Consider the following 140716-nt stretch of genomic DNA (forward strand, 5'->3'; position numbering starts at 1 on the left):
AGGTGCAGGTAGTAAGAGGATGTATCGTCTATAGAGCATTTAAAATCAGTAATAAAAATGGACTGAATGAAGGTCTCTGCTTTTTATTATCACCACACACAGGCCCTATTAAACAATGTCAGTGCATGTTTATTATTAATCACAGTGATCAAATCCACAAATCCTGGGAAACACAGCTGTGGGTCTGAGTTCTGAGGAATTGCAGTGGCTACTACTGAGGGTTTAAAAGAATCTTTGTGTGTGTGGCCAATACACATAACATAAAATGTATCATCTTCACCATGTTATGTCTATCCATATTGTTCGGCAAATAATATCCAGACTTTCTCTTCTTGCAAAATGGAAACTCTGTCCCCATTACATAACTCTCTGCCCCCCTCCCCCAGCCCCTGGAAGCCACCAACTCTGCTCTCTGTCTCTGTGAGCTTGACTACTGTAGGGACCTCATGTACGTGAAGTCACACAGTATTTGGATTTTGTGACTGGCTTGTGTCACTTACAGTGTTCATCCATGTTTAGCATGTGTTAGAATTTCCTTCCTTTTTATTTATTATTATTTTTTAATTTTTTTAATGTTTATTTACTTTCGAGAGACAGAGAACACACACACACACACACACACACACACAGGAACACGCATGGCACGCATGCAAGCGGGGGAGGGGCAGAGAGAGATAGAGACACAGAATCTGAACAGGCTCCAGGCTCTGAGCTGGCAGCATGGAGCCTGATGTGGGGCTCGAACTCACAAGCCACGAGATCATGACCTGAGCTGAAGGCAGATGCTTAACCTACTGAGCCACCCAGGTGCCCCTGAACTTCCTTCCTTTTTGAAACTTGGATAATATTCCACTGTATGTTTCTGCTATATTTTGCTTACCCATTCACCTGTTGCACACTGAGGACATTCATCTGTGGAACATTTAGGTTGCTTTTACCTTTTGGTTAAAAGTTATCATGAATAGTGTTGCTATGAACACGAGCGTACAAATATCTATTTGAGTCCCTGCTTTTAGTTGTTGGGGTAAATACCCAAAAGTGGAATCGCTGGATTATCTGGTAGATCAATTTTTAACTTTTTGAGGAAACACCAGACTGTTTCCATATTGGCCGCACCATTTTACATTCCCTCTGGCCGTGCACAGGGTTCCAATTTCCCCACATCTTCATCAACACTTTTGGTTTTGTGTGTGTGCGCGCGTGTTATTTTTATAGTAGCTGATGGGTATGAAGTACTATCTCATTGTAGGTTTTCATTTGCATTTCCCCAGTGAATAGTGATGTTGAAAATCTTTTCACATGCATATTGGCAATTTACAGATCTTCTTTGGAGAAACGTCTAAGTCTCTTGCCCGTTTTTTAAATTGGGTCACTTGTTTCGTTTTTGTTGCTGAGTTATAGGAATTCTTTGTGTATTCTGGATATTAACCCCTTGTGAGTATATGCTTTGCAAATATTTCATTCCATTGTGAAGGTTGCCTTTTCACTCTTTTGGCCATAACTTTTGATGCATAGAAGTTTTAAAGTTTGATGTAGTCCAATTTGTTTTTACTTTTGGTGCCTGTGTACTATGGAATTTTGGTAACATATATGCTCTAAAATAACACATTTACAAAACTGACGTTTTAATAAAACACTAGGAGTTGTGGTTTGTTTTTTGTTTTTTGTTTTTTGTTTTTTGTTTTCAGAAAACTCCTAGTTATGCAGTTGGCTCCCCAGATACGTGGATTTAGCTCATGTGTTTGTTCCCAGAGTAAATTTGTAACTTTTTGGGCATCGTTTGAATTTGCTTCAGGGACAGTGCTTGTCTGCAGCCCCTAAGGCATTACACGTTCCTGTGTTTAAATGGTAATTTCAAAATAGACAATGATAGTACAGTGACTGTGAAGACAAAGAAAAAAACCTTTTTTGTGATTCAGCCGTTCTAAGCCACTTAGAATTCTTATTTGGTTTAAATTTTATTTTAGTATTTTAAATGTTTATTTTTGAGAGACAGAGAGAGAGAGAGAGCATAAGCAGGGGAGGGGCAAAGGGAGAGAGGGACAGAGGATCTAAAGCTCCCTCCACACTGACAGCAGAGAGCCCGATGTGGGGCTTGAACCCCTGAACCGTCAGATCAAAGTCAGATGCTTAATCAACTGAGCCACCCAGGCACCCCTGGTTTAAATCTTAAAATGTGAGATAGAGTGCCAACCACAAGGGGTAATTTTTTTTTAATGTTTCCTTATTTGTTTTTGAGAGAGACAGAGAGAGAGAGAGAGAGAGAGAGAGAGAGTGTGTGCAAGCACAAGTGGGGGAGGGGCAGAGAGTGGGAGAGAGAGAATCCCAAGCAGGCTCCACACTGTCAGCACAGAGCCTGATGCAGGGCTTGATCTCAGGAGGTCATGACCTGAGCTGAAACCAAGAGTCAGACGCTTAAGCCACTAAGCCACCCAGGCGCCCTGCAAGGGGTGATATTTTTGGTAAGTGCAAGTCTAACCTCATACTTGAACTATTATGCTGAATCTCCATATTAGCCTGAAATGGAAATTTATTTTTTTCATTGTCTACTTTTTACTTATTATTTAATGGCCAGTATACTACTCTCACATTATTCATTGTTGCAATAGGCCACTATGTAAATGTAAGTTTAAAAAACAACAACATACATCAGCGGCTATGATCTGTGTTGCCTGTTCAGGCACCTGAGTGGACTGGCCCGGCTGGCTGGGGTGGATTTGGGAAGCCAGGAGCAGGCTCTGCCCTACTCCAGGTTTGGTGCTTTAGAGACGTCTGGGGATTCCTTTTCGTGTCCAGCTAGGGGTGCCAAGGCAGCCTCGGCTGGCTGGGCTAACATACATGCGCCTGGGCTCCTGAGGGGCTCCGAGTGTGGAGCTGCAATCAGTCCAGGGCTCGGGGACCAGGGGCTCCAGCAGCCCAGGGGAAGCTGATGGGCTGAAAGAAATGCCCACTGATCCTGATGGAGGACGAATGCGGCCCGTGTGAGAAGACCTTCCCGAATGAGAGTAAATGCGCAAACGGATGTTGGATCCCACGAGCAGGCAGCTTGTCTGCACACAGATAGAGAACAGCAATTTCTGTAATTAAATAGCATGATTATTTCACACAAGATGATGTTTTGGAAATCATTTTGCAAAGGCTGAAGCCATGCCACTGCTCCCAGCCTCTTTTTTAAAATAATTATTATTAAAAAAAATTTTTTTTGATATTTATTTATTTTTTTTTTATTTTTAAATTTTTTTTTCAACGTTTATTTATTTTTGGGACAGAGAGAGACAGAGCATGAACGGGGGAGGGGCAGAGAGAGAGGGAGACACAGAATCGGAAACAGGCTCCAGGCTCTGAGCCATCAGCCCAGAGCCCGATGCGGGGCTCGAACTCCCGGACCGCGAGATCGTGACCTGGCTGAAGTCGGACGCTTAACCGACTGTGCCACCCAGGCGCCCCGATATTTATTTATTTTTGAGACAGAGCATGAACGGGGGAGGGTCAGAGAGAGGGAGACAGAGAATCTGAAGCAGGCTCCAGTCTCCGAGCTGTCAGCACAGAGCCTGACATGGGGCTTGAACTCACGAACTGTGAGATCATGACCTGGGCCAAAGTTGGATGCTGAACCGACTGAGCTACCCAGGCGCCCCTAAAATTGTTTTTTTAATATGAAAGGGTGACAGTCCTTTTTTTTTCCCTTTAAGTTATTTATTTATTTTGAGAGAGAGAGAAAGGGAGAGAAGTGCAGGGGAGGGGCAGAGAGCATCCCAAGCAGGCTCTGCACTGTCAGCGTGGAGCCCCGTGCAGGGCTCTAACTCACGACGGGTGAGACCATGACCTGAGCTGAAATCAAGAGTCAGATGCTTAACCGACTGAGTCACCCAGGTGCCCATCTTTCTTAATTTTTAAGTGTCTAAAATGCTGTTTTCCTGCTCAGAGATGCCCGAAAGTTAATGTTGAGTCCCCCTTTCCTAAATTTCCAGGGACCCACAACCAAAACCTAGCTGCAGCCTCGTGCAACACGAAGCCACTGCTGCTGCAGACGTGCCCACAAGTGTGTCACAGGGCAGGCACACTCAGCACGAGGGTGCTCCAAAGTACACACTTCTACTCCAAAGACAGAGGGGAAACACAGAAATCACCAGGGGCAACATAAAGGGGGAGCCTATAAATTAAAAGCTCATTTCAACCAACTGCAACGTATCTGAATCTTACTTGGATCCTGATTCTTCAAAAAAATTCTTCGAATGTTTTTATTTTTGAGAGAGACAGAGCATGAGTGGGGGAGGGGCAGAGGGAGAGGGAGACACAGAATCTGAACCAGGCTCCAGGCTCTGAGCTGTCAGCATAAAGGCCGGTGCAGGGCTCGAACCCACAAGGGCTCGAACCCACAAAGCACAGGATCATGACCTGGGCCGAAGTCGGACGCTCAACCAACTGAGCCACCCAGGCGCCACAGATCCTGATTCTTTTTTTTTTTTTAATTTTTTTTTTTTAACGTTTCATTTATTTTTGAGACAGAGAGAGACAGAGCATGAACAGGGGAGGGTCAGAGAGAGGGAGACACAGAATCTGAAACAGGCTCCAGGCTCCGAGCTGTCAGCACAGAGCCCAACGTGGGGCTCGAACTCACGGACTGCGAGATCATTACCTGAGCCGAAGTCGGCTGCTTAACCGACTGAGCCACCCAGGTGCCCCAGATCCTGATTCTTAAAACACACACTGGGGGGAAAATGTGACATTCATGACACAGTTGGAAATTTGAACTGACTGGATATAACCGAGGAATTATTATTAGTTTTTTAGATGATAATAGTATTGTGGTTATAGTGTACATATCAAAGGGTCCTTCTCTCTTAGAGATACACGTGTTAAAATATAGAGGAAATGACAGGATCTCCTGGATTTGTTTCAGAATGATATGGGGACATTCAGCCTGGGGTTGTCTGCAGAAGACATCGGACTGGCCGTGGACTGTTATCAATGGAGTTCAGTATACTACCCTATCTACTATTGTGAATGTTTGAGATTCTCCATTGCAAAATTAAAAAAAAAAATTGTTGCAGAGTGATAGTGGATAGGCTCGAATAACAACATCCCACTAGGAAGAAAATTACTTGCCTTTTAAATGATCACTCAACCCTCATCTGCTCAAGAGCAAGGCCCTTTCATTGGGCCAGTCTGTGATCCTGTCTAGTGCTTGATTGTGGCCCCACCCGGGAGATGTAGGCCTTGGGCCCTAAGCCTTTGGCAGGGGAAACAGCGTCTGTTTGTAACTTAATGGCTTCCCTTTGCTTCGTTGTATTTATTTTTTGGCTACCTCTATTTTGGCAACTATTTTGGTTTCCTATTTACAGAAGTGACAAAGTTTTCTTCTTAAATGTATGTAAACAATTTGATTTAAAGACAAGAAATAGCACAGGTGGTACTCAGATATTGTAGAACTTTTTTTAGGGTGGCAGGAAATGACAAGTACGGGAGGCACCAATGCAGTCACAGGAAACATACAACCGTCTTAACAAAATCCCGGGTCCCTTCCATCCGGGAGGTTCTCTGTGCCTGGGCAAGATGGTCTGCTCAGGCCTACTGTCTCCCTGAATTTCAGACGAAGCACCTGACACACAGAAGGGAGGCCAACAGCAGGCAGCGGGGGCAGATCACACAGGGAAGGCTGGCTGCCAGAATGGACCCCAGCTGGGCATCAGACGCCATCCATTACCAGGTTCGGAACCAACTAAAACGAGGGAGGGGGTGAGTGCAAGGACAGCGTAAAGGGGAAAATCTTAAAGGGGGAAACTATTTTTATCCACCGTTTTGTTTCCCATTGGTTGTCTTCTGCTGGGGACATTTCCTAACTGCCTTAAGTGAACCAAACAGGCAGTCAGCAAGCTGTGTTTACCCAGATTACTTAGTTGGGGCTCTTTGTATGTTTGTTTTTGTGTAATTAAACTTTTGATATCTTTATAATTAAAAAATTTTTTAATGTTTTTAGTTTATTTTTGAGAGAGAGACAGACAGAGCATGAGCGGGTGAGGGGCAGAGAGAGAGGGAGACACAGAATGCGAAGCAGGCTCCAGGCTCTGAACTGTCAGCACAGGGCCCAACGCAGGGCCTGAACTCATGAATGGTGAGATCATGACCTGAGCCAAAGTCGGATGCCTACCCGACTGAGTCACCTAGGCACCCCAAACTTTTTATGGTTTTTAGTTTTTAAGATAATTTTATTCATTATTATTTTTAAGCTTAATTTTTAAAGTTTCTTTTGAGACAGAGAGGGAAAGCAGGGGAGGGGCAGAGAGGGAGGGAGACACAGAATCCCAAGCAGGCACTCTGCTGTCAGTACAGAACCCGACACTGGGCTCAAACCCACCCACCATGAGATCATGACCCCAGCTGAAACCAAGAGTCAGAAGCTCAACGAACCGGGCACCCAGGTGCCCTGAAGATCATTTTAGAGCCACCTGCAGTAGGAAATAATACAGAAGGATCCCACGCACCCTTACCCACCAATGGACTGCAACCAGAAAGCTGACACGGATGCAGTCACGATACAGAACATTTTCATCACCGCGAGCATCTCCCCTGTTGTCCTTTAAGAGTCACATCACCCCCAGGCCCGCTTGGCCAGACCCTCAGCCTTGGCAGTCGCTCGTCAGCTCTCCGTTTCTAGAATCTTGCCACTTCAAGATGTCGTATGGATGAAATCAAACAGTATGAAACCTTTGGGGACTGGCTTTTTTCCACTTAGTGAAATTCCCTGGAGATTCACCTGAGACGTTGCATGTATCAACAGCTTGCTCCTTTACTACGAAGTGGTATTGCATGCCATGGGTGGGTCACAGTCTGTCTAACCGTCATCCCCGGAAGGACCCCTGTGCTGTTGCCAGCTTCGGGTTACTCTGAATAAAGCTGCTATGAACATCTTATGTACAGGTTTTTGTGTGCACATAAATTTTCTTTTTCTTCTGGGATAAATGCCCAAGAGTATACATGTTTGTTTTTAATGAATTAGTTGTCATATTTTCCAGTCAAGAGATTTCACCTAAAAAAAATCCACGTTCCTGATTTCTCCTCCCTAATCACAACATCTGGAAAGACAAGGCACAGCAACTCATGATCCTAATGGGTCAGAGCATTCCAGTCCCCTTATGCCCTGCCTAGTCCCTTTTATTTATTTACCTGCCTGCCAAGGCTCCTGGTTTACCTAAGTAAGTGGGCAGAATTGGAACACGATGGGTTTTGTATATACACATGTCTGCAATTTCTCTGCTCAAGCAGAAAACACTGGTTGCCTATGGGGAAGTGGCCGTGAGGGGGAATCACTGTTACTGCGAGCCCTTTGGGGCTTTTTTAGTTTAAGCCACCTGACTGTATGACCACAAACATGAATAAAATGTGCAAACAAGAACACTAACATTTCCTCACAGATGCCCCTCTGGCACCGCTTTTCCCCTACAACTCTTCTGTTTCTTCAGGGAAGAGAATCCGGTGGAATTCCCCTTCCCAGAGCACCTGGTTCCACACAGGCAAAAAGCCCCTAGCTCTGGGATCTAGCTTCTCCAAATGCACATGTTCCCTGGTCTGGGGTCTTAAGGCTTTGACCCCCAAACACCCCTCATCACCATCCAAAAGCCCGATGACCCCTGGGCCTCTCTGAAGTCCAATCGGGTATCCATCTATACCCAGCCCTGGGGCCACCTCCTCCAAGAAGCCTTCCCAGCCTGACTGAAATTCAGCATCTCCTTCCTTGTCAGGCAGTGGCATTAATGCGTGCCTTTTTGGTTACAATTCAGTGCACACTTCCTGAAACTTTTACACAAGCTGGTCTGGTGCACCCTCACCCCACCCCTTTCCTGACCTCCCACTAGACTGCCCCCCTCACCCGCCCCCCCCCCCCTTGCAATAGATTGACATTTTGGAGGCACTGGTGCCGCGTTGTGTCTGCTGAACCCACTCCCTCATGCAAATCATGACAAAGACATCTACAAACCACAGAGCACAAGACGTAGACTGAATGTAAGATCCAAGATCTCTGCATGCAGATGAATTCAGTGATGCTGAACATTCTTCTCTCTCTTTTGGAGGGGAGAGGGGGTAGAGTGAGCTCCCGCAGTGCTGGTGTTCCAAACCTGCCCTTTGGGTAACCTCCCTGACTTCCAGAAGCCAGAAGACAAGGGCTTTGGGATCTGAGAGCCCTAGCGCTGCTTGCTGGGTGATCTTTGGGCCACTCAACCTGTTTCCTCCAGGAGAAATGGGGATCATAATCTCTCTCCGGCCGGGCAGTGTGGCGCTGAAGTGGGAGGAAGCACCCAGACAGCTCTCTGCTTCAGCAGGTCGCTGCCCCTTGTGGAACCCGGGTCCCTCTTCTGGAAAGCACAGACCGGGATGAAGCGCTCCTCGGCACTCCGCTTCCCCAGATTTCCGGGGTGCCTGACCCTTTGCGTGTCGACGGTCAGCCTCCCCGACCGAGTTCACGGTTACGGCCTCCTTTGAGCCGCGTCCAGGCCCGGCTCAATTGCCAGAGGCGAACAGAGCTGAATGAGTGGCTGCGGGCAAGGCCGCAAGGCTCCACACTGGCGCCCAGTACAGCTGGAGAGTTTGAAACCTCGGGGTTTGAGCGCGGAGACCAGAAAACCGGGCAGCGGATCCCGCGTGGTAGAGGGGTGGCCCGCAGGCGCACGCGTTCAGGCTGACCCCACGTGGGCGCGCGCCCTAGCCTCTCATCCCCCGCCTTACGGTGGCTCGGGCACGGGCCCCAACCCCCACCGTGTCCCGGGGCGCGTGTCCCAGATTACCCACCCTCTCCCCGCCCGCACTGCGCGGCCAAGGGCGCGCGCGCTCTAGATGCTCCCTCCGCCCCGCGTGGTCGGGGGCGCGCGGGCCGGGGCCGGGGCCGGGGGTGGGGTCGCCACGGGCTCGGCCCCTTCAGTTCCCGCGCTCGGGCCCCGCCGAGGCCCAGGAAGTGGCCCTAGGCCGCGGCCCTCGCCCCGCCTCCTCCCGCCCGCGCTTATCACCTGCTGGCCCGGCGCACGCGGGCGGGGAAGGAGGGCGACAGGGGGAGCGCGCGGGCGGCCAGGAGCCGGGTCGCCGGAGGTGAAGCGCGGCGAGGATGGCGGCGCGGGGCCCGGGGCTACCGCCGCTGCTGCTCGCGCTCTCGGTGCTGCTGGCGCTGGGCCCCACCGCCGCGGCGGCCAAGCTCAACATCCCCAAAGTGCTGCTGCCCTTCACGCGGGCCACGCGCGTGAACTTCACGCTGGAGGCCTCGGAGGGCTGCTACCGCTGGTGAGGCGCGCGGCCCACGGCCGGAGGAGGGAGGGCCCCGGGGCCGGGCGGGCCGGCAGGCGGGCGCGCGCTGCAGGTGCGCCGGCGCGGGGAGAGCGCGGCCGCGGCTCGCCGGGCCGGGCCGCGCCGCGCGGGGCCGGCGGGAGCGCGCGGCTTCCGGGGCCCGGGCGGGCGCCCGGGGGCCGGCGGGGCGGCCGGGCGCGCCCCCAGCGGGCCCGCGCGCAGCAGGTGCGCCGGCGCGCGCTTTCTGGGCACCCGGGCCGCTGCCAGGCCGCCCAGGCCCGCCGGAGAGGCCGGCCGCGCGGAGCTCGGCGGCTTGCGCTCGGGTCGCCGTCACTGCGCATGGCGCCGCCTGGGCCTCCGCGCGCCTCCGGCTGGAAGGGAGCGGGGCCCGGGCCGCAGCTAGCTGTTTGTGCGGGAGGAGGGAGCCCGAGAGTCGGCCTGACTTGAGGAAGGGCTCCGGGAAGGCCCTACCAGGGAAAGGGGTCTTCAGGACTTCCCCTGTGGGGAGAGGAGTGCCCTGGAGCTCCTGGGCCGGGGATGGGGGTCCGCGTGGTCTTACTCTTCCCCTTCATGTCCAGGACTCCGGGGAGCGGATGCTCAAGGCCCTACAAAGCCCTAGCCCGGAGACGCAGGTTTCTTGGTTTTGTCCGGTGATGGGGGACTCATCCCTGGCGCCGGACTGGTGTGGGAGTTGGGTTTGTGGGGAAGTATGAAAGGCGTGCGTGGGAAGAATCATACCGGTTCGGCATCGTTGGGAGGAACATAAACCTTTGATGAAAGGTCTTGTGAGGGAAACCCTAGGGACCCATTTTACAGATGAGAAATGAAACGCAAGGACTGCTTGGTGATTCACCTCCGGTTGTCCAGAGTGGGGTTAAGCCTTTATGCTCAAAACTCAGGCTTTTTTTTCTGTCCCCTCCGCGCTTTCTGGGGCATCAGGAATTCCACATTCATTGTGGAGGGGTGGGATCTCGGAAACCCCAGAAAAGAATGAAACCAGAGGCCTCCGTTTGTTCCCTCTTACCCCCTAGACCGAGAGGCGCAGACCTTCCATCTAAGCCGCCAGAGAATTCAGCTTCTACTCTCGCAGGTGGAGACAGCCCAGGGTGTGACTGAGGCCCCACCTTGCTAGAGATGAAAAAAGGCGGTTCTCTGCCCGCTGGCTTCCATGAGGCGCTTTTGCCTCTCCCTTCCTTTTCCTGTTTGATGCCTGGGTCAGTGCTGAGGCTCAACAAGGTGTGATCACGTTTCAGAGAACAGGTGTGCGTATGTATGTTTTGAGTCTGTCTGGATATCAGTGTGTGCATATCAGGCAGACATGCTTGACCCCGACCCTGGCCCAGAGCAGCGGTCTTCCTCCTCAAGTATGCTATTTGCAGCTATGTGTTTTCTGAAAGCGCCCTTGTGAAATAAAGCCATGTTGAGTCAGCCAATTGCATTTGGGGCTTAGTGCCTTATGCCCCGGGAGGGTCTTGTTTCTGGCTTGGCACCAGAGGCTGGCCTTTGGCTCAAAAGTTTTCTATATACCTGACTAGGGCCTTGTCTTGTGTGGGAAGATGAACTGCTAGTCCATGCTTTCCAGGAGATACATGCTTGTTCTCTGGTGGAGGTTGTCTGTTCTCTTGATATATGCGCAAGAAAGAGGAAGCTGATTGTTAAAAACAGCTGGCTTCAAATGAGTCCCTTTGGATGTATTTGTGTGCTACTTCCTTTGAGATTCTATAGCTACACTCTTTTTCCCCCTAAGTACATTTTCTTTTCTGAGAGGGGCTGGTGATTTTTAATTTACTTGTAAAGCTTCTTAGGAGAAAGGGGGGGAAAAACCACATTCCTAATCTCCTATGCATCAGAGAAATGCTAAGTACCTTATGACTTGTTTTGCATCTGATCCATCATTTTCATCGCAAATGTGTGACTGCTTAGCTTATGTGTCTCTTCAGAGGTATTTGGTGGTGGTGATTTTCCCCTGAATTTCACAGGAAAATCTTCCATCAATCAAGCATTGAAAATATTTATTTTTAGTAGTGCTGTTCCTAGTTTAGTTCTCTGTTGCTTTAGTTTTTGAAGAATTTCCTCTGGAGGTTTTAAGAGTTGGCATGCAGATGAGCTATACGTCCGCAGGTATCTAAACCTGGGAGGAAACTATCCCCTTCATCCAGGAAGTTAAGTCTGATGTGGAAGAACAAAAGAATTAAAACTCTCCTGGACCTTGGGGGAACTTTTGCTCAATCGTTTGAATTTGGAGCCAGGTTCCACGTTCACACTGAAACCCCTGCATGCCTCAGCCAGTGCCTTAAAGTTGACACTTTTCCTCTTTCTTGATTTTATAGCATCAAATAGTCGGACAGCGTTTGGCCCGGGGAGCCCTAGAGATCGTAATGCAAATTGTCCTCGGGGCCTCAGAGAAGGAAGGGCTCTGTGATGTGGCATAAACACAGGTGGTCCCCGACCAGCGATGGTTCTACTTAGATTGTTCAGCTTTATGATGGTGCAAAAGCGATAGGCATTCAGCAGAAACTGTACTTGGGACTTTGAGACTGTACTTGGGACTTTAGATCACTTCCCGGGCTAGCGGCATGCAGTCTGACGCTCCCTCCGCGAAGCTGGGCAGCAGCTACAGGTCAGCCAGGCGATCACGCGGGTCAACACCCAATACCCTTACAAGCATTCTGTTATTCACTTCCAGGTACAGTATTCAACAGTTATAGGACACACTCAACATTTCATTATCAGATAGGTCTCTGTTAGAGGATTTTGCCCAACCGGAGGCTAATATAAGTGTTCCCAGCACGGTTAAGGTAGGCCAGGCCAAACTATGATGTTTGGTACATTTGGTGTATTAAATGCACTTTCAACTTGTAATACATATGTTTCTGAAGTTTATTTTGGAGGGAGGGAGGTAGAGAGAGAGAGAGAATACAAGTGGGAGAGGGGCAGAGAGAGAGAGAGGGAGAGAGAGAATCCCAAGCAGGCTCCGCTCTGATGTGGGCCTTGAACTCACACACCATGAGATCATGACCTGAGCCAAAATCAAGAGTTGGACGCTTTAACGACTGAGTCACCTAGGCGCCCGATAGTTTCAATTTGAGATGCGTTTATCGGGGCCTGAGCCCATCGTAAGTCGAGGGAGATCTGTGGCAATAGTCTCTGAGTTGAGTGGGAGCTCCCGGGATGCCACCATTCCCACCTCCTTCCGGGACTTGTGGCCTCTGGCTAATTGGAGATTAAGAGTTGCACACTCCACCGACTGAGCCAGCCAGGAGCCTCAGGTCTTTTTTTTTTTTTTTTTTTTAAGGTATCCTTTTATATAAAAAATGGCATTACATAGAGAATTGGGAAAATACAGAAAAAGAGAAATAGGCCCTAATCCTTCAGCGTAACATGGCCAGTCACTATTTGAGCTTCCTTTTAGTCACTAATTCCCCCCCTGGAGCTCCTTTCTAACATTGCCTCATGCTTGGTACTTGGGTCATTTGGTATCTTTTTCTCTGCTAACCATCAGCTCACATTAAGGCTCAAGTATTTTTCTTTTCTTTTTCTTTTTTTTTTTTTAAGTTTATTTATTTATTTTGAGACAGAGAGAGAGAGGGAGAGAGAGAGAATGTGAGTGACAGAGGGGCAGGGAGAGAGAGAGTCCCAAGCAGGCTCTGCGATCTCAGCATGGAGCCTGACACGGGGCTTGATCTCATGAATCAAACGGTGAGGTCATGACCTGAGCCAAAATCAAGAGTCAGACACTTAACTGACTGGGCCACCCGGGTGCCCCAGGTCTCAAGTATTTCTTTATGGTGTTTCATTATCTTCCAAAATTCTGAGTGTCTGAGCACCATTCTGGTGTTCCATCATCTGCTCACGCTTTCCCCTGTGATTGAAGTCCCAGGTTGTTCTGCTTTCTCCCCTGGGCTTGTCTTGGAGAAAGTGAGTATCTTAGGTCAGTCTCCCAGTGCAGCCTGAGACGAGGACTTGGTTGCCTGTGGTTTATTGGAGAGTGTGCTCTCCTGGGAGGCAGGATAGGGAAGAGGAAGGACATGAGTAAGGATGTGGTCCCAGAGAAAGTCTGTGTGACTCTTGTGACCTCGTGCAGTTGAAACGCACTTCAGGGCCATCTCCCTTGAGGTACAGGGGAAGCTGAGCTTTCGAGCTCGCACCCGCAGTCAGCCAGTGGCTGCCGCTGGGGAAGGGGGTGTTGTGCAACCTTCTGGGGCTCTGGGTGAAGCAGCCCAATTGGCCAGGGGTGTTTGAGTGGGTTAGGTTATGCGCGCACACCATGAGCGGCAGCATGCCCCCCGCTGAGGGGGGGGGATCGGCCTGGTAAAGGGCATCTAGGCAGGGCATCCTAGAGCCCCCACTAAGCTGCTGTACCCAGACTTCTCCTCCTTCCCTGTGCCCGAAGAAGCCTTCCCAGGGCACCCTGAAGCTGCCTGGCGTGTTGGCCAGGCTGGGTCCTGAACCAGCGTGCACTTCTCAGCCACGGGTGTTAGGGTTCTTGGGAGGCAGATGGGAGCCCTTCCTGCTGTGGCGGTCCCCACACAGTGGCCCTTGTCCTTGGCGTGTGTTGCGTCTCACGCACCTCAGATGACCCTTGGCGAATCGGGGCACTTAAGAGCCGACAGTCCCTCTGCCCTTGCTGACCCACGGCTGTGTGAAGTCCAAGGCCGCAGCGCACCTCCCAGGGCCTCTCGGCCAGTCCCGCTGCAGCCTGGGGAAAGTGGAAGAGAAAGAGGAGGGGCAGGGTTTCCTCTGGCTCTTCCGGGGCCCCTTCTGCACACCGAGCCAAGGAGGAAAGTCAGCCAGCCAGCTGCCTTCTGCCGAGCTCACGGACTCGGCCTGAAGGACGAAGGCTGTTGATGTGCTTGAAACTGGACAGTAGAACCCAGGGGAAACTGGAGAATCAGGCCCTGAAATCGAAATAAAAAATTGACAATGTGGAAGCTTAACCAAAAAAGTGGGCTTGATTCAGCGGGAGGCCCATCAGTGCTCACTGTGAAGGGCCGTCCTGCCCAAGTGCACTGGTCAGCAACACACATTTCACAGATGAGGCCTGGGGGTCTACTTAGCAGGGGATGAATGTCTGTGACTTATACCCGAGCCAGGTGCCACTCCTGGGCCTGGGGCCTGGGATCGTGAACAGGCAGATGTGTTGGTGCCCTGCTGTCCTGGAGCTTGTAGCTGGCTGGGAGAGTTAAATGATAAACCAAGATGAAATGAATGGCTGCATTTCCTATGGTAAGAAGTCTGCGAAGGACATAAAACAACACGTTGTGACAAGGGCCGCAGAAGATGGCATGCGATTTTGGGCAGGGTGGTCAGGAGAAGCCTTTTTGAAGCTGACCTGGGACCTGAATGGGTACCAGCCAGAGGGAGAAGCAGGTGCAAAGGCCCTGGGGAGGGGCCGAGCTTGCCGGAGGAGCACAGACAAGGCATGTTTGGTGAGGGGAAGGGTGACGTTAGAGAGGGTGACAGGGGCCGGGCCATGTGGGACCTTGTGGGCTGTGGTTAGGAGACAGGAAGCGGGTTGCCAGGGTCAGGACTTGGGACGTGTTAGCCAGGGACCAGTTCATTCTTAGGGCCTTGCTCTCTGCTCTGCACCCGCCTCGAGGTCGGCCTGCAGCTCAGGGCTGCCGGGGCCTCGTGCGGTTCCCTTCGACGACTCACAGAGGGAGGTGCCAGGAAATGTGTGTTGACTTGAGTTGACCTGGTGCTGGGTTGTTTTCTTCCTGCCCCCTTTGCAGTCTGCTCTGCCCTGCTCTGCCCCCACAATTGGGTGGCTTCCTCCCTGCAGGCCCTGCCTCTGCCCCAGAGGGGCCGGAGCCTGCAGGTGGAGGGGAGGCAGGCTGTGCGTCCCTCCACTCCCACCCACCCCCTGCTCCTGTGCATCTCTCACTTCTCGTTTTTGGACTCTCTTTCTGGCCTGGCCTTGGGTTCCCCTGCCCAGCTCCTGTTCCTGTGTTCTGAGGAGTGGTGAGTGGTTCCCCCAAGGCTGCGGGGCCCCAGAGCGCCTGACGCAGTGTGTGTGAGCTGGCCTTCTGTCCCACGGAATGGGAAAGACTGACCCTTCCAGAAGCCACTGTCAGCCCGTTAGGTTTCCTCAAAATAAAAGTGGATTTCTGGTGCCAATATGCAGCTTACATTTTCGTTTGTTTGTTTTTTAAATTGTGGTAAGATACGCATCTTGCAAAATTTACCATCTTAATCATGTTTAGGTGCACAGTTCAGTGGCTTGAAGTACATTCACACTGTCGTGCAGCCGTCCCCACCGTCCATGTGCAGAACTTTCGATAATCCTCAACTGAAACTCTGCCCCATCAGACAGAAACTCCCCCTCCTCCTCCCCCAACAGCCCCGGGAAACCACCATTCTGCTTTCCTTAACACCTTTGAATATTTGCCCCCCCCCCCCCCCCCAGAGTCTGGTAACATTGTTTTGATACATTTGTTTTTATGGTTACCAGAGATGTAGGGCAAACGGTATGGGCTTTTCCTTTTCACTAGTGATACAAGGTTTCCTTTAAGAAAAAATTTTTTGAGGGTGCCTGGGTGACTTAGTTGCTTAAGTGTCCCAACTTTGGCTCAAGTCATGATCTTGCAGTTTGTGGGTTCGAGCCCCGCATTGGGCTCTGTGCTGACAGCTCGGAGCCTGGAGCCTGCTTCGGATTCTTTGTCTCCCTCTCTCTCTGCCCCTCCTCTGCTTGCTCTCTGTCTCTCTCTCTCTAAATAAATAAAACATTAAAAATTTTTTTTAATTATTATTTTTTAACATGTTTTATTTACTTATTTTGAGAGAGAGGAGGGGCAGAGAGAGGGAGAGAGAGAATCCCAAGCATGCTCCGTGCTGTCAGCAGAGAGCCTGATGTGGGGCTTAAGCCCACGAACGGTGAGATCACAACCTGAGCCCAAATCAAGAGTCGGACGCTTAACCGATGGAGCCACCCCACAGGGTTTCCTTTTAAAGTGCTTTTTCTTTAAAGAAGAATCCATCTAGAAGAAAAAAATAAGAAAACGATGCAAGGGTCACCTGGATGTGACTGGACCCCTGGAGGGCAGCATACAGAGAGGGGGCCTGGAGGTGGGGAAGGGGCTGGCAGACCGCAGCTGTGCAGGCAGCTGGCCCGGGAAGCCGGACATGCACATCCAGAGGCTTCAGATATCGAAGGGGGTGTATGGCAGAGGGAGCCAAGATAGCAGAACCAGTTTTTTTTTTTTTTTCTGCGAATCCCTTTATATTATTCCCCACTTAATCCTAAAAAAAAAAAAAAAAAAAACCAAACCACACACAAAAACAAAAAACCCTTTTTGGTAAGAAGGACTACTCCCTGTGCAAATTGGTAGCCGGAGATACACGTGGGGTTGTGATTCAGGAGGGGGCTGAGGCCTCTTCTGCTGGAGTCTGGGAGCCCAGGCCCTCCCCTCGGGCAGCCCCAGGGCGGGTGGGAGGCCTTTGGCCCTGTTTTGAATAACAGCGCCTCCAGCAGGAGGGAGTAGGGCCCTGTCTGGACTGGGACTGGGGCCGGGAATGGGACCGGACCGGGTCCAGAGCCAGGCTGGGCTGAGCCTTTTTTTTTTTCTAGGAATGTGACCTTGGGCTGGTGACTTAACATCTCTGTGGAGATCTCAGGCGTCAAATGGGGGTTTTACCAGGATGCTAGGAGCAAATGAAACAGTTGCGTTGTGTTTCACCCTGTGCCTGACAGAATAAACACATAATGAATACAAGGGTTTTTTTGGGGGGTTTTGCTTAAAAAGAGAAAAATACCAGTACTTTGAATGAAATAAAGCAATAAGCCTTGAAGAATTCAGTCAGGGGTGTTTCTTTCGTCCAGATTCTTCTGCCTATTAGGCAACAGGAAGCTCAAGCCAAAATAGTTTAAATAAAACCAAGGAATGTTGTTTTGGCTTCTGGAACTGAACTGAACGCCCTCGCTTCTGTGCTGCAGGGGTTCGTGTGACGTCAGCAGGACCTGGCTTCTCGGTCCTTGGGTCTTGGCTTTGGCCGGGTACCCTCCTGGGGTGTCAAGGTCACAGTTCCAGCCGTACAGCCCCCAGAGTCCAGTCTAGGGGGGCACAGGCCACAGCACCCATTCGGGCTGACTCACCTGGGCACGTGCCTGGGTCTGAACCCCTCTCCAGTCAGGTGAACACAGAGAGCCGATTGGCCAGGCCCCAGCTACCTGTCTCCTAGAGTCTGGAGCAGGGTGAGCTCTCTGCAGCCTTATGGTCTGAGAGTGTGAGGAGAGGCAGCACCCACAGAAAAGCTGGGTACTGTGACTGAGAGAGGTGGATGGGGGCTGGGCAGCCAAAATCCAACATGGGCCACCAATGGGAATGACATCCTCCTTGCCTTCCATTCAGTTAGGACATTTGGTGAAATTAGGTTTCTAATTAAAAACCTTCTCAGGGGCGCCTGGGTGGCGCAGTCGGTTAAGCGTCCGACTTCAGCCAGGTCACGATCTCGCGGTCCGTGAGTTCGAGCCCCGCGTCAGGCTCTGGGCTGATGGCTCAGAGCCTGGAGCCTGTTTCCGATTCTGTGTCTCCCTCTCTCTCTGCCCCTCCCCCATTCATGCTCTGTCTCTCTCTGTCCCAAAAATAAATAAACGTTGAAAAAAATAAATAAATAAATAAATAAATAAATAAATAAATAAATAAATAAAATAAAAACCTTCTCACAAAGAAAAGTCCAAGCCCAGGGGTGCCTGGGTGACTCAGTCGGTTGAGTGTCCGACTTCGGCTTAGGTCACAATCTCGCAGTTTGTGTGTTTGAGCCCCACGTTGGGCTCTGTGCTGGTAAGCCTGGAGCCTGGAGCCTGCCTGGGATTCTGTGTCTCTCTCTCCCTCTGTCCCTCCCCACTCACGCTCTGTCTTTCTCTCTCAAAAATAAATAAACATTAAAAAAAAAAAAGAAAGAAAATTCCAAGCCCAGATGGCCTGTCTGTAAATCCTACAAAACACTTAAGGGATGGATAGTACATGTTTTGTATAAAGTCAAGAAAGAAAAAGGAGTGATGATACCCTAGGTCATTTTTATGAGGTCAACATTCCACTTGTTGCCAACCAGACAAAAACATTACAAGAATAAGAAATCCACAGGAGAAAAGCACAAATTCTTTAACGGAATAGTAGCAAGTCAGATCCAGAAAACTATAAAAAGGATGATGAGTCATCATGACCCACTGGGATAAATCCCAGAAATGCAAGGTTGGTTTAACATTCACGATCACGGTAAGTCACCGTATCAATGGAATGAAGAAGAAAAGCCATATAATTGTCTCCATAGGTGCAGTGCATTCAACACCCATTCACGGTTAAACATTTGTAGTAAACTAGGCGTAGGAGAGAATGTATAACCTGATACAGGGCACCTGCCAAACCTTGTGCCAGAGTCTTGTGCTAAAGGTATTGGGGGCAAGAAGTCCCCAAGGAGTCCACAAGCCGCGGACTCGGTCTTCACATTGTCTCTGAGGGAAGTTGGACAGGAAAAGGTCATTGCCAAGCCGCTGCCTGGAGACATTTGTGCTTGCTGAGCCGTTTGCCTTGAATGCTCTTCCCTCAGATATTCAAAGGGCCAACGTCTGCCTCTCCTTCAGAGACATTTGAGTCTGTGCTCGTGTCACCCTCTCTGTTAAGGCTTCCTCTGACCATCCTCCTAAAAATCGCAACCTTTCCCGTCCCTGCTTTATGTTTGTCCGCAGCCCTATTGTGTAAGATCCTGTATTCACTTACTTGTTTTGTTTATTCTTCCCACTGAAATGTAAGCTCCATGAAGATGGGGATTAAGGCATATCTTGTCCCTTGGTGTATCCCCAGCACTTAGAGCAGCAGATAACCTGGAGTACAGCATATAACCCAGCAAATGTGGATTCGGTGCATGAATGCATGAGGACCAGTGGGGCTGTGGGGGCTGAGAGGAGGGGGTGAGGAGGCTTGGGGATGGGGCCGTGCAAGAGCTGCCATTTACCGCGAGCCACGAAGCCATGACGGCCGGCAGCCTGAGAGCTGGGAGAAGGAAGGGCATGTGAGGTGGCAGGAACGGCAGAAGCAAAGGAATGGAGGTATGAAAGCTGGGAGGGAGGGTGGGAGGGAATTCCGGGCAGAGGTTAGACTTGAAGTCTGATGGGTCGGGATCTTGCTGGCGGTGTGGTTTTGGGCCAGTTACCCTGTCTTGGCTCCACCGTTGACGGTGGAGGTCCCTGATAAAGCTGCTATGGGGGCCTGACAACAGGGACCAGGGTCAGGCTTCGCTCAGGGAAAGGGATGGACAGGGTGAGGCATAAATGTTCATGATCTAGAAGGACCTGCATTGTCTTCCTTCCCTTCAAAAGCTAAGTTCTCCTGGTCAGCACTGCACGAAAGGCCTCTCATTTGAGAACCTTGTGTTTCCTGAACTTGAGAGCTTGCTATGTTCAAGGCCCATAATGAGAGCTTTATATCTTCTATCCCATCTAATCCACCCCGATCCTTTGCGGCAGGAACTATTTTTATTCCACCGTGCAAAAGAAGAGACAGAGGCCTGGAGAAATTAGATTGTTTGCTTAAGGCCACACAGCAGGTGAGTGGCAGCACCCTGCTGTCTTAGGACGTCACCTTGTAGCAGAGACCAACAGAGAACAGAGGGAGGCCTGTCACCATCACCAAGTGCCGCTTACCACGCTGCGCCAGGGGCCTGGGGGAGCCCTGGGAGCCTGTCCTGTGGGCCCTGGGGCGTGCCGGTCAGTGGGAAGACGGGGCCCATCGACCACCGGCTGAGATGTATGGAGGGACCGTGCATGTGCGAGCTGGGGCATCACGAATCCTGCCGGTGGACTGACAGTTAATTTAAACTGGGGTCAGAGGAAGGCTCTTCAGCAGAAAAGCCGTAGGAGCCAGGACTTGTCTCTTCGGTGGAACACGGTGTTATGTGCAAATGAATTGGGCTGTGCAAATTCATTCATTCATTCATATGTGCAAATGAATTGGGCTGTGGCCGCAGAGAGCTGGCTTCCGTGGGCGGCAGGTTACCTAGAGGGTGTCTCAGCTGTCTGGGCTGCACGCGGACCTGCCTCCTAGGCTGTTAGTGCTTGTCTGTCTCTGAGCCCCGTCCCCCGGGGTCTGTCCCGAGGATCCCGTGCGCTGTTGCCTGGGATGTGTGCGGCCGCCACGTTCGGTCTTGTGGCACGGGACACATCCTCCGCTCCTCGCCGTGGGACCTGCCCAACCAGAGAGGGGACTTGCTGGTCTCCAGAGCCCCTGACGTCGGTGCGTGAGGCTGCTCTGTCCTTGTTTTTCTGGAAGCATGGGGAAATGGCAGCTGATAGAGTAGTGCCAGAGAGAAGGTGTAGCTGGCGTGGTGGGACCGGGTCGCTCTCCCTCTGCCCCTTGTCTCCCACGCCGTGAAGCTGCAGACGCTTCAGGCCACTGTCAGAGTTTGGCTTTGTCTTACTCATGACCTGCATTGGAATTTACTTACTGTCTCCTACAAAATGACTCACTTTTTTGGGAAATTGATACTGTCTTTAGTATAAACATTTATGAACTCATGAGTTTGATACATTTGTTTTTTCGTAACACACTTTACAATGGAAGAATAACAATTGAGGGACACCTAGGTGGCTCAGTCGGTTAAGCATCCAACCTCCACTCGGGTCATGATCTCGTGCTTTGCAAGTTCAAGCCCTGCATCAGGCTCCGTGCTGGCATTGTGGGGCCTGCCTGGGATTCTCTCTCTCTCTCTCTCTCTCTCTCTCTCTCTCTCAAAACAAATAAACCTTTTTAAAATTTTTTAAAAAATAAAGTGAAAGAGGGGCGCCTGGGTGGCTCAGTCGGTTGGGCGTCCGACTTCAGCTCAGGTCACAATCTCGCAGTCCGTGAGTTCGAGCCCCGCGTTGGGCTCTGTGATGACAGCTCAGAGCCTGGAGCCTGTTTCAGATTCTGTGTCTCCCTCTCTCTCTACCCCTCCCCTGTTCATGCTCTGTCTCTCTCTGTCTCAAAAATAAATAAACGTTAAAAAAAATTAAAAAAAATAATAAAGTGAAAGAATAAGAATTGAAATACGTAAAGAGTTCATTTAAAAAATAGTTCGTCTGTAAATGACTCCTCTTTGCTGTTGTGTGTATCATACCCCGGTGAAAATACTTATGAAGGGGGAGAAGTATCTGACCTGGAGTTGCACAGACCTTGCTGTGATCCCTGGCCCTGCCACTGACAGCTGTGGGGCTTGGGGAAAATTACTTGACCTCTCTGAGCCTCAGTTTTGTTTTCCCAGATAGGCCAGCTGGAGGATAAGTAATCTGATGGATGTAAGTATTCAACCCTGGTTTAACATGTGGTGGACAATCCCCTTTCTTATCTTCTAGCCCCTCCCTGCGTTAGTAAGGATTCTCTAGAGAAACAGGACCAATAGCATATAATTTTATTATATACGAAGGGATTTATTACAAGGAATTGGCCCATATGATTATGGAGGTTCACAAGCCCCAAGATCTGCAGGGTGAGTTGGCGAGCTGGAGACCCAGGGAAGCCAATGATGTAATTCCCATCCAAAGGCTGGCAGACTGGAGACCCAAGAAAAGCTGATGTTTGAGTCTGAAGGCAAGAATAAGCCAATGTCCCAATTCAGAGGCAGTCAGGCAAGAGAAATTCTTTTTTTCTTGGAGGAGGGTGAGCCCTTTTGGGCTCTCCAAGCCTTCAACTGATTGGGTAAGGCCCACCGATATTAGGGCAATCTGCTTTACTCGGTCTACTGGTGTAAATGTTAATCTCATCCAAAAATACCCTTGCAGAAACACCCAGAATGATGTTTGCCCAGTTAACCTTGTGGCCCAGTCAAGCTGACCCCTAACATTAATTACCATATTCTCCTAGCACACACATACACACACACACACACACACACACACACACATTAAAAAAATTTTTTTTTTTAAGTTTATTTTTTGACAGAGACAGAGTATGAGCATGAGCTGGGGAGGGGAAGAGAGAGAGACAGAGGGAGACACAGAATCCAAAGCAGGCTCCAGGCTCCGAGCTGACAGCACAGAGCCCAACGTGGGGCTCGAACTCATGAACTGTGAAATCATGACCTGGGCCGAAGTTGGACGCTTAACCGACTGAGCCACCCAGGCACCCCCCCCCTTTTTTTTTAAGTTTTATGTAAGTAATCTCTATACCCAACATGGGGCTCGGACTCACGACCCTGAGATCAAGAGTCATACGCTCTTCCAACTAAGCCAACCAAGTGCCCACCGCTTTTATACTTTAATCGAAACACGGTCCCTGGATGTCTCACCACTAGCCAGATGTAAGGTACACCTGCCCATCATCACCTCTGTTATCTCCTCCGGCACTCCCTGTCTCTGTCTGCCTGCCTCGGCGTGATTTGCCACTGTGTCTCCTCCCCCTTTGGAAAAGCGAATCTTCTCTTGCCTGATCCTAGACGCAGAAACATTCCAGAATTGCATATGTGTGGCCAACTCTTCCATTCCCAGCCCTGGGAGGAGCCAGCCTGAGTCTCCGGGGCATCTGTGGGGTTTTATGAGCCCACCCTAGAGAGCTGTGAGATGCAGACACAGCCCTTCTGTGTGGTTGGGAGGGGACTCGAGTAGCAAAACACACCCAGACCCGGCCTTGATCACGTGTATCCTGGCCCTGGCATGGCCTTTAACTAGGTCCCCTTGTCTTTCTGAGCCTCAGTTTGCGTCCCTGTATAAAGAGGGCACAGCAGTAGTTTTCTAAGTTGCGTCCAATGTTAGGGGGAAGTATGTGCATTTCAAAGCTGAAATAGTTCTGGGGCACATTGGTGGCTCGGTTGGCTGAGTGTCCGACTCTTGATTTCGGCTCAGGTCGTGATCTCATGTTTGTGGGTTTGAGCCCTGCGTCAGTCTCTGTGCTGACGGTGCGGAGCTTGCTTGGGATTCTCTCTGTCTCCCTCTCTGCCCCTCCCTCATGCATGTGCGCTCACTCTCTGTCTCTCTCTCTCAAAATAAATGAAGAAAGAACAAAGTTGAAATAGTATAGAAAATAACGAAGAATAACATAATGCATACCCACAATGTTACCATTGGAATTAGCCATGGGTTACAATTTATGTATTTGTTTCCAGTCTGTTTCTTTTGGGTGAGAAATCCAACACTGCCAGTAAAGCTCAAGTTCCCTTTGCCGCCACCCCACGTTTCACCCCTTACCCCTGGCAGTCTCTGTTCGGAGCTCGAGTCCTGAGGGTACCTTTCCCTTTGTAATTCCCAACACTTTGAGTGTGCTGTTTCATCCAGAATCCACTTGAACTTCACCATGACAGGGGCACATAATTGCTGGATTCTGTCATTCTTTTGTGCCTCCTAAAAGTATAGCTGAGGGGCACCTGGGTGGTGGCTCAGTGGGTTAAGCATCTGACTTCGGCTCAGGTCACGATCTCGCGGTTCGTGAGTTCGAGCCCCACATCGGGCTCTACACTGACCGTGCAAAGCCTACTTGCGATTCTCTCTGCCCCTACCCCACTTGTGCTCTCTCTCTGTCTCTCTCAAAATAAATAAACTTAAAAAAAAAAAAAAAAAAGAAAAGTATGGCTGAAGCAGGCAGGCCTCAGGACGCCCCAGAAAGACTCAGATAACTGAAAAGAACCCTTTTGCTGGTAACAGAAACACCACCGCGTGAGCCTCCCCAGCTTCACATGCAGCCCCCTGGTGCTGAGAGAAGATTCGCGGGTGAAATGGGCGGGGGTGGGGGGGGGAGCGTGGTGCGGTCTGTCCCAATCCTGGCTGTCCGCCACATCTGTTGACGTTCTTTGTCACTTTATGAGGTGCCTTCTGGCCCTCCCAGCTGCTCCGTGAGGAGACAGCCTGGCTCCCATTGTCCCAGCTTAGCCGAGGCGAGCAGGTGCAGGGCTCACATCCCACCACACGCCCGCGCTGGAGGCTGCCCTCCCCTGCCTGCGCGGATCGCGCTGTCTTCTGGCTGGGACCCTGGACAGCCCGCTCACTGCAGGCCCGAGGGTGGGTGGGGTGGGCACCTCCTTCCAGGCGGCTGGAGGCCACGCACGCTGCTTTTCTTATCTGGAGGCTGCACTTCGTGCCCTTGTATCAGCCCTAAGTGTGAAGACGGGGAACTTTCTCAAGAGGGGCAAGAGCTCTCAGCACCCACCAACTCCAGAGCTGGTCCTCGGGTGGGGGGGGGGGATTAGAGGATATCCCCAGGACAAGTGGTGAGCTGGGAATAGTGTTTGCCTGCCTGGCTCTCAGTCCTCTGAGCTGGCTGTCGCATGCCTTCACCACTCACCTCGTGGGACAGTGACAGCTTGGGATGCAGCTGGTCCGCATGTTGGAATGATGAGGCCTGGGGTATGTTGGGTTACATCATAGGTATAATTAAGGTTAATTCACCTGTTGCTTGAATAGGGCTTTTTAATAGGAACTTCAAAACATAGGCATGAATCGGCCGAGCACAGCATTTTTAGGGCAGTCGACTGCTCCGTGTGATGTTACAGATGGTGGATACATGTCCTCATACACAGACCGTACAACCCCAGGAGCGAACCCCCCGCAAACGATGGGCCCTGGGTAATGATGCTGTGTCCGTGTAGGCGCCCCAGTTGTCACAAGTGTGCCTTCTGTCCAGGGGTGTTGACAGCGGGGGAGGCAGTGCGTGTGTGGGGGTAGAGAGTATGGAACTTTCCACACTTAGCACTCAGTTGTGTGCAAACTTAAAACTGCTCTAAACAGTCTATTAGGGCGCCCGGGTGGCTCAGTCGGTTAAGCGTCTGACTCTTGGTTTTGGCTCAGGTCACGATCTCACAGTTCGTGGGTTCGAGCCCCGCATCAGGCTCTTTGCTGACAGCTCAGAGCCTGGAGCCTGCTTCGGATTCTGTGTCCTCGGGGGCTTGGATTCTCTCCCTTGACGGTAGGTGAGGTTTATGTTCTGAGTACTTCCGGTGGCGGTGTTGGTCCATCTCCAGGCATCCTGCCAGCAGCTCAGCGTGGGCTCGTGATGTCTGTGCCACACAAGCATCCCTAGGTGTGTGTGGAGGTGCCACTGTGCCTGCCTGGCCCCGGGAGAAGCACTCGGTGACAAGTGGAGATAGATGTCTTTTTGGCTGTGGTTTCACACCATTGCTTTTTAGCCCCAGGCATTTTTGTTTTCTTACAAGTTTCTTTCTGAATACCCCAGATCAATGGAGTTCCAGTGAGTTTAAGCCAACGCCTGGGAGGGGAGCTAAGACTGGTAGAACCTGCTCTGTGCAGAGTGCAGCTCCTAGGACAGTGCTGGGTGGGCACCCCTCCCCTGGGTCCTGCACGCTCCCTGAGGGCAACACCTTATTCTCTGCTCTGCAGAGTGAATCGGAGGAGATTGTGCACCTGCTGACGATCCCCTGCTGGCTTGTCATGGCTCCCAGAATAAATCTGAGCTCTTTACTTGTGGCCCCCCGAACCTCCCTGACCTCAGTTCCTGCCATCTCTTTGACCTCAACCTCCACCATCTCCTTCAAAGATTTTTTTTCCCCGGTTTTATTGAGCTATAATTGACACAGAACATTGTATTAGTTTAAGGTGGACAACAGAATGAGTTGATACAGGTGTATGTTGCCAAATGATCACCGCAGTACATCTAGCTAACATCCATCACCATACATAGTTACAATTTTCTTCTTGTGTTGACAACTTTTGAGATCTATTCCCTTAGCAACTTTCAAATGTGCAATACAGGATTGTTAACTGTAGTAACCATGCTGTACCTTACATCACCAGGATTTATTTTATAGCTAGAAGTTTGTACCTCTTGATTCCCTTCACCCATTTCCTCCATCCCCCTGCCTCTGGCAACCACCAGTGTATTCTCTGTTTCTGTGAGTTTGGTTGCTTTTAGAGTCCACGTGTAAGTGAAATCATACAGTATTTGTCTTTCTCTTTCTGACTTACTCCACTTAGCATAACACCCTGAAGGTCCATCCATGTTGTCACCCAACGGCAGGGTTTCCTTCTCTTTTATGGTTCAGTAATATTCGTGTGTGTGTGGGGGGGGGGGGTGGGTGTTCCACATGTTCTTTATCCACTTGACCACTGATGGTCACTGAGGTTGGTCCAGTGTCTTGGCTGTTGTGAATAGTGCTGCAGTACTCATGGGGGTGCAGATAGCTTCTCAAGTCAGTGATTTCATTTCCTCTGGTTATATTCCCAGAAGTGGAATTGATGAATCCTATACGGGACTTGTATTTTTAGTTTTAAACTTTTTTTTTTTTCAACGTTTATTTATTTTTCGGACAGAGAGAGACAGAGCATGAATGGGGGAGGGGCAGAGAGAGAGGGAGACACAGAATCGGAAACAGGCTCCAGGCTCCGAGCCATCAGCCCAGAGCCTGACGCGGGGCTCGAACTCCCGGACCGCGAGATCGTGACCTGGCTGAAGTCGGACGCTTAACCGACTGCGCCACCCAGGTGCCCCGTATTTTTAGTTTTTTCGAGGAACCTCATACGGTTTTCCACGGTGGCTGCCCCAATTTGTATTCCCACCGATGGTGCACGAAGGCTCCCTTTTCCCCACATCCTCGCCTTGTCTTTTTGATAATAGCCATTCTAGCGGGCGTGAGGTGATAATCTCATTGTGGCTCTGATTTGTGTTTTCCTGATGATGGGACTCCAGATTTTGAAAACTGCTCAAGAAAGGCCGTTAGCGGCTTGGGGTGGTGGTTAGGAGCACAGGCTTTGGTCAACGCCTCTGGTCTCCTGGAATGGCGTCCCAGGCCTCAGATCACACTAGTCTTTCTGTTCCTGGAGCCCTCCTGGCTGCTGCCCACCTTGGGCCTTGCCCGAACCCCCCGATCTTTGTGTCGTCTTCACCGAGACGCCTTCCCCGGAAGCTTCCATGAGCACCCTGTCTGCAGAGAGCTGTAATGGCACATGCTCACCCAGCACTTTCTGTGGAGTCTCCTCTCTGCTCACCCCCACGACTTCTCATCCCACCTTGGCCCAGGAACTGTCATCAGCCTGTCATAGGCCGTGGCACCGGCCTTGGGTCACTCCCCCAATCACGCCGTCCCTTCATCCTGTCGTGGAGCCCCGTCTCTCCATGGGAAGCCATCTCCTAGATTTTGCTGGTTTATTTGCGCTTATCTGCCTTTCTTCCCATCTTTCCCTAATGTCACCTCTGTGTGCACTGGGACTTTACGATTGTGGTTGTCTTCACAGCTGGTGATCTCCAGGTTTTGTAGGACCTGTTGGGGGGTGGCTAATGCTTGGGTGGCTGCTCTGTGCCAGGCCCGGCCCAGAGGTCAGCACAGATCCACGGTGTTTCCTCCTCACCTGACACCAAAGGCAGTTTTCCCACTGATAGAGAATTATTTCCTTTTTTCCCCCAATGTTCATTTATTTATTTTAATTTTTTAATGTTTATTTATTTTTGAGAGAGAGAGAGAGAGAGAGAGAGAGAGACAGAGCGTGAGCGGGGGAGGGACACAGAGAGAGAGACACAGAATCCGAAGCAGGTTCCAGGCTCCGAGCTGTCAGCACAGAGCCTGATGCGGGGCTTGAACTCACGAACTGTGAGATCATGACCTGAGTCGAACTCGGACGCTTAACCGACTGAGCCACCTAAGTGGCCCTCTTAGTGTTTATTTTTGAGAGGGAGGGAGAGAGAGAGAAAGAGAGTGAGAGGGCAAAGAGAGAGGGGGACAGAGGATCTGAAGTGAGCTCTGAGCTGTCAGCACAGACCCCGACGTGGGGCTCAAACTCATGAACCGCAAGATCATGACTTGAGCTGAAGTCAGATGCTTAACCAACTGAGCCACCCAGGCGCCCTGAGAATTATTTCTTGTTCCATAGAGAAGTCTTATAAGGCTTGTAAGGTGTTCCGCTGTGTTTGGTCCCCTGTTTGATTTGCTCAGTGTGTGTGTGTTTGGGAGGGGAGGTCCCATGTCCTTCGGTGGTCATGCTTGCATTAGAGGGGCCTCAGCCGGGCCCCATTTCTCCCCTGGGTGTGAAACCCCCTGGACACCACCCACCTCCACTCTGTGTTGGCGTCTGGGACAGGGCCCCGGATGGGGACCTGCAGCTCTGGCTTCTGGTCCCAGCTGTGCCTCTTGGGGTAGCCCCACCCCAGAGAGTGAAGTCTCATCTTCCTGCTGTAGGTCATCGACCCGGCCGGAGGTGGCCAGTATAGAGCCGCTGGGCGTGGATGAAGCGCAGTGCTCCCAGAAGGCAGTGGTACAGGCCCGCCTGTCCCAGCCCGCCCGCCTGACCAGCATCATCTTCGCGGAGGACATCAGTAAGAGCTCAGTGCCCTGGGACCCGTGGCGGGACAAGAGGCGGGAAGCACCCCACTGAGACCTCGGCCACACAGCCTGCCTGGGCCTGTGGCAGCGCTTCCTCTCTCTTTTGTTGGGTCAGAGGATGCTCAGGCAGGAGGAGAGGCCATGCAGGCAGCACCCCCCCTCTCCACCCCCCGTCCCTCCCCCTGGCGCTGTGTCCTGTTTTCTCCCTCATGGAGGCTGGCTTTCCTTTATTTTTTTAAAAAAAAATTTTTTTAATGTTTTTATTTATTTTTGAGACAGAGAGAGACAGAGCATGAGCCAGGGATGGGCAGAGAGAGAGGGAGACGGAATCCGAAGCAGGCTCCAGGCTCTGAGCCGTCAACACAGAGCCCGACGTGGGGCTCAAACTCACGGACTGTGAGATCATGACCTGAGCCGAAGTCAGATGCTTGACCAGCTGAGCCATCCAGGCGCCCCTGGCTTTCCTTTCTAAATTATTATTTGTTACCCAAATAACTCTTCAATAGGGGTTGAATCAAAATGAAGAAAATTGTTGTGATTCTTTTTGTGATTCTCTTACTGCCCCATACTTAATTGACCACATCATAGTTGTAAAATGCTTAGAAGACAATTAACGCTATTTTCTGTCATGCTTTCTTCCATTTAACGTGATATGAAAAGTTTTCACTTTGATAGTCATTTTTAACAGCTGAATAACACTTCCCACAGGGGGTTGTCCTGTAAGGATCCCCTTATAGTGGACATTTAGATTGTTTTCAAGCTGCTTGTTTCAGTGTTATATTTATACAGAGAACAATTAAGAAAAAAATTTGTTTTAAATAGGCCCCATGCCCAGCATGGAGCCCAATGCAGGGCTTGAAATTAAGACTCTGAGATCAAGACCTGAGTTGAGATCAAGAGTCAGATGCTTAACCAACTGAGCTGCCCAGGCGCCCCACTTTTGGGTTGTTTTAAGTTATTTACTACCAAGGATAGAGTCCCAGTTTTACATATGAATATCTGTAAGGATTTTGATGACTGCTTTCTAACAAGGTACCATTAACAGCGCACAAAGGGTTTTATATGGTGCCTGGAGAATGGTCAGAATGATTTTGTGTCACATGCTGTTATTTTTACACTGGAGAATTCTCCAGGCAATGCCATTTGTGTATCTTCTTTATGGGGCATGTAAAAAAGTCTGTGTGCTTGCTCACATAACCCATTTATTCGATAGTGCAGTTGATAGTCTGTGTAAAAGCACCCGTGTAAACGAACAGACAGACTCAGGGCGCAGTTCCTGATTTCAGCGTGGGGACGAGCATTCAGAACAGCCTCAGCTTTCTGGATGCTAACTCCTCATAATGTACCCTGGTCATTTAACTTAGTGGTCACGCCCTGAATAAAACTAGGTTTTCTCGGAGGAGTTTTTTCGCACACCGCTTTAAATGCTGGTGCTCACGTTGGAGGAGTACGAGATGGGCACCCGAAATGTCTCCGAGCCCTTTCTGTGCACAGGTCCGTTCTGCCTTTTAGAAGGCCCATGTGCTGGTCAGCAGCTTGGCTTCTGAGGGTTAGTGTGGTTCTCCCGGCCCCATCTCGGGGTGCTGGTTTTGTTGACTGCTCTCATCTTTGCCAAAATGCAAGAGCACCTGACCGGCGAGACCCTGGCGGTCGGGGCGCCGCCTTCTGTGCTGACCGGTCCGTTCCCGTCCCTCCAGCCACGGGCCAGGTCCTGCGCTGCGATGCCATCGTCGACCTCATCCACGGCATTCAGATCGTCTCCACCACCCGCGAGCTGTACCTGGAGGACTCGCCCCTGGAACTGAAGATCCAGGCCCTGGACTCCGAAGGTGAGGAGGTGCCCCTGCTTCTCTGTCCCCTCTCGTCTGACCCTGCTGTCCCCCAGGGAGGGCTGCCCCAGCCAGGATGGCGAAGCTGGCGCTGGGAAGACACCGAAGAGGTCGGGATCGCTCTGAGTGGCCCCCAGGCGCTCGGGGGCAGCAGGGCCATGGCCGTGCCTGGCACACCCCGGCCTCTGCAGCAGTGCCTGTGAGATGAGAACTTTGGCGTTTCCTGGAGGGGGACTCTGCGCCTGTGCACAGGGTCATGCTGGGTAGAACGCGTCTTTGGGAAGCTGGCGTCCGGCGTCGTGGAGCTGTGGGATGGTGGGAGAGGGTCACGGGGTCAGTACGCTCTAAACAGTGGCAGTGTTCTCCCTGCCTGGCTTTGAGGGCCGGAGTTGGCTTCCTGGTCCAGACTGTGGGGCGCACGTGTGTGTGCGTGCGTGCGTGCACACCAGGAAGTGTCCCTGTGCCGGCCTCTGCACCATCCTTCACTTTGTTTCGCTGGAGTCCGATACTGAATTGTTCTGGGATTCTTAGAAGATCTGTTCTTGGTACCAAGTGGTCTGTGTTGGCTGCAGCCCAACCTCGTGGTCGAGGAGCAAAGGGAAACCTGCCAGTTGAGATTCCTGTTGGAGAAACTAAGTCAGGCAATAGATGTCTTCCAGGCTGAGGGATCTCCCAAAAAACTTCAGCCCAGACCTTGGCACACCTTGTCTTTGAAATCTTCCCTGACCATCCCAGCTGCCTCTGCTTTAAAAAAAAAAAAAAAAAAAGAATTCTCTAGATTGGAATTTCCCAGCCCGGGTGCTATCCACACTTGGGGCTAGATAATGATTTGTGGTCGGGGCTCCAGTACGTCGTAGCAAGTTCAGGAGCATCCCTGGCCTCCACCCACCAGAGGGAAGGAGAACTCCCCCAAGCTTCATGACCAAAACTATCTCCAGCCATTGCCAAATGCCCCCTGGGGGTGAAATCACTGCTCTAGAGCATCTGACAGTTCCCTTGTCCCTATTTATTTATCAGGTAAGCCGCCTCACTTCTCCGAGCTGTTGTCTGGTCTGTGAACCTGAGATAGTGGTGTTTATCGGGGGGGTTGCAAGGATTTGGTGGGAAGTGTGTGCGGGGCTTAGTGCCGGGCGGCAGGTAGTGGTTCCCGGTGAGCCGGCGGCTGAGCGTTTCCATCTGCTGGGCGTCCTGCCAGGTGCTTCTGCCCCCGCAGCTCAGGCTGTGGGGGAGGGGGGAGGGGCACATGCATCTCAGCAGGTGCCGCTTCTCATCACCTTGGATGCAGGTGTGAAAGCGCTGCACAGCTGGGGGAGCCGACCCCAGGGAAGGTTGGAGGCTGGTGCGCGGGGGACAGAATTCAGGACAGTTTCTTAGGGACGTGATGTTTGACCGAGCCGTCGTTCTGAAGCAGTCATAGAGGATGCTTCACGGGCTGTGTTCTAATAAAGCTTTATTTACAAAAACTGACGGTATGCCATAGTTTGCCAAGCCCTGCTCTAGCCCAGTCCGTTTTATTTCCTGTCTTATGTTGCTTAAAACAACAAAAAAAGATTTATTTATTTTTGAGATTCCAATACCATGAAATTCATCCATTTAAATTTAAATTCATCCAGTTCATTTTATATGCTTTTAATATATTCACAGAGTTGTGCAACCATCCCCACTCGCTAATTTTAGAACATTTTCGTCACTACAGAAATGAAACCCGGGACCCAAGAACGGCTGCTTCCCATTCTTTCCTCTCTCCAGCCCCTGGCAGCCGCTACTTTCCGTGTATAGATTTCTCTGTTGTGAACATTTCGTATAAATAGAATCATACGATGTATGGCCTTTTGTGTCTGACTTCTTTCACTTAGCATAATGTTTATCTATGTAGTTGCATGGATTTCCTTCCTTTTTATGGGTGAATAATATCCTGCTGTATGAATGGACCACATTTGTTTATCCATTCATTTGTTGATGGACATTCAGGTTGTTTCCACTTTTTGGCTGTTGTGAATAATACTGCTAGGGCCATTCGTGTGCAAGTCTTTATGTGGACATAGTTTCTTGTTTCCCCTGAGTGTGTATACCCAGGGGTGGAATTGCTGGGTCACAGAGTACTTCTGTGTTGCCCTAAAAGTGATGGCAAAGGCGGCCCCGTTTTCTGGAGCTTTTGCTGAGCACTGTTTCATCTGGCTTCTAAAATCACATGGGTGGGGAGGGGCGGGACCCCTCTGACTCTAAATGCCTTACCCCTTGCTCTGTAGAAAGAGCTTTCCCAGACCTCTGACGTTCTATTTGGGAGCTGGCAAGACAGGGAATGTAGATGAGGACTACAGAGTGGGGGTGGGACAACAGAGCATGGTGGGGAGTGTGGCAAACCGGAGACCGTGATCCCTTCTAGTGAGGCTGGGCCAGCCACTGGTTGGTCACCAGAGGGACGAGGGCCCAGGAGGCTGGATCTGCAGACTCTTCAAGAGAACACGGAAATTGGATTTATAGGTTGCATTTCTTAACTTGAAACGGTGGGAAATACCTCAAAAATGCAAAAGAAGCATTGACTGGGTAACAGCAAAGCCACAGCTCCTAGGAGATCAGGCCTCGGAGTGACCAGTTTCCACCCTCTGCCCTGTTGCAGGGTTTCCAGGCGGGACCAGATCTGGTACTTAGACTCAGAAGGTCTTTATGGCGTGTTAGGACCCACACCGGGTCCTGTCTCCAAAAACCATCGCCTGGTCGCTCTGGCTGGGCTCCACTCGTCCTGACGTCCTATCAGAAGGCTCACGGGCAGCAAGCTGGCACTTCAGAGCTCGGGCCGGCTGGGTGGCTTGCCACCTCCTCCACGCTGGGACCCTGGGAGTCTCAGCACCTAGGTGGAGAGACCAGACGCTGCCCCTCATCCCCAGCTTCTTTCCCCGCAGAGGGAGGGTGAGGAGGAACCAATGGCTCAGGTCTCAGAGGCTGCGTCTAAACTGTAAAGTGCTTCCAGACGTGAGGGGTGATGGTGTCACGCACTTCACCGCGCCTGTCGTGAGCAGTCAGAGGCTGGAGGTACAGTGGGAAGAACACAGATGCTCACCTGAGACAGATTTGGTTCACATCCCAGCTTAGTCCCTCACAGTCACACGACCCTGGCCCTTTATGCCTCAGTTTCCCTTTCCTGAAATGGAGGCGTGACACCTGCTTTGCAGAAGGGTGGTGCTGAGTGCCTTTGCCCCTTCCCCTGGCAGCAGGGAGTTAAGTCTGATGCATTTTTTGCTCCCCCACCACCTGCTCTTACAGGGAACACGTTCAGCACCCTCGCTGGGCTCGTCTTTGACTGGACAATCGTGAAGGACACGGAGGCCAACGGGTTCTCAGACTCCCACAACGCCCTGCGGTAAGAGGCGCCTCACCTTTGCAGGAAAGCAGGAGGGGGGCCGTCGGTTGGCTGCATGCAGCTGGGGGCTTTTATCGTCACCGTCACCATCCCACCTTCAGCAAGGAGCCCAGGAAAGTTCCCGGGATGCTGGCCAGCATTCCCCATGACTGACTGAGGCGGGGCGTTTCGGCTCACACAGCTGTGCCAGGAGCTTACAGCCAATGCAGCCCGCTCGGGCGCTCTCCGTGGGAAGTGGTCGAGGGGGTTGGGGTGCCCGGCTGTGAAACAGAAAACTTGTCCCAGGTAATGGAAGGCTGTCACGGGGCGCAGGGAACGGTGGCACATGGCCTCAGAGGGCAGCCCTCCCGTGGGGATACGTTAAAGGGGAGACAGTTTTCGGCCAGCAGGACATTCCGGCAGTGACAGCCAGCCCTTCACAGGCGCAAGAGGCTGCGTCCCTCAGCGCTGGGGGATGCAGACGGACTCCTTATGCGACGGGCTCGTTCAGGATCTTGCCTCACTCAGTCCCCCCGCCAGCCACGTGGGCTCACATACCACTGTTTTTTTTGCAATTTTTCAGACCTAGAAACAAAGGTGTAAGCCACTTGTCTGGTTGATGAGTGGCTGGACCTAGAATTTGCACTCGGATCTGCGCACATCTGCACTATCCAATATGGTAGCCACTAACCCAAGCCAACCCTGGCTCTTTAAATTTAGATTCATAAAATGAAAACTCTCGCTCCTCAGCTGTACTAGCTGTGTTTCAAGCGCTTGTTAGCTATGCGGCTAGTGGCTCCTACCCATTGGACAGAGCAGGTGTGGACCAGGAAGTCCTGTTGGCCAGAGAGGTGGTGGTGCAGACTCAGGGTCTGGGTTCATATCCCCTACTATATACTGCTTTGCCTCATGCCTTATTAAGTAAAATTTCCAAGTCCCTCTTGGGGGGGAAGACTTAATTTTTTGCTGTGACTAGCCACTTATAACCTTTATTTTTTTTTTTACTTTGTTTTATTTTGATTCTGGTACAGTTAACGTACAGTGTTGTATTAGTGTCGGGTGCACGTGTAGCGATTCAGCGCTTCCGTACGACACCCGGTGCTCCTCGTGACAAGTGGCTTCCTGAATCCCCATCACCTGTTTCACCCATCCCCCCGCACCCACCTCCCCTCTGGTAACCATCAGTTTGTTCTGTGTAGTCAGGATTCTGTTTTCTGCTTGGCCTCTGTCTCCCTCTTCTTTTTCCCTTCCTTGGTTGTTTCTTAAATTCCACATATGAGTGAAGTCATACGGTGTTTGTATTTCTCTGGCTGACGTGTGTCACTTAGCATCATGCTCTCGAGCTCTGAGAAAGACTTAATTAAAAAAGAAAACAAAGACTTGCAGTTATTTTCAGCCTATGGAAAAGTTGCAAGTACGGTATACAGAGTGGTGTCCCTGAAGCATTTGAGAGCAAGTTGTCGACCTCATGTCCCTAATATTGACCGTGCACTGACAACTGCTAAGGACATTTTCCTGCGCATCTACAAGATGGTCATCAAAATGAGGAGATTGACACCGCCTGCAGGCATCGGATGCCAGTCAAACCTTGGCGGTCTATCCCGATTCTATCCTTCGTGTGAAGCAAAGAACCCAGCCAGAGCCACCTGCTGTATACTGTCCGTTCTCTTAGTTTCTATCAGCCTAGGACAGCTTCTTGTTCTTTGTTTGGCTTTTGGGACCTTGGTGCTTGTGAAGATTATAGTCCAGTTATTTTGCAGAATGTCCCTCATTTCGGGATTATCTGATATTCCCTCCTGGTTAGACTCAGAGCTTTGCGTCTTGGGCGGGAATGTCACCGAGGCGAGATTCTGTATTCTCCCGAGTGCATCTTGTTATGACTTTGTGGGTCTGTCACCAACGATGTTCCCTGTCGTCACTTGGGTGAGATGGTGTCTGCCTGGGTGCCCCACTGTGAAGTCACTTTCTTACCACTTTGCAGTTAGTAAGTATTTTGTGGGGAGTTAAGGGTCTGGTCTTTGCTTTATACTTTTAAAAGTGCAGCTCCAGGGGCGCCTGGGTGGCGCAGTCGGTTAAGCGTCCGACTTCAGCCAGGTCACGATCTCGCGGTCCATGGGTTCGAGCCCCACGTCAGGCTCTGGGCTGATGGCTCAGAGCCTGGAGCCTGTTTCCGATTCTGTGTCTCCCTCTCTCTCTGCCCCTCCCCCGTTCATGCTCTGTCTCTCTCTGTCCCAAAAATAAATAAACATGGAAAAAAATAAATAAATAAAAGTGCAGCTCTGGGCTTTAGGGAACATCTTGGCTTTGCTCACGCTTGTCCCCATGGCACACATCCTCCTGCCCTGACGCTGTGCAACCTAGGCTTCCCTCTTGGGTCCGAGGTCTTTTGGGAAATGGGGCCCTCAGTCTCTGTCTTCTGAATGAGCTCTGGAATTTCTGGTGTCTCATAAAGCCGGACACATGGGCTGTGCATCAAAGAGACCTCCAGTCCTGGCCCGAATCCTGGCCCGGTCACTTCCTGCCTGTGGCCTTAGTCAAGGAACGCAACCCATCTGGGCCTCAGCAGCTCTGTGGGTTAGCATGGTGACTGGTATTCAGAGCCCCTCTCTGGGCCTGATGCCCCAGATGCTCAGAGAACACTGGTTCCCTGCCCCGTTCTGTGCCGCCAGGTGCATTTCCCATCAAGCCCCCCGAACTTCCAGACACTCTAGACTTGAGCAGAGTGTTGACCAAAATCTAAGGCGCGAAGGCATAAGGAAATACATCACAGTGTAGTGCAGCGCCCGGTGGGTCTTGGGAGAATGAAAGCGTGTCCAGGGGATGCTCTTGTTCAAGTGGAAAGGCAGGCTGACTTGTAGATCACAGGCTGCAAGAGAGAGACTGTATGGAAAGCCCTCAAGCCCTGCTTCCAGCCTACACTGCAGGGAGGGTCACCGCATCCTGACTTCTCTCCCGACCTGGGGCTTCTCCCCACAGCCCAATCCCCAGAACGATAAGATGGGTGTGATCCCCTCGTCCCGACACCTGAGGGGGGGGGGTCATTGAGAATCATTTCCCAGCGATAGGAGCTGGCCCAGAGGGGTGGATAGAATGGAGCAGGGAGCCCTGGGAGGCTGGTGGCTTGGCTGGCACCACCCCTGCTGGCTCTGTGGTCATGGGCCCGCTTGTCAGTTTCCATGGACCTCACCTGCCACATCTGTGAGAGAAGCATTTCGACTAAGCAGGCGGTCCTCCTAATTTGGTGTTTCCCATAACCACATGCACATTTTGACACAAGGCAGATCGCCAGGCTTCGTGTAGACAAAGACCTGGGCCAGGGGCCAAGAGTCTGCGTTTTTTCCAAGGAGGTTGGCAGTTCCGATGTAGGAGGTTCAGGGACACATTTCTAAGCAACGCCACTCACTGTTAGCTCCTGGCCCTCCTAGAGGTGCCGATAGATGGTGCATATGTTAGGGTCTTTGGTTCCACGTACCAGGTCTGATGACACATTCCCTTTCCAGAATCCTCACATTCCTGGAGTCCACATACATCCCTCCTTCCTACATCTCCGAGATGGAGAAAGTGGCCAAGCAGGGGGACACCATCCTAGTGTCCGGGATGAAGACTGGAAGCTCCAAGCTCAAGGCATGCATCCAGGAGGCCGTCTACAAGGTGGGGCCCTGGGGCTGGGGAGGTGCCGGGCTTCCTGGGGGGACACCAGGCCGGCCATGCCGCTCACATCCATGCACACATTCAGGAGTGGGAACGAGTTGCTCCTCTGTGAAAGCTCCATCGTTGGTGCCGTGGGAACTTCAGGCTGTAGTTCTATATTTCTGTTTCTTTGGTCTGGTTTTTTTGGGGGCCACAGCTTTTGAGAGAGGTAGTTGGGGGAACTGGAGTACGCTGTCCCCAGAGTCACAAAGTAGTTGGGCCGTTGTCATTTTTTTTTTTTAAGTTTATTTATTTATTTGGAGAGAGACAGAGACAGCACGAGTGGGGGAGGGGAACTGAAAGAAGGCAGAGAATCCCAAGCAGGCTCTGCGCTGTCAGCACAGCGCCTGACGCGGGACTCGAACCCGTGAACTGTGAGATCGTGACCTGAGCCGAAACCAAGAGTCAGATGCGCTTAACCGACTGAGCCACCAGGTGCCCTGGTCCGTTGTCAGTTTTGAGGGAGGCCAGGAGCGGCAGGATTTTCATTAACTAGCAGATTTTCGACAAATACCCACGTGTCCCAGTAGAGGGATGCATCCAAGCATTTGGGGCTCTGAAAAGATTGGGGGCTTCCTGGTATCCCCCATGCTGTTTCTTCTTGGGTCCCACTTTGAGCCCCGGGACTGGTGGTCCCATCTGTGGAGGGCTCCCCACCCCACCCCACCCCACCCCATGTCTTTCTTTACTTTCTAAAGCGGCAGGTGAGAGAACTCCTCCTGATTCACTCTTTTTCGTGGTTTAGCCAGTAGGCTGGGGGTCCTGGGGGGGTTTAGAAGCACAGGACATGCCATATCCCAGGCGTTATCCTGTAGCACCCTGCAATTAGTATTTGGAGACAGTTTGCCTCCATTTATCAGAGCCCCAGCCCAGCCCGCCCCACTGCTGACCTGGAAAGGCACCCTTGTCCTGCCTGCTGTCTGTAAGTGGCTTCTCTGCCTGTCGTGCTAGAAAGTACCACCACCAAGCCCAGCCCAAGGCCTGTTTTTTTTTTCTTTTTTGATGAGTCAAAGATACTATTTAAGCTAGCATTAAGTGACGAAACCTAAAGATGTTACAAATGGGTTAAAGGAGAATCCCAAGAATTTAGAAATGGAAGCAGAACTTGTCAATATCCACGGGACGATGGGGCGCCTGGGTGGCTCAGTCGGTTAAGTGTCCGACTTGGGCTCAGGTCATGATCTCGCAGTTTGTGGGTTCGAGCCTCGCGTCGGTCTCTGTGCTGACAGCTCGGAGCCTGGAGCCTGCTTGGGATTCTGTGTCTCCCTCTCTCTCTGCCCCTCCCTGGCTCACGCTCTGTCTCTGTCTCTCTCTCAAAATCAATAAATAAACATAAAAAAAATATCCACGGGATGAAAATCAGCCACATCTCCACCTGAGACAATGTATTTGCATTTCTGTGGATGAGAATTGTTTCCTTTGCCAAGTTTTCTCCGACTGGAAGAGTTGCCAGCAGATCAAAGGCAGTGGAAGGTGCGGGTCCCCGCAGACTGGTAACCGGAGGGGTACGCTGGACTCGAGATGGGGTCTTTCTCCCGTTTCAAGTCTCTCGTGCCTTTTCCTGGTGAGGAGGTCGCAGTGTGGGGTGAGAGGTGGGCAGGATGGGCTGAGCACTCATCAGGGGCGTGCATCTCTGCCCTTTTCAGGTTTGCTAGTGGCCTCCCAACCTCCCTGGCCTTTGGGTTTATGCGGGGGGAGACCCCGAGCTCCTGTTGGCCACAGTGTCCGTGGATCTCACTCCTCACTTTTCTTTCCATTTAATTAAGATTGTACCCAGAGTTACAGTGTGCGTAATGTGAGGCGACTTGCTTGGTCCGTGTGGCAATGGCCACTGAATACGTGCCTGCTGTTCACACCGGTTCCCCTGGGGTTTCAGGGGACCGAAGGTGTGGGGCTGGGAGCATTGCCTTGTTTCTGTCTCCCTAACTTCTCGGTCCGCACACGAGCATCCTGAAAAGTTCTAGATTCTCTTTCTCTTGCCCACGCTGCTCTCCGTTCCCCAACCTCACCTCACTTTCTCTGCCCTCCTCCGTCTTCCAAGCATGTGCACCCTGCGGAGGTCAGGCTGCTGATCTTGGAGAACATCCTTCTGAACCCAGCGTACGACGTCTACCTGATGGTGGGGACCTCCATTCGCTATAAGGTGCAGAAAATCAGACAAGGAAAGATTACAGGTGGGTCGCTGACTCTGCGGGGGAATCACGGCAGAGGCTCCCCTTTTTATTATTGTGGTAAAATACACATGGCATAAAATTTCCCATTTTGATGCTTTTCAAGCGTTTAGTGGCATGGAGTACACACGTGTTGTCGTGCAACCATCACGACCATCCGGCTCTGGAACTTTTTTCAACTTCCCAAGTTGAGACTCTGTTTTCATTCAACACCAACTCCCCATCCCTCCCGCCTCCCTCAGTCCCTGGCACCCACCGTCCTCCTTTCTGTCTCTGTGGATCTGACTTCTCTAGAGACCTCAAGGAAGTGGAATCCTACCATATTTGTCCCTTTGTGACCGGCTTATTTCACTTAGCCATGATGTCCTCAAGGCTCGTCCCTGTTGTAGCCAGTGTCCGAATTTCCTTCCTTTTTTAAGGCTAAAGAGTAGTCCACTGCATGGGTATTCACGTCTGTTGAATGTTTATCTCCATTCACCTGCTGATGGGCACTTACTGCTTCCTTGCCTTGTTAACTGTTAATAAAGCTGCTATGAGCACAGGAGTGCAAACATCTTTGCAAGATGCTGCTTTCAGTCCTCTTGGGTGTGTGTCCGTCCCTTTGTTTTCAGAACGTCAGAAGCTGTGAACCTCACATGGGAGTGAGTCTTGCCCTCGGCCTGCCACTGAGTGCCGGGCAGCCTTGGCAGGCCACTGTACCCCCTTGGGGCTCAGTTTCTCCATCAGAGCCCTTGAGGCCTTTCTGTCTGTGCTGTGAGGGCAAAACTACTTAACGGATGCGCATTTGTTCTGGAAGTTCTAGACGGCCTTGGACCTGGGATGCATTTTATGTGATGAGCATTCTTCATGCAGCACCAGTCCTCCTAAGAATTATTACTGTTATTATCCTTTTTTAAAAACATTTACCCATGTTTCATGGTCAGAGCACAGGATGTTAGGATCTTGGGCACAGGAGTGTCATCTGTCCATCCGAGGGCTTTGATGAGTGTCTGGGCAGGTGCCTCCCTTAGGTTAGAGGGTCACTCTGTGATGCGGGGTGCATAGATGCTTCAGTATCCAAGAAATTTGGGTTTTTGTGGCATAGATGGGGTCCTCAAAGAGACTGCCTCACCTCAGAGCAGTGGATCCGGTCAGAAGCCACTGTGTGGCTCTCTGCCCTCAGACCACAGAAGCTGAGAAACCAACCCCTTCTGCATAGGACACAGGGTGGGGGCTGAGGGCTGAGCCCCAACCAGGGAGGGCAGTGAGCATGGTTAAGGGTGGATGATTTTTAAAAAAAATTTTTTTTATGTTTATTTAATTTTGAGAGAGAGAGGGACAGAGACAGAGCATGAGCAGGAGAGGGCAGAGAGAGAAGGAGGCACAGAATCCGAAGCAGGCTCCAGGCTCTGAGCTGTCAGCACAGGGCCCGACGTGGGGGCTCAAACCCACAGACCGTGAGATCATGACCTGAGCCGAAATCGGACATTTAACCGACTGAGCCACCCAGGCACTCCAATATTTACTCATTTTTTGAGAGAGAGACAGAGTGTGAGCAGGGGAGGGAAGAGACAGAGGGAGACACAGAATCCGAAGCAGGCTCCAGGCTCCGAGCTGTCAGCACAGAGCCCGACGTGGGGCTCGAACCCACGGACCGCGAGATCATGACCTGAGCCGAAGTCGGACACTTAGCTGACTGAGCCACCCCGGCGCCCCAAGGGTGGGTGATTTAATTAAGACGACTGAAGAGCTCACCCTGAATGAGTTCAGGGGCCATAGTTCAGGGGAACAGCACATCCCAAGTACCCAGGAAGCTTGTGGGTTTAGTGACTGCTATAGACATCAAAGAATTGGAACACACAAGAGATACCCCAGGACCAGAAACAGTCATGTTGCCTCCCTTTCATCAGTGAGGTAATGAGATGGAAAATTCGTCCAAAGATAAACACACCTGTGTGATTGATGGTTGTGGTTGGCACAGCTCTGGAGAGGATTCCAGACAGATGCCTTGAGAACTGAGCCAGCCAAGGCCTGCCGTGAACAAGTCATATAAACGGAAACTCTGTCCATTCATTTTAGATGGATTTGTTTTTTTTTTTTTTAATTGAGATATAATTCACATCACTGTCATGCGAAACAAGTTGACTAGACAGGAAAGCCAGGACTGATGGTGTTACAGGGGACATGAATTTCAGCCACTGTCTGTCTTGCATGACATCCTGCTTTGGCTCGGAGAATTATAGGTTAGAGGACAGTCACGTGGATTTATTAGCATGTAGATAATTGTAACCCCAAGTTTATTCTTTCTGGGCTTTTTTTTTTTTTTGCGGTTTTCCTTCCTTAAAAATATAATTATTTTTTCTTCCATGTTGCCCTATGTCCCGCCTCTCTTTATTTAGTTCTTGCTGTCTTGCAAGCCCATTTATTGAGCACCTACCGTGTGCCGCAGCCTGCTGGGTGCTGTGTATGTGGCCCAGGTCCCTGCCCTCCTGGAGCGCACAGCCCAGCAGTCAATCCAATGATTACCCTGCAAACATGTTACAAGTGGGGGCCGGTGAGGGAGGAGAGGGGCTCTTGGAGCTCATGACAGGAGCCTCGGTGTTGCCTGCAGACCAGTGGGGGCCGCAGGCCTCTCCCCTCGGTTCTCCACCCTGTTGGTGTTTGTGTTGCTTGCAGACCTGGCTGGCACAGTAACCACACCATCAGACAGAAGAAACCCTAGAAAGGACAATGCTGACTGAGGGCAGTGGAATAGTGGAAATGACTGAGCTAAAATGCACTGAAGCTGGGAAAACCAACCGCATAGACGGGTGTCTGTGTCCCAGGTGGCGAAGGACTTGGAACCCAGCACACCCTTGAGCTGTGCTTCCCAGCACTGAGTCACACGGGCTACGTGAGCAGATGCTGGAGTTGGAGGCAGGGGAGTGAGCCCCACCACGGTCCTGGGCTCAGGCCCACTTCCCCAGGAGCTCCGTGAGCCTACACGGGGTGGGTGGATTAGGAGCATGTCTGGAGCATTAGACGGGGTCCGGAGGGGTCCCAGAGCCTGTCTCCTAGAAGCATGTGGGCCTCTTAGCTTACAGAGGGGCAGCCTTTGGGGATGGCCCTTTCCCCTCTGCAGACGGTAGACAGGCTGGTCTCGTGTCCCAAGAGCAACCTTCCTATGTTTCCAGACAGATAGTGACCCTTAGTATTCAGTGCCTCTTAGAAGCAGCTGGTTCTGCGTTTGTAAGAGGTGTTTAAGGAGTCAGACAAGCCCCTTATTTTCGTTGTCTTAGGCTTTTGTAAATACGTCGTTGTGCAAGATTTTGTGAGAATCAGTATATTCCCTTCCCAAAATGGCCTATTCGTTTGGAGAACTTTAAATAAGGGAGGGAGCTAGTGCTTCATAAAACAACATGAAGTAATACTGCTCTATTGAGCAGCGGCATTATTTTGTCATGGCATGGATCCTTGACGTGCTGCTGCTATTTTCTGAACATACGGTCTGCAAGCATCACAGCCCAGCTTGGCTGGGCTTCCCCCAGTTAGACACAAGAAATGGGCTGTGTGTTTGCTAAGGGATTCTCAGTTCTAGTGTGCACTGGAATCCCCTGGAGAGCCTGTTCAAACTCTGAGCACTGGGCCCCCAGAGTTTGATCCAGAAGCTCTGGGGTGGGGCCAGTCATTTGTAGTTGGCAGGTGACGCAGATGGTCCAGGGACCACGCTTTGAGAGTCTCTGCTTGAGAACAAGTTCTTGGGGGCTTACTGGAACACACAGAAGATACCCTAAGACAGGAAATAGACCAGTTGCCTCCCTTTTAGAGTTCCCATTGGAATCCTTGGGGATTCTGAAGGATGCTCGAGCTGCAATTCCTCCTGGTCCTTGTCCTGGACGCCTCCCGTGGCAAGGCCCTGAGCCGGGACCCAGAGATGAGCAACAAGCAGGGATGCTGTCAGCGGCTCTCCGCTTTCTCTTTTCTCTCTCTTGCCGGAGGGCGGGGACGTGGCAGCACCTACAGGCTCCACAAGTGGGTTGCTGGGTAGGAAATTTGATGGACTAGGAAGAAGTCATATGAAAGTGCTTGTGGTCTCTGGTTTGAATCCCAGCTCTGCCGCTGCCTGCTGTGGGACCTCCGGCGGGCTTCTTGTCCTGACTTTTGCAGCACCACCATCTTGAGGGTGTGGGCATCAGTAGTGGCTGTTTCAAGGGTTGTTGTGGGATAAAATGGGGTAATGTGCACATCAAACACCAGGCGCAGTCCTGCCACATCTCAATTTCGTGGTCAGTGGCAGCCATTTGTATCAAAAGTGCTCGTGGCCACTACCGTAGTGTGGAAAATGGATGCAGGGGTGGTGGGTTTTGTGGAACCCCTTATGTCCTTGGGGAAATTGTTTTTCATCCTGGTCCAGAATGAGCGAGTTCTCTTCTACAACATGACACAGAGAGGGGAAGCATTGATGGATGGGCAGGATGGCCACAGAGAGAATTCTAGACTGAGCTCCCAAAACCCGGTGGGAAACCACGGATTGGTGCCTTTTTGGAAACTCCCAGAGGATGCACAGATCCAGTGAGCCTCATGCTGGACCCTTAGTGCAGTAATAGAGTTCATTTAACTCCTGTATTCTGTAAGCAGTCTGCAATTGGAGTCGGAAGCTGTGCTTCATTAAAAAAAAAAAAAAAAAGGCAGTTTACAGCAGTCACTGAAAAACTGTCTCTGAAAAATTGTCTCTGAAAATTCATGAAGAGTGTCAGCTTTCTCCACAGGCATTGAGCGTAATGTTAAAATTAAAAGGGTTGATAAGATATAACACTGTATGTTAACTATACTGGAATTAAAAAAAAGTATTGAGAAAGCTAAGCAAAAGAAAGAAATAGGAAGGAAGGAAAGAAGGAGGGAGGGAAGGAAGAAAGGGAGGGAGAGGGAAGGGAGGGAACGGAGGGAGGGAAGGAAGGGGGGGCAGAGAGGGAAGGAGGGAGGGCAAGAAGGAAGGAAAGAAGAAAGGAAGGAAGAAACAAGGAAAGTCCGTCCGTTAAGCAGCAGCCCTGGGAGACGCTTCCAGGGATTTGGGGCGGGACTGCCACATTGGCTACTAACGTTTCCTGTCTTTGCTCTTGTCTCCCCTTTTTGACTCCGGGTGGTCAGAGCTCTCAATGCCTTCCGAGCAGTATGAGCTGCAGCTTCAGAACAGCATCCCGAGCCCCGAGGGAGACCCGAGCCGGCCCGTGGCTGTCTTGGACCAGGACACGTCGATGGTCACTGCAGTGCAGCTGGGACAGAGCAACCTGGTTCTCAGCCACAGGAGTACCCTTTTCCCTGGCCAGTCTGCAAGTGCATATGTGTGCCCCACGCGGGATATCTGCTGTTGGGAAGCCCTTTTTCTCCCTGAAAGCTTGGCTAGGCTAAAAATAACCCTGTTTTCCCTCAAGGTCTGACAATCAGAAGGAACCGAAATAGCAACACGGCCGTGTAGAATTGCTCACCTCGGTGGGTGACTCACCGGAGAGGCTCCCCGGATGGGAGGTGGTGGCAGGAGCTGAGCCGTGCTCCTCGCCTCCGGAACCATCTTGGGCGTGGGCAGCCTCATTCGAGGGGCCTGGCCGCGGCTGTTTCCACACTGGCACATGGGTTGTCCCTGTCCTAGACCTGCTCCCGTGGTCTCCAGTGTCTCTTGCAGAGATCCACCTTTGCTCATATAGGAAGTGTGCTGGGCCCTTGGGTTCTGGAAAATGGCCTTATTCTATTTGGCCTCAGGCGAGCAAGCTTTCATCCCCTCTCCTTTGCCTGTGATGTCTAGATGGTAATCAAATCATCCAAGCCAGCTGAATCCTGCCAGCCAGTCTGTTTTCCTTCCTATGTTTTGTTCCTTAATTAAGAATTCAGGTATCCGCATGCAGGGTGCTTCTAGATTACCCAACAGCACCATCTACGTGGTTGAACCTGGATACCTGGGTGAGTTGGGTCATCGTGGGTCCCCCTGGATGTTGTTTATTTATAGGAGTTAAAAAATACAAGTAAAGGGAACGGCTCCCTAGAAAGTGCTTCAGTCTGGCCAGCTCTGCCAGTCCTTGTCCGGCTGCTCCCTAGTCCTTCCCCCACTGATGCACAGACAAGCAGAGGGTAGGCCAAGGTCAGGGTAGGTGACTGGCTCAACAGAGACAGAAATATTTCGGTCGAGTCAGTAGGGCTTTGTCCCTTCTTGGGTTTTATTCCAAGGCTCTGTCCAGACCCGACTGTGGCTGTGGCCATTTGGAGGTCGGGGGCCCCAGTGGGCAGCGCAGTTACAAAGGAGCCCCTAAAGCAGTGTGGCACTTGGTAAAAGTCTCAGTGGGGAGGAAGGGGAGGTGTTTGGGGGAGGAAGGGAGGAATCTGCAGTTATGCCTTGGAGGACCTATAGGGGCAGAGCCGGGGCCCAGGGGCTGCCGTAACTGACCGCAGCTTGGCAGATGTCCGCAACACGTGTCACCCCTGGTCACAGTGACGGTGCTTCCTTTGTGTTTCCTCGGAGTTGACTCCTTGTTGAGCGTACTGAACTGGTTCAGGCCAGGCAGCACTTGACTGACACGCGGCAACCCCTTGGGTCCTCTTGTTAGCCGCCACGTGAGCTTGCTGCTTGGTGCGGACCCCAGCTGACCGTGCAGTGACACCTGGCAGGGGAGCCCTGTGTGTCTCAGGGACTTCATTTATTCAGAAAGATTTTCTTGGTACCTTCCCTCTGTCTGGCCTCTGCTGGGCATCGGGGCTCTGGAGGGAGGAAGCTTAGGTCCTCGCGCAGGAGAGACCAGTGTGAACAGATGGTGACAAGACAGGGGTCCAGAGCCAGTAGATGTGAGTGCAGAGGAAAGGCCTCTGGGAGATGATGTTCGAGGCAGGTGTTTCAGAGTGGCTCCTTCCGAGGCAGGTCAGCCTGGCCGAAGTAACAGCTCGGGCGCAGGTGTGGTGAGAAAACGCGTGGCGTCTTGGGGGTCAGCCAGCAGCTGGTGTGGCCCCATGTGGGAACACGGCCGGAGGCCTGGGAGGGAGGGCTGCTCACCCGGGTAGAATGCTCAGTGCCAGGCCTCAGAGGAAAACCCCGTGGATTCAGAGCATTACTTACTGGGGATTCAGTGGGTAGAAGTCCTGCGGATTAACAGCATAGACTCACAGTGGATTCAGAGGTAGACTCACTTTGGATTTGGATCATAGACTCACTGCGGGCTCAGAGTGTAGACCTCCTGTGGATTCAGTGTAGACTCACTGCGGATTCACAGTGTAGACCTCCTGTGGATTCAGTGTAGACTCACTGCAGATTCACAGTGTAGACCTCCTGTGGATTCAGTGTAGACTCACTGTGGATTCACAGTGTAGACCTTCTGTGGATTCAGTGTAGACTCATGGATTCACAGTGTAGACCTCCTGTGGATTCAGATGTAGACTCATGGATTCACAGTGTAGACCTACTGTGGATTCAGTGTAGACTCGCTGCGAGTTCAGAGTGTAGACCTACTGTGGATTCAGATGTAAACTCCCTGTGGATTCACAGTGTAGACCTCCTGTGGATTCAGTGTAGACTCACTGCAGGTTCAGAGTGTAGACCTACTGTGGATTTAGTGTAGACCATCCGTGGACCATCCGATCAAGTGTGAGTGAGCCCTTGAGCAGCCAGTGAGGGATGTGCTCAGGTTGGTCCTGGGCATCTGAGAGATCACCTCAGGTTCTGAGGGCTCAGGTTGGTGGTGGGCGTCAGATCTCACCATGATCAGCAGCTGTTCTTTCTCCTCGGAGGAGAGCAGGTTGTGAACGGCTGCGGGGCCCTGGGGCTGATGGTGCCTGGTACCATCCTCTTCCTCAGCTGCACGCCCCTGTGGTCCGGGTGGTCAGGCTTTGTTGCTTGCCTGTTTTGTAGGGTTCGCCATCCAGCCTGGTGACAGGTGGGTGCTGGAGACTGGCCGCCTGTATGAAATTACCATTGAAGTGCTTGACAAGTCCAGCAACAAGGTCTACCTGTCTGACGTGAGTGCCTGCCTCGGGGCCCGGCGGGGTGTGGGATGCGTCTCCCAGAGCAGCGCCCAAAGCAGCAGGGCCTCCACGCGGGCAAGCTGAGTCTGGTGATTCCTGGTGGTGCTGCCGGGTCCATGGGAGACAGCACTGTGGGATCCCGGGGGCTTCTCAGGACGTTGTGAGCCTGGGAGTCTGCACCCCTGGCCCTCTCCCTGTAGGGCTGGAGCGGGGAGAGGAAGCCACAGGCAGCACAGTCCAAGGAGGCGGTGACGGGAAGCAAGCGTTGTCTGCCTTCCTGCTCCCTTGTCATTAGCCTGAGACTTACCTCACTCTGCTGAGGATGCATCTTTTCCTGCAGGGCCAGGAATACCTATAACTCTGTCTGGAAGTCCCAGGTGACCAAGGCCAACATCCGTTAGCTTTCTGGCTCTAGAAAGGAACGGCAGACATAGGTGGGGGGAGAGGAGTCTTGGCACGTTTTGTTCCTTCAGGAGAGGTTTCCAGGATCCTCATTTGGACCATCTGGGACCTTCCTGGCGGCTTCTGAGGTTTGAGAAGGAGGCAAGGTTCCCCCTTAGGCAGCTTTGCAGGTTATTGCTTTCTTTGTGTTACTGAACAAGGACCCTGACGATCCCCCTTTTTTGGGGGTGAGGGGGGGTCAGGCTCTCGTGGATAGTCATGACCTTTTTTGTGGTTTGGTGTTTAGTGGTTTCTTTGCTGGGACCTCAGGGTCTGAGAAAGCTGACATGGGCTTGAGCACCACCGGGTGATCGCAGCAGGAGCGCTGGGTCCCCGGGCCCTGCGGGGAGGGTGGCCTGGGAGGGCTCAAAGGCCAGAGTGGTCAGAGCTCAGTTCTGGGGCCTCGCCCAGCTCGTCTGCTGGTTTTGAGGCCCCTGGGCCTCAGGCGGCCCCATGGCCTGACCTTGCTCCTTTCCTGCATTCTGACTTCCGGACTCGTCCCAGAAGCGCCTCTCTCACCCATCCTGCCCCCCTTCCAGAATCTCCGCATCGACACCGTGTTACCTCCTGAGTTCTTTGAGGTGCTCGCTTCTTCCCAGAATGGCTCGTACCATCACGTCAGGGCGACAAAGAAGGGCCAGACGGCTATCGAGGCAGCCCTCACCTCCGTGGTGGACCAGGCAAGTTGGCACCTCCCTCCGTGTTCACCCCCCGTGCCCTCCCAGGCCGGACATGAGCCCTGGAAGGCCGGGGACCCCCGGCTCAGCCTGGTGTGCTGCTCTCATGGGTACCGTGAGGGTCGCCTCTGTCTGGGCTCTCGAGGGCTGTCTGGTGGTGGGGCTTGGGGCTTTCCCTGTCCCCCGTCCCCATACTGGGTGCCCCTCTTCCCCTGCCCTTTGCCAGCCCCTGTGAAGGTGAGTCTGCCCTTCTGGGATTGGGGCAGAAACCCTGTTGGGGAAACCACGCTGGGCCCGTGTGTCTAGCTGTGCTGCAGCCAGGAGCCAGGAGCATCCCTTTGGCCATTTTGGCTGCTTGGGTCGTTCCAGGTCCTTTCATTTAAAAGGCCGGTCAGTTTTAGGTGTGAGCAGGTTTTTACTGATTGGGAAATTGGCATGGGTGACGGGTGATCTCTTCCTACCCTGCACAAACCTGCCCCGGACCTGGAGGAGGCAGCTAGAGGCAGCAGAGAGAACAGCCTGGGGGTTAGACAACGATTCCTACCAGTCTTACTTCAGCTCTGGGGGTTTTGGGCAAGTTGCTTTCATGCCCCATGCCTCAGTTTTCCTGCCTGTAAAGTGGGATAACCACATCGTCCCACCTGGGGTGCCGTGAAGATGAAGTCAGGCAGCATTTACTTGAGTGGCTGTTACAGAGCCGTGGAAAGCTGTCTCCATGGAGACAGAGGAGGCTGGAGGGTATCCGGCATCATCCTTCCTGCTCCCCGACAATCACAAAATCTCCTTGTGACCTGATCTCTGGGGAGGGGTGGGGGTCTGCTTGGGTGCAAAAACTTCTGATGACCTGATTGTCATGGTGACATGCAGCTCCCTTACCCCCTTGTAGGATGGAGGGGTCCACACGTTGCGGGTACCTGTGTGGAACCAGCAGGAGGTAGAAATTCACGTCCCCATCACCCTCTATCCGAGCATCTTGACGTTTCCGTGGCAACCAAAGACGGGCGCCTATCAGTACACAATAAAGGTAACTGTGACACCCCACATCTGGGTTCGCTCCTTTGGGGGTTTCCACGGGATTAGGGCTTTTTGTCTATTCTGTGTGTTTTACTGTTACCTTCTAGTGGTCGGAGAGAATTTAAAATCGGGGACTTTTTATGCTTTTTCTACTTTCTGGGGTGTCCGTCACAGCATCATATTTTGGCAATCAGAAAAAACAAAAACCCAGATCAACAGACAAGGAAGCACAATAAAGAAAGCCTCGAGGGCACATTCAACTTCAGCATTTGTTTTTGTTAAAAAATAAAATAATACTGATAAAAAAAAAGGTTGTTTTCCAAAAGCAGTGTAAATATCCTAGGAGAAGAATTTGAAATTCAAGGCGAGAACATCTCTGTCACCTATCAAGTGTTCTCGGTCTTTGATATGCACGCGCCCACCTGGCCTCAGTCAGCGGGCACTGACCGACTCCCATGGGGGCTCGAGCCCTGGTGGCCAGCACTGTCCCTGCTGTCTCCCTGGCCGTGACGACTGTCACCGGCACCTGCTGCCTGTTCACTCAGGTGTGTCCCTGTCCAGGGCTTGGGGTGCTGGCCTCCGATGTGGGGAGCCACTGGACTGCCTGTACTTCAAGGGAGATGGCTAGCAGCGGGGGGGCTGTGTGCCGGGAGGGAGCCTGTGCCTGGTCGGGGAAGCAGCTTCCTGGACCTTGCCGTGTGGCCCAGGGTCCTCCCACTTGGGTCTGGGGGTGCCGCCAGGTCTGGGGCCAGTGTCACGGGCGTGTGCGTGTGTGTGTGTCGGCCACAAGGCCCCCACAGTATGAGGACCGGAAATGAGACCCGGTAGAGAGAGCGAGGTGGGGAGGCGGCCTCCAGCCGGGGGTCGGCTGGTGCTGCAGGTGGTGAGAGGCTGCTGACCGTGAGAGTCAGAGAGTGAGCGTGAGTGTGCGGCAGGAAGAGACGGACGGAGGGAGAGAGAGAGCACGCGGGCAGGCAGGCGGGCTGATGCACTGGTTTTCCTCCCCAGGCCCACGGCGGGAGTGGGAACTTCAGCTGGTCTTCGTCAAGCCACATGGTGGCCATGGTCACCGTCAAGGGCGTCATGACCACAGGCAGTAACACTGGACTCAGTGTGATCCAGGCACATGACGTGCAGAACCCGCTCCACTTTGGGGAGATGAAGGTGAGACCTCGGGGGCCCCCGGACAGCTTGGGGGCGGGGTTGGGCGTGGGGAGAGGCACAGGACGGAGGTCTCCAGCCCCCCTCCTCACATCCAGCCTTCAGGCTTATTCAGAAGCACTTCGGCCCTCAGTCTTGGACTGGGTTTTGGTGGCCGGCAGGGGGATGGGGGTCAGGCCCCAGCCCCGCCCTTGAGGAGCTCAGGTCACAGCAGGGGGATGGGTGTGACGTCCCCTGCCAGGCAGGGGATGAGACCAGAAGGGGCAGGGTCAGCATAGTGAGAGTTTCTGGAAGGAAGACCAGGGAACACAGAAGACATGAGGTAACCAAGGGGTCATTCTAGAAAAGTCCTCAGACCTGAAAGGAATGAAATCTCCAAGTCAGAAGTGCTGCTGAGCGTTGGCAAATTCATGGTCAAAGGGAGGCCCCAGACTCCGTGAGACCTGGCTCTGACTCATTTCCTTCTCTGTACTGGAGCCCTGCACCTGGCTGTTGACCCCAGGTGGTGCAGGACCAACTCACGTGGCGAAGGCCGTGGGTGGTGGGTATGAGTCACTGCCATCCACCTTGGCCTTCTGACTTCCTGACCCTGACCCCGACCTCCACCTACCTCTATGAGTTCACTTAGGCAGAAGTCAAATCTCCTTACACAGCGTGTCCAGTCTCAACCTGCTCGTATATTATTTGGGACGTGGATGGACAGGTTGTCCTGGTCTTTATATCTGGATCCACATAGACACACACACACACACACACACACACACACACACTCCTAAGGATCGATCTCATTCTCACGTAAAAAGGGTCGTAACCGAGACCCTTTAGCTACAGCATGATTGTCACATTATGGATGAACTGTGACCACTGTCCTCCTCCCCCTGAGTTTCCTTAATCTCAGTACACGTGCCACCTTTCATCCAGTTGCTCAGCAGCCTGGGGACGGTTCCTCGAGAGACTGTGTAATGGCCCCAGAGGCCAGGCTGCCCGGCTCAGACCCACCGTCCAGGTTTTCTCAAGTAGAGATGGCTAATAAAATCTTAACAAAGAGCCCGAGAGCACTGAATGAATTAGCAGTGTTTTTAGAACAGAACCTGGAGTGTGACAAGTTTTGTTCTATAGAACTGTCATCTGTGGGTGATGATGCCTCTCTCACCCTGTATTGTGGCCTTCTTTATATTCCTCCAGCAAGCTGAGCTGGTACGTGGCTCAGGACCTTTGCACTGACTGTCTCTGCTTCCCAGAATGTTTTCCCCCTACACTTCTGTCTGGCTGCGTCTGACATGGCTCTCAGGTCTGAGCTCCTGGGTCACCTTATCAGAGCGACCTTCCCTGACAGCTCTGTCCCCCAATTCAGTGCACACACCTGTCCTCCCAGCTCAGTCTTCCCACTGACGTGTCCTCAGTGCCCAGTGCACGGCAGCTCTTAGGAAACACTAGCACAGACCCTTCCTCTCCCGCGGAGCCCGATGACCTCAGTCCACGCCGCTGTCCCGCAGGTGTACGTGATCGAGCCCAGCAGCATGGAGTTCGCGCCGTGCCAGGTGGAGGCACGCGTGGGCCAGACCTTGGAGCTGCCGCTGAGGATCAACGGCCTCATTCCTGGTGGGGCCGACGAGGTGGTCACCCTAAGCGACTGCTCCCATTTCGACTTGGCGATCGAGGTGGAGAACCAGGGCGTGTTCCAGCCACTCCCAGGTGAGCCAGCACTGATGAGTGGGCACCAGACAGAATGCCTAAGTTCTCAACAGGGGCTGCCCCTGATTGCCCACTGGAGGGCTTGAGACAGCGGTGGGGGGGGGGGGGGCTTCATAGCCTGAGGAATGACATGTGTCCCCTTGTCCACCATCAGCAGTGGTCTGGTCCGGCTCCTGCCCATCGTGTGACCCACCCTGTCATTGGGCTTTGGGAGCCCTCAGTTGCCACATCTCTAAAATGGGTGTCATCTTAAATAGAATCGCATGTCCTCGTGCCCTTTGCAGTGCCTGGATTTGCAGTAGGTACTCGGGATACCTGTCGGTAGGGACTTTGGCTGGTGACAGAATCCTGACACCTTGGTGGCATGAAGCATGTCCACCCCTCAATGCACATTGACCTTTCCTCTTTGGCTTGCCCCGCGGGGCTTCGGTGGTGATGTCGGTGGTAATGGTGGCGGTGGCAGTCAGTTTAAAGAACGTCAACCCCACCAGGTGCAGAGTAAGCACTCAGCGTGTGTGTGTGACGCATCAGACTTCGTGGGAGGGCGGGCTGTGGTTGGCCCACGTGTCAGATGAAGAGACAGGGAGCTGCTCTTCACTAGCTAGCTGCTCAAGGTCACACAAGGGCACAGGTGAGGGTGGGATACAGACCTGGGTGTGTCTGACACTGACCGTGGAGCCATCATCCCCTGAGAGGTGGAGACGGGGCAGCGAGGGGATTCCTGTGGATGAAGAAAGCCAAGGACTGACAATCCAGTGAGGGAGGAAGGTTCGGGGAGGGGTTGGAAGTAACAGGTGGGCAGGGCCTCGGTGGTCAGCCGCCCGGGATAAAGACCTCCGTGTGAGGGAGAGAGAGGCCCGCTGAGGCAGGAGAGGAGCTGCCCCCCCTGTGCTGCCCCCGACGTGTGTCCGGGAGGGGAGCCTGCAGGCCGCGGCCCAGGCACCGGCTTGGCACCCAGGAGGTCCTGGGAATGGGGGACAAGTTTGGGATTCACAGCTATGGGTCTGAGCGTCACTTCTTCCTCACATTGGCTGTGTGATGGTGGACAAGTTGCCCAGCCATAGGGATACCCGCTCCTCACTAGCTGTGAGGGTTACGAACGAATGTCCCTCAGCCCAGCGCAAGAAGCGTGTTTCAAGGAGATTGGTTCTGAAGGTGGCAGCCGAGACCAAAACCCGTGGCGTCAAAATTTCCCTCAGAAAGCTCCTGGAATGTCCCTTGGTGTAGAGTACGTGTGGCTTGGTGAAGCCTCGCGTATAGGGTCCAGGCTATATGAGAAATACATACCTTCTAACCTGGAGCCTAGCCTAGCCACAGAGATGCAGGCGTCCAGAGGACCTGTGGGGCCGGTGACCAGGTGGGGCCAGCGGGTTGAGTGACATCTGTCTGGGGCCCAGGAGGCTCATGGAACAGGTGCTTGGGGGCAGATGTATCCCCACGCTAGGCTTCCTTCTCTGTCTGTCTGTCTCAGCTGAGATTGCCTGGTTGAGAGGACACGTGATGGGTCCCTCAGTGGCTGCAGCCCCAGGCCCCAAGACCCCTCTCGGTGAGTTTGGGGCTCCACTTTCTTCCTGCTGGAGTTGGCAGCTGGGGTCCCATTTCCTCCTTGTCCTCATCGCTGAAGCCCCCTTGGAAGCTGTTTGGCCGTGGGCACCACTGCAAGCCTTTGATGGAGCCCCAGGGCTCCGGGCTTGGCGGGGTGCTGCGACACCTGGGCTCCTGCTCCGCCCTGGCCCTTGCTCTGCTCCCAGCCTCGGCTGGTTTTCAGCAGCCTGTTCGCTGAGCACCTAGTAAGTGCTGTGCTCTGGGGGTTCCTGGTGAACACGAGACGCGTGGTGTCTCCTTCATGGCCCACCAACAACCAAGACAGGTGGTTCCACAGGCATTTACCGTGCCTGGGACGGAGTGGGCCAGCGGGCGAGCACAGGGACCGTGAGTTCTGTCCCACCCCTGGGCGTGCACTTGGCAGGAAAACCTGAACATATTCCTTGGCAGAAACGTGCAGAAGTTGGGTGCCTAAGCCAGTTTGGGGATGTCTGGGAAGGCTGCTTAAATGAAGTGAGAGCTGAACCTGAAGGATGAGAGGGGGAAAATTGGGAGAAGAGTGTTCTGAGAAGCAGGAAGAGTAGGTCAGGAGCCAGAGACCGCAGAGGGAGTGACACGTTCCAAGTTCGGCCCCAGGTCAGGGCAGAGGTCGGGAGAGCCTGGCACTCGGGGAGTGCTGAGTCTCTACACCAGGCAGGCTGGGGCAGGGGGCAGAGGGCATCACGCTCAGGCCGCCCTGCCCCCACTCCCCAGCACCCACTTCCCAGCTCTGCAGAGGACCCGGCGTCCTATCTCATATTCAGGGCCGAGTCCAGGAGAGCATTCGCCCAGCCTCTCTGAACCCGACCGGAAGCCAGCAGGGTCCACCCTCAGACCTAGCATTGCCCTATTCGCTGTGTGTGATTGTGGACACAGGCCCACTGGGCAGAGCTGCAGTTTTCCGGGGCTCGTGGGCTCTGCCCGTGGACTCTATAGCCCACCCTTCCTGGCGGTGCGGGGACTTCTGCCCTGGCCACAGTGGTGGCCATTGACACAACAGCGTGCTCTGTTCCATGATCGCCCCAACCTAGAAACATCGCCAGTGCTCCTCAGCTGGTGAATGGATGAGCAGACTGACTGTGGGACACCCTCGCAGCACAGTATTCTGCAATAAAAAGGAACCGGCTTACTGATCATGGGACAGCATAGATGAATTTCAAAAACATGATGCGTGACAGCCGCCAGACCCAAATAATGCGCTTCATTGACGTGCAGTGGGGGGCACACCTATCTCCATGGAGAGAGATGGAAAGTACAGCAGTGGCTGCCGGGGACTGGAGAGGGTAGGGCGCCACTGGCCATGGGTGCAGGTTTCGTTTTGGGAGATGAGATGTTCTAGAATTAGTGGTGGTAGTTGCCCAACTCTGTGAACGTGTTAAAAAACCACTGAATTGTGTGTGCACTCGAAATGGGTGATTCTGGGGGGCCTGGGTGGCTCAGTCGGTTAAGCGTCAGACTTCGGCCTGGGTCATGATCTCGTGGTTCATCAGTTCGAGCCCCGCACCGGGCTCTGTGCTGACAGCTCGGAGGCTGGAGCCTGCTGCGGATTCTGTGTCTCCCTCTCTCTCTCTGCCCCACTCCTGCTCACTCTCTCTCTCTCTCTCTCTCTCTCTCTCTCAAAAATAAACAAACATTAAAAAAAAGCTAAAAAAAATAAATGGGTGATTCTGTGACATGTGAGTTATAGTTCAATAAAATTATTATTTAATAAAACCCCCAAACCCTTAAACCATGATGCTTGCTTCCAGGGAAAGGGGTGAGCGGGGATTGCCTGAGAAGGAGCAGGAGGGAACCGTGGGGATAGGTCGTGTCCCGCATCGTGGTAGAGGTTAGGGCTTCACAGGTAGACGCGTCTGTCAGAACTCATGGCATGGTCCACTTAAGATCTGTACTGTTTCACTATGTGTAAATTTGACCTTCGGGAAAGAGAACCATGAAGAAAAACCGGACTGTGGATAATTATATGTATGCTAAAGCATTTGGAATGAAGTGTACTGATGCCTGCAACTTACTTTTAAATGCATAAAAAAAGTAAGATCAGTGGGTAGATGGGTAGGGGGATGGATGGATATGCGGTAGCAGAAAGATAGCAAAATATTCATTGTAGAATTTAGGGGATGGGTATGTGGGGTTTCACAGAATTTTTTTCTAAATGTTTGGAAACAAAACAATAAAATACCGTTACACTCCCACTAGAATGCCTTTTTTAAAAATTGTGGAAAACGCCAAGTATTGGCAGGGATGCTGTGCAGCAACTAGGAACAGTATAGTTTGATGTAACCATTTTAGGGAACATATCTGGCAACGATGATGATATACAAACATACCCATGCTCCTGGGGAATAAGGACTAGGGGTGAAGATACCGGACTCTTAGGGATACGCCCAGCAGAAATGCCGAAATGCGTCCACCCCAGAAAACACGCATACGTGTTCACAGCAGCACCCTGCTTCAAAGCCCCACTCTGCAAACAACCCAGATGTTTGCAGTAGCATGGGGAAATCGGTCGCTATGTATTCATACAGTGAAGTCATATTTACAAATGCGGATAAAAGATGTACATTATGCAAAGTGTAAGGAGAGCTCTCACCACCAGTTGTTGAGCTTAAGAGGATAGACGCACAGGAGTTTATGCTCGGTGACTCCCTTCATGTAAAATATAGAAGCCAGCAAAATTAAGCTGTTAGAAGTCAGGTGACAGTGGTTTTCCTCTGGGGAGAGCTAGTGACCAGAAAGATCTATGGGATCTATGGGATCTATGAGATTCAGGGATACAGGTCATAGTGTTTCTCTAGATACAGGGTGTGTTCAGTTGGTGGGGGAAAAAAATATCATTATGAATGGTATGCTTATGATAAGTGTATTTTGGTATGGGAATTATACTTCAGATTTTTTTAAATTTTTTTTAATGTTTATTTATTATTTTTGAGACAGAGAGACAGAGTGCGAGTGGGGGAGGGACAGAGAGAGAGGGAGACACAGAATCCGAAGCAGGCTCCAGGCCCTGAGCTGTCAGCACAGAGCCCGATGCGGAGCTCGAACCCACGAACCGTGAGATCATGACCTGAGCCGAAGTCGGACGCTTAACTGACTGAGCCACCCAGGCGCCCCAGTTCAGATTTTTCAGTTAAAAAAGTTAGATTGTGTATCAAGCCCAGGATGAAGGAGGGGCTGTCAGCCTGTCATGTTTTTCTTGGCAAAGGCAAGTTCACAGGGATCGTTTGGTTCTCTTCTTACAGGGAGGCTGCAGCCAGGGTCTGAGCACTGCAGCGGGGTCAAGGTGAGAGCGGAGGCCCAGGGCTACACCACGCTCCTTGTGAGCTACAAACATGGCCACATCCACCTGAGTGCCCGGATCACCATCGCTGCCTACCTGCCCCTCAAGGTGAGCCCACCTCTTCCCCTTGATGTGAATAATTCAGTTGCTCTGGCAAATTTGTATTAAAACCCGATTGGTGGGGCCCCTGGGTGGCTCAGTCGGTTGAGTGTCTGACTCTGGCTCAGGTCACGATCTCACTGTTCGTGAGTTTGAGTCCCGCGTCGGGCTCTGTGCTGACAGCTCGGAGCCTGGAGCCTGCTTCCGATTCTGTCTCTCTCTGCCCCTCCCCTGCTCACACTCTGTTTCTCTCTCTCTGAAATATACAATGGAACATAAAAAAAATTTTTTTTTTTAAACCTTGATTGGTCAGAATAGCTTTTGGAATAGCTCCCGCTCCCTATCGTCATCAAACTGAAATCAGGAAGTGTGTAGAAAGAGCAGGGCCTCCCTGATGGCAGAAGGTGATCGTTGACATCTGTGGGGATGAAATGCTGTCTGCAGAGGATTCTGGTGCCTGCCTGACATCAGGTACCCAGCTGGTGTGTGAGTCCCCCTTCATCTCTCTGTGGCGAGAGGCCTTCAGAGCTCAGAACTCACTGCCTCGGCTTTGACACTGACTGCTGAGTTTGAATCCAGGTCTGACACCAACTCGGTGGCATTGACTAGTTTAATTTTCTGGGCCTCTGTTTCCCTGCCTGTAAAATGGGGCTAATACAGCACCTAAATCATAGGGTTATGGTGTGGATTAGCGGGGCTAGTGAATGAGAGGGGCTTAGAACAGTGCCTGGGAGGTAGTGAGTGCTCAGTAAGGGTTAGTTTAAAATACAGATGAAAGAGAACCAGACCTTCCTCCAAGGGTAGATGGGAAGGCTTCACGCAGGCCCCACCGCAGGAAGTGGACCGAATGCAAAGCCTGCCTCTCACACAGGAGGCCCAGAGAGGGTGAGTCAGCTCCTCCTTCAGGGGGCAAAAGGGTTGTCCCGGGGGGCCTCCTGGGCTGGGACAGTCAGGGCTTACATTTCCCTGACCCCCAGCTCCAGCCTGCAGGACAGTTCTGGTCCCCTTGGTTTTCGGCAACATGTTTTCTTCCCCCATGTTTCTCTCACCCATTAGAAGCAGGGTCCGTGAGATTAGAGCCTTTCACCTCTGAAACCCTAGCCTGGAGCATGGTGTTTGATACAGAGCAGATAACCACCAACAGGTTTTTTTTTTTTCCTTTTTTTTTTTTCAATTGAGGTATAATTGACATATAACATTATATTAGTTTCAGGTGTATGACATAATGATTCAATATTTGTGTATATTGTGAAATGATCGCCGCAGTAAGTCTGGTTAATATCCAGCACCGAAGGTACACATCTTTTTCTTGTGGTGACAACTTTTGAGATCTACTCTTAGCAACTTTCAAATATACAATACGGTATTATTAACTGCAGGCTTCATGCTGTGCATTACATCCCCGTGAGTTATTTATTTTATAACTGGAAGTTTCTACCTTTTGACTCCCTTCACCCATTTCCTGCCCCACACCCCTCCGCAGCAACCACCAATCTATTCTCTGTATCTGTGACTTCTTTCTTTTTTTTTTTTTAGATTACACATATCAGTGAGATCATACGGTGCTTGTCTTATTCTGTCTGACTTAATTCGCTTAGCATAATGCCCTCAAGGTCCATCCATGGTGTTGCAAATAGGAGATTTCCTTCTTTTTTAGGGTTAAATAATATTCCTCTGTGTGTGTGTGTGTGTGTGTGTGTGTGTGTGTGTGTGTGTATCATCTTTATTCATGCATCAATGGACACTTAAGTTATTTCCGTATCTTGGTAAATAATGCTATAATGAACACAGGAGTGCAAATATCTTTTTGAGTTAGTGTTTTCCTTTCCTGTGGTTAAATACCCAGAAGTGGGTATTATTTGAGAAGGGTTGTTTTGTTTAGAATGAATGAGTGGGCAAATGTGTCCAGGCTTACCAGCCAGGACTGGAGCCAGGTCTCCTGACCGCCCCCCCCCCCCCCGCCACCAAAATTTATATGAATACCTACTACACCAGTCCCGGCTCTACACCTTAGGGATACAACAGAGCAAAAAACACACAGAAATCCCTGCCCTCACGAACTGACATTCTAGCAGAGACAGAGGTGGAGACAGTAATAAGCCAATGCATACCATGGAAAAAGGAAGGAAGGAGAGGGTGATAGGGAGGGTAGAAGAAGGGAGGGTGGCAATGTAAAATTAGGAAGTCGGGATCCCCTCACTGATCAGGAAGCACTGAGGGCTCAGAGAACAGGTTTCAAGAGGATCGACCTCCCTGAGATGGCGTCAGTCACTCTTGAGGAGCCCCTGCCGGAGCCTTCCATGAGGTGCGGTTTCCCTAGGACCCTGAGGAGAGATTCTTCAGGGCTCTTCCTGGGTGCTTGCTTTATGACCAGACATCCCGATTATCTGGGGTGTGTGGCTGAAGCATCAGAGGGCACCGACTGAGCTCACTGTCCTGAGGTGGGATTAAGGGTGAAGATAATGTAGACGTGTCCCCAGTCAAGGCTTCCTGACTAGACAAGCTGTAGGAGAAAGATATGACTTTCTTTTTTTTTATCTTTCTTCTGTCTTGATAACAGTTAAGATCAGGTTTATTTACATGTAACAAAACCTAAAACAGTGTCTTAGCCAAAAGAGAGTTTATTTCTCTTTCACGTGAGAGGTCTTGCCTGGGGCTAGTGTGACAGTTCCATAGTATCAGGGACCTAGGTTTCTTCTGTCTTTCCTCATTCTAGTATATGGCTTTCATCCCCAAGTTTGTCTCACAGTCTAAAATAGCTGCTGGAGCTCCAGCTATCACATCTGTATCCCACATAGCTAAAAGAGGAAAGAGCTTTCCTTTCAGCTAAGTTAGCTTCTTGTAGTAGCCTTGTCAGGAGTTTAAAAGAACAGTTTCTACCTGCATCTCACTGGCCAGAACTAAATCCATTGGCCATACCTAGCTTCAACAGAGACTGGGAAATATTTTAGCTAGATACTTTTCTACCCTAACAAAATGAGGGTTCTTTTCTTTAAGGAAGAGGGGAGCATAGAAACTAGGAAAGCAACTATCAGTGACTGTTTGCTTGTCCATCCGTCAATTTACCCTGCAGATTGTCCCTGGGCACTTTGTTGGTACAGTCCAGGCTGGGGAGACAGAGATCCCAGGTGAAGTCCCATACTGTGCCCTGGGTGGCCACTGGTCTGTGGGGGAGGCACATGAGCATGACAGAGATAAGGAGGAGTCCCGAGGGGGACAGGTCACCAGTGAACACAGAAGGAGAAGCCGGGCATGGAGGCAGGAAGCTTGGCTGCTGAGGGCACTGGAAATAGTATATCTCGGGTGAGGTAAGAGGCTGGGAAGTCTCCCTGGGTCAGATCAAGGAGGGTTTTGAATGCTGGGCTAGGGGCTAGATATTTATTCTGTTCTCACCCAGCAGTGGGCAGCTGGTGAAGGTCAGGGGAGGACAAAATCAGGTCCACACATAAGATGGGCACCGCTCAGCTCTGGCCCCCACCCCCGGCTTACATGTACCTTCCTCCGTCTGTTTGGACTATGGAGGCCTTGTGCTTGCTGGCTACCTTATTCCCTCCGCGGTCCACACCCCAGGTACTCTTCAGCTTTTGTCTGCTGCAGGGATCTGGAGACCCTTGACCCCCGTGCAGGTTACTCTCTGGGAGCCCCCAGTGCCCGGGTGTGAGGACCCCCCCTGGCTCCCCGTTCCCACGATGGAGCCGTTCAGTACGCCTGAACACGATGACCCTGGAGCTGCTGGGATAGCCGGGGGAAGTGGGGCCTTCACTTCCAACCACCCCGCCCCTCTCCTGCTGTCTTTTGGTCCTAGATCAAGCGTGAGTATCCTGAGAAGGGGTGCGTGCGTTCCATCTGCTAGAAATGTAAACCGTCCGCGCTAAGGGCCTCTGGATGTTTAGTCTCACCCTCTTGTTCTGCAAATCAGGAGACCGAGGCCCGGAGTAGACGTCTGGTCTGACGTGCACAGGCCCTCTCCTCTCTGGCTTTGCCCCTTCAAGTATCTGTGCTCTGACATCCACTGAGGAGCCCTTATGATTTATGAGCGTCCTTCGTTAGCAGTGGTGATTATTAACCTTTCTCCCTGGCACAGAATTCTCTGGCCCGTTTATGCCTGAATGCGAGGAGAATTACACGCGAAGGTGGTAATTCATAGTTTGGCAGCTGTTAATTATAGGACGTGTGGTGCCTTTACACAGTCTTTCCCTTTGGGCTGGTGGTGGGAAAAAAAAATCCTTTAGCAGGGTTTACAGTGACCTGCTTTGCCCACAGTGAAGTTTTGCTGGTTGTAGCATCGACACACGGGGAAGAACAGGGGATCTGCAGTCGGAACAGACTGGATACACTTGGACACGTTGCTTCACTTTGCTGGGATTCATGTTTTCCATACTTGATAATAGCACGGGCCATTTTTTTTTTTTTTAATGTTCACTTATGTTTGAACATTATGCGAGTGGGAGAGGGGCAGAGACCGCACAGAGGATCCGAAGCAGGCTCTGAGCTGTCAGTGCAGAGCCTGATGCAGGGCTCAAACTCATGAACCGAGAGAGCACAACCTGAGCTGACGTCTGACACTCAAATGACTGAGCCACCCAGGTGCCCTAGCTCAGGTCATTTCTTGAGCCCGTGTTGCTGGACATGTATTTGGGGCTTTCATTCACATTCCCTTGAATCTCTTTTTTAAACAATTTATTTACTTATTTTGAGACAGAGAGGGAAAGACAGAATCCCAAGCAGGCTCTGCACTGTCAGCCCAGAGCACGATGTGGGTCTCCAGCTCACACACCATGAGACCATGACCTGAGCCAAAGTCAAGATCAGAGGCTTAACCGACTGAGCCACCCAGGCACCCCCTGCCCCCAACTCCTTGAATCTCTGTGGTACAGAATGCAGAGACTGAGCCTCCTAGAGGTTAACCTGCTTGCGGTCACACAGCTAGCCAGTAACAACTTCATTCTAGTTGTGGCGACAGAAACAAATGACTACATACAAAGTGATGGCAGGTAGTAATAAGGGCAGTTGAGCGGGAAAGGAGGTAGCAGGTGACAAGAGGTTCTGCCTTACGGGATCAGAGAAGGCCTCTTGGAGGAGGTGATGTTTGAGCAAAGAGGCCTGAGTGGAGTGGGAAAAGTCAAAGGCCCTGGTCATGCTTGGCCATTCACATGCAGAAAAAGGGCTATCTTGATGGTTTCAAAATCTGGGCATGCAACAAGGCAGAGTCTGCGGGTGGGGGCCCCCCGGGGTTTTTGAAATTGCCTGCGTCTACACACGTGCATATGTGTGCAGGGGGGGATTCCTGGAGGGTTGATAACCAATAGCAAATTCAGAAAAATACTGGAAAAAAAAAAGTTAAAAGGACAGAATTCTCATTGACAAGTGATTCCCTTTCTTTGCTAAGGGTTTAATGTAAGTCCCTGTAGGCCTCAGCAGATCGTCACCCTGTGCCCCTTGAGGGCGTGTGCATCTTAAAGCTGTCACTCCGGTGACTCCCCTCCGTAGCGAGGTGGCAACTGGCTGGGGCACTGCTCTGGGTCCAGGACTACGGGTGACAGCCAGGTGGTTGGCTGAGTCTGTGAGGACGTCAGGTTCTTGGCAGTTGAGGAATTACACAGCCGCCGTGGGGGTGAGGGCATGGAGGGAGTTAGGTGAAGGGTCAGGGGGCCCTGAGGGGTGGGTCCGTCACCCCAGTCCTGGCAGGTGACTACAGAAATAGACTAACACCCTACAGTGAGTGGAGTTCACACATGCGGGGCCAAAATGGAAGGGGCTGGCTCTGTCTGAGCGCTGGGATGCTTTGGTTCAGCCCAGGCTTTATGACATCCCAGCAATACATTCTGGTCTCTACCCGAAGAGGGGTGGGAGACTGGATGTTCTGCCTCAAGCAGCACCAACACTCAGGGCTCCGAGGATTCTTGGAGAGGAGAGCTTGGGAGAGCCAGACGTGGACATAGCTGTCAAGTACTCTACGTTCTAGGCATTAAACTAAGGACTCCCTCGATCTGTGTTAGCGGTAGCCTCCATACTCCCAGCATGCTGGCCATTCTGAACCAGAAGCGGCCCCTGCCCAGTGGACTCTGGGCTAATGCAGACACGGCACCTGTGTGCATCTGTGCCGTGCCCACAGCAGACATAGCTGATGGATCCTGGCGCCCTTTACTGCCTGGTGCTGATTCCACCTTAGGAACCGGCTCCGTGGACCCCCACCCTCGCCAGCTGTTGAAAGGCAGTCAGAGGAACAGGTGTTTGTAACTCTTGTTCTAAAAGACGTTGGGAATCATGAGAGGTTAAGGTATCATTTAGGCCAAGAGTAGGGGACAGGCACACACTTAGTCACTGCAGCTTTGTAATGACCCATCTGTCAGACACATTGGTCTGTTTCCAGGTGTCAGTTTTAGGGTTTGGTTTTTGTTTTTACTATTATGTATATGTAAGTTATATAGTTCCAGAGTTAAAGCTATATCAGAAAGATACTTAGGGGTGCCTGGTGGCCCAGTTAAGCATCCAATTCTTGGTTTCAGCTTGGGTCGTGGTCTCATGGTTCCTGAATTTGAGCCCTGCGTCAAGCTCTGAGCTGACAGTGCAGAGGCTGCTTCAGATTCTCTCTCCCCCTCTCTCTCTGCCCTTCTCTCAAAATAAGTAAATAAAACTTAAAAAAAAAAAGAGATACTTAGAAATCTCACCTCCGTTCCTTTTTGGGGGAGTCAAGAGTCACATGTAGACTTTTGACGTGCTGGGTGGGTCAGCACCCCTAACCCCTGCGTAGTTCAAAGGTCAAGTCTCTATACAAATATCAAATTGTTATGCTGTACATCTGAAACCAATGCTATGTTATATGTCAATTATATCTCAATAAAAAGTTAAGTAAAAAAGTGAGTAACTGAATAAATTCTTTAAAAAGAGTGCACATTTCCCTGCATACTCACCAGCACAGTGTGTGCTCAAACTTTTAGATTCTTGCTAATCATGTGGCTACGAAATAGTATCACGGGGTCACCTAGGTGGCTCAGTTGGTTGAGCATCTGACTTTGGCTCAGGTCATGATCTCATGGTTCATGGGTTCAAGCCCCACATCGGGCTCTGTGCTGACAGCTCAGAGCCTGGAGCCTGCTTCGGATTCTGTATCTCCCTCTCTCTCTGACCCATCCTCTGCTCATGTTCTGTCTCTCTCTCTCTCTCTCTCAAAAAATAAATACACATAAAAAAAAAAAAAAGAATCTAGGGGCAGGGCACCTGGGTGGCTCAGTTGGTTAAGCATCAGACTTCAGCTCAGGTTATGATCTCACAGTTTGTGAGTTGGAGGCCCACATCGGGCTCTGTGATAACAGCTCAGAGCCTGGAGCCTGCTTCGGATTCTGTGTCTCCCTCTCTCTCTGCCCCTCCCTGCTCATGTTCTGTCTGTCTCTCTCAAAAATAAATAAACATTAAAAAAAAAAAAAAAAGAAATAGTACCACAGAGTCGTTGTAATTTCCCCTGTCTTTTTTAAAAAAATATTCTTGTTTTCTCTACATTTTTCATTTCTCATACAGTTTGATTGCTGTGGTTATAGAAGAAAGCAGGCCCTACCTTTAATGAGCCCTTAGGCTGATCAGGGAGGTAGGTCCCCAGACCAATCATTTCCTTGCAGTATGCTGACATGAGGCAAAACAGGGACCAGAGAATGAGCTGTCTGCCCTGGCAGGCTGGGAGTCATGGGGTGAGGGAGGAAGTGGGGGCTTCTTGGAGAAAGGAGTAGGTAAGGGGACAGGGTCAGTGGGGTGGCTTCTGTGAGGGCTAGTCTAAAGGTGGGACTAGGAGAGATGAGGCGAGGGCTACCCTGGAAGAGCCCGAATCCTGGGCTAACTAAGCCTTTCTTCTGAGGACAACAGGTGCTATAGAATGGTTTAGTGCAGAAGTGACGGGGTCAGATCTGTGCTTTCAGAAGGGACATCTGGAAGTTCTTGGAGGGTAGAGTGGGGTCCAACAGGGAAGCCCGCTGGTAAGTAAGTAGTTGGGGCAACCTCAGCGAGACCCTCTGGAGCAGAGCAGGTAAACCCCAGCAGGGAGCCAGGGAGCAAGGCTGCAGGACCCCTCAAAGAGACCCCAGCTGTGTCTGTGGAGGGAGGTGTCCTTGGGCAGAGCAAACCACGTCTTCCTGGCAGAGCTGGCCCTCTCCCTGATGTTGGATGGGAATGGCACCCTTTCTTATAGACTCTAAGCTCTGCCCTTGTCTGTGCAGGGAGGCCCTGGGACCCCAGCACAAAGATTGTGAAAGCAGATGAGGGCTTTTATAAAAAAAAAAATTATTTTATTTTAAAGCTTATTTATTTTTGAGAGAGAGAGAGAAAGCACGTGCTCAAGTGGGGAAGGGGCAGATACAGAGGGAGACACAGAATCCCAAGCAGGCCCCAGGATCTGAGCTGTTAGCACACAGCCTGATGTGGGGCTCAAACCCACGAACCACGAGTTCATGACCTGAGCTGAATTCGGACGCTTAACCGACTAAGCCACCCAGGCGCTCCTAAAAAATTATTTTACTTTGTCCTTATTTGTTGAGTACTTTTAGGACTTAACGTTCACTCTTTCCTTCAGCAAATAATGATTGAGCACCGACTATGGGCCAGGCACTGTTGTTCTAAGTGCTGGGGACAAAACAGGCAAAAAAGTCTTGCCCCCTCCCCTTCCCCCCAGAGCTTATCCGTACGTTGTAGAAAGTGTGGGAGAGTCTGCGGAGGAAAAAGGAAACAAACCGCCAGCAAGGACAGGCTGCCTGCGTTTCCCTCCGTCTTCTGGTGTGTTTCTTTGTAGGATGGCTTTATGCTTTTTAAAGCCACGTGGCTGTGATCAAACTGGAGTCAGTTTCGTATCCGGCTCTTTGTAAATGCTGCCTCGGGGACCCGTGGAACCTCCCATTGTGTGGATGTACCACGTTTATTTACCCGGCCCCGCACTGTGGATTTCAGATTGTTGCCTGTGATTTGCTATTGTAGGTAATAGTGTGACGAACGTCTCTTTGTGCGTGAATCTGTTTCTGTCCTTCCTGTTCTGTTTAGGTTAGATTCCAGGCGAGGAGTTCCTGGGTTCCAGGGCAAGTGCTGGGGGTATTTTCAAGGCTTTTACTGATTATTTTACAGAAGAGGCAAGTCTGTTTAGCCCTCCCCTCAGCGGCATATCAGAGAGTGAGGAAACAGTTCTTCCCAGAGCCTTCCTATGCCTTTGGATCTTGACAACAGTCCTGGTAGTGTTGCTGATGAGCAGACTGAGTTCCAGAGAGGACTTGGGGCTTGCCTGACCTCTGCAGGGGCGAGTCGGCAGCAGGGCGAGGCCTCGCCTGCACAGGCCTCCCAGAGGAATACTGCCTCTCCTTTCCCCCTCACCCCACCCCCCCCACAGGCTGTTGACCCCTCCTCCGTCGCCTTGGTGACCCTTGGCTCCTCAAAGGAGATGCTGTTCGAAGGAGGTCCCAGACCCTGGGTCCTCGAGCCTTCCAAATTCTTCCGGAACATCACCTCTGAGGACACAGACAGCATCAGTCTGGCTCTCTTTGGGCCCTCTACCTCCCGGAATTACCAGCAACACTGGATCCTCGTGACCTGCCAGGCCTTGGGCGAGCAGGTAAGAACATGGCTGTCCCTCGACCCACCTTGCCCAGAGGGAGAGGGGTGCAGAGTCGTGTTGCCTGAGTACCCTGCTGTGCTCACAGCACCATTTCACAGACAGGCAAACTGAGGATCAGTGAGGTGGAATGACTGAGTAGACACAGGCAGGTTGGTCTGGGGGCAGCAGCTGGGACCCTCCTGACACATGGCGGCTTTGCTAGAGCCAGTCAGTCTCAGCTCCCTCTCCACTAGTGGGGGGACTCCCTTGGTGTGAGCAGAAAAGATGCACAGTGAAAGACCCTGATTCCCGCTGGCTTTGTCTTTTTTAACTAATAAGTAAAAGAAATGCAAATAATACCATGAGGATAAACCCAGTCCAGAACTAAGCTAGAGAGCTTTCTTCTCCCTGACTCAGCTTGCTCATCCGCGTCCCCCCCGGGCTATAGGGGTTGGGCCTCTGAACAGAGGCGCCTCCGGGACCCTTCCACTCCCGTGTGCCTCAGTTCCTTGGGACGTCGGGGTGGAGGCCGAGAGCCTGCAGGGCAGCATGGAAACCGCCCTCCGTCCTGTCTTGGGATCAGGAAGGCTGAGGGGCTCTGGGGCGGACCACGTGTCCTAAAGAAAGTGCGTGTCATTGCAGGGGCCTGGGGCACTCTCTGGGGATGGACCGTTAGCTGCGGTCATAAAACCCGGGCCTGGGCTTGATTTCTGATGCCCCAGCTCTCAAAGCAGACTCAAGCTTCCCTCTTTTCTGGCGCCTTTAATTTTGGCCTCTGCAGTGGCCAGCCGAGCTTCTGTCAAGAAGGAAGTGTGCAGGCCGAGGCCCCCCACAGCCCTTCTCCCGTCCGGCTGCCATGCAGGCCTCTGTCCATTGGCACATGCCCTCCCACACCTGCGCCTTGCTGTGATGAATCCTCCAAAGTCAGTGTGGGCTCCTCCTTTAGAAAACCCACAGGCTTGTGAATTCGCTCAGTCAACTATGAGGTGTTCGCAGGGTCCTGCGCAGCTGCAAGGCGTCACCGATCCGCCTCCTCCCTGGCTCACGGAGCAGGCGGCGTTCGGCCGGCATTCGTAGAGGGCATCGGAGCCCCTGCGGGAAGGCCTTTCGCATGTTAAAAGAGCATGCTGCCACACGAATGTCACTGGACCTTTGTAACCCCCTGGTGGGGTAGCTCTCACCTTCCCATTCTACGGAGCAGCAAACCGAGTCCAAGGTTGCTGGGTGGGGAGGCCAGGCTCACGGTGGAGCAGGCACTTGGACCCTGAGTGCTCCTGTGCCCCGCCAGGTCATCGCCCTCTCGGTGGGGAACAAGCCCAGTGTCACCAACCCCTTCCCCGCGCTGGAGCCCGCCGTGGTGAAGTTCGTCTGCACCCCGCCCTCCAGGCTCACCTTGACGCCCGTCTACGCCAGCCCCCAGCTGGACCTGTCGTGCCCGCTGCTGCAGCAGAACAAGCAGGTGGTGAGTGGGCAGTTCTCGCGGGGGGCGGCGGGGGCGTGGTGACAAGGACAGGTCAGCACTGTACCACCTCCCCTCCGTGCACGGGGCCTGCTTTTGTCCAGCTTTTACGTATCGGGGGGCTGTGTTTCAAACGTAAATGTGGGAGGGGGAAGAAAGTCACTCGGGGGTTCTTCTGACGAGCGGGGCTGGAAGGTGAACCCACGGGCCTGGAGCACCTGGGCTTCTGGCCAGTCTAGCCCTCCACGCCAGGACACCCAGAGACCGGGCGACAGATGTGGAGGACTTAGAAGCCCTGCTGTTCAGGATCAGGGGTATGGACATATCATAATATGGGCCCCAGCTCCCAGCCCCTTCACAGAGGCAGAGACTAGGCAGGTTTCTTTCCCTTCATTCCTTCACCGTGTATTTGTTGAGCACCTTCTCAGTGTGAGGCACGGAACTCGGGGTTCTAGAATACAAGAGTGCTCCGGTTGGGGAGACACCTGCCCCACGGAGGTGACAGCAAGAGCAGGAGACCCGCAAACAGTAGGCAAGACAGACAGAAGGTGGGAAGTGCCGTGGAGCAAGTGAGGCAGGGTGCGGGACGGCTGCCACGGGAGGCCGCTTCAGATGGAGCCAGGAAAGGCCTCCGTGAGGAGGGCACATACCGTGTCAGGAGATGCCAGCCGAGAAGAGCTGAAGGAAGGGTGGTCCGGGCAGGTAGAACAGCAAGTGCAAAGGCCCTGAGGTTAGCCTGGGGTCTCTGCATCCCTGCTGCCCACGCAGCAATCAGAACCATCGTGTGTTCTCTGACACAGCTCTCACCTGTGTGCCTTATTCCCCATCGCCGGACCATCTGTGAGGCCAGGCTCATTGCATCCCCTTCATGAGTTTGTCCACGAGGCCCGGAGGTGGGCAGGGTCCCAGAGGCCCTACATCCGCCCGGCTCCCAAGTTTAGTGCCCTCTCTTTGGTCCTTGCAGCTGCTTCTCTTCTCCCGGCCCCAGCCCTGTGATCAGCTCCCCCCGCTCCAAGGCATGTCCAGCTGCCCCCTGCCTTGGTGGCTCCTGAGGGCCCCGTTCTGGGGATGGGAGCCCCTCACCTCTTTGCTGCTTGCCCTGAGAGCGCTCAGCGCATCTCCTCTGTGCACCTGACGGAAGCTTTCTGAGGCTGTTTCTGTGGGCAGCCTCTCCCACCACCCGCAGAGAGATTTGGGATTTGGCTCCCCGTGGGTGAAGCAGGAGGATGGCTTTGTGTTTTGTTGAAGTGCATTTCTTTGACGCTCTGCGGGAGGTCCCAGACTCCAGTGTCTAAGACTTGGGACCACTCCTGCCTGTCTGGCATGTGACTCTTGGCCTCCATGTCCCCTGCGAGTTTAGTTGGCTTTTCTTCCTGCTGTTCTGGTGGGCTTCTGTCTTCTCTCAGGCTTTCCTGATTGCTCAGCTCGGAGACACATGGGCGTGTGAGCCCCTCTGCTGCCCCCAGTGCCGGTCCCTTACGGGTCAGTACCTCAACAGCATCAGTTACAAATGAGGACGCTTTGCCTACCCCGTGGGGGCCGGGCACCCATGTTCCCTCTTGACAGGTGAGAAGAACTGGCCCCGAGCCTAGAGCCCCTCTGGAGGCTTGTCACCATGACACCTCATTTAGCCCTAGCTCAGGCCTGGGTGTTACTGGAAGGGAGCAGGTGGCTGTCATTCCCAAGCTGAAAATCTGTGTGTTCAGGACTTTTCTGCCTCCTGACTTTGGGGGCTGTTGAGGCGAATGTCCTGAAAGGGTCACATTTTAAAACACTTTTATGTATTTAAAAAAAAATTTTTTTAATGTTTATTTATTTTTGAGAGAGAGAGAGAGAGAGAGAGAGAGACAGAGCATGAGCAGGGGAGGGGCAGAGAGAGAGGGAGACACAGAATCCAAAGCAGGCTCCAGGTTCTGAGCCATCAGCACAGAGCCGTATGCCGGGCTTGAACCCACAAGCTGTGAGATCATGACCTGAGCTGAAGTCGGACACTTAACCGACTGAGCCACCCAGGCACCCCAACACTTTTATGTATTAACAAATTACCTCTTTATAAAGAGTATAGTCCTGCTAAGTCTGGACTCTTCTGGAAAAGCCTCTCTGCTGGTCCACCGAATGTGAGGTCACAAGCCAGACAGCAGCTGACATCAGTAGGAACTGACAGCTGGGCCTGAATTCCTCCTTGAATGACAATGGGTGACAGCGGTCCCCTAGGGTTGTAGGGGAGAAGCGTGAGTGGTAAATGTTATACTTTAACCTTCTCCTCTGCTTAGACCCAGCCAACAGCTTCCCGCTCCCCCAGAGCAAAAGCCAAGCCCCTTCTATAACCCATAGTCTCTGAGCTCCGGTCCCCATTAATCCACCACCCTGCTCTTCCTGTCCTTGGACACCCTGTCATACCCTGAGCATACCAGAACGTGCCCTGCATGCATCCCGAACTTACTGTCCCTCTGGCTTCTCTCTACTCCTGTGTCCCCAAGCCTCCCTCCCTGCCTCCCTCAGTTTTTTATTCAAATGTTACCCCTTGCAGTTAGGGAGTACTCAGCCTTTAGACCTTACCTAAAGTTTCTCCCTTCCCTCAACATTTCATATTCCAGTTCCCTGTTCCCCTGCCCCCAAGCTCTGCACATCATCTAATGCTGTAGAATTTACATATTTATCTTGTTCTCTGCGAGTCTCTAGAAAAGACCTCAGCTCATGCTAGGAGCTCAGTAAATGTGATGGATGAATGAACACAGAAACATGCACACCATGCCAGTGTCCCTGTGCTTCTGGCCCTGACTCTTGCAGGCTCAAATGTCTGGAGAAGCCAAGCGGGGCACTGCTGGAGAAAGGGGGCTGGGGGTAGGGGGGTGGGTGGTGCAGGCCTGGAGAGCAGGTGCCCCTCCATAGTGACGGTCTGCCCAGCTCGACTCTAGCCCATTGAACCCCAGGCTGGTCAAACGTTCTTATTTTCAAAGAAAAAACCAGGCAGATCTATATGTATCTTCCCTGTCTTTGCACGCCAGGCATTTGCCAAGTGAGCCGTGTCTGGCCGTCTGTTGGCTGTGACCTCTGGGTCAGCGCGGGGTTGTCTCTCTTGACGGAAAGACGACAGTCAAGGCAGCAGAGCACGGATCTGAATTGGCTTGCGTGTGTCGTAGATCCCGCTTGCCAGGAAATAATGGACTTCAAACACAGAATTGCTGTGTGATCCATCAGCCCTGGAGTTCCAGAGCTGTGAGCCGATCGGGCACGGCCCCTGCGATTTATGATCTCACTAGGGGACCTTGAGAAAGCTGTATCCCTGCCATGCATCCTGGGTACAGTATCAATTTAATTTTATACCTCTCCAAAGCCAGAGGCCACCCGAGACGTGTTTGCTGAGTAAATTACTGGCGAGGCCACACACCAGAATGGAGCTGACCAGTCAGAGTGACAAAGTGGAACCAGACTCCGGCCTGACCCCAGCCCTCTGCACGGGTCGTCCTGTGTTCAGCTCACTATGGCTGAGCACCCGTCGTGTGCCAGGAGACTGATTAGCGGGGGCTCGGATGGAGCCTGACTGGTGTACCGGGGAGAGGCCTCACGGTCAGGGGAGGTTGCACAGTCACGGGGGAGGCCTGTGCGCTTTAAAACCAGACCAACAGTGTTCCACCCCTAAACCTGTGTGACCTCGGGCAACTTGCTTAATGTCTCTGAGCCTCCGCCTTCCCATTTGTAGAATGGGGATAATGCTGTTCCCTCAGATGCCCACTGGAAGGATCCAAGCATGCTTGGAGCAGACTGTTAACATCCTTCCCTGGGAGCACAGGGGGAGGGAAGGGCATCGGCTTCCCACCCAGGACGCATCTAGGGGAAAGAGTGGGGCCACTCCCGTCCCTGCCCGTGGTTGTAGCTCCTGACCGAAGCCAGCATCCCCAGTTGATTGGGCTGTGACCTGCAGTGAAAATTTGCAGCGTGCTTGGGCTCGGTGTTCTCTGGGGGCAAGAGAGCTAGAAGGACTTGTGGCCGAGCCCTCACGGTGCCGGTCGGTAGTTCGGTGACAGCATCGGTCTGGACAGGCGAGGCGAGGCTGCGGGAACAGACAAGCACAGATCGCGTAATTCACACAGCACAGTTCACTTCTTGCACGTCCTGCGTGTGCACCGTGGTGGCGGGGGGACCCTGCTTCATGTCGCTGTTCCCATCCTTCCAGGGCGTGGTGAACGTGGTTGGGTGCCACTGCAGAGAGAAGGAGGCGGCACTCCCTGGCGGGTTGTGTTCTGGCCGTTAAGGCTTCCCCCTGGAATTGTTGTCAAGTCCCGTTTCACCTTTCACGGGTCAAAGCAAGTGACACGGTCACTCCTAACTTGCAAAGGCCAAAACAGTGCTGTCCTCGCTCCTGGCCCCGTGCGTGCATCAGTGGGTACGCCGGGGGACACTGCGCACGACTGCCCGTGTCCCTGCCTGCACGTTTGTTACAGTGAGCCGACCTCTTGCAAATGGTCTCATACGACCCTTGGTTAAAGCAGAGTCCTGGGAGGTGGGTCCTGTTGTGACTCCCACTGGCTTGCCTGGGGTGGTGACAGGCCGAGCTTCCAGGCCAGGCAGGGGGACGTGGATGCCTGTGTACCTAGGGTCCCTGCTTCACTACCTGCCCCACCTGCCCCCTTGCCAGGAGGCGGGGAGGGTGGGGGATGAACCAGCATCCTGGGAGGAAGGAGGGCTACTTGGCTTGGGTTGCCCAGGGCGGGTTTGCCTGGGGAGCAAGAGGTAATGGTAGAGTGGTTAGTAATTCAGGGTTTGTAGCTGAACCCCGAAGGGTGTGCCACTCATTCTCGGAGTTGCCTTTTATTTGTTCCTTTTCTTCCCTGGAACTCTGCTTCCTCACCCTTTATATAGGGACGACAGCTCCCATCTCATTGGGATATTTAAGGATCAGGTGAGAACTTGGCTCTGCAAGGAGCCTTGTAAGCCGAATGGCTCTGGAACATTTTGGAGGTTGTAACTGGCGTTCCTATGAAACCCAGGTGGGGGCAGCCTTCCTCTTGGAGGGGCTCGGTGGGGCAGGGAGGAGGTAGCAAGGATTTGGAAAGGTGAGGCCAAGAGAGGAAGGAGAGAGCAGCCTGGCTGGGGGAGGGCTCTAGGGCGGGGTGTCTTGACCTTGGCACTCCTGACCTTGGGGGCCAGATCCTTACTTCTTGAGGGCTGTCCTGTGCATTAGAGGGTGTTAGGCAGCATCCCTGAACTCTACCCACTAGATGCCTGTTGCACCCCTACCCAGCTATAAAAATCAAAAATGCTTTCAGATATCGCCAAGCCCTCCTTGAAAGGACAAACCGGTCCCCCCTAGAGGACCGCGGGGTGGACTAAGACACCAGGTTGGACCAGCCTATGAAGCATCTGGACTGCTGCACAGCAGTAGTTAGTGACTTGCCCCCCTCCATCGCCAGGATGCCGGGAGCCCTTCCGAAGGCAGTCAGCCAGGTTCAGGGTGCACCGCATGGTCAAGAGTGGCTGTGCCCAGGCCTGGGCTTGGCCACGACGTCTGACTTTTGCTTCTCGCAGGTTCCAGTCTCCAGCCACCGCAACCCCCTGCTGGACCTGGCCGCCTACGACCAGCAGGGCCGCAGATTCGACAACTTCAGCTCTCTGAACATCCAATGGGAGTCGACCAGGCCGTCGCTGGCCAGCATCAACCTTGACCTGCCCATGCAGCTGGTGGCCCGGGACGATGGGAGCGGCCAGAAGAAGTTGCACGGTGAGCTGGGTGGTGAGCCCGACGACCCAGGTCAGGAGGACAGGGTGTCGTGAAACCCCAGACAGACGAGAGGGGTGCTGAGGAGGGTTGGCGGCTGCTGGGGGCTTTCGTCGAGGACTCCCCTTTATCCAGAACGGAAAGGAAGCAAGTTCACTCCTCTGCTTTGATCCTGCACAGACGTTCTGTGAGGCAGGAACTGGAATCTCTATTTCAGGGATGGGGACACGGGCTCAGGGTGCACGGCAGGTGAGTCTCCCATCCCCGGTTGTACGGATCAGCCAGCCTCTGGGACCTGTGCTGCTCTGAGTCATGCTGCCTTCACAGACCCCTCGGCAGCCACACATGGAGTCCCGTGCAGCTCCCCGAAGCTGCACCGTGGGCCTTTTGCTCAGGGCCCGCTAACTCTTATGGTGCATGCAGTTTAAACAGACTCAGTGATGTATGTTTAGGACTATGGAGATTTAAGACTGCAAATCACAGGGAGGCAGGGGGCAAACCCGACACCCGTTTTCCTCTCCCTGGACTCAGGTTTGCAGGCCATCTCGGTGCACGAGGCGTCGGGAACCACAGCCATCTCCGCCACCGCGACTGGCTACCAGCAGTCCCATCTCAGCACGGCCAGAGTGGTGCAGCCGGTACGTCCCCAGGCCCGCCGGTGGTGGGGAGGCCCCCGCGTCTGCCCGCATCCTGTCCGGCCTCCCAGTGTCCTGAGTCCCTTTGCTGGGTCGCACCCTCTGTTCACTAATTCATCCCTGAATCGAGCGCCTTCCCTCTGGCTTCTGGCCATCAGTACCCCTGCCCCACACGCCTGGCATTCAGGCAGTCTGGCCCTGTCACCTCGAGGCCCCAGCGCACAGCTTTGGGAGCCCTCAGCCTCGTCTGTCCAGCCTGTTTCCTGCCCCGCCCCCGACCCGTGGCCCTGACCTCAGACCCCGCCCGAGGTTGTGCCCAGGTGGCTCGGGCTTCTGTGCCTTTGCAGCTCCAGTCCCCGCTGCCTGGAATGCTGTCCCCTCACTCCCTTACTTCCTGTTTGTTAGGCTCAGCCACAGTGTCAGCCTCTGGGAAGCAGTCCCTGAACCCTGGGCACACAGTAGCTGCCCAAGGCCTCAGATCCCCCTGTGCGCCCCCTGGTATGGTACAGATACCCCTGCACATACAGACTGTTGCCATCGTCTGCGTATGCTTGGGTCAAGGCCCGCTGACCCTAGCCTCCCCACCCCGGCATCTCATGGGCCCCCCGCAGAGGAACTGCTCCTGGGTGGCAAATGGGTGCATGGAAGGGCTCCCCAAGAGCGGTCCTGCTGAATGATACCCACACCAACGTGGGTTTTGAGTAGGGTGAAAGCAGTAGATAATGGCTGGAAGGAGAGGGTGGGATGGGGTTCCAAGGGACCCTAAGTTCCAGCAGACGGGGCTTGAAATGGGGAGCAAGGGGGTGGAGACCCCAGTGGGAGCGGCACTGAGGCTGGCCCTGAAGGAGCACACCTACGCCCCTGGTGGCTTCAGCCCTGGGTTGTCTGTCCCCACCTGCACAGGGAGTCCTCTGGCTGTGGGTGGCCTCGTGGGCCTCCCCCTCCAGGGCATCTGCACTTAGGCTTGTTGGCCTGTGGGCTTTTCTCTAGCAGTACTGCTCACGCCTTCGCTTCTGGGTGTCTGCTCATTTCAGAGTCCCCCCCCACCCCCACCCCTCACCTGGCCCTTCGCCGCCTTCACAACCTGTCCTACGCGCTGACACAGGCCATTCGTTTACTGTCCCTTGTAATGTAATCCTGACATTGGATTAAATTTGCATCATTGCCTGAGGACCGCTGTGGAACCCCCAGGGCTAGCACAGGGCTGGGCGGGGGCGGGTGCTGAATCAGGTGAGTACAGGGCCGGGTTGGGTCCAGCAGTCTCCCTGGAAGCACAGGCAGCAGCTTCGCATACGGATACCGGCAGCACCCAGGGGAGTGAGGGCTGTGCTGCATCCCCCATGAGCCCCCCGTGAGGACACCTCCACGCCTCCTCCTCTCAGCACCTATATGCTGTTTGCCCATGTCCCCGTCCCTCACACAGGGCACTGCAGCAGGTCATCTGCTGTGCACCCCCACTTTCCTGGAGTGCGTGGGAATCACCACTCTCATGGGGCCGAGCCACCTGGGGTGGGGCACCGGCCTTGGCAGAATTCTGGTTGCCTCAAAGGAATGTGTCCTCTAAGCTGGGCTTGAAACATGATGGTTTTACTGGGGCTTATGTCCCCAACATAATGAGTGCCCTGGGGGTGACGCCAGGACCTGGGGTTTCTATGCTCCTTCAGGGCAGGGGTTGGTGGGGGGGGCGACCCGCAGACTGGCCAGGGTTGGGCCGTTGCCTTTGGATCTAATCGCACTGCCTCACCCCTTCAGCACGACCCTCTCACGCCTGTGTCGGCCTCCATAGAACTCATCCTGGTGGAGGACGTGAGGGTGAGCCCGGAAGAGGTGACCATCTACAACCACCCCGATGTGCAGGTACAGTCCCTTCTACCTGCCACCTGGGCGTGACCCACGGGGGAGCCTCGCCTTCGACACCCAGGCCCACCCTTCCTTGCAGGCTGAGCTGCACATCAGAGAAGGCTCTGGCTACTTCTTCCTCAACACCAGCACCACAGACATCATCAAGGTGACCTACCAGGAAACCAGGGGCGTGGCCACGGTGAGTACGGGCCCATCCCCACCGTCCTTGTCATCCCTTGTCCGGTGGCCTTGTGGTTATCAGATTGGTTGTGTCAGAAGCAGACGCTTAATCGCAGCAGATGCGACTTGTAACGTCTTCAGAGTCTCTGATTCATTGTTCGCGAAACTTCCATCATTTGTGACTTTTGTTCCTTCTCTGCAAACTACCCACACTCTTAGTTAGCTAATGGTTTCCTGTCAATCAGTCTTTGAATTAAAACATTATCATATAAACACAAGTCTGACAACCGTAAGGAAGATTGCTTTTTTTAAAACAAAGTTTACTGATTTACTTTGAGAGAGGGAGAGAGAAGAGAGAGTGGGAAACAGGCTCTGTACTGTTAGCACAGAGGCCAACACGGGGCTCGGTCCCACGAACTGTGAGATCGTGACCTGAGCCGAAATTAAGAGTTGGACGCTGAACCGACTGAGCCGCCCCAGGCGCCCCAGGAAGATTGCTTTTGAAAGATGTATCTGCTTTTTGTGTTTTTCCATATTCCTTTCTTGACCTTCTTCCTATTCTTGCAAATATTGACTTAGCTGTGCCTGTGATATGGAAGAATTTAGTATTCTGCTTTGGTCACTGGTTACACCCTTAGTATTTTTTCCCCCCCGTGTTGCTCTGTAGGCTGGCTGATTATTTCTATGCTGTCATTTGTACTTAGCCATTCTCTCTTTGTAGAGCATTTCGGTTGTTTAGATCTCTCTCTCTCTCTCTCTTTTTTTAAATAGCCCTATAGTTGTAGCAAAGGGTAAAAACAAACACCAGTATCCTAAATGTCTGCATATCTGCACAATGAGTTATCTTTGCAGTTGTGAAAACCGAACTTCCTTTAAAATAAACTCACTACGGAATGTGTCAGAGAACGTATCAGACCACTACCAGAAGTCATAAATGTAGGCGGCCAAGAACAAAGACATGACACCTAAGTCGTGTCATTAAATTGCCACTGTGATGTTGCCTTTGGGTGGCTCCAGAGGTCCTTTTCTCGGTTTGCATTCACTGACCATCTTGACACGGGTGTCACAAAATTATTTGCCTCTGGAGTGGGATAGGTGGAAAGTAAATGAGGGACATGAGCAGGGTTTCCCATGAGGAACGTACCTGGAAGTGTGGGAGAGGCTTAGTTTCAGTGTCAGGGAGTAGTAGGGGGTGGTGGGGACTGTGGCAGAGTGGAAAGCAGAGACTGTGTTCTAAGGGACAGCTGCGGTGTGCCTCTAGTGGCCTTTTGTTATTTTTAAAAAGATTTTTATTTTTGTTTTTGAGAGAGAGAAAGCACACAAGGGGGGGGGTGAGGGGCAGAGGAGGAGAGAGAGAGAGAGAGAGAGAGAGAGAATGAATGAATGAATGAATGAATGAATCCCAAGCAGGCTCCATGATCAGTGCAGAGCCCAGGGCAGGGCTCCATCCCACAACCCCGGGATTATGAGCTGAGCTGAAATCAACAGTCCAACGCTCAACCGCCTGAGCCACCCAGGCACCCCTTTCTGTTGTTTCTTAACAGCAGCTTAATATTGTGGTATAATTCCTATGCCATACCACCCACCTATTTAAAGTTTGCGATTCAGTGGTGTCTAATACATTCCTAGGCAGGTGCAGCCATGACCACAGTCAGTTCTGGGGCGTTTTCATCACCTCAAACAGAAACCCCGGATGGTTGAGCCATCTCCTCCCTGCTTTTACACACACACACACACACACACACACACACACACACACGAGTGTTGGACTTTGGCAAATGCTCTGTGTCTCTTGAAATATTGATGTGGTTTTTTGTTTTGTATTCTGTTGATATGATGAATGGCGTTAGTTGCCTTTCAGATGTTAAACCAACCTTGCATTCTTGGGACAAGCGCTACTTGTCGTGACATATAGTTCTTTTTATATGGAACTGGGTTCCGTGTGCTAATATTTTGGCGGGTTTGTGTCGTTAAGAGTCGGAAGAGATGCTGGTCCGTGCTTTTCTCTTCTGTGATTTCTTTGTCCGGTTTGGGTATCAGGGTAACACTGGCCTCACAGAATGGCTTAGAAGTGTTTCTTCTTATTTTTGGAACAGTTTTGTAGACTTGGTAGTAATTACTCTTTTTAAAAAAAAATAAATGTTTATTCATTTTAGAAAGAGAGAGCAGGGGAGGCTCACAGCAAGAGAGGGACAGGGGATCTGAAGCGGGCTCTGAGCTGACAGCAAGTGAGCCCGATGTGGGACTCAAACTCATGAACTGTGAAGTCATGACCTGAGCCAAAGTCGGACGCTCAGCTGACTGAACCACCCAGGCACCCTGCTAATAATTACTCTTAAATGTCTGGTAGGATTAACCGGTGAAGCCACTAGGCCATCATCTTTCCTTCGTGGGTAGTTTTTTGATTATAAATTCAGTCTCTTTGTTTGTTATCGGCCTATTCACATGGTTTCTTTCTGAGTCAGTTTTGGTGACTTGGGTCTTTTGAGGACAGTTGAAGTTTTTTTGTTTTTTTTTTGTTATTTGTTTTTACATTTTTTTACATTCTTCCAGTGGTCGGCCTTGGTCTTTACCTGTCTGTGGAGAGGACGCTTTTCCCTGGTATGGCCCTTCAGTGAAGGGTGAGGAACCACGTCATAATGTTCTTGTTCCTCTCAGAGGCACAGTCTCACATGGCAGGACCTCTGAGGTGTGTGGCCGTAAATCAGAGCAAGAAAACACGATCTCTCAGCACCTGGGAATAAATGTGTGCTGCTAGAAGCCCGAGATCATAGGAAGCTGTCCCCTGAGCATTTTTGTTCCCTTTATAAAAGAAAGAATAATTCCCTGGCCATCCCTCCTGCCATGTAAATGAGTGTTTGCTGTCACATCCTTCATATTAAAAGGAAAAGCTCAAATCGTAAATAATTCTGACTGCTTGAGATTTGCCTTGCTTTGCTTTACTTCTGGAAACTAAAAACAACTCCCCTGTTATCAGGAAGAGGGAAGTTTCGGGGCCCCTGGGTGGCTCAGTCAGTTGAGTGTCCAACTTTGGCTCAAGTCTCGTAGTGCACTAGTTCGAGCCCCACGTCGGGCTCTGTGCTGGCAGTTCAGAGCCTGGAGCCTGCTTCAGATTCTGTGTCTCCCTCTCTATCTCTGCCCCTCCCCCACTCATGCTCGCTCTCTCTCACTCTCAAAAATAAACATTAAAAAAAATAAAGAAGAGGGAAGTTGCAGTTCAGAAAAATGTGCACAGTGCCAACAATGCTTGGGGACCCCTTTACTCATATTTACCTCGCACCATACGTTTTGAGTAAGCCCTGAGGATAATCCTGCAGCCAGAGAGAGAACTTTCCTCCAAGAACAAATGCTTTGAAGAGCCCGTGTTGGACTGGGCTGCCTCTGTAGGTAGTGAGTGCCCTGTCTCTGGAGGCAACCAAATGGGAGCTGGGACCCTTGTCTGGAAGACTAGAGATGGGATTTCAGCATCAGAGGCAAGTTTCCCCAGGCGACCTGTGAGCCCCTGTTCAGTCCTACAATTCTGCAGTTCCCTGTGCAATCCCCCTCAGCAACAGATGCTAGGATTCTCCAATCAAGACAAATATTGATGTCCCCATTTTATAGATGGTTCTAGTAGAGCTATAGCCCTTCTCTCTTGCCTGGGGACTGGCCCTTTGCTTGCATGTCTCATTGCTTCGTGGCCCTTATGGAATGGGATGTGGTGCCCAGTGCAGACGTCCCACAGGACAAGCCTAGCACACTATGGGACGTACCAGCAGCAGCCCATGTGACAGGCCCTACGAGAGTCGCTTTTGCCCCAGAAGGTGTCCTGAAGGCACCTTGAGCCCTGGTGTCTCTGCTTCCCATCACCTGTGCAGAGACCTCTGCACCTCAAGGTGGAGATTGGGATCCGGTTCCCCTTGCGTCTTCTGCAACCTGCCGGGGAAGTTTTTCACGGAGCGTTGACAATCTGTGACAAATCCTAGCAGCTTCTCTCAGACGGTTGTTTCTGAAGGACGTTTACACATTTCTTTGGCATTTTCCAGCTGCTAATTAGCAACATTCTCATTTCCCTTAATCACAGAGACAAGAAAGCCCACAGGAGTTTTTCAATTAGCTCATAGAAAATGTTTCTTTCTTTCCTATTGATACACATTCGGGATGCAAGAATGGCTTCTGGGTGTGTTTCGGCTTCTGAGCGTCTGTCTCTGGAAGGCAGCCGCGGAGCTCACGCACCGGGCCCATTGTGGAGGCTATTATGTCCACACAATGCATGGAGGGCTGTGCGGAATTCTGCCCACATCCCCTAAAACTCTGCAAGGGGCCTTCGTTTCAGTTTTAGCTGGGTTGCCCCTAGGAGCGTTTACCCGAGTTAAACTTAGGGTTTCTTTCTTCTCACCGATTCTTTATATTTCAAACCAAGTCGTTCCAACAGAAGGATCTTATAATCATGCGATTATAAGAGCAGCGGGGAAGGCCCTACTGTGCGCCAAGCACTTTGTACCTTTAACTAACGCATTCATCTCGCAAAGATCGGTGCCTGTCGTGGGCCTGGTCCCGGTCCAGGCACTGGGAGTCCGTGGGGAACACCTCATGAGCCACAGTGTTTCTGCCCATTTCCTTGGTCCCGTGATGCATAGCCGATCATGGTGACATTGTACGTCTGTGGAAGCGCGTCAGGAAGGAAGATGAGGCAGGTAGCAGGTGTGAGCCTCAGGGTTTGAACTTGGGTGTGTCCTGCTTTCCCCCTGAGTGTGACCCGTGGACACAGGTACCCGTCCCAGTCCTGGCCCTGCAGGAAGGCATAGGGCTGGCTGGGGTCCCTGGCTGGATTTCCACCCAGCCTCCAAGCCAGGGTTCTTCTCGGTGTCTGTGATCTTCATGGGCTCGTGGTCACCCCCTCGGGGTCTCGATGGCATCCAGTCAGGGCCACAGACCCCAGTGCTTACATGGCACAGCCTGACCCACCCCACAACATTGACAAGCACGCTATATAATAGGAAGCGGGAGCTGATGGCTCCTGTGACGTGTGGAAATATTTATAGGGTCCTTACTCTTCTATGAATGCTACCCATCAAGGGACAAGTCTGAAGTGTGTGGGGGCCCAGGGAAGCGAGGAACCGGGATGATGCGGGCAGACCCTCAGGGCCTGACGGGCGCAAGTAGACGTCACGGCTCCAGCCCACTCACGAGCTGCCTCCGGTGCCACTGACAGTGTCTTAATGAGCAGTAATGCATTCATCGCCTCTGAAAAGATGACAGGACTTTCCTCTGGGCTCAGTGTTCGCTGAAGTTCTCAGGTGGCACCTTCAACACTTGGAAATTAGAATTCACTCTGGGCTTGGATTTTTCTCCTCCTCCTCTCCTTCATACCCGTGCCTCAATGTCGGTCAAGAAGCGAGTGGACCCAGAATGCCTGCAGAAACAGACGTGCACAGTCTAGAGTTTGCAGTGAGGCAGGCCCCCACTCTGCCTCCAGCTGCCTGGCAGGTCCCCCTGCTTCCCCCAGAGCAGCTTCTTCGTCTCCCAAGGGGCCTGGTGAACTCTCTCCCTTAAAGCTTTGTTCAGGGGGGGCGAGGCGAGCTGATGGGTGCCAGCAGGCAGGCCGGCCGGGCCACGCAGCATCTCTGCGTCTGTCACCCGGAAGGTGGCCGGACCTCCAGCCTCTGGGAAATCAAGCAGAAGACGAATTGATTTCCCCTCGCCACTTTACGTCTTTGTTTAAAATGTGCAAAATGGTCCTTTTGAAGGAGAGAAAAAAAGAAAACGAGAAAGCTTTCCGTGCATTCCCCTGTGCGGGTCTTTCAGCAGCCAGTGCAACGTGTAATTTCTTCGCACTGTGAAGGACACGCCAGGTCCTGACAGCAATAACTTCTGCAGGAGGATTAGATCGGAGCCTCGTGTTAGGCTTTCAAAGAAAGCTCTCATTTCTCTCTCAAGTTTTTAAATGAGTTTCCGTTGAGGGAAAGAGAATAAGCCAGGATGAATCGTCCTCGGCAAAACTGGAGGCCCCTGGTTTCCAGACCCCACTCCTCGGCCTGTATTTAATTCCGGACTCGTGTGGCAATGGCTCAAATTGCACAGGCATCGCTTTGGAAGGCGAGTGTGATTTCCACCACGGGATCTTTGTTAATCGAATCTAAGTCATCGTGTGGAATAACTCAGGCACGCCTCATCCGGGTTGATGTGCCCTTGAGCTCAATGACACCGGCAGGGTTTCCAGCTTGGCCGAGCTTGCTAATGGGGCTGGGGCCTGCCTCAGCTCTGGCCTTTTCCGGCCGGCCCCGCCCTCCTCCCCTGCCCACAGTTCCATTTTGGTTGCTCTGGCAGAGTGTGGCAGAAGGAGCCCTGAACTGGGAGCTTGGGCACCTGGGTTCTCTCCCCAGTGCTGCCCTTCCAAGGCTGGGTTCCCGTCCTGAGTGGGCCTCAGTTTCCCCATATGTGCTTTGAAGGAGTTGGATCACAGCACTTCCCAAAGAGATGAGGGTACATGGGGTTTGCAGACTTTTTTTTTTCCCCTAGAATTTCTAGGTTTTAGCAAAGCAAAAAGTGAAGCTAAGGAAGCAAGCTGGAAAGTCAGGTTTCTTTGCCGTAACTGCAGTGACCTAGAGCTGTGATCCTGCATCTTGACCTGATTGGTACATGTTTTTTGGTACTGTGCCGGGTGCCAGGCTCAACCCTGAGGCTACAGCTGGCGAGAAGACAGCCTGAGGGAGGATGGACACTAGGCCACGGTCTCCGTCATGGCCAAATTATATGCAGTAAAGCTGCACTAGGAGAAGTGAACAGAGGTAGCTCTTAGCTGTCTGGTCAGGGAAGACTTTTCTGAGGAAGGATGCTTGAACAGGGGCCTGAAGGATGAGCAGGAGCCAGCAGGTGAAGACAGGGTGCAGGGGAAGAACCCCAGATCATTAAGATGGACTGTGTGGTCTGCAGGCAAGCAGGCAGGTGCTAGCTGGCTTTGAAGAACAGAGCAGAACTGTGGCTGGAGCCTGACAGTGGTGAGGGATCATGGTTTACAGTGACATTAGAGCCATGGGCAAGGGCCAGCTCGTGCCAGGTTCTTCCAGGATGGGCTAAGGATTTGGACTCACTCTCTGGGCAGTCTTTGAAAGGTTTAGAAAAAAAAAATTTAAATGCTTATTTATTTTTGAGAGAGACAGAGACAGAGTGTGAGCAGGGGAGGGGCAGAGAGAGAGGAAGACACAGAATCCGAAACAGGCTCCAGGCTCCGATCTGTCAGCACAGAGTCTGACGTGGGGCTCAACCCCACAAACCGTGAGATCATGACCTGAGCTGAAGTCAGACACGTAACCAGCTGAGCCGCCCAGGTGCCCCATTTTTTGAAGGATTTTAACCTGGATATGATGTGATCATATTTGGCTATCTCATTAGGGTCAGAAATCTGCTTTTTATTTCCCCCACTGGTTCTTGATATTGAAATTCTAGCTTTGCAAGCACTGAACCATTCACTGTAAACATCCCCTGCCCCCCATGACTGTAACACCACAAGCTGCAGGCAGCAAAGCCAGGGTTAGAGACAGGAAGCACCGCTCTGGATTCACCCACCAGCTCTGTGGCGTACCCCACTTGCCCGGCCCCCAGACCACGTAGTTGAGATACGTGCCTAAACAATACGACACATCACTGCAAGTGCATCCACAGCGTGGGAGAGTGATTATGGTGCAGTTTATTTGGGGAGAGATGCTTCTGAACGTGTGGTCCCAGGAAGCAGATAGGGAAAGAAGGAGGTTTAAAATTGGGGGTGGGGGGGGGGGTCTTTGCAGTGAAGACCGGAACACAGTAACCCGGGTGTGTCCATCTCCTCGGAATGTTCACAAGGTCTCTACTTCAAGCACCGCTGAGGCAGAGATGAACGAGACTCACAGAGCTAAACCTTGAGACTGTGGTGGCCTCTATGGTCTCTTTGCGGGTTCTGAGGTTCTGCAAGGTCAGGTTAGGACTTGTGAGTGAGAGGTTTGTTTGGAAAGGAGCTATGTCATGCATGACACTCTTCTGTCACCAGAGCTGCAGAGGCGGGTGGCCTGCACAGAAGCTGGGAAATCCCGGGTTGGAATCCTCATTCTACGTCCGAATTGCTCTGTGCCCCGTGGCCATCGACTGCCCTGCTTTAAGCAGCTTCCGTTTTCTCCTTCTCATAAATTGGAGTAAATGCTCTCGGAGATCCATCGCAGTGCCACCATTTTACATTCCAAGCACTTCCCCTGGCTGGCAGTGGGGGCTCATGGCGAGGGGTGGGCAGGGCAATGCTTGGGTTAGGATCTTCCTCTGAGCCCTGGCCCAGCCGTCTCCTGGAGATGGTGTCCCATGGGCAATGGGCTGATGCCATGAGCAGCTGCAGGACTGAGCCCCACTGCAACCTTCCAGGTGTTCCCTTTGCTCCCGGGCATGTCGACCATCATGATCCATGACCTGTGCCTGGCCTTCCCGGCCCCGGCGAAGGCCGATGTCTACGTCTCGGACATTCAGGAGCTGTACGTCCGTGTGGTTGACAAGGTCAGTAGCCACTCCCTAAAAGGCCCCTCGCTGCCGATTCACAGAGGCTGGGAGAGCGGTGTTTCTGTGGGAGTTATCTTCCTCATGCCCTGTTTCTGAGTCCCTGTACCCAGCTCCCCCTCCCCCCCCACCCCCACCCCGCCAAGTTGCTTTGAGCTTATGATGTTGTCTCACCTCTGTCGCTCCGCGTGTGTGATGTCAAGCAACCTCTGAGGTTATACTTCTTCCTGCCAGTTGACATTGGTAAAGCTCAATTGCGAATCCCGCCCGACGTCGTCTCCTCGTGAGCCCCGACTTGGGGATTCTCGGTCGCTAGCTGGTGTAGTTACTAACCGGCCAGGCATACCCCTTGCCGATGGTGAATTTTCTCCCTAGCGTGAGGGTTTTGGAATCTCATCAGCAAATGAGTAAAATGAACTATGCCAAGTGCTTTTGCAGAAGGAATGCATAATAGATCTAGGCTTTTCTTTAATGTAAACAGGGAATTTTTATTACTGCGAATACCTGAAGGAGGTGCAGCCAGGCTTATAGAGGGTTGCTGTCAGGTTCCTATCTTCCTGACTGGAGAGAATGGTTAGTAATTAAAAGGGGAATGTTCGAGCAGCTTAGAGTGCTTGAAAAGCCAATATTCTCTCACACCGCCTCAAATGTTCCTTCTGTGGTTTTACTTCCACTGGTAATTTGCTGACCAGAGTTCTACTTCTTCACTAAGCATTTCTGACGCTTGGTATCTTAAAGTTCTTACTGTATGTATTATATGGTGCCAGATGTGAGCTGTTCAGTCAGTGAGCACTTATGGAACTCCTACTGTATGCCATTCTGGCTGTGTCTGTTCACTCTAACTAGATTCTTAATTCTTTAAGAGCGGAGAGCATAATTTTTGCATTTAAGGATCCCCAAAGCTCTTTGTGTGCAGTAGGCACTTAATTAATTTTCATCTGTTGATTGGCTGATGGTCCGGAGTTCAAGCTAGGTCTGTGGGTTTAAGGTTGATGACGCTTTCACAGAAAGCCTTAGGGTACAGTAGGTGATGAAACTGGTCATTCAAAGGCTACCCTGAGTTTCTGTCCCCTATGATGCAGGTGGAGATTGGAAAGACGGTCAAGGCATATGTCCGGGTGCTGGACTTTCACAAGAAGCCTTTCCTGGCCAAATACTTCGCCTTCATGGACCTGAAGCTCCGAGCAGCCTCCCAGATCATTACATTGGTGTGAGTCCTCCTAGGGGTCAGAGGAAGGCATCTCAGGGACAGGACTGGCAGGTCCAGGGGAGAAGTCCTAGCCCTTCCCTCTGTTCCAGGGCCCTCGATGAAGCCCTTGATAATTATACCGCCACGTTCCGTGTCCACGGTGTGGCCATTGGCCAGACCAGCCTCACCGCAACCGTGAGTGATAAAGCTGGACAGCGAATCAACTCAGCCCCGCAGCAGATTGAGGTAAAGCTGTTTCCCTTCCCACCTTCCTGTGTGGGATCAGTCCAGCCCTTACTGCATGCGTGCACGGGGTGGGAAGTGTGTCATTTCTGTGGCGGGCCAGGAGTTATGGGGGTAGCCCAGGAAGCTGCCGTGGAGAAACCGTGTTAAAATCTATGCCCTGCGATGTCCCCTGATTAAAAGGGAGCCATCACCAGTCCCAGGGATCTGGGGAGGCAGCTCCAGAGGGAGGGACCTGAGTGATTTTTACCTCCCTCTGGGACAGAGTGGGCAGGATGTGGCTCAGAGAAAGGGAGCCGCTCGTCACACAGCCGGGGAGTGGAAGAACACTCTTGAAACCCTTTGGTGCCAGAAGGGAGCGGCTGGGTAGAAGCCGTGGGCAAATTTAGGCTCCTGTGTGGAAGCCCATCTTGACAGTCGGTCTGAACCCGCCCTTAGAAGCAGTGGGCTTTTGTCGTGAGCTCCTGGAGCAAGCAGGTCCTGAGTGAGGGAGCTCTGGGGCGCCCCGCGGTCATCTCAGTGTGTGACTTGGGACTCGTCTTGTGGCATTAGGTGTTCACACAAGCCTCCCAGACCCCATTGGCCAAAATTTCCCGTCCAAGTTTTTCCATCAGCTGCTTGCCTCCTGCCAGCGTCCTCCACGGGTCTCATCCACCCAGGGGCGGATAGACTTTATATTAAACTGTGCCGGAGCTGGTGGTTCTGGTTCGTGCCTCTAGAAGGAAGGGCTCCTTTCTTCTGGTGAAGAATTCATTTCTGCTATAAATAGCTCAGCCCTGCGGAGACTAATCCTGATGCACAAAGCAGCCCCTCGGCCGACCGCCACACTCCTTCACTGCACAGGCTCTTCCTGTGCTCCTGCCGGGCGGGCACTGCGGGGGGTGCAGGACGATGGTGTTGGGCTTCTTTGTGCTGCAGAGACCAGGACATCCTTGTCCTTGACCCCCCACACCCCTCTTTCTTCATCTGAGAAGTTCTGAGGGCATCGAAGTAGAGCACTATTCTTAGGCAATTTATCAGTAGAAATTGGAGAAGTTCAGTGAAACGGAACATCTTGAAGGCACTGGAATGTAAACCTTGACGTACATCGGAATCCCCTGGAGGACTTGTTAACACATAGATTTCAGGCCCCCCCCCCCCCCCCCCCCCGCCGCCCTGCCTCATTCTGGTTCCATAGACCGGGGTGGGCTGGAGAATGTGTATTTCTAATGATTGCCGGGTGACCCTGGTGCTGCTGGTCAGGGGACCGTGCCGTGAGAACCACTGCTCTACGCAGGGGTCTCACATGAATAAAATTGTCTTTCTTTTCATGGGGTTTCACATCTGGTGACATGAAGCATCGTTGTAAACAACAGAACATGCCCCTGAGAACTACAGATCCTCAGGCCCATGGGCGGGCTGAAATCCTGGGGGGGGGGGGGGCGCTCAGGCCCCCCCCCCCCCCAGAGCTGGTCAGGACCCCAGGCCCTCGCCAGTCCCTTCTAACAGAGGAGGGATGTCCAGGCACCGTGCCTCCCTGAAAATGTTCAGGGGTGAATTCTGTCCAGCTGCGCGAGCTTGGAACACGACGGCCCCCTTCTCTCTTGTGTCTCCACATGCAGGTCTTTCCCCCGTTTAGGTTGATACCCAGGAAGGTGACACTGATCATCGGGGCTATGATGCAGGTAGGAACCAAAGGCTGCGTGCTCGCCCACCCCCACCCGTGGCCCCTGCCTGGCTCCAGGCTGGCCTGCCCTCCTGGGCGCCAGAGGGCTAAGATGGGGCGCTCCGGGCCCTGAGCTCTGAGGATGAGGCAGGGGCTGATGGGCACTGCTATTTCTCCCTACTCCAGATCACCTCGGAGGGTGGCCCCCAGCCCCAGTCCAACATCCTCTTCTCCATCAGCAATGAGACCGTTGCCGTGGTAAACAGTGCCGGGCTGGTGCGGGGACTGGCCGTTGGCAATGGCACCGTGTCTGGGGTCGTGCAGGCCGTGGACGCTGAGACCGGCAAGCTTGTCATCGTGTCTCAGGTAACGAGCATGGGCTCCACTGGATGTGGGTGCTTCCGAAGCCTCCCTGGGCATGAGCCCTCTAAGTGCTGGGGTGCACTGTGCCCCTCAAGAGCTGGGGTGCTAGTCAGCTGGGATGGGGAGGAAGTCTGTAACTGGGTTCTGGCTCTGCTCATGAGGACCACCCCTCTCTGAGGGTCCTGCTTCTGCCCTCTGAGTCCACAGCCTCTGTCTGCCACCTGACTCCCCACCAGGGCCAGCCTAGCCAACTTGGGGCCCCCCAAGATCGCTCAGAATTCTCCAGACTGAGTCTCCCCAAGTGCTCTTTTTTTTTTTTTAATGTTTGTCTTTGAGAGAGAGAGCACATAAGTGGTGGAGGGGGAGAGAGAGAGAGAGAGAGAGAGAGAGAGAGAGAGAGAGGATCCAAAGCAGGCTCTGTGCTGACAGCATAGAGCCCAACGTGGGATTTGAACTCACAAACCGTGAGACCATAACCTGAGCTGAAGTCGGATGCTGAACTGACTGAGCCACCCAGGCGCCCCTCCCCAGCTGCTCCTTAAGGGACAGAGCCTGATCTCCAACCCCGTCCCTGCCCTGGGGACATTCCAGTGCATGATGGTCACGCAGCCTGCAGCCCTCTAGTTCTCTCAGCACCCCTGCCCCAGGGGGTCTACGGCTACCCTGTTTCCGGACGACAGTCCTGAGGCACAGCTAGTGGGCCAGGGCTTGGGGACATTCTGATGGAAAAGGGGTTACTGTTAGTTCCGACACGCTTCGTGGATCGCAGTGTGTGTTTTCAGGGGCGTGCGTAGCCAGGCTGCTCCAAGCATGTGGACGATCGGACATCAGTAGTGTTTCAGACCCAGAGTTCTATTTCCAGGAGAGAAGGAGACCCTGAATCACGCACCAATGAACTTAAGTTATCCCCCAAGCCTCTTGGCTGGACTCGGGGACTTTTGCTAAGCGCTTTTCTGGATCAGCAGAGACAATGGAAGGCTGAGCTAGGGGAGTCCTCCCCCCAGGAGGGTCTTCCTGCCCCTCATTAGTGGCACTGACACTAGGCGGGTGAAAGTCAGTTTCTAAGTCCGATAGTTTCCCTTGTTTCCCAGGGGGTAGAGACCTCACCGGGGTCCGAAAGGGAGACGGGAGATGGTTTCCACCTCCTGAGCAGGGCTCAGAGTGCTTGGATTCTCCCTGACGGTGCCCTGTGGAAGCGTCTCAGGGGAGACTGCAGCGTGGATGTGACCGTGCCAGAAATCTGGGCTCTAAGAAGAGCATTGTTTTGTGTAACGTGACTGTGGACAGCCTTTTCAGAACCCTGTCACCCTGCTCCTTGTCCAGCATTCAGGGCCCCCTGGAAGGAGTCCATGAGCTCCCATGAGCTCATAGCATCTGAACACAGGGCACCCAGGGGAGCTGGCTCTGTGCACTGCCCTGGAGATGTGCCCTTCTTCCCTGCAGCTGACTTTGATCTGACATTGAGTTCATTGATTTACTCCTGTTTGCCGGAGTTTCAGTGTCTCTGCAAGTAACCGGTTAAGCCACAAAGTCCTTTTGCATCGTGGAGGTAGATGCCCTGATTGTACCTATTGATTTTTATAAAGACAAAGTGTCGGGAATGTGAAATCTGCCCTGTGGCATACAGCGGGATTCAGATAGACGTCTTGGAGGAGAAGATGAAGGACCAACGAGGCCTTGCCTTTTTTTTTTTTTTTTTTTCTTTTCTTCTGAAGAAAGGATTAGGGCTTTGGGAACCAGCCTATTTTTCTCCCCCTGGGGGCCCAGGTGGCTGAGATGGCAGCTGGCTGGAACTATGGCCAGAGGAACTGACGGCCATGCATTTCCCTCCCAGCCACTTCTCTCTCTCTTTTCTTTAAATAATTTTTTTTTTTGAGAGATAAAGTGTGCAATGAGGGGAGGAGCAGAGAGAGAGAGAGAGAGAGTCCCAAGCAGGCTCCCCACTGTCTGTATGGAGCCCAATGTGGGGCTTGAACCCATCAACCGTAAGATCATGACCCGAGCCGAAACCAAGAGTCGGACGCTCAATTGACTGAGCCACCCAGGCACCCCACTTCTCTTTGTGGTCTGACCTTACTGGGCCACCTCTCTCTCCGTGTGTCTCTCATCGGGTGGGGTGGGAGAGGAACTGGGGGAGGGTCTGGCACCCCTGGGCAGGTGGAGCGACTTTGCCAGCAGTTCCATCTGAAATCCATCTCCTAGAGGCCAGGCAGGCAGTGGTTCAGCCTGAGGCCCACGTGTCCACAAAGTGTAGGGGGTTCTGCTCAGAAGCTCCCAGTTCATCTGTCTAAACCAGATCATAGAATCAGCACCCATGGCCAAAGCATGGGCCAGGACTGGCAGAAGGAGACTTGGCAGTGAAAGGGACAAAGGCAAGGAAGAGAATGGATGTTTATTGAGTACCTACTATATGCCAGGCATTAGCCCGTATCACAAGACACAGGGTGGGCTCAGTATATAGAAAAGGCTTAAGGGTTTTGGTAGCCTGGGTTCAACAGAGTCAATAGCACTATAAAGAAGCCTGATAAAAAAAAAAAATTAAAAAAAAAAAAAAGGGGGGCGCCTAGGTGGCGCAGTTGGTTAAGCGTCCGACTTCAGCCAGGTCACGATCTTGCGGTCCGTGAGTTCGAGCCCCGCGTCAGGCTCTGGGCTGATGGCTCAGAGCCTGAAGCCTGTTTCTGATTCTGTGTCTCCCTCTCTCTCTGCCCCTCCCCCGTTCATGCTCTGTCTCTCTCTGTCCCAAAAATAAATAAACGTTGAAAAAAAAAATTAAAAAAAAAAAAAAAAGAAGCCTGATAAGGTTAATCTTTGACCAGATTAACAAGAGTATAGACTTCAGAATGAAGGAGAGTGTACAGTCTGCTCTAACCAGACTCTATCTGTATCCTGCATTTGTCCCAATACCCTGATCATTGACAGAGAGTAACACATTAGATTTAGGGTCAGGAGCATCTGGAATCCTGTCCTGTGAGGGCCACCCAACCTAGAGAAGAACAGTGTCTGGTCACCGCCCCCTCGTCTCTCTGGTGCTGACCCGGAACAACTCCATCCAATAGGTCTGCGGGCTCAGAGGACAAGGCTGGGAGCCCCAAGGGAACGGGAGGAACGGTGGCCAGATCTGGGTGGGGTGAGCCACCCACAAAACCAGGCTGCCTTGGGAAGAGGAGGGTGGTGCTGGACATCCGTGAGCACCTTCCAGCCATGCAGCTCCCAAGCTGGCCTTGGCAAGAGCCTCCCTGTTTGGAGGGGTCCCTTGGTGAAACACCTGTTGTTGGCTGATAGTACTCCCCTGCCCCAGCCAGCCTGAGCCCAAAGCCCTTTCCCTAGGACCTCGTGGAGGTGGAGGTGCTGCTTCTCCAGGCGGTGAGGATCCGTGCCCCCATCACTCGGATGAGGACGGGAACCCAGGTGAGACGGGGACCCCTCCACACCTGCTGCCGGTGTCGCTGTCTGAGCAGCCCCCTGGCGGGTCTCAGGCTCCGAGTTCTGGTTCAGGCTGAGCTTGCGGGGAGTGGAAGTCGCTGCTAGGTCGCTGTTTCCTCTCCTGCTCAACCCCTGCTTATCTCTGGGGTCAGACTGAGCTTTAGGAAGGAGCCCTACCGTTTCCTGCTCTAGGCCTCGCAGGCATTCTGTGTGTTCTCGCTCCCGGCGCAAAGCCCTCGTGGGCATAGCATTTACCCTTCTCCAGTTCTGTGTCAGCACAGTTATTGAGTGATGCCTGTGTCTCCCTCCCCCGAGCCTGTCACCCTTCCACCCTGGAATAGCACCTGGCAGGGAACAGGAGCCAACGCTTGGATAGCAGGACCTCAGGGCTTTCTGTGCGGTGACTCATTAGACGCTCATCAACAAGCCGTGAGGTGGCTCCCGGTGTCAGTCTCTATGTTACGGGTGGGGAAATGAAAGCCTAGAAAGCTTACGGCCTCTGCCCAAGGTCGCATGGCTAGTAAGTGCCAGAACTGGAAGTTGACCCAGGCGGCCTGGCATGGAGTCCATTCTTCCCGTTAGCGGTATTGCCTCCCCTGGTGGGCACTCAGGAAGCACGGGTTGAGGGAGCCTGTGAACCCCACCTGTGCCCATTCCACATGAGCAGGGAGCCCCTGCTAGATTGAGAGAGGAGCAGAGGCACGGATGGCAGGGTGGCGTGGGCTGGGCTGCCCGGGGGGCTGCAGGCCCCCTGGGGCTGTAGGGGGCCACGTCACCAAGGGGGTCTGTCAGCCAAGGTGAGACGCCATGCACAGCTCAAGAAGGACCGCGTGCGGAGGGGCTGGCTCTGTCTCTTGTTTGTTCATTTGCTATTTCACCAGAGCTTCTCGCCCCTGTGCCAGGCCCTTCTCTGGTTAGGGAGGAAGGGCCCCCGTTGCACAAAGGAGACAGGAAAGCGCCCGGGCTGCTGGAGGTGCCCCAGGGTTTGGGGGGGCACTCTTGGTGGTGGGACTCTGCTGGTCACGGGCCTGGCTTCTCTCCTGCAGATGCCTGTTTACATCACTGGGATCACCAACAGCCAGAACCCTTTCTCCTTTGGCAATGCCGTGCCGGGCCTGACCTTCCACTGGTCTGTCACCAAGCGGGACATCCTGGACATCCGGGGGCGGCACCAGGAGGTAACCTCCCCCCCCCCCCCCAGAGTCCCCTGCCCCCTGCGTGCACCAGCGTCCGGAGCCGGGAGGGTTCTCCCCACCTTTCTGCACATGAGCTCTGCCCCCTCCCTCCCAGGCTGGTCCTGGCCCTGCCCTGCTCTCTCTCAGGGCTCGTTGGGACACCTTCTCCCAGACACTGTCCACCCCCCACCCCCAGTGACCTGCCTCCGTTCCCAGTCCTCTCGTGACCAGGAATAGGGGCTCCTAGCTCTCCCTCCTTCCCGGTCCCGGACTGCCTGCAACCCTTTCCACTTTAAGCACGTTCTTGCTAGGCGCCAGAGAGGGGCGTCGCAGGTAACCCGCTTCAGAAGGCAGCCTTGTGGAGAAGTCACAAAAGTTCCAGGCCGTCACAGGGTCTTAGGGCCCCTAGTCTGTACTTCTGACCTTCTTTCTGAGGCTATGCCTCACAGCCCTGGGGCTTTTTCCAGATTTACCCCAGAGGGCAAACCCGCCTCCCCTTAGCCCTTCTTAGAGCGACCCTGGCCTCTCCTCAGACCTCAGAGCTGGACGAGTAGTTATAACCCCCTCGTTGTGTTGACGAGCCCATACGGAAGGGACATGCCTGTCTGGCCCAGGGAGCCAGTGGGGAAATGGGACAATGGGACCAGGTTCCAGCCCTGGTGACTCTAGTCTGCCCTCCCTGGGTTATGCAGGACTCGAGTGTGGGGTGGTTTTGAGAGGTTTCTTCTTGCCTTGTCTGTGCATCGTGGGGAGGGTCCTGTCTCCAGTGCCAGGGGCTTCCTCAGACTGTTCCCATAACACAGACATCCCAGAATAGAGGGTCCCTTCGCGGAAAACTGCCAGGTCTAGCAAATACCTCTCAGTTCATCACCCACCCCACACGCTAAGGGCTCTGAGAAGCCCCGCCCGCCTGGGTTGGCCCAACATCCCCCACATGCACCCATGAACCTCGTGAAACTCCGCCTTCCGCACCTTTGATGGGTTAGCGGGCCCTGGCTGGAGCGGTGAGGCGACGGCCTTTGAGAACAGGCAGGTGGATGTCAGGGGGACTGGAGCCCCTGGCCCTCCCTGAGAACCTGTTTGGTGTCCGTCCCAGGCTTCGCTTCGGCTCCCGTCACAGTACAACTTTGCCATGAACGTGCACGGCCGGGTGAAAGGCCGGACCGGGCTGAGGGTGGTGGTCAAGGCTCTGGACCCCGCTGCTGGACAGCTGCACGGCCTCGCCAAAGAGCTCACTGACGAGATCCAAATCCAGGTAAAGGATAGGTGGGCAGAAGCCACCGTCAGAGGGAGAGGAGGTGCCAACCCAGCGGCCTCTCCCCCTGGGGACCATTCGGGGGCACATCAGCCCTTCTGCCACCCCACACCTGAGGAGTTCTCGGGCTGCAGGGGAGCCCGGAGATGGGGCTGCCTGAGGGCATAGGGTGGGGGCGGGTGGCTGGCAGGCCAGGAGGTCCGAAATAGCTTGATGTATTCCCCAAAGAGCGGGTAATCCTGAGCTGGGAGTCTGAGGCACTTTCATGGTAGAAAGAAGCCGGAGAACTGTCTGAGTGGGGCATTAATTGAATTGTCTGTGTTTATTTCGCAAACACTCACAGACCACTTACCAGAGGCGGACTTGCCATTCCCCAGTCCCCAGTGTTGCCTCACCCGTGAAGTGCCTCCCGAAGCCTGTGGGGCAGGCGCTGTGGGCGTTGCTGCTTGATGATGAGCCCGAGGCCTTAGGGGGGAGGGGTCAGAGTGTGCCCCCAGGTTGCAGTGAGTGGGTGGTGGGTCCTGAAAGGCCTGGAGGGCTGTGCTGTGTGTACGGCCTGGGAGACGGTGTGACCCATCGATTCACAGATGGAAACCGAGCCTCAGAGAGGGAGGGGGCCTGCTCCAAGCCCCCAGAGGAGCCCCACTGAGTCAGGACCAGGAGCCCAGCAGTTTTTCTCCCGCCCAGGCCTCAGTGCCTGCGTCTCTCTCTCCAGTCTGCCCTCCTCCCTCCCCTGACTGTCAGGGCCCCTCAGTGAAACTAAGGATCTGGGACCTAATAACCTCTGGGATGCCTTAAATGGCAAAGAAAAATTGGGGGTACTTGGGTGGCTCAGTCAGTTAAGCGTCCGACTTCAGCTCAGGTCATGATCTCATGGTTTGTGGGTTCAAGCCCTGCGTCAGGCTCTGAGCTAACAGCCCAGAGCCTGGAGCCTGCTTCGGATTCTGTGTCTCCCTCTCTGTCTGCCCCTCTCCCACTCAGGCCCTGTCCCTCTCTCTCTCTCCCTCTCAAAAATAAACGTTAAAAAAAATTGCAAGAAAAAATTGAAAGCAGCTCCTGAACGTGAGAAAAGAAACAGATCAGGTCCCCTCTTCAAGAAGAAATAAAGCATTTTCTAACCTAGGCGCCTACCTAGTCAGGGGTAAAGATTTTCAAAGAAAGAAACTGTCATTTACCAACCCCCCTCACCTCAGGCTGCACATGTGTGCATGCACACACACACAGACACAAACACACACAGACACGTAACATACATACGCATGCAGAGACACAGACACATATGTATACACAGATAAATACAAACACAGACACGTGCAAATATATCTTCTTCCCAGTTAAAAATGAAAGCATGTCTGGCACCTTCTCATTGGATAAAGACGGCTTTGCAGCCTTCGAATTCTGTGACCTTGCATGAGTCACTGAGCATCTTTGTGCCTCAGTTTCCCTAGCTGATAGCAGTTGGAAGTTTGGGTATGTCAGAGACTTAGCGATGCTGGATCCAGCCCACAGATGTATTTGATTTGGCTCATTCTGTGCTCCGAAACCATTTTTATTTGTTGCGAACATTTAAAAATAGGAAGATGTATAAAAATCCAATAGGCAGCTTGTCCTGAAGATACATGGCATTTTTCCACATGTGCCAAAATCAGCAGGAGATGGGAAGCAGCCCCTCCTGGCCCCATTGCCCCCCGCTTCTCCCCGATGGTGAGACCACCTGTCAGTTGCCATTGACCCTGGTGCTTGCATTATTCCTTTTCTTAAACTTGAGTTAACAGGAAAGTAAGATCTCTCTTGCACCTTAATTTACCTCTAAAGAGGGACAATAGGGGCGCCTGGGTGGCTCAGTCACTTAAGCATCTGACTTCGGCTCAGGTCATGATCTTGCAGTTCATGAGTTCAAGCCCTGCGTCGGGCTCTGTGCCGACAGCTCGGAGCCTGGAGCGTGCTTCGGATTCTGTCTCCCTCTCTCTCTGCCCCTCCCCTGCTCATGCTTTGTTCCTCTCTGTCTTTCCCTGAAAAATAAACATTAAAAAAAATAAAGAGGGACAATAAAGAATATGCATTTAAGACAAATAGGAAGTAGGAGGAGACATTTTTTGCATGTACTTCCTGTGCAGTGGCATGCATCTGAGTCAAAATCAGGCTGCCCCACTCTGGGTGCCATCTGCCTAGTGGAAGGACTCCCCTGATGCCAGAACCCCATCTAGCTCCCAAGGTCATTTATCATTCACCATTTCGGAAGTGCTGCCACACACATTGCTACTAGAATCCTGCGGCTCTTTGAGACAGACATGGCAAGGATTATTAGTTTTAGACCCATTTTACAGATGAAGAAATCTAGACTTACATATACGATCAGAACGTAGCAGTGCTGGGAGGGAGGGAGTTTTCTTGGAAAACCGAGCCCTTGGGATCCAGCCAATCTGATCAGATCAGAAGCCAGTGGGGAGCTCAGAGCTGTGCTCAGCATCCAGACCCGGATGCCAAGGAAGGTCCTTCCAAGGGTTCCTAGAGAAAGGGACTTGGAAGGGTGGTGGGCAGTTAGGGTGCATGTAGGGAGGGGTGTGGAGTTACCATAAGTGAAGCAACCATGGGCTAGGGAGCCGTCGAGGGCCCCGGGGCTCCTGGGGAGTGATGATCAGATTCACTGGGACATTACCAGGTTTATCACCTGCCCTGGTTCGCCAACATGCCCCGTACCCACACTGTGCGGATCCCGTGGGAGCATGGCAGGAGGGAGTGAGATGGGGGTTATTCTGAGACGGTCACACTGAGGAGCAGCTGAGCAAGACCCTGGGTCCTGTAACTCTGTACGCTGCCTTCCGTGCCCAGAGAGATGTCCCCACCACCGGGAATCTGGGGAGGGGCCTGTGCTTCCTGGCTCTGTGAAGCAGATGCCGTCGGGGCCTCTCTTAAAAGTCAGCGCTCCCCGTCCCATCCCCAGCCACCTGACAGGTGCTGGCAACAGTGATCCTCCTGTCTCCCTCCCCGTTGGTCTCCCTCCCTGGAGGGGAGCTGGTGCCTGGCCGTGACTCCAGTAGCATGACAGGAAACAAAACTCCCTCCATTCTAGGTATTCGAAAAGCTGCTGCTGCTGAGCCCTGAAATAGAAGCAGAGCAAATATTAATGTCGCCCAACTCGTTTATAAAGCTTCAGACAAACAGGTACGTGACTCAGCGCTTGTTTGCAGCTGGGCTGAGACGCTGCACTCGGCATCCGACGGCTCATTTGTCAAAGTTGTCAGGAGCCGCGGGTGCTTCAAGCGAACGGCATCTTCCTGGGCTTGAAGTGGGTGCGGCTTCTGCATTCCCCCCTCTCTCCGCCATGGATGTCGTCTTCTGCTGCTCCGCATCACGTGTTCCCAAGGGTCCTTCTTATCTTCCCCGTAGCCTCGAAAGGTTTTAATGCCCACTGCTCAAACCCGCTACCTTAAAGGGAAAGAAATGCTACCTTGGAAGAGTTAAATTTTCAAATGCCCCTTTGTCTTCAAGGCTTGCTGTTCAGTGTGAATAATTCCTGACCCAGCAGCATGGGCATCACCTGGGAGCCTGTTAAAATGCAGACCCCAGACCTGCACGTAACAAGACCCCCCACTCGATGGGGATGCACATCATTGTCTACAAGGCACAGGTGTAAAACACGTCTGCAAATGTCATTCCCACCTTGCATTCAAATGGGGCGCCTTTGGTGGCAATGACTTGCACGTGACCTACAGTTGCACGGTGGGGGAGGGGCTGTAAGGACCACAGGAGTGCTCACGTGTTCCGTGGAACGCACACATGTGGTGGTCATTCGTGCACATGTATAGATGCCAGGCTGTGTGCTAGGCTCTTGGAACAGGTGCATGACGTGCTGGTGGGGAAGCGAGAAGTACGGCACGAGAAGGGGACAACAAAACAAGGTATAACGGTTAAGCCAAGGCCCAAAGAAGGGCCTTCTGTGCAAGGATTTAGGGGAGGCCTGTCTGAGATAGCGAGGCTTGAGCTATTAAAGGATGAAGAGGAATTCTGCAGGTTCCCAGCAAGGGGTTACTGATGGGGGAGAAAGTTGAAGCAGAAGCAATAACATTTACTTTAAGGTCATCTGAGGAGGGTCTGTAGGGCTGCACGCAAAGAGCACGGGGAAGGGGACAGGCCCTGAGGGCTGGACACCTTTGCTCCCTGCTGTTTCTTTGTTCTGTAACAAGCCTGAAAGAGAGTATGAAACACTGTGAGATGTGTCTCCCACCCAGCCCAAACCACTTTCTGAGCCAGCAGCCCATTTTCATCCCATTCCCTGCCCTTGGAAACAGGACAGGGCAACACCATTGCTTCACAGCTGGGGAGACCGAGGCCAAGAGAGGAGGCACGCAGCTGTTTGCGGGGCATTGGGACTGCACTCAGCTTCTGCCTGACGATGGTCTTTCACTGTGCCAGGCTGCCTTATGGCAGCAAATGGGGAAGTTTGCCCCAGAAACGATCTTTGACAGCATATGTCCCATGCAGCTGATGAGAGGAGCTCAGGCCTCAGTCTCTTCTCCCAGAAGCAGCGCCCTCTTTGGAACCATCGGTTTTGCAAATTAAGTTTCCCGTGGGTGACTGATGAGGCTGAAGTTGAGCTGAGCACCCAGGTCCTAATGCACAGTGGGGCTAAGATCAGGCTTTTTCCTTCTCCCAGGAGCCATCGGGAAGCCCAGATGGCTGGATCTCAGGGCAGGGATTTCGGGCCCCTTGCTGCGACCCGCTCCCACACTCTGAAAAACCGAGTCTGTTTTTTTTCCAAAGGGACGGAGCAGCATCTCTGAGCTACCGCATCCTGGACGGGCCGGAGAAGGTTCCTGTCGTGCATGTTGACGAGAAAGGCTGCCTGACGTCAGGGTCCGTGATTGGGATGTCCACAATCCAAGTGACTGCCCAAGAGCCTTTTGGGGCCAACCAGACCATCCTCTTTGCTGTAAAGGTAGGATCATGCTTTCCTGCTTTTTGGAGGAATGAAAGCAATCGTGTCGAGGTAAAAAAAAAAAAAAATCTCCCCTCGCAGGTATAAAATAGATCTATCACTTTCCAGCTCAGAAATTGTAGGTAAGAATTTATTGAAGAATAACTTGGGGGCAGAGGTCCTAGCTGAAAAGTTCTAGCATCTTCTAGATGTCAGAGCGGAAGATCCTTGGAGATTGATTGCAGTGGCCTCATTTCATAGATGGGGAAACTGAGGCCCAGCGAGGCCCATGATTTGCTGGGACCAGCACCCATGTCCTGACTGGGCAGCCGGCACCTGGAACGTGATAGGTGCCTATGCACATTGACTGCATGTGCTGGGCACCCGACACAAAAATGGTTGCATTATACATGTGGCAGCATGTACAGTTCAGTGACCCATTTTACAGGCAAGGACACCGGGACTCACCATGGAAATGACTCGCTCAGTGAGTCACTTCAGTGGTGGAGAGTCAGGGTCTGGTCAGCCGGGCTCAGGTCATGTCATCTGGCCACATCACGGCGCTTCCCGTGTCCCTCTGCCCTCCGTGCTCCGTGGTGATGGGAACTTTCTCCTCCTCGAGCATCCTCGGGTCGGGTCCCCGGAATTTCCTTCCACTATCTCGTCATAGCCACTTTCTGAATCCTGGGTGACAGACAAGATACATGACTTCATGTTTGAGATTTTGCCATGGTCACAGATCTGTTTCCTTAATAATGTCTTTTTGTTTCCGTAATTAATGCCTGGCAGGGAACCTTCAGCCTGGTTTTTGAGTTGGTGAAAGCAGCTTCCTGCTCATCCTACCTCAGCAACTATGTAGTGAGCACCAGCTGAGTAGAGGTCGCTGCACCCGCCGATCTTTATCCAAGAAATTGGGTCTTCTGAGCGGAGCTAACTTTCTGGCCAGGATAGATTTTACCCGGAGTTGGAGGGCCAGGGCCGCTCTCCCTGGAGCTCGGGTTTCTGGGCTCCGGGATTCTTTCCCTGGAGCACCTGCCAGCACGTCGTGGCTCCTGGTTAATACTTCCTCTGCCGTCCAAGTGGGCATTACTTCCACTTTAAACACCCAGAGAGCCTGGTTTTCGAAGGAAACTGAACATCGAAAGCCCAGGGGAAATTTTTGCCAATGTGAATAATGATCTAATTTTTCAAAGTCATGGGTTTTGACTCTTGTAGATTGGGGGGTTTTCTTGTAGTGAGGCCAGCCCACTGTGTGGGAAGGTGGGATTCTTGTCGCTAGGTTGGGACGCTTAGCAGACCAAGGCCTTTTCTCTTTCCGTGACCCCTGAGTCGATCAGCCTCCCGATCCCTCCCGAGGCGGGTCCCACTGGGGGCAAGTGACTCCTCCCTGGGAGGCTGGTCCCCAGGGCAGTCATCACCACACCTGCTCACTGTCCCCAGGTATCTCCTGTGTCTTACCTGAGGCTCTCCATGAGCCCCGCCCTGCACACCCAGAACAAGGAGGCTCTGGCAGCCCTGCCTTTGGGAATGACCGTGACCTTCACCGTCCACTTCCACGACAACTCCGGAGACACCTTCCATGCTCACAATTCGGTCCTCAGCTTTGCGACTAACAGGTAGGGTGTGGGTGATGCTCATCTCCCCTGTGAAGATGTGTGTCAGTTGTACTTAGATTTGATGTATGGGGGCGGCTGAGTCCACTAGACCCTCCGTGCCACTGGAAGGGAGCTTTGTTCCCTTCAGTCTTGAGGAGGGAGCGTGTCGTGCTTGCGGGACCACAGGGGGAGCACTGGGCTTGGGCGGGAGGCAGTGGTGAGGGGAAGGCAGGGCACAGAGCCTGTACCACCGCGTGGTGGGAAGCTGTTGGCGATGTCCCGTGGTGGGCCGGAAGCGAGACACAGGTGTTGGGGTTTGTGATAAACTTTGGTGTACCCGTGAAAGCCGGACTGCAGGGGAGACGTAGCCACCCTGGCCATTGCACTGGCCCTGTGATCAGCGGATGCAAATCAGTGATCACAGACGTTATAAAAGTTGGTCAGAGCAAGGCACACACATTCCAATGCTCTGGTGCCGGCGAGGAAGGGGTCTGACCTTCACTGCATCCCCTTGTGTGTGTACAGGCCTTTCCACGTGACGTCTCGCTGACTCCTCACTGCCGCCTGTTTGTAGAGGCCCAGAGAGGTCAAGCCACTTGCTCAGGGTCACGCGGGGTTTGAACACCAGGCTCCACATGCGGTTCATTTTGGCTGGCCCTGTAAATACCCCAACAACCTGGGGTTTCTTTTTAATGTTTATTTTTGAGAGACAGAGCGTGAGTGCGGAGGGGCAGAGAGAGGGGGACACAGAATCCGAAGCAGGCTCCAGGCTCCGAGCTGTCAGCACAGAGCCCGACGCGGGGCTCAAACTCACAAACCGCAAGATCATGACCTGAGCTGAAGTGGGATGCTTAACCCACTGAGCCACCCAGGGGCCCCACCATCAGTCTGTTTTAATTAGACCTCCGGGCGATTCTAAAGGTTGAGAACTACTGCCCCGGGGGCATGCAGACTAGCTCAGAGGAGGAGAGAGAAGCATCAGGCATAGGAAGAAGGACGGCTTGGGCAGGGGTTCTAGGGCCTATGGGGGGCAGAAGATTGTATCCAGGTGTGGGTGACCATTGCAACTTGGCCTCCTCACAGGCCTGCTTAGCACGCCCAGGGCCAGGTGTAGGGGGGGCTTAGCATGGTGGGGGAACTGGGGCTTGGAGTTGCAGCCCGTTCAAGCCCTAGCTCTGGCCTTTGTGGCGCCTTCCCAAACAAGGCGGCTCACCTCTCCAGGCCTCTGTTTCCACACCTGTCATACGGGGAACATGCCTAGTCCTCGGGGCCGGCAGCTGAAGCCATAGTCGTGAAGGCGTCTGGCAAAGTGTGGAGCTCTTTGCACGTTGTATGGGCCATCCACGAGTCTGGGATCTAGGCCACCCTGGAGGAAATGGAGCCAGCTCCTCCCAGCCCCTCAGCTACCCCACAGAAGTCCCGCTGGCCCTTGAGCCTCTCTCCTAGAGACCAGCGGGAGCTCCGAAGAGAGACGGCGTGGCAGAGGAGACGAAGCCAGAGACCCTACCCCTCAGACCTGCCGGTCTGGGCCTTTCCACCAGAGCGACATTGGCTGGTGTTGACCAAGCACTCACTGTGCCAGGCCCTGGTCTCGGTGCTTTATAGCTACCCATGAGGAAGTGGGCAGAGGCCATGCCTCCTGAGAATGTCCTTGTTCCCTGTTGGGAAGGGACCAGCAAGCATCTCGAAGCTCGCCTTGCCCTCTGACCTCAGCTTTCCCTCCTGGGACGTGGGGCATGTGCTGTGGGCCATGGGCTCCTCCCAGGGGAGATGAGATGAGACCAGGTTTGGGCAGCTGCTTGGTAAACTTAAGCTGGAGGAGCGCCCTGGGGCCACCGTTAGCAAGAAGCTTCGTCCAGCAGAGGACTCAGCTATGTTTCTCCCTCCGGAGTTGGGGGCTCTTTCCTGAGACTGAGAGCCCGCATCCCCCTCCTGTGCCTAGAGACGAGTTCGTGCAGATTGGGAAGGGCATCGCCAACAACACCTGCATCGTCCGGACCATCAGCGTGGGCCTGACGCTGCTCAGCGTGCGGGACACGGAGCACGTGGGCCTGTCCGACTTCGTCCCGTTGCCCGTCCTACAGGCCATCTCCCCGGAGCTGTCCGGAGCGGTGGTGGTGGGGGACGTCCTCTGTCTGGCCACAGTTCTGGTCGGCCTGGAAGGTGAGAGAGAGAGAGAGATACTGGCCGGGGTCGGGGTGGGGGGCTTCCTTTTGAGTCCGGGGCAGCCCCAAAGATGGGAGGGGGCTCCTGTCGTGGGGGTGAGACAAGCAGGGCTGGCATGACATGACGTTCAAGAGCAGGAGTCAGAAAACCACCGGCCAAATCCAGCATGCTGTCTCTTTTTGCAAACACAAGTGCCTGGGAACTCTGGCACACCCTCATTTACATGTTGTCAGGGGCCGTTTTTACCCTCCAGCTGCCGGGTTTGAGCGCTGGCATCAGAGACCTCTGGGCCCGCATGGCCCAACAGATGTACCATCTGGCCCTTTGTGGAGGAAGCTGGCCAACCCGTGCGCTCATATAGCCCTGTCCGCTAGAAGTTTCTAGCACTGTGGAAACATCCCATATCTACACTGTCTGACACGGGGCACTCACGATCCAGTACTCTAAATGTGGCTAATGCAACCGAGGAGCTATGTGTTTCATTTTAATTCATCTCGTGCCTAGTGGTTACCATGTATTGCCAACAGCCCACATCTAGAAGGAAATGTAAGGAGAGAACAGCTATCGGGCCTGTTCCCATGCCACCTGTAGATTCACCACCTACGTTACTCAACTTCTTTTTTCAATTTGACTCCCTGTTTTTTTTTTTACCTAATTAAATTCATTTCAAAAAGACGTTCAACACTGCCCTTAAAAGAAAGCAAATACAATTTGCCAGAAATAGAACGTGGCTGTTGAGTTATTTTGTTGTATCTGTTATATAATGCAATTGGCTTTTAACTAAGAAACGCTCTTGAACCTGACACTTGCTTTGTTTGCACAAAGGGGTTGATAAACAGTCGGGGGTGGGCAGGGGTGGTGCGTGGGGAGGTTCAGCACCCGGGTCATCCCAGGACAAGGAAGTGATCAAGAGATTCCAAGCAGGGAAGCACTGGAGTGAACATAGGGCCAGAGGTTCACTCTGGGCAGGGTCACAGCCGGGCAGAGAGCAGGTGTGCTCCAGGTGGCCGCAGCCAGGAGCCAGGGGAGGTGGGGGGCGGGGGCCAGAGCCAGGGTGCAGAGGCCAGTGGCATGGATTCTACCCTGAGGGTGATGAGTGAGCTCCCCCGGGAGCAGGGTGGAGCATGGTGGTGGGGCAGTGTCACCCAGGTGACAGGGCTGGGCGGGAATGGCAGATGTGGGAAAGATGAGTGACAGCCAGGGCTTTCTCTCCCAGGCCTCTCCGGAACCTGGAGCTCTTCAGCTCACAGCATCCTTCGCATCGACCCCAGGACGGGCGTGGCTGTGGCCCAAGAGGCGGGGTCTGTGACGGTTTACTACGAGATTGCTGGGCACCTGAGAACCTACAAGGAGGTAGGGCTTCGGGGCATATGTGGCTCACCCTCTTGGGGTAAAAGCCTCGGCTTTCTATCCTGAATGGCACCCTTCCCTTTAAAAAAAAGAAGCACCAGCACCCTGCTAGGCAGTCAGGATCCGGAGTCGTGAGTCTGGGGTCTGCTCCCCACTTCCTCCGGGATTGGAACAGGTGCCCTTTCCTTTCCAGGCCCCTGCCTCCCACGCTCAAAATGGTGTCATGACAAGGGCTGACCTCCCGGGGCCGCCCCCCCCCCCCCCAGCTCCCACGCATGCTGGCGTAAGGGCGGGAGTGTCCCCTGTGGGCGCTTCCCCAGGAGTCTCGGGGCGGGCGGGCCGGCGTGGCCATTTGGCATCACCGGCAAAGTTAAGCCTCCCCGGCAAGTCACTTTTTGAGTCTTTCTGGAGGTGAACAAAACCGTTCTCTCTTCTATTTATCTCCAGCCGAGAATGAATCAATGAGCAGCGTCTGGCTGCGTTCCAAACGTGTCTCATTTTAGAGCCAGCGTGCACGTGATCGAATCCAGCAGTTTAACCTAATAGCTTGCATATTTAGTGCCGGGGCTCTGCAGTGGGTGAGCGGGTTGCAGATAGAGGCACCTTGTGACTAATAAAGCTGTGTTCTCCCAGGAGGAGCCGCGGAGAGTGGGCAGGGGCGGGTGGGAGGGGGGCTGGAGGAGAGGGCACGGCGTAGGCAAAAGTGTGCAGGGCTCAAGAGTCGAGCCCCGATGGCTGGAACATAGGCAGTGGGGGGAGGGTGGAGGCTGGCGTTGCAGTCAGATCGTGTGATGCACATTGTGTTCTGGGTAGTTCCTGGTGAAGCACGTGAGCTCTGGGGCCAGGCTGCCTGGGTTCAAATCCCAGCCAGGCCACTGAGAGGCTGCGTGGCATTGGATAAGTTATTTCACCTCTCTGTGTCTGTAAAATGGAGGTAAGAGGGCCAAGAGGATTAAGATTTAACCTATGTGAAGCGCTTAGAATGGTACTCAGCACCTAGCAAATGTTCAGTAGGTATTAGCTGCACCTGTTACTATTCCGGAGCAAAGAGGAGAAGCTTATGCCAGACCCAGTAGGGATTTATCAGGGTTTTTGGTTTTTTATTTTATTTTATTTTAATTTTTTTTAATTTTGTAAAAAAATTTTTAATGTTTATTTATTTGGAGGGAGGGACAGAGAGAGGGGGTGACACAGAATCTGAAACAGGCTCTAGGCTCTGAGCTGTTAGCACGGGGCCCGATGCAGGGCTTGAACCCGGGAACCGTGAGATCATGACCTGAGCCAAAGTCGGACGCTTAACTGACTGAGCCACCCAGGCATCCCTGTCAGAATTTTTTTTTTTTTTTTATAAGTAAAGAGTGATCACAATCAGAGGTAATGTTTGGAATGAGTATCCAGTGCCTGGTGGAGTCTAAGAGCCCAAGAGATGGGGAGTAGCTGCAGGGGTAGTGAGCCAGGAGACAGGATGGGCGCTCTGCTGGCCCTGTTGGGTGGGCAGAAACTAAGGGAGGGTCGTCAGAGCTTGGTGACCATTTGGAAGTAGGGGTTGAGGGAGAACCCTTTGGGGGATGACCTCCCCGGCGTCCGGACTGAGTGACAAGGTGGATGTCGGTCCTTTGCCCTGATGGCGGTAGGGGGTTGCAGAAGGAGGGGCCGGCGCTGGGGAAAGATGATGAGCGGATGGAGGCGTGGCCAGTTGGAGGCGTTTGTAGCTCCTCTAGGTGAGGCGGTGATGAGGCAGCAGGTGTTTCTGGAGCTCCAAGACAGCAAGCTGGAGATGGGGTGGGAGTCCACAGCACAGACGTGGTTCTGGAAGACCTGAGAGTGGACGGGTGCACATACATGCAGCACATACCAGAGCAAGGCCTTGGGCCCCCTCTGCCAGGTGTGGGGGGAGGAGGCAGAGGAAGCAGGGACAAGATGGCAGGCAGCCAGGAGTACAGGAGAAGGTGGGAAGAACCAGGACCCGGATGTGGGTGCCCACCAGTGAGCGTGGAGGTGATGGGGCCAGCCTGACGGCCTGCCTGTGCTCTTGTGTCAGCCACAGGAGCTGCCTGGGCTTTGGGGAGGAGTGAGACCCCATCCCTGCTCTTTACGAGATCACATTCCGCTAGAAATCCTGTGGAAGGCAGGAAGTGCTCAGCGCCTGCCCAGAGGTGGGAGGACAGCCTGCCGGCTGGAGGGGACCATGCTGGAGGGGTCAGGCTCTGTGGGGGGAGGGGGGAGGGTGATCCCAGCTTAAGAGGGGCGCATGACTGGGGTGTTTGGGTGCAGCCAGTGCAGGCTGGGCCAAGGGGGGTGAGCAGGGGAAAGTCTGGGAAGACTGGAGTCTGGAGGGGCGTTCAATACCCAGGCTATGTGAGTTGCCTTTTGGTCAGGTTGATTTATTTTGAATAAATGACAGTAAAGTAAAATGGCTCCTTCTCTCATTGCTGAAAGACTAATTAAGCAAACTGATGAACAGAGAAGTGATCTGCCGCAGTCCCAGGAGCCAAACCCCACAGCCCACCCCGGACTGAATGCATTCAGACCTGCTGTTCAGCACCGCACTCCGCTGTTAGGAAAAGCAGCTCGTTCAGAGGGAGGCAGAGTCTGACCGGCCTGGGGTCTAAGCCCAGCTCTGCCACATCTGGCCAAGTCTCAAAAAGACGTGGAGCCTCAGTTTTGTCCCCTGTGCAATGGGCAGTGCCTGCATCCCAGGCAACGGGGTGAGGTCACAAAAATGTCCGTCACTGAGCCCACACGTGGTCGGTGCTCAGTGCAGCTGCCTCGGCTCCCTCCCCAGATAGCAATCGGTGTCCCTCAAAGGATCGTGGCCCATTCCGTCCGCCCAGGCCAGACCAGCTTCCAGGAGGCCTCCAAAGTGACCGTCACCTTGGGAGACAGAGGCTCTAACCTGAGAGGTAAAGAGTGAGGGGCTTGCTTGGTCTGGGGAGGGGCCCCGCCAGTCGCACGAGCAGGGAGGAGGTTCCCCGTGGCCCTGCTTAAACTCACGCCAAAGGCAGAGAGAGCATTTAACCCCTGCTGGCCCTTTCCTTCCAGCTTTTTCGAAACCCGAGTGTTCTTTCTAAAAGAGCCCGGCACCCAGAAGCTGTCTGTGTCTGAGCTGGAAGTGCCACTTCAGCCCCAGGGCAGCCGAGTAAAGAAAGCCCCAGCTGACTGCTGGTAATCCCAAGAAAGTAATGATTTAGCAGGCCTCGTGGCCGATTTTGATTTTTGTAATTACCTTTTCCAAGTCATGCGTAGAACATCCGACCCTGGCCCTGCCCGTGACAGCCCTGGACAGCAACTGCCAGAAATAAATACATCGATGTGGGCTGGTTTGGTTTTTTTTGTTTTTGTTTTTTTTTAAACCATGTACCCAGTGGAATTAAATACCACTGTTCTTGTTCTGATTGATGAGGTAGCTTTTCTGCATCATATAACCTCTTTTTTCCTACTTCAGGGCACGGGGCCAATACTGCACAATTGCCGAGATGATACTCAGTGTATTAGTGGGAAACTGTTGCCCTCCTGAAGTCCAGAAATAAATTGCCCATTTTCCCCCTGCCGACAGGAACAGACGATGTGCATTAGTGGGCCCGACCCATCTGCTGTGCTGCGGGACGCAGGCTCTGTAGCCCAAATGCTGAAATTCTGATCTGAAATTGCCCACGATTCGGAATGACCCTCCTCCCCCATAGAATTCTCCCCAGCTCTTATAAACTGTGGTGCTGTCACGAAGCTTTGGGCAGCCCTCGGGGGGCCCTGTGTGGAAGGAATGTGGGGCATTTCGTGGCCCGGCTAGCCTGCACCTGGCCTGCTCTTGCTCCCTCGTTTCAGGGCTCTAACAGACGGATGCAGAAGCCTGTGCAGGGGGGCCGGGGTGGGGCGCCTAATAGGTCTGGCCCATGCCCTTCTCACCCCTTCCCCTCTCCAGGTGAGTGCTCTCCCTCCCAGATGGAAACCATTGAGACTCTGCACCCAGAATCCCTCATTAGCTGCCACCTCCAGTTCAAGCAAGATGTCTTCGATTTCCCAGCACGTGACGTTTTCACGGCAGAACCAGGATTTGATGCCACTCTGGGTACGTTTGCAAGGGTTTGCATGGGACGACTGGCTTGCATGGAGGGTTCCTGTTGGCGTGCCGGGCTCATGGCAGCCATCTGTCTGGAAGGGCCATGTCTGTCAGGAGCCCAGCCTGGCGGTCGATGCCACCACTCTGGCCTGTCATTCATTTCGGCCGCTGGGCGGGGTTGGCAGTCCAATGCTGGGCGATGGCTGTCCTCGGCACCCACCTACACGCAGCAGGCAGGACACATTTCAGAGTTGGAAAGCCTGGGTTTAGGTCCCTTTCTGCTCTTCCTACCTGCCAGTGGGTGTTAAGGCTGCCTCCCTCTGTGAAATGGGAAGGATGATGCCTTAGAGCTGAGCGCTGCAAGCGAGAGCTGGGCAGAAGGGCCCTTCCTTGTTAACTAGCCAAGGGCCCCACGGTGTGTCCGAACAGAACTTCCACTGCCCGTGATGCCCGCGCCACGGGCTGGAGTGACTGCCTGGCCCCGGGCATGCCGGCCACGTGGTGCGGAGTGTCTGAGAAGGGGGGTGCCCACGTGGGGTGCTTCGAGGGTTCAGTAGGATAGTTCCTGCCATATGCTGAGCACAGTGCCCAGCATACGCCATCGAGTCCTCGACAGGAGCTTCCCAGTGTTATTATGATAATGATTGTCGATGAGCATTTGGACCATTCTTCAGTTCCTTCCAAGAACATGCAGCCCGGTCTTAATTAGGAGGAGTTAGCGAGGGCATGACGCCAGACCATAATAAGCCCAGCCTGCAGCTTGCCATGGCCCGGGGTCAGCACCCAGGCCGCTGCCTAAGATGCAGGAGGTATGTCCTCAGGGCACCTGTGTGGGGCCCAAGTGCAGGGACAGAACAGGCATTTGATGGTCCCGTGCCCTGTTTATTGGCAAATGCGGCCCCATGAGGGGGTGTGAAGTTATTCCCACTTGATCCAAGAAAACCAGGCCAGCAAGGAGGCTGACTCACCCAGGGGCACTTGGCTGGCAAGGGCACGGAGGGGACTCCAGCCCAGGCATCCGGGTTCCAGGTACTTTCCAGGGCATTGCTCAACAGTGTGCATTGAACTCATTTATCTACCCAGGGCCAGCCATGGAGGGTCCAACAAGCACCAAGGTAGCCCCAATCCACACCTTCAGAGGACTTTCTGCTGTTAGCTGGGGCCACGGGCCATACTGGGAGTCCGCTCCAGCTCAGCCTGTAGCTCAGCATCGGGTCACGATATCCGTTCATTATTTACTCACCCCCATCCTGAGAGCCAGGATGGCTAGGCCCTGAAATGCAGAGCTGGCCCAGACGTTCCTTCCCCAGGCAACGTCAGTGCAGTGGGGATCTGGCGAGCAGAGGATTCTGAGGAGAGAGCGAGAGTGCTGGTCACAGAAAGGGTGTCCAAGCTGGATCAGGGGTGCTGAAGAGGGACATCCCTGGAGGTCCCTGGAGGAGGTGACGCCTCACCTGGGCTCTGAAGGATGCATAGGAGTTTTGCAGTTAGAAGAGCAAGGAGAAAGTGCAGCGTCCGGGCGTGGGTGGGAGAGGGGACAACTCAGAGCTTGCTTGTCTCCACAGGCCGGTACCTCTGCTCAGTCACGATGCACAGGCTGACGGACAAGCAGCTGAAACACCTCAGCATGAAGAAGACGGCGCTGCTGGTCACCGCCTCCATCCCCGGCAGCCACATCTCTGGGGAGCATGTTGGTGCCGAGGTGCCCTTCAGCCCAGGGCTTTACACCGACCAGGCTGAAATCCTTTTGAGCAACCACTTCACCAGCTCTGAGGTCAAGGTCTTTGGTACCGTGGAGATTCTCGAGAACCTGGAGGTGAGTGGCGTCCATGCATGAGCCGGGGACCTTGGAAAGGACCGGAAGGCAGGGAAGACGAGGTGAAAGGTGGAAGTCGTGGACCACCTCTCTTTAAAAGTGAAAAAAAGATTTTTTAAACGTAAATACCCTTAACCTTTTCTTTTCCCCCATACCATTATCTGTGAGCTTGTATCATTGAATTAGTTACTGGGAATGCTGCCGGACTTCCCCAACCAGGAGCTCGGTATGCGAGGGCAGTACTCAGCACAGAGCGTACCTAGCACATAGTATGTGCTCAGTGAACACTTAGTATGTTCAGTGAATGAAGTCAGTGCAGGAACGTACACTGACATGGGGGAGGAAGAAACGCTGTAATCTCTAACTTATCACCGACGCCCGCGCAACTGGGGACGAGTCCCTAGCCCTGGGCCTCAGTTTCCCCATCTGCTGAATGCTGGGTGAACGATGTCCTAGGTCCCGCAGCCCAGCAGGCCGGTAAGAGATCTGGGGTGATGTGGCAAAGGGGTTTTTGGCTCCTCCGTTTGCCGTATCCCTGGTCTCACTGCAGCAAACGTGAACGTGGATGAACGTTCTTGGAGCGAGATGGCGATGAATTCATTGCTGCTGATGGAGGGTCCGCCAGCCCAGGGGTTGAGCTGCTGGCGATCGGCCATTAACAGAGCTCCAGGCTGCTGCCTTGGAAAGTTGGCATTTGGTGGTAGTTCGTGTTGGTTTAGCACTTTTTTAAAGAGCACTTGATTAGAATTCAATGATATTGATTTGTCCTTTCCTTAAAAACACTCCCAAGTGTAGACAGTATGCTCCTTCCCTGACTTTGCAGATTTCATGCTGTCACTTAGAAGTACCCAGGCGTCATCGCCTACCTAGGAAGGTGGACCAGGGAAGGGTCCCCACCCCTACCGTCTGGGCCCCAGAGGGAAGCACAGCATGTCAGGCGGAAGTGGGGGTGGGGGTGCCGCTCTCCAGCCGCATTGTCTCTCCCAGGTGAAATCAGGGTCCCCAGCTGTGCTGGCCTTTGAGAAGGAAAAGTCTTTGGGGCTCCCCAGCTTCATCACATACACAGTCGGCATCTCGGATCCCACAGCTGGCAGTCAGGGGCCTCTGTCCACCGCCCTGACCTTCTCCAGCCCCATGACTAACCAAGCCCTCACCATTCCGGTCACCGTGGCCTTTGTGATGGATCGCCGAGGGCCTGGTCCTCGTGAGTCATGGGGTGGGACACCGCTGGGATGGACCTGGGCGAGGAGGGCCGGTCCGGGTGGTCTTGGCTGTGGGTGGAAATCTGGGCAGGAGAGCAGGAGGGGGGCGGGTCAAGACCTGGAGGACTCAGAAATGCAGATTGTCCCACAAAGTGAATTTGGCCCATTCGGGTAGCTAGAGGGATCCTGTTGAAATGTGACTGGATCGTACCCCCTCCTCTGCTCAACACTGCTTTGGTGCCCACCTCCCCTGGGGGGTGAAGCCCAAGCCTCTCCAGTGTCTTGAAAGGCTGGCCCCCCATAATCTGCCTCCCCAAACCATTGATGACTTGTCTCCCCGCTTGGGCACCTTGCTACAGCCACGCTGGCCTTCTTCCTACTTTGGGAACACGTGCAACTCCCAGCTAAGCCCTTGGCATACACTGTTCCCTCTGCCTGGGACGCCTCTCCCCCCGATAGCCCCTTGGCCACATCCCCACCTCAGTCAAACCCACCTTTCCTCACACATTCCCTGCTCAGATATTAGGAAATTCTGAAACTTACTCCCATGTACATCCTTCTCCTTCCATAGCCCTGTTCCCCACTGTCAGCCTAGGGAATAATTAGTACAACTAATTATTATTTCTGCTGGTCTTCCCCAACTGGGAGCTGAGTACTGCATGTGGGGACAGCACTTAGAACAGGGCCTACCTAGCATATACAGTAGGTGCTCAGTAACGGATGCCTCATTTATCCCGCAGTCGTGGACGAGCACCTGTTGCACAGCAGCGCATGTGCTGGGCAGATGCCTGAGAAGCCCCCACCTCAAACAGGGCATGGAATATTACAGACACAGCGAGAAAGGAATGATCCTAAACATGGGGCTCAAGAAGTGGGGGGCACACGGAGCGGGTGATTTTACACCTGCTGGCCTGAGGGTGTGGTTCAAAGGGACTGCTTCCTCCAGGTCTGGAAGGATGAGTAGCCAGGGGGAGGGCCGAGCCGTCAGAAGGGCCCTGGGGTGAGGTGCAGGGTGAGGGGCCAGGCCACGAGGAGCCTCGAACCCCTGGCCAGGGGCTTGGGCTTTTTCTTGAGAGCAGGGAAGTGGACTGGTCAGGTCTGGAGAGGAACAGCCTGAGGGGCTAAGGCCAATGTCAGGGGCACTTGAAGAGGCCACCTCCTTCCTCCCGTCAAGCAGGGATGTGTCCTGACTCAGGACAGTCCATTTAGGGGAGGAGGAGGGGCCCAGGATGAGGCAGAGGGAGATGCAAGAGGAAGCCACAGTCTGGGCCACCCCGAGCCAGGGCCCCAAAGGAGGAGTGGCTTTGGGGTAGCTGATGCCGGGCTCCCGTGGTGCATGGGCCTCAGTTCTGAGGGCGGCAACATCCCTGTCCAGAGCCTTTGCCCAACCCTGACCTCCGTTTTCATGACGGCAGCTCCTGGCTTGACATCTTCCACACTGCCTTGCCTTTCCGGGCACGTGGCTGACTCCTGGGCCACCCTTACCCTCCGAACTCCCCCAGACAGCTCTGCTCTTCCCCGGAATGGGTATGGAACCTGAACCCTCCTCCCAGCAGGGCCTCAGGTGGACGCGGGTCGGTTCAAGTGGCCCAAGATGGAATAGGACGGAGCACTGGAGTGATAGCCCCACAGGGCCGGCTGCTGCCCCAGGCCTCAGGCAGGCCGCCTCGCCCTCCGGCCACGCACAGAGACACAAGGGGACTCCACGTGGCCGTTTGGTAACTTGTCTTTCCATTGACTACAGATGGAGCCAGCCTTTTCCAGCACTTCCTGGATTCCTACCAGGTCATGTTCTTCACACTTTTTGCCCTGCTGGCTGGGACTGCTGTCATGATCATAGGTGAGGTGGGCTGCATTGTGTCCCCTGGGCTGCCCCCCACCCCTGACCCCAACTCTAACCAGCCATGTTGTCTTGCAGCCTACCACACGGTCTGCACACCCCGGGAGCTCACTGCATCCCCAGGCCTCTCCCCCGGAGCCAGCCCTCGCCACAGCCCCCACTGTGAGTCACCACCCTGCGGATGCAGCCAGGCAGAGCCGGGGCTACGAGGGAGGGTTGTGGGGATCAAGGCCCTGAACCCCAGGTCTCAGAAGCTCTGGCCCCACACAAAAGTGGCAGCTGGGGTGTGAGGCCCAGAAGGCAGATCTGGGAGCTGGTCCTGGGCAAGGAGAGCTTTCCCCCGGCAGAACCGTGGAGGGTGGAGGGCTGGTAGCGGGGGCCGTCTCTGCAGGGGTGCATGTTGGGACTGGTTCTTACCTGCTGGGGCTGCTGCAGAGGGCTCTAAGCTGGGTTGAACTGACTGACTCAGAGGTGAGGATTCTGGACAGTCCTGCTGATGGATCTCCCAGATGATCACAGGAGCCATTCCTCTTCAAGTCCAGTTGTCTCTGGTGACCCTGAGGCCCTGGTGATCCTACACAACTCCAGGGGACACTTCTCTCTGTGAGCGGTGTCCCTTGAACCTTGTGTAGTGCCCAACCTTCACAGCTGCACGTGGTGGCCTTTATATCTTTTCCGTTTGAGGGTTCTCTCCCCTATAGGAGGAATCCTTGAATGGTGTCTGCTGACCCAAAAGGGGCATGGCCAGGCTTCCAAGAGTCTGAAATTTTTTGGAAAAGGATGCAGTTATGTATATAGATACATTTTCCTGGGTAACCAGATCCCACGTGCATCCTGGACCCCTGGAATCATAGTCTTCCACAAATGTCATTCAGCCATCCTTACGACGGGCACTCACCTTTTCTAATCCCATCTTCCAACCCCTCCCTCTGTGTGTCGGAGCCATAGTGGAGTAGTTGTGTTACCTCCTGAACGCTCCAGGCCCTGGAGTCTTTGTTCATGCGGCTTTCTCTGCCCAAGAGGCTGTTCCTGCCCAGATGGACAGGCCCCGCTCCCTGCGTGCCCCACGGACCCACAGACGCGCCCATGTGGTTTTAAGACCCACTGCTTGTTCTCACTCCACAGCTGCGGGAGGTCAGGGCTCATGCTCCAAGCCTCTCGGCACGTCCAGCTGTCACCCCTTCCCTGGGTGACCTCACATCACTGGCCCAGGGCTGCCTGGGGGCACGGTCAGGGGGATGGCCGAGCTGGGCAGCGGATGCGTCCTTAGTGGCTGTTCCGGTGCAGGCACGGAGGGCTCCCTGCGGAGCGCCGAGCTCTCCCATATGCTCTGTTGGTCACCTCATCTCTTTCCTCCCTAGATTTTGCTGCCTCATCGCCGACGCCTTTCAACGCACTGCCTCCCATCCGAAGAGCCAGCCCTCCATCGGGGCTGTGGAGCCCCGCGTACCCCTCCCACTAGTCCACGGGCTGGGCCGGGACGCCCCTGCGCCCCCACGGTGGGCCCGGCCTGGAGCACCCCTGGGCCCCGAGCCCTCAGGCCCGTGTCGCTGCCTGCTGTGTTCTTGTAGACCTGTAGTTTAGGCTGTGCCCACTAGCTCACCCTTCCGTGTAGGGCTTTCTGTTGGCTCTTGTTTTCTGTTCTGTTCTTACTTCAGAATCTTACAAAGGCTAAGACTCTCGCTCATTCCTCTGTGCGCGGTTGTCTAGGGTTTCTGGACAACGTGCACTTAACGCTTTTCCTTCCCTGCAGTCTCTGGAACGACTCCCTTCTCGAGACTTTGAGCAGGCGAAGCTCCCTTCACTAGTGGTCTGTAAGGGATGTTCCTGAAGTGGCCTCAGGGAAAGGACTTTTTGATTTTTTCTTAACATTTGTGGGGTTTTTTTTTTCCCCTCCTTGGAAACCTCACTTTTCCCTTACTCCGGCCCCTGCCAGGAAATGAGGGAGCGAGCAGACACGAGTGTCCGAAGCTGGCCCCGTGACTGCACGGAGGCCTCAGGTAGGCGCCAACGGGGCCCAACCCCACGCTGGCTCAGCCTCACCGGGAGACGCCGACGGGCCACAGGAGCCACGAGCCGGGCTGCTCTTTGCCTCCGTGGGGGCCACTGTGAATATAGACGGCGTCCTCTGTGGTTGCTTCCTGCGCGTGGAAGCGTCTCCTGGACTCGGCCGCAGCTCCATCGAGGTGCTCTTTGGGGTCCGGCTCCTCCTCCCTATCCCGGCTTCTCTACCCACACAGGGACTTTGGAATCATAGTTAGGAAAACATCCCTGAGCCAGAGACCGGGACCTTTTCTTCTGGTTTGTTTGTTTGTTTGTTTGTTTTGAGAAGCCACTGTGTTCCGCCCGAGCACCAGACCAAAACCCAGTGCTCTCCCTTCCTCCTTTTGTACCACGGTCGTGCACCTCAGCAGCCCTGAGCCTCTGGCCTGCCCCATGTGGGCACCAGTCTCCCCGCAGCAGCCCTCCAGCAGGCCACGGAGCCAGACCCGGCCAGTGAGGAGGGTGGGCCTGCCCTCCAGGAAGGGGCCGGGAAGGAGAAGACATCTAGAAGATGCCCCCTCGTTCATTCAGCACCCGAGGCCTCCAGATCGCGGCCTCTCCGCCCTGGGCCGAGAGCTGTGCCGCTCTCAGGAAGAACTGGAGGCACACCCCGAGCCCGGCCCGCGGGGTCGCTGTGTGGGGGGACCCCTTGGACTCTGAGCCGCAAGCGTGAACCTACCGCAGGCCTTTTGGGCCGGGCCGTGCGATTTATTTTTCTAAAGCTGGAGACAGGAAGAATTGTGCCTTGCCTATCACTTGAGCTCAAACTGACGACTTGGATGTAAATAGGCGCGTTTCTACTTGGTTTATTTAATAAAGCTCTAATTTCTTAAGAGGGGCGTGATCACTGCCAGATCTGCGTGCGTCCTGCCTGGACGTGACCCAGGCTCCGGTGACTTGGCTTCCTTCCGGTTACAGAGATTTGGGGAGCGGGTCTGTTCCGCTGCCCTTCTGTGCCACACCCCCCTCCCACGGGGCCCCCACGGGTGCCGGGGGATGCCGCAGCCCCACCCACACATCACCAGGTATCACCACGTGTCCCACCCCTATCTCTTCCTCTCTCTCTCTCTCTCTCTCTCTCTCGGGTGCCTCTCACTCTGCACCTGTCCTTTCCTTGTGTCACTCTGGCCTCTGCACCCACTCTCCGCACCGGCTGACCTCCCTGGTGTCACTGATCCTCTCGCTGACTCTGCAGCCTGGACCTCGCCCCGCTGCTCGCTGGCAGCCGCTCCTGCCTCCCCAGCCCCTCACCCTCCGCCTTCCCCATTCCTGCTCCCCTCGGGGTGGTCCTCTGCCCACCCTCCACAGCCCCCTCGTGCCCTGACTTCTGCCGTCGCCGAGCTCTCATGCAGGCTCACCCCAAGTGCCTGAGTCAGGTTCTCCTGTCCCACGTCGCAGGCAGATGCCTAGAGAGACCAGGTGGCCGCCCAAGGCGGCAGGCTATTGGAAGGTGCCTCTGGCAGAGACCCCCTGTCGCCCACATCATCCACCTTCTTCCTGACTCAGAGCTGGGCAGACAGCGGCCAGAATCCATACGAGGTGTCCCAACCGTTTTGGCTGCTGGAAGCCAACATGTGACTACGTTTTGGGGACAGAATGTGAGCAGTGGTGTCCCGGGCAGCTCAGGAACTGGACTGACGGGAGGCGGTGCCCTCCGCACCACGTTGTCCCAACCCTGGCTGAGCTGGCTGGGAGGAGGCCACCAGGATGGCTCGGCCCTTGTCCTTGGAGCCTGTGCCCCGCCCAGGATGGCCTCCCTTGACAGGAAGGAAGGACACTCCCAGTGGCTTCCAGTGAGTCTTCTGCCACAGCCGAACCGAATCCCAGCCAATTCAATGGCAGCGCCCCAACACGAGCCTGGCAGCCCAGCTCTGTGCCCCCTCTTGTAGCCACACCCCCACATCTGGCCACCACCAGAGCTCTCCCCCCTGCCCCCTCCCCCTGCTGTGGACACACTTGCTCCTGTACGACTTGGGTCCCCCCCTCAGACCTTCCTCTCCCATACCCTTCACGTGGCCAGTCTCCAAGTTCCCATGAATCTGCCCTCCCCACGACCCTCTTCTTGGCCCAGGGAGCCTCCCCTGGGGTGAGGTGCCAGCCTCCGTGTCCCCTGCACCAACCCGCTGCTCACAGATCTGACCGCTCACACCCTCCTGCTTAAACTCTGTTGCAGTCAGCTTGCCCTTGGGGTGGGTGCGGTCCCTTTGTTCACACCAGCTCCCCACCCCCCCCAACCTCTTCACCTCTAGTAGAAGCAGCCAACCAGGCCACCCCCGCCCCCGGGTCCAGGGGCTTTGACACCAGCCAGGGTTGGGGCGGTCCTGCACCCACCCTCTCCCACCTGTGTGCTCCTGCTCTGCTCTCTCCCCGACTCTGGGCTTCAGTTTTCTGCTCTGCAAAGTGGGCACGGTGGTGCCATCAGTTACTGTAAACGTAAACCAGAAGCCATGTGTGGGACCTTCTCTTTGGGCAGCGGGTTGGTGACTAGGGGTGCCTTCCTCTCCCGGAGGGAATGGCAGATCTGACTGTCAGAGGGGACGGCAGGGGAGGGAGAAGCCGAGGGGGAGGGCCCAGCTCCCCGAGGAACGAGGAATGTTCTGTGTGGCAGATCCGGTCCTGAGGGCCCTGGGCAGTGGGGGTGACTGGGCGCAGAAGCGCTTGGGGGACAAGTGACAACTCCAGGGCACTGAAGCCCTTGTGGCCCGCCCACACTGAGAAGTTAATGCCGAAGCTAAAAGGCTAAAAGCGCCGTCACCGCCCTGGGCCTGGTTTCCCTGACTGGAAAATGGGGAGGATGCTTTCCTCATGAGGATCCTGGGAGGACAAAATGAGCTGATAGGAGGTGCTAATCCACATATGCTGCTGTCACTGTTGTTGGGGAAAGCTGGCACGGGGCCCATGAGGAGCCCAGATGGTGGGAGAACATTTGTTTACAGAATGGTGAGATGCAGAGGCAGCAGGTGAGCAGCAGGGAGGGTGCTCCCCCAGCCCCCTGGACCTCTGTTGTCATTCCCTGTGCTGTGTCGCCATTGTCTGACCCTGTTATCCCTCCCCAGCTGGGACCTCTTGGAGGCCCGTTCTTCTGTGTCCTCAGGACGTGGCACTTAAGAAGATCTAGAAAGCATTCAATCCATGTCCTACGTTCAGCACAGGGCCTGCCTGGCATGCAGCGCTCAATAATGACAGTATTGCCCCCAGGTAGGTCCCCCTCAGTGATGCAAGATGGCTGCCAAGATCCAGGCATCACAGCATGTCCAGACATGGCAGCATCCAGAAGAAGAAGAGAAGCAGAAGGATAATCTCTTCCTGTCTCCTTCTAAGGACTAAAGATTTCTTTCCTGGAAGGATCCTCAGCGGATGGTTCCCGTCATGTCTATAGCCAGAGTTGGCTCTTCTGGCCATTCCTGCCCCATGGCTAGTGAGGGCAACAGGATGATCACGTCCATGTATGGCAATCCTTCACAGTTGAGTGGAGGTCAGTGTATCAACACGCTCAACTTCTTTCAGATCAAAATAGAAAGGTCTCAGCATCTGCTGGTTTTCTCTGTGATGATGGCATTTTCTTCCCTTTACCCACCTCAGATACTCTAGAGAGAGAGCCAGATACAGGTGAGAGGCCCGGGCTTTCTTCTCCCCAGAGGCGACCACCATTTTAAAGCACATACAAAGGACCGTGAATGCACGGGCTGCCAGAAGCAGGCCCACCTTGCCAGAAGGGAGTGCTTTGACAAAACCAGGGGACGCACAGCACATTCAGCTTTCCGCTCCCAAGCGAACCGCCCAAAGAGTGCCAAAAAATGCTTTTAGCACCATTTAGCGCTAAAAATATAGTATTGCGTATAGGCTTTTTTTTTTTTCCTCCAGAATTCCTAAGTTTGGGCAAAATTAACTCTCTGTGTCTGCATCTTCCTGTTCTCTGCGCAGTCTGGAAATGTTACATTTCAAGGTCTGATGGACTGGCTAGAAGAAAGCCTAGGACCCGGGACATCCAGGATGGGCGGCAAAGGTCTAGGTGAGTGGGGAATGAATGAAGCTTAGAGATCAGGTGACCAGGAGTGTAGGCCTACCTTCTGGGGCTGAAGAGAAATCATTTTATCTTTCTGGGCCACAGCAGTCCCCTGTTCTACGAAGTGGCCATGCTGGCATCTGTCCTGCCCATCACCCCAAATGGCTGCCAGCAGGAAGCAGGTGCATTATTATTCCAGGCTCCTCCCTCTCTGCATGCACACCCTTTGGCATGTAACTGCAGAACCTCCCACGAGAGGCTAAGTATATTCCCTCCCCGTGGAAGTTGGCCATGGTCCTGTGACTTGCTTTGGCTGGAAGGATGTGGTGGGAGGGACCTGGGTCCCAGAGCCTGGGACCTGAAGTTTCCACGCACCCTTTCTTGTGCTTCTGCCATTGACGTAATAATAAGGAAGCCCAGGTAGCTGCTGGTGCAAGGAGGGAAAAAGACACCTAAAGGGGGACCTGATGTGGATCTGCTCATCTTGGAACAACTGACCTGAAGATCCATGACTTGGAATAAATGACAGGTGTGAAAACCCACTGACTTTGGGGACGGTTTGTTAGGCAGCATTACTGTAGCAGTAGGTGGCGGATACAAAGCACGATATGATTCCCTTCTGGCTGAACCATCGAAGGCAAGTTTCCTGCCACTTGTCACAGAGTCTGAATGACATGGCTGAACCCTGAGCTGGGCCCCCTCGGCCCTTCCTGTTGGCACAGGGTTTGCTGGGTGGCTCTGGCAAATGACTGGAAGGGTACCAGACCAGGCACCAGAGCCAAGGAAAGATAGCTTGGCAGGTAGCCACCACTTCCTATAGCCAGCCATGGCTCCCTGTGGCCAGCGTGAGCGACGGAAGAGGCCTAGGGCTGCACAGGCGAGCAAAGCTGCTGACATTTACTGCACCCCTCCCCCCCCCCTCAACCAGGCACATGCCAAGCCCTTTCTAATCTCTAGTTCGCTTCATCCTCACCTCAGCTATTGACAGGTGGGGAAACCGAGGCACACAAGGTTAAGCCTTCTGGCGTCCCATGACTGGCAAGTGGCAGAACCAGAATCCGAATCCACTCAGACTGGTGGCAGGGTTCGCTGTCCCACACCAGTTCCTGCCCCTGCCCACCTGGAGCGGGCAGTGGGGGATCCATCCCAGAGGGGCAGACTGTTGTGCGCAAGGAGCCAGGGCCGGCACCCACACCCCTCCGAGCAGCTCTGCTTCAGGCTGTCTCATGGGTCATTTGATTTTTCACAAGGAAAAAAATTGAATATGGTGGTGGTGTTTAAAAACACAGAAGAGCAAAAAACTAATATGACTTGAATTTCATTTACCTTCTGCCTTCTCCCCCTTCCCTCCCCTCTCAGAGGCAGCTACCTTTATAAATTTGCAGCATGTCCTTCCAAAGCAACATTTATTGTTAATAATAAGCATCGGTAAAAAATATATATACATATTGCTGTTTTGTGTGTATTTTTATACATTTGCATGACCTTGGTCATACTTTGTCTCATTCAACTCTTGTTTTTTTCCCTCCTTGTATTATTCTATCATATAGCTTCATTTCAATTGAATTCTTCCTTCCCCTATTGTTGGACAGAAGCTTATTTCCGAGTTTTGCTATACTGAACAGTGCTGCAGTGAATGTTCCTGTACAAGGCTCCGTGGGCCCAGGGGCTGGAGTTTCCCAAGGCAAAGGGTGTGCCCATTATGAGTTTGCCTCGATGCTACTAAATTGATTTCCAAAGCATTGCACGATTCTCACACCTGCCAGCTGGATATGAGAGATTCGATTTCCCCTATCCTTGCCAGCACATCACATTGTCATATCTATGTATATTTAGTTTTACTGGTTTGATGGGTGACTTTGAATTTGATAAGTTGAATTCAAATTCTCGGATGGCTACGGAAGGTGAACTTTTTTTGTTTATCGGCCATTTATATTTTTCTCTGTCCTCCACCCAAATGTTGACTTTTTTAAAGCTTATTTGTCACTCCAAAAGAGAGATACTATAAGAAACCTATTCATATGCCCAATTTTGTCATCAATGTATCAGTTAGCTATTGCTGTGTAACAAACTCCCCACCCCCCCATTCTCAATGATTTATATCAGCTAACATTAATTATTTCTCATGAATCCAGGGTCAGCTAATCCAGGCTGGGCTCAGCTGGGAGTGACTGTGTCTCTCACCCTCCTTCCAGGACCCACAGGCCAGGTGAGACATGTCCCTCTCAGGGTGACAACCTTGATGTAAGAGAGCAGGTGGAATCACCATACAGCTACTTGAGGGCTAGGCTGGGACTGGCATGCTATCATCTGTGCTTCAGTCTATTGGACCAAACAAGTCACATGTCTGATTCTAGAATTGGCTTGGGGAATAGACTCTCCCTTTGATGGGAGGACCTACAAAGCCACAAGGGATAGGGTGTGAATGGAGGGGTGAAGAATCAAGATCATCAATGCAAATTTGTCATGGTTGTCTTTTTTTTGACTCATCAGCAATAGCCCTCTATTCAAGGTACACATTGATAGTTTATATTTTGATATTTTGTCAGAGATCTTCTGCGTCTGAAATAAAATTTTGAAACCTGTGTGATTCCTTCATCGTACAGATGGGAAAACTGAGGCTGAGACACGGGAAGGGACTCGCCCAGGGTCATACCTGAGTAACACACCATGTTCTAGCCCCTTCCCCTGACATTTAAGGCCCCCACCTGACCATGCTGGCCACCGCAACTAAGACAGTTCATGCGGATGTTTCGATAGATCGTTGTGAGCGTTTTAGCCTATGATGAATTCTCGAGGAGCTGGTTTAGAGCCACAATTTTTACATCCAATAAAGTGAGCAATTCCAAGAGTGAGAAAAAGGAGGAAAACAAAACCCAAGACCACGGGTTTGCCGATCATCTATTATTTTGTTAAGTTTTATGTTGTATGTAATTAGCAGATAAAATTCTGTGGAGGGTTTCATTAGCAGCCTCATCAGGTGACCACTTTCATGTGGGGAATATTTACTGAAAGCAAATAAAGACCATTTATAAGCACCAGGAAAATGGAATCCTAAAGACCTATTGCTTCACTGCATTAAGGTACAATCACCCCAGGGCAGCAGGGCTCCGTCCCTCCTCCCCCAGAGAGAAGCTGGAGAGCCTGGTGGACAGGGCCCAGATGCTCCTGCTTTTGCCTCTCACCAGACAGATGACCTTGACCTTGGGTAAGTCACATTGTCTCTCTGAGCCTCGGTTTCTCTGTCTGTAAAATTGGGATTATCATATGACCTCATCCAGCGGTTTGCTTTGTGGGCTTAACGAGCTCCTGCATAGAAACCCCCAGCACGGTGGGAGCAAATAGTTCGTGCTCAAAAACGTGAACTTTTCTTCCTTCCTCTCTCCCTGGGTGGTCCGGGACAGCCACCCTCACTCTCTCAGGGGCCACAACACATACCCTCTGGGAGTCTTTACAGCTGTCCCCTCTGCCACCTGCCAGCTGAGCAAATCGGTGATCAATCCGGGCTTACAAACATGAGTGTGACAGGCCAGGTAGATGATACCCCTGAGGAGCTGGCGGGGGCGGGGGGCAGTGACCTGGAGTGCCCGGCCTCACCCACTTGCTCCAGCTGCCACGTGAGAATAAAGGCCCATGGAGCTATTTTTGTGGTTTTCTAGAGATTTCCCCAAATCCAATTGTGTGTGTGTGTGGAGGGAGATTGGGGGGTAAAACCTTCCACTTTATAAATAGTGGTAACAAAATTCAAGTTTAAAAAATAGAAAACACAGGGGTGCCTGGGTGGCTCAGTTGGTTAAGCGTCTGACTCTTGATTTTAGCTCACGTCATGTCATGGTTCATGGGTTCGAGCCCCGTATCAGGTTCTCAGCTGACTGCTGGGAACCTACTTAGGATTCACTCTCCCTCTATCTCTGCCCCTCCCCTGCTCGTTCTCTCTCTCTCTCTCTCTCCTCAAAAAAAAATTTTTTAAATAAGAAAAACAACTTGTGTGGGCCAAAGAAACCTGCCCTCAGACTACCGTTTTTCGATCTTCTCTGAATTTCATCAATGGCAACGTTCTGTGTGTGTATCTCCACATCCCCTTCCGATCACCCTGGCAGGCATTGCTAATTGCTCCTAGCATTCCTTCCCACTCCGCTCCAGCAGGACTTCATCCAGTGTTCTGGGAAGCCATAGCCAGTCATCTGGTGTTGACAGAGGAGCCCTTCGTTTTAGAGGTGGAGAAGGACTGGTTTTAGCTCACCCGTAGCCAAAGATGTGAACGTGTTAGCTTTTCTCTGGCCACTTGCCCGGGATGGACACAGATAGAAGAAGAGACAGAAGAGTGGCTAAAAGCTGCTGTGTATGCTTGGAGGTTTTTTACCCTCGTTCAAAATTATAGGTTTGGAGCTGAAGCATCTTAAAATGCAGAAGGCACAGGCAATGGCTGCAGCCCCAGCTGCCCGCCCCTACTCCCCACAGGCCCCAGAGGCAGTGGGCAAAGGGACTGCATGGGGGGGGGGGGCAGGGTGTGCAAATGTATGTAAATGTAATCATTTTGCTGTTTTCAGGAACCACTGAAATGACATTTCCTATTCGTGGAGGGGGGGGTGGTGCGCGGGGAGAGGGCAGATGGGAGCTCATGATCTAAATCAAAGGACAATTATCAAGGGCTGTTTCTTAGACACCCAGGTTGGAGGCAGATTCATGTTGGTTGCCAAGTCACTAATTTTGTTCCCTAAGCCAGGAAGGTTGAGTTGCTGTTATCACCTCCAAGGGACGTTGGCACCCTTTATCAATGCCCTGCTTGCCCATGTATTTATTCTCTAAACATTTATTAGCTCAGGTTATGTGTTGGCAGCTTCCCAAGGAGCCAGCGGGGATGAGGGGGAGAGGAACAGAGTGTGAGTCAGATGGGGCTTCTTTAGGGAGGGACAGGGAGGGAGACAGATATGCACCTTCCATGGTATGGAAAGTGCTGGAACCTCAGGGAAGGGACTGTTCCAGGTTGGTAGGTCAGAGGAGGGTCCCAGGAAGAGGTAAGTCAGAACCTGTGCTGGGACAATGGACATCTCAGCATAGGAGCCAGTTTGAGCCCAAGGTCAGAAACTCAGGTAGGGACAGCATTGAGCAGTAGGGAGGAACACGTAGTGGCCTGGGTTTGAATCCTCACCTGTTTGGAATGCAGCTGTGGCATGTTGTGCTGGGTATAAAAAGCTCCCAGCCCCCAGACTCGGGATGATGGTGCTGGTTTGGGATGATTGAGATCACTATGTTCAAACTGCAGGCTCCCTGTCTCTTCCAGTTTTGTAACATCCGCTCCTGGGTACGTGTGGCCTGGGTGAAGATGTTCTGAATTCAGGGCAGCCCAAGAGAAGTCAGAAAAAATGATTCTTTCCAATTTCCCCAGACTCTTTTTGAGGTTTCCTGCATTTTATCCATTTTGAGTTACAAAATGGATAAAACCCATCCAATAAAAATTTTGCCTAATTTCAGATCCTGAGGAAGGTATTTAATTTGATTAAAATCTATTTTCTCAAGTCATATCATAAAGTATTCTAACTATGGTAGATCCTCATCACATTTCATCCTGTGAAATGTTTCGTACGTTCTATTTCCTATTAATGAAAGTATATCTTTAAACATGAGAAGTCATAGATGCTAACTTAGAAAGGTTGAGGGGATGGGGTTCTGTGAAAATTCTGTGAGAGTCAACAAAAAATTGTAAAACCTCTCCCACAGGCAATGGGGAGCCATGGATGGTGCTTGAGCAGGAGCCTGATATGTTGGGGCTAATAAGGGTATCCTGGGGTGAAAGTGAGGGTTGAATCGCTTCGGTGGTAGCTGGCGGGGATGACTGGTGAATCAATGGAGTGGATGGGCTGTATCTGGGGAAAACACTGCCTCGCCTGTGCCCCTTTCTCTTCCCCAGGCTTCCACTTCTGGTCCTTTCTGGCTAGTCCCCTCCTCTGTCCAGGCTTCAGTGTCTCCCTCAGTTCTGATCAGGTGCTCCCAGCTCTGCAGTGCTGAGGGTCCAGTGAAGGAGTAGCCCCAGTGCCCGGGCCCCAGGCTGCCTTCTGAGCCAGGTCCTCAGGCAGCACATTTGCTGTCCTCAAGGGGCTGCCCTGTCCTCCGCAGCAGAGAGGTTAGACAGCAGAGGGATAGCTGAGCTGGGCTGGACAGGCCAGCAGGCCAGCTCCCCGCCAAACCCCAGCCCCATTTACCCAATAATGACCACTGTAAGGAGCTGAAGCCCCTGGCTCTCCCTGCCTGATTCCGGACATCTGAGAGAGAGAGAGAGAGAGGGAGAGAGACTAGCTCTTAGATTGAGAGCATGGGCGCCACCTGGAGCCCCGCCCCAGACCTGCTGGATCAGAACCTGTGCTTCAACGAGACCCCCCACGGACTCGTATGCACTTTTCTAATTACCGAGTAATCTGAGCTACTTGAAGCAGAAACTATAGATAAGCAAGAAGAAAAGAAACATCCCCTCACAGCCCCTCTGCTGATTGCATTTCGATTTCCTGTTCTTCCTTCCGAGATTTTTTTTCTTTTATATAAATGCCTACAGAGAAATTATGTTTCTTGCAAAAGCATCAGCAAGCAGTAGAGATTTTGTAACCTATGTTCTTCATGCATGTAAATATATCACAGGCATCTTGCCACGTCGGTAAGTGTGGGTCTGTATCCATTAGTGATTCATTAATATAAACATCCTTTCAACAAATATTGAGCACCCACTGTGTGCCAGGCACTGCGCTAGATGGGGAAGTGCAACAGATCAGTTCCTACCTTTGTGGAGCTTACGGTCCAATCGGGGAAAAAGATAAACCAAGAATCACACCAATCCAGGGACCATGGCGTGTATGACGGGTTCCTGGGAGGCCCACGTTATTGCGGGATGTGATCTGGGCAGGGAGGGCCCCCACAAGGAAGTGAGGACTGGGTTGGGATTTGAGGAGTAAGTGGTAGTGGCCCAAGCAAGGAAGGGAGGGAGGAGTGATCCGGGCAGGGGGAACAGCGTGAGCAAAGGCTCTAGCTGAAGGGGATGTGGCTATTGTGGCTGACGGAGAACAGGACGAAAATGGTACAAGAGAAACAGCTGATGCAGGCAGAGCCAGTGGCCTGGCATAGATGCAGCACAAGTCAGAAAACCAGTCCCTGGGGAGTGGGCAGCAGCTGGTCTCCGATGTTTTATTTATCATTATAAAAAAACATTTCTTAATGTTCATTTTTGAGGGAGTGAGTGGGGGAGGGGCAGAGAGTGAGGGAGACACAGAATCCGAAGCAGGCTCCAGGCTCTGAGCTGTCAGCACAGAGCCCGGTGTGGGGCTCGAACCCACAAACCGCGAGATCACGACCTGAGCAGAAGTCGGACACTTAACTGAGCCACCCGGCTGCCCCTATACCGTTTTACTGTTATAAATGTTTTCACTGTTTTGCTGGTCCCTGAAATGTCCATCCTCATTCGTCTCTGTGCACCTGATTATTTCCCTAGGATAACTTTCTTTAAAAAAAAAATGTTTTAATGTTTGTCTTTCAGAGCGAGTGCATGCAAGCAGGAGAGGGGCAGAGAGAGGGAGGCAGAGGATCTAAAGCGGGCTCCACACTGACAGCAGAGAACCCGATGTGGGGCTCGAACTCAACAAACAGTGAGATCATAACCTGAACCGAAGGCAGATGCTTAACCAACTGAGCCACCCAGGTGCCCCTCCCTAGGATACCTTTCTAAATTTTTTTTTTCAACGTTTATTTACTTTTGGGACAGAGAGAGACAGAGCATGAACGGGGGAGGGGCAGAGAGAGAGGGAGACACAGAATCGGAAACAGGCTCCAGGCTCTGAGCCATCAGCCCAGAGCCTGACACGGGGCTCGAACTCACGGACCGCGAGATCGTGACCTGGCTGAAGTCGGACGCTTAACTGACTGCGCCACCCAGGCACCCCTAGGATACCTTTCTAAATATAGGCATGGGCTTTCCTCTGGGTGGGTGTTGAGAGTTGTTGAGCCAAAGCCCCAACCTGGATGTAATTTCGGAAGCCCCTCCATGAACCAGCTGCCCCAACTCAGTGGCTGTCCCTGTTCCAGTTCGACCGGGGGAGTCAGCTCCAGGTGGCCAGGGATAGCCCGAGATGGGAACAAAAGTCCTGCTGAGGACAGAAGGGACAGAAGCAACTGAGGTTCCCTGCTGATGGGAGGGGTAGTGCTCACAGTCCTGAACTTCTATTACCCTCTCAGCCCGGTCTGCACTGGGTGCTGGGGCCCTGGGAGGCCTCCAGCCCACTTCTGCCCTTCCAGAGCTCATGGTCTAGCACGGAGAGAGCCCAGGCTTGGACCAGGGCCTGAGTGGGAGAAGTCCTGAGGAAGCCCCGGAGGAGGCCCCAGCCTAGTGCTGGGAGGGAGGGGATGGTCAGGGAGGGCTGCCTGGAAGAGGGGACGCTTGTCAGACATTTCGATGAAATAGTAAAATGTTTTCTGGTAAACAAGAGAAAGAAGGGTCCCCAAGAAGAGGGGCGGCGGTTGCTAAGTTGACCGGGACAAGACAGGGGATTGCGTGGGCGCTGGGAGGGCGATGGTGGGGGAAGAGAAGTGTCTGGCTGAGGTCGGGAGGGTGTTGAGGTTGTGCGGCGGGGGGCGGGGCTTCTGGGAGTCTGCTGTAAACACGTAAGAGAATGAAGCGAGGGGCTGGGCTGGGCCGCTGTTTTCCATGTGCAGGCTCTGGAATCAGAAGGCCCGGCTTTAGATTCTGACTCCACTTCTCCTGAGCTCTGTGACTGTGAGCACGCGGCTGAATCTCTCTGTGTCTCCGTTGCTTCCACTGGGAAATAGAAGCAGTAGTGGTGCCTCTGTCACCTGGGCTGATTTGAGGTTAAATGAGTCAACCAATGGAAGTCACCCCCCTACTCGGGTTTCTGGTGCTACAGTGTAGACAAAACGAAAGCTCCTTGCAGGGGGGGGGGGGGTAACTTGTACATACTGAACAACATCCAAGATGCAGGCACGTGTCCGGCCCCCTGCTGGGCAGACTCACTTCTCCCGTGGAGCTGACGCCGTGGGGGGAGAGACAGAAAAACACAGACACGTAAGATCACCTCAGAGATCACGCTGAACGCTCCAAGAGGCGTAAGACCAGATCGCGGAAGAGAGGACGATGGCAGTGACGGTGGGATAGTACTTCAGTCTGGTGGTCAGGGAGGATTTCTGCAGCAGTGATGTTTGAGTTGAGAAATCTGCAAAGATGGGGCAGGAAGAGTGTTCCGGACTGAAGGAACAGCACGTGCAAAGGCCCTCAGGTGGGGATGCTAGCGGGTGTGATCGTGGAATAGCACGGGGACAGTGTGGCTGGAACAGGGCTGCCAGATTTAGCAAATACAAACGTAGAGCCCCCAGTTACATTTCTGAAATGAGAATTTCAGATAAAGGGCAAAAGAGCTTTTAGTATAACTATGTCCCCAAATGTGGCGCAGGGCATCCTTATACTAAAAAATCATTTGGTCTCCTTGGGAGATTCCAATGTGGCTGGGCGCCCTGTATTTCCTCTGGCAATCCTAGGCTGGGGGGGAGGGGCAGGAGGGAGAGTTGGAAGAGAGAAGTCAGCAGCAGAGGCTTGGCAGGCCTGGGGAGGCGGCTGGGTTTTATTCTTAGGGTCATGGTTAACAGGGACCGTGGCCTCCAGCCCCCAGCCTGGTCCAGGTGCTAACTGGGTGGGCGTTCTTCACTTAATGGAGGACGCATCCGTCGGGGACCCCAGAACAAGGGATTCGAGTCGCCCACGTTACCAAGAACCCTCCAGAAGATGATTCATCCCAAGTACCAGACAAGAGAGCTAGGGCCCGCACGTGGTCTTTGGAGGCGAAAACATCCCTTGTCGAAGTGACAGGGAGGGTCAGAGGTAGTACGGGACTGATGTTAAAATTAGAACAACCATGTTCTCTTAATTAGAAATGCAGGCGGTGCCACATGAATCTGTAATGGGCTTCCTCGCAGACTTCTGGAAGGAGGGGAGGCTGGATGGGGTCAGCCGCGTACATATTCATGAGGATCCAGGAGAGGGTCCCTGGGGGACGTAGGCCTGCCTGCTTGCAGGAGAGGCACAGCGGGGAGGCGTGGGTGCTAATCCCTGCTCTGCCACCGATGGGGTGAGCCTCCATGACCTCATGCCTGCCTTGCTCTCTCTGAGCCTCCGTTTCCCCATGTGTACGGGAGGGGCCCTGCACTGGGGGGAGCTGGAGGGAGGAATCGAGTTCAGGATGAGATACTAACAGATGAGCACTGGAGGGAGGCAGTGACTCTGAGCGACCACCCAGCAGAATCAGGGACTGTCATGTGGGCTCTGATGAGTTCGCAGACTCTCGGCTTGCTGGGCGAATGAATGAATGGGTGAATGAATGAATGTAAGTGGACTCCTTGACAAACCTCTTCCTTTGTGTGGGCAGGCCTATCTTAAGGCTTCTGCCAGGTCCTGTTTGGCCCATCCACACCATATCACGTCAAACGTATTAAAAGGCGCCCACATGCCTCATTAAATAGAACTTATATATAACTGTATCAGAGCTGAGTTGAAATGCCATTGACTAGTTGACTAATGTTACGTTCTCTGGACATTTAATTAAACATTCATTCATTTTGACGTGTTCGTCAGTGTGTTTCTTTCCTCCCTTCCCCACTCCCCTTCTCAAACATATTCATGGGCCCCTGAGAGGCTCCTGGCTGAAGACGCCTAGGGGAGAAGGCCTTGTCTCAGGGCCTCAGGCTTCCTGTCTGTAAAAGGGGAGAGATACGCATGCGTCCCGTGGTGGGTGTTGTTAAAGCTGTTCCCCCTCAGATTTATTGCAGCAATGGCAACTCTAAGTCCCTCCCAGGGCGACACTGTGCTGGGCAACTCACGTGTCCCTTCCTTCCTTCCTTCCTTCCTTCCTTCCTTCTCCCCTCCCCCCTCTCTCTTTGTTGTTTATTTTGAGAGAGAAAGAGAGAGAGCACATGAGAGCACAAGTCGGGGAAGGGCAGAGAGAGAGAATCCCAAGCAGGCTCCTCACTGTCAGCGCAGAGCCTGACGTGGGGCTCGATCCCATGAACCATGAGATCATGACCTGGGCCGAAGTCAAGAGTCAGATGCTCAACTGACTGAGCCACTTGAGCGCTCCTATTTCCTCATTTGATTGTATGGCCTCCACCAGCTCTCAGAAGTAGATATTCTTATGTCCATTTTACAGATGAAAGACGGAGACCTGGGGTGGGGTTAGGACCAGCCCTGCGGGGCCCTCATACACCTGAGACCAAGTCCCCAAGGTCGTTTGAGATGTGGACAAAAGCACACCAAACAGCACAGGGTCATAGGGAGAGAAAGGTCTCTCTTCTTCAGTCCCTCTGATTATATGAAGGGAAGGGCTCAGCTATGTGCTACTGGGCCTTTAACACCTCTCTAGCCCTTGTTAATCTAGAAAGAACAGCCGTCAACTCACAGTGTAGAATGACAACACTTTCTATCCAGATACTAACATTTTTTCCATCCTGTTTTATTATATAGATAAACTTCTAATTATGGCAAGTGCTACAAAGCTTTATTTCAAAAAGTTTCTTAATGTTTATTTATTTTTGAGAGAGAGCACGAGTGGGGGAAGGGCAGAGAGAGAGGGAGACACAGACTCCGAAGCAGGCTCCAGGGTCTGAGCTGTCAGCACAGAGTCTGATGCGGGGCTCGAACTCACAGCCCGTGAGACCACAGCCTCAGCCAAAGTTGGATACTTAACCAACTGAGCCACCCACATGCCCCAACAAAGCTTTATTGCAGACTAAAAATATGTTTTAGTAACAAAACTTTTAAATTAAAAGTATTTTGTTAAGAAAAGTAAATCAAAGAAAAAAATCAAGAATGCATTTAGGAGTATCTGGTGATGGCAAAATTCACAAAGGCAGCATTAATGACCAAATTTGGGGTTACGTTGAGGGTGGGCTGTGTATCCTTGGACAAGCCACTCCCCCTCTCTGGGCCTCTTCATTTGTCATAAAGGGATTGTTTGCCTAGACAGGCGTTAGTGCTAACAATGTAATTCTGAAGATTCCTTTTTCTGAAGGGAAGATCAAAGGCTTCCATTTAGGCCCAGCAGACAGTGGACCGGGGCACTTAGAACAGGCCTGAGTCCTGATACTATGCTCTGTGCTCACACACTCCAGGAGCTTGGCACTGGGGGTGTCAGACCTCGGGAGGGTCTTCAATCCTACTTGTTGTGGGCAGCTGCTCCCAGGGGTCCTGAAAGCGGTTACCTGTTTGTGAAAGGCGGGACAGCTGAGGGATGAGCATCCTTCTGATTTGGAGAAAAATGATGACTGACAAGGTGACTGCATCCACCAGCAGGCCCTCATCTGGGCTGACCACAAAGTGCTCCCCAGCCCCCCACTGGGCAGGGCCAAATGGCCAAGTTTGAGGATTGGAGGTCTGGAACATCAGCACAGGTGAGGCGGGGGAGGGGGGCAGGAGGCGGGAGCTCCAACCTGGAGGGGGTCTTGTGATGCCTTTCCTCTTGTAAATACAGGCGGCTGGGCATCAGGACAGTCCTGAGAGTCTCACCCTTTTAATAAGGGAGTTGAAAACATTAATGTTTATTGCACTTGTTGATCTGTTTGGACTCATTTGGCCACCTTAGTTTATGTTTTTAATTATAATTTCATTGTTTCATTTGTAAACCAATCAAACTGGTTTTGTTCCATTTCTCCCCCACTACTGCTTTGAAAATCATGCCTTCTTTCTCTATTTTTCTGATGGCTACTTTGATATTTTTAACATACGTACTTAGTTTCCTAATCATGCTTACTGTTTAGTGGTGTCTCTATTCCAACTCCATCTTGGTGACACTGACAAATCAGAGTGTGGAGTGCGGAGATCAGAGTGTGGAGCAGGGGACAATGTACAACATCTACCATGTGCCAGGTTCTTTCTAAGCGTTTCCATACGTGACCCCATTTTGCCGTCAGAGCAGCCTGGAAAGGGGGCTTAGTCTGCCCATTTACAGATGAGGAACGTAAAGTTTAAAGAGACAGTTGAGAGAAGAGTTAAATAGCAAGTTGGTGGCCAAACGGAATTTCTGAGTCCTGATCCACCACTTTTTGTTTGTCTGCCTGTCTGTACTTTCTCCTACTTGTCTGTACTTAATAAAGGGTCAGGCAAAGTAGAGAGTGAAGACAGAAATGCCAAGGGTAGGGATGAGGATGTGCAGGGGGAGGAGGGAGCTTCCTCTCCGATCGTCTGGCCCCTAATTCCTGCCAGCGAGGGTTCAGGGAACCAGGGAGCCCAGCAGAGCTCTGGGAAGGATCCCTGTGCGGATTCAGGTCTGAACTAGGAGCTCAGGGACTGCCCCCGCCTTGTAACACTGCAGGCTTCTCGGTCACTTATTCCCTCCTCCATGCATTCGTTCATTCGTTTGTTCATTCGTTTGTTCTTTATTCATCACATATCTCCCGAGCCCTTCTTTGTGGCAGGATGTGGGAGTGGAGGTACAGGGATTCATCATACATGGTTCCAGCCTGCAGAATGTGGTGGAAATGACAGACAGATGTGCATAGAGAATGTAATGCCCTGAGATTTTTTGTTTTCTGTTGGTTAATTATTATGGCTATGTTTTGAAAAGGCAATACATGTGTGAATGGAAAACGATATCCGACCTCTACGAAAGTCTATAGGGTCAGTCTTCTTCCTGCTGCTAGGCTCTCAACACTTTGTAAAATGGTAAAATATACATGAGGAAGTAGAAAAATTCAGAGGCATCACTTTCAGCACTATCTGGAGTGTATCCTTCTGGAAATAGTCTATACATATTCAAGCACTCAATCTGCATATCCCTTCATATCGTCACACTGCTAGAAACATCCATGTCTACCATTCCTGTGCCCAACTTTTGTCACTCCCTCTATCCTGAGGTCACTCTCGTCAATCCATAGGGAGCCACCCAATGTCCTCTAAGGCCACAGAAGGTCCTCAGAGCAGACTCTCCATGATTCCTTTGAGCATGCGAGTGAGTTTATCATGGGCTAGGCTTCTAATACTGGAGCTTTCGGGTCAAAGGGTGCATGCATTTGACATCTGGAGGACAGTTCGATTCTCCAGTTGTCCCTCAAGGAGCTTGTGCCAATTGTCACTCCAGCAGTGACTAAGAGTTAGTGCTTGTTTCTCTACAGCCCCATCAAACTGGTAAAGACCATCTTTTAAATATCACGAAGAACCAAAAGGAGCCTTCAAGTGGGCCAGGGAAGAAGTCTGAGAGGGCTTCTGGAGGGAGGTGTCACTTGGATTGGGTCTTGTAGGATGGGTAGGAATTTGCCAGTCTGGGGAGTACGGGAAAGGGAAAGGAGTATCTGGAAGAAGGAACAGCATGTGCAAAAAAGCAAAGGCATTAGAGCATGTGACGTGTCTAATGTGAGGAAATGCAGAATGGTAGAGTGGAGAGGAGGGAATGTGGGTGTCCAGTAATGGGGGGGGCACTGGTAGTTGTACCTTGATCCCTTTTCTCTGTCCCCTCTATGATAGAGTATGAAAGAAGGCTTCACTTCAAGGTGAGGTCTTGTGAAATAATAAACCACTGGAAATGGTGCAGGGTGGGGGGAAACCATGTATATAGAGCCTGGAGTTCAAGGACAAAACCCTCTGCCTCTAGCCCGCTGGGTGGCCTTGGGCAAGTGACTCTTTTCTTGGGTTTCAACCTCGTCATCCATACCCAGGAATCCATGCTGGGCTTGTTGGCACGGCCCCAGCTAGGGGTGAAGGGAAGGTGGCTGGAGCCAGGGTTTAGCAGGCAGTTGCTGTCCTGGCATGCGGGGACTTCAGCTCTCCTCAGGCTCCACTCATCTTGCCTCCACCTCCAGAGCCCTCTGCGCTCTTCCCATGGCCTTCTACAGTGAGGCTCAACTTACCAAGCAGACACTGCGTGTTTCAGCAGGTCCGCTAGCTCCTCACGCTTGCCGGGAGTGGGAAGATGGGACGGGAGCCCCTTGACACAGTGTCCCCCCCGGGTAGGCAGACGGCCACAGTAGCACCTAACATCATCGTCACCGACATCAATGGAGGGCATGTGATGGCACATGGAAGGCGACAACTACAACAGAGATTGGTCCTGCCGAGGAGGACCCGTTTACGATGCCATCCAGGGGCCCTGGCTGCTGGGGTGTCCTGAGAAAAAGCCCCTTCCCTCATCCCACCACAGTCCTGGCTTCAAGCTGCAGGAAGCGATGGATGTGCCCTTGAAATGAAATGTGAGCCTCACTTACAGAGCCCCTGTTGCGCACCTGGTGCCACGTAAGCCACAATTACACCAACGGCCTGATGCTGCCCCCTTCCTGTCTCCACACCCTTGGCGGTGCACGGCTTCTCCCATCCAGGGACTTCCTTTGAACCTGGCTGGACTCAGGACTTTGGCCAACAGAATGTGTCTGAGTGACAGGCCAGCGATGCTATTTCTTCAACAGGAACACAATGATCTGCGGTTTCTCTGGGCCAGGCCCCTGGCAGGAGGTTGCAGATGTGCACTGGGGTCAGGCAGGCCAGGTCTCCCCCACGGTCACATCGATGTCCCCAACTGGGCAGGGGTTCTGGGAGGGATTCATGCTGAGCCTGCAGAAACTGGTTACCCACCCCTGGCTCCCCACCCCACCACCCTGCACCCCATGGGGACTCTGGAAGAATGGTCAGTCTTCTTAACTAAAGCCATTCTAGTAAATAATCATTTTTTTTTCCTTTTAGCAGCTTCATTGAGGTTCAATTAACATACCACACAGTTCACCCTTTAAAAGTATACAACTCAACAACTTTCAGTACAGTCAGCGAGTTTTACAAACACCGTCACAGTCCATTTCAGGACGTTTTCTTTACCCCATAAAGAATTCTTCACCTACCCACTACCCCCAGCCCAGCCCTTAAGCGACCACAGATCTGCTTTCTGTTTCTATGGATTTACCTGTTCTGGGAATTGTGCAGAAACGGAATCATACAATACATAGTCTTTTGTGCATGACTCCTTCCACTTAGCATAACGTTTGGAAGATTTATCCATATTAGAGCACATGTCAGTATTCTATTCCATTTTATTACCAAATAATACTCATGGTATGGATATACCATTGTTATGTATCCATTGTTCAATTGACGGACCTTTGGATTTATGTACAAGATTTTGTGTGAATGTATGTTTTTTCTCCCGGCTGTATACCTAGGAGTGGAATTTCGGGGTCATACAGCTTAAATGTTTGAGGAACTGCCAGATTATTTTCCAAAGCAGCCATACCATATTACATTCCCACCAGCAGTGTCTGAGTGTTCAATTTCTCTACATCCTTGCCAACACTTATTATTTTTTGTATTATTAATGTTAGCCAACCTACGGGCTAAATTAATTTTAGCCACACCTACGAGGTGTGAAGGGATATCTCAGTGGTTTTGATTTGCGTTTTCCTGAGGGCTACTGAAGGTGAGCATCTTTTCATGTGCTTATTATATCTGCTTGGGGAGAAATGTCTATTCAGATCCTTTACCCATTTTACATCGGGGTTATCCCGCCTTTTTAGTTATTGAGCTATAAAATCTCTTTAGATATTCTAGATACAAGTCTCTCATCAAATATATGATCAGCGAAAACTCTTTCTCCCTGTTCTGTAGGTTGTCAATTCCAGTTTCTTGACTGGTGTCCTTTGAAGCACAAATGTTTTTGATTTTGGTGATATTCAACTGATCTGCTTTTCCTTTGGTTGCTTACGGTTTGGGTGTCATTTGTAAGTTGCTGTGGTGTTGATTTGCATTTCTCTAATGACTAATGATGTTGAGTATCTTTTTTTTTTTCAACGTTTTTTTTTAAATTATTTTTGGGAAAGAGAGAGACAGAGCATGAACGGGGGAGGGGCAGAGAGAGAGGGAGACACAGAATCGGAAACAGGCTCCAGGCTCCGAGCCATCAGCCCAGAGCCTGACGCGGGGCTCGAACTCACGGACCGCGAGATCGTGACCTGACTGAAGTCGGACGCTTAACCGACTGCGCCACCCAGGCGCCCCAAGTATCTTTTTTTTAAGGTTTATTTTTGAGGGGGGGGAGAAGGAGAGAGAGGGAGAGGGAGAGAGGGAGAGAAGGAGAGAGGGAGGGAGGGAGAGAGAGAGACAGAGACAGAGACAGAGAATGATCGGGGTAGAGATCGGAGAGAGAATGATCTCTCTCCAGGCAGAGAGAGAGGGAGACACAGAATCTGAAGCAGGCTCCAGGCTCTGAGCTGTCAGCACAGAGCCCTGCATGGGGCTCGAACTCATCAACTGTGAGATCATGACCTGAGCTGAAGTCAGATGCTTAACCACTTGAGCCACCCAGGTGCCCCTTGGGCATCTTTTTATGGGCTTGCCACTTGTTTGTCTTCTTTGGTAAAATGTCTGTTTAAATCTTATGATGCATTTTATATTGGGTTATTTGTCTTGTTATTATTACATTTTAAGAGCTCGTCATATATTCTATATACAAGTCCTTCATTGAATACACATGTTGCCAAATATTTTCTCCCATACTTAGCTTGCTTCTTCTTCTTCTTAACAGTGTGTATGGAAAAACAAGGTTTTGGGGCACCTGGGTGGCTCAGTCATTAAACATCTGACTTCAGCTCAAGTCATGATCTCACAGTTCATGAGTGTGAGTCCCACACAGGATAAACTTGAGTCCCGCTTCAGGTAAGCCCCACTTCTGTCTTTCTCTCTGCCCCTCACTCACTTGTGCCCTCTCTTGCTCTCAAAAAAAAAATAAGTTAAATTTTTTTTTTACTGTTTGTTCATGAGAGAGAGAGAGAGAGAGAGACAGAGAGACAGAGAGACAGAGAGACATAGAGAGAGGGAGACACAGAATCAGAAGCAGACTCCAGGCTCTGAGTTGTCAGCACAGAGCCTGATGTGGGACTTGAACTCATGAACCATGAGATCATGACTTGAGCTGAAGTCGGATGCTTAACCAACTGAGCCACCCAGATGGCCCCCAAAATAAGTTTTTTATTGCAATTAAGTCCAATTTATTGATTTTATTTTCTTCTAAAGTTCATGCTTTTGGTACCATAGACTTAAGAAATCTTTGCCAAAATGAAGGCCATTAAGATTTTTCCCTTCCCCCCTCCAGAAGTTATATGCATTTAACTCTCACATTTAGGTCTTCTTTCTTTTCCAAGTTAATTTTCATAGATGCTCTATAGAGGCATGGGTCAAAGGTCACTCTTTTGCTTGTGAATATCCGATTTTCCAATCACATTTGTTAAAAAACTATCCTTTCCCTCATCAAGGTGCCTTATTAGTGTCTTTGTTGATCTTTATGCCTGTCTTGATGCCGGTACCACTTGTTTTGATGACCCTTGCTTTACAATAAGTCTTGAAATCAGTAGCATGAGTCCTCTGACTTTGTTTCTCTTTTTGACAATTTGAGTGGGACAGTTTGGGTTGAGTGGGATTACTTTGCACAGTGTATCCCAGGCCCCTGCCCATTAAGACCAGAGTGTTCACAATCATTGTGATGATCAAAAATTTCCCTCATCATAGTTTCACATGTCCTGATTAGGGTCAGTACCATCTCCACCTCCCAAAGATAATCTCTTATTCAAGGGAACAATAATCAGATGAACACTAGTAATGGTACATGATAGAGGAAAACAGAGCAAACCCTTCCAGGTTCTGAGGAAATTGATTTTTGGTCTTGAAATCTATACCCAGCTAAACTGTCAGTCGAGTGGGAGGGCAAAATAAATACGTTTAGACACCCAAAGACTCAGAAACCTTCTGATAGGCTATCACTGGGAGAATTGTTAGAGGATGTACCTGGCAAAATAAAAAAATGATTCCAAGAAAGAGAATACATAGGATCCAAGAAACCATGGACCCAATCCAGAAGTGTAATGCCAAGAACTCTCCAATGATAGCCATGTAGCAGGCCAAGGAAGCAGCCAGCCCAAATTACAACAGTGAATCAGAGAGCTCTCAGAGGAACGTTTTTAAGAAGAAAAATGAATATGCTGCAACCGATGGTAATATTTAAAAAGATAGATGTCTTACTGAGAAGCTGAATGTGAATAATAATAGTGAAAATGAATAAATAATCATAATAGGCTTATTCCTGTTTCCTCCTTCAAATTTTTGTTACCTGCATTTTCTTTTAAATGCACAGCTACGTCTTTTTCTGTGCAGTTCATTGTAAACTATTTGGCCCTGTATTTATATAATTACAATATTGGAAAAGCCAATTATTGGCTTTTCAGGGTTTAGAATCGATCTGTATACAAAGCATGGAGACCTTAACTAGAATTATGGAACAGCATGTAAACCCCACAAATCATAACCAGGTAAAAGTCATGGTGTACAGACAAAGTCAGTGTTCTTACCTGGGAAGATCATAAGAGACACCTGGACAGCTAAGTGTCTTGCCCAGAAGAGAGGTCAGTTTTCTCACAACACTGGGGTCTAGTAGTGGGGATCCAAGCCAGGGATACCCTAGCATGTGACAACAGACCTTATCGTAAGGCAGGTCTTGCTGGACCATCTTCCAAGGAAGGGCCTACATGACCTTGTACGTAAGCATTTCAGTCCCCCCAGCCATTTAAGGAATGTGGGGGTGCGGGACACTCTCTAGCTTGGAGCAGGGTAGAGGTGTCCATGGAGACTTCTGTGGTGGGAATCTTTGCTCTCAGCTCTCAATCCTTTGACCCAAAGGCGAAACTCTTCTGCTGGCACCTTATTATTACTATTAGGTTTCTGCTGAATCTCAAACAGGCCAAGCACTTGTTACAGCTTCTGCAATGTCTTGTACCTCGTCTGCACTGCCATGCATGCCTCCCCCTAGCTCCACGTTCACTGCAGTCTGGTGGAATTGGCCATGGTAGGAGCATTTACACGACAAAGATCAGCAAATGCCACAGACAGTGCTTTCTTCTGATTGTCCCATGCTCACCCAGCACGCCACTGCACTCCTCCAGGACTGGCCTCATGATTCAGGGGGCTCAGTGCAAAATTAAAATGCTCGGCCTCTTGTCCAAAAATTAAGATCACTAAGACGGTGACACGGGAGCGGGCCCTGCCTGACTGCCCAGAGCACACGCCCGCCCACCCTACTCGTTCAGGGTCTGTCTTCACAGGGGCACTCCAGGAGAGCAGGGCTTGTCTGTCATGCACAGGGTCCTAAGAGCCTGGCCCGAGTCATTGCTCAGTGACATTTGCAAACTGAGCAACCAGGTGATGCGCTCCGAGGAAGAGGCCTTTGGGGAGGGGGCAGCCTTTGTTGTGGGTGTGAACCTGCGTGTGAACTGGGAGGGCTGGTGTACACGGCCTCATTGCTCGTGACAGACTCTCTTGTAACCACCCGTGTCAGGGATTTGGCACTGACTGGAACGCCCCAGAGTGCCAAGAATGGAGGTCAAGGAAAATGAGTAAGACCGAAGGCAGATGGCAAGTCAGCGATGGCTCACTCCCTTCACCTCTCCCATTGCCTAAGGCCGAGGAGCTCAGTGATAGCAGCTGGGAGGAGCAGAGAAATGCATCGCAAAACTCGCCATCATTCCTGCCACCCATGGGTGTTCTCTTTATGCTCCGTGGACATCTCTGTTTGGTTCGGGGGGCTGGGGGTGGCGGTCCAGAAGGAAAGGGTCCTGCCTAGTCCCGGGGTATAGGTGCAGGTCCCCTGAGGCCCCCATGGTTGCAGGATGGCCTGGCCTGGCAGCGCCTGGGAGGCACGGATGGAGCCTCGTCTGCCCAGGGTCTCCAGCACCCATGAGGGCCTGGCACTGTGGAGTGGAGAGGGGGCAGGTTTTGGAGAGCAGGGAGTCAGTGTGGAAATGGAGAGGAGAGGTCAGCCTCCTCCTGGAACCGCTAGGAGGAGCCTCTGGGTTGGGGCTGGGAGAGGGGTCCACCACTCCATCTCCTCACTGTCATCCTCACTGCCATGCGCCAGGATTTAGAATTGAATTTCCTTCCCTCCCCAATACTGGCAGAGGCCCCACGCCTGACTCTGGGGTCAGGTATCCCCCCCAGAAAGTCAGGAGAGGCTGGGGGCAACTCCCTTTTTGGGAGGCTCTTGGCACATTTCTAAAATGTAGAAATGTTAAAATAGGATTGCAAAGACGTTGGTATATT

General features: G+C 52.8%; 1 protein-coding gene across 3 annotated transcripts; it reads left to right on the plus strand.

Moving 5' to 3' along the window:
• Positions 1-9044: 9044 nt before the first annotated feature.
• On the plus strand, positions 9045-116446 carry NUP210 (nucleoporin 210). 3 transcript variants are annotated; one of them, XM_043588238.1, is made up of 40 exons: positions 9060-9270; positions 28357-28493; positions 30198-30329; positions 33594-33690; positions 37170-37320; positions 39401-39533; positions 44637-44795; positions 45375-45443; positions 47377-47483; positions 48470-48610; positions 49494-49631; positions 50630-50785; positions 52279-52477; positions 57301-57446; positions 66799-67020; positions 68291-68464; positions 73991-74183; positions 74712-74818; positions 76568-76672; positions 76755-76856; positions 85205-85333; positions 86416-86543; positions 86633-86768; positions 88367-88429; positions 88597-88776; positions 92101-92181; positions 93243-93374; positions 94468-94626; positions 97700-97791; positions 99391-99565; positions 100985-101160; positions 103082-103302; positions 104522-104658; positions 107441-107558; positions 108575-108721; positions 110278-110528; positions 111516-111732; positions 113475-113570; positions 113649-113732; positions 114932-116446. In XM_043588238.1, exons 1-40 carry the CDS (start codon positions 9098-9100, stop codon positions 115030-115032), a joined length of 5664 nt encoding a protein of 1887 aa, XP_043444173.1. In that variant the 5' UTR covers positions 9060-9097; the 3' UTR covers positions 115033-116446. The 3 variants fall into 3 exon arrangements, with proteins under 3 accessions (XP_043444175.1, XP_043444173.1, XP_043444174.1); XM_043588239.1 differs by having other exon boundaries at positions 68291-68461; XM_043588240.1 differs by lacking the exons at positions 108575-108721; positions 110278-110528; positions 111516-111732; ... (1 more) ...; positions 113649-113732; positions 114932-116446 and adding an exon at positions 107698-108558 and having other exon boundaries at positions 9045-9270.
• The last annotated feature ends 24270 nt before the right edge of the window (positions 116447-140716 follow it).

This window comes from Prionailurus bengalensis, chromosome A2, assembly GCF_016509475.1.
Source record: "Prionailurus bengalensis isolate Pbe53 chromosome A2, Fcat_Pben_1.1_paternal_pri, whole genome shotgun sequence".
Taxonomy (NCBI): domain Eukaryota; kingdom Metazoa; phylum Chordata; class Mammalia; order Carnivora; family Felidae; genus Prionailurus; species Prionailurus bengalensis.

What these genes read in the sequence shown, in the direction of transcription:
- NUP210 (XM_043588238.1), top strand. Translation starts at nt 9,098, where the DNA reads ATGGCGGCGCGGGGCCCGGGGCTACCGCCGCTGCTGCTCGCGCTCTCG. An exon ending in TCCAGGAGGCCGTCTACAAG is followed by an intron (nt 37,321 to 39,400) that starts GTGGGGCCCTGG and finishes CCGTCTTCCAAG; the next exon opens with CATGTGCACCCTGCGGAGGT. An exon ending in CCTGGTTCTCAGCCACAGGA is followed by an intron (nt 44,796 to 45,374) that starts GTACCCTTTTCC and finishes TTAAGAATTCAG; the next exon opens with GTATCCGCATGCAGGGTGCT.